The sequence below is a fragment of the Lissotriton vulgaris genome, chromosome 4_1 (assembly GCF_964263255.1).
Source record: "Lissotriton vulgaris chromosome 4_1, aLisVul1.2, whole genome shotgun sequence".
In the NCBI taxonomy this organism is placed as follows: Eukaryota; Metazoa; Chordata; class Amphibia; order Caudata; family Salamandridae; genus Lissotriton; species Lissotriton vulgaris.
This window is the reverse complement of record NC_141691.1, coordinates 1,281,363,323-1,281,507,501: the sequence shown is the minus strand read 5'-3', so window position 1 is coordinate 1,281,507,501 and position 144,179 is coordinate 1,281,363,323. Positions and strand designations below refer to the sequence as shown.

The following is a 144,179-nucleotide window of genomic DNA, read 5'->3' as shown; positions in this document are numbered from 1 at the left end:
CACATCATCAGCAACCAGCTCTCTGCATGCGAAGCACCATCAAGTGTGTTCGTATGCTCTTGTGCAAAGTAATATAAAACGTGCCTAAAGCCAGAACTTGGCTGCAGCTGCATGTATGTTATGTCTAGGAACGTGCGAAGATCAGTGCTCACAACAACTACTGTGTTGAGATATCCTTGAAGGTTTCAGCACTCACTGTACAGACACAGCTCACCAAGCAAGGCTGATATCAGTGCAACAACATATTATTCTCGCATGAATCGAAAACATTTTACTAGGCTCAAAGCTAAAGCAGTAGATATGTGTTGTGTGCAAAAGCAGCAGAAAGGTAAAATGGCGTTTAAACTCCTAAAAAGCTCATGCTAACTAAACACAGTATTCAGGCTACATATATCAATATATCAGATGTAGTCAGTGGAGGTCAGGATGTGCGTGCTGATCAAGTTGGCGATGGAGTCGCTGAACTGGGGGCAGGGTCCGGGGGGTCGGTAGACGAGGGTGCCTCTGAGGGTGAAGTTACGGTCTGTGTGGATCTGGAAATGCATGTGTTCAGTGGTGCTGAGCGCGTCTCCGGTGCTAGTTGAGACCCTTATGCTGTTCTTGTGGACGATGGCGATTCCTCCTCCGACTCCGTTGATGCGGTCTCTGCGGGTGATCTTGTAGCCATCTGGGATGGCTATGGCAATGTCAGGTGCGAATGAGTCGTTAAACCAGGTCTCTGTCAGGAAGGCGACGACCAGGGATGTTGTGTCGAGCAGGTCCCAGAGCTCAACGGTAAGCTTGTGTGCGGAGCGGGTGCTCAGTAGTATGCATCGGAGGTGGGAAACAACCGTTACATCGCAACTTTTACAACGGACTTCTATTACAACGCAACTTTTACAACGCTGGATCCATTACATCGCATGCCTTTACAACGCATGAAATTACATAGCAGATGCTATTACAATGCATGCCATTTTAATAATACAGAATACAGAAATACAGGGGCAGCTAAGAACAGAAGGCAGAATGGGCAGGGAGACACAGGGACAGCGAGGGGAACAGAAGGGAATACCGGGCAGGGACACGGGGGCAGCGAGGGGAAGAGAAGGAAAGACCAGGCAGACAGAGCACGGGGACAGCAAGCCCAATAGAGGGAAGGAAAAGGGGCCCGGACCACGTACAGGCAGTGGGGGAAGACAGACAACAGCAGTGGCATACACAACAATGAAAATACAGGCAGTACAATAAAAGCAATAAAGCTGAGGATGAACAACCGACCTACGGCCTACCACTGGCCACCAAGGATGAGACGCAGGTGGTAGCCTGCGGGTGGTGGAGGGCCTCAAACGTACTCAGCAGCGGCAGCTGGGGCAGGGACACACAGGCAGGGTCAAGGGTCGCTGAAACCTGAGCCTAACTACAAAAACGCTGTAACCTTTGGTTATTTCAGTGAATTTTTTTTAAAATCCTTTTCCTAACTATAATGTCCATGTAACCTCTGTTTTTTTCAGTGAAAAATATTATATATATATATATATATATATATATATATATATATATATATATATATATATTGTAAATGCTAATCCCTAACCTATGGTTTTTTCAGTGAATATATATATATATATATATATATATATCATTCACAGTTTCTCCGCTCCAAAAGAAAAGTCGAGGAGCACACGCCACAGGCAGGGAAACATTTCATTTATTTAAAAACCGGCTCCAATTATCCTAATGCATTTCGGCCTGCATCGGCCTTCTTCGGAGGAAAGGAGGGGAGCCTCTGACATCTCATGGCCTCCCAGGCGCACACTGACCTTTAATTTACTGCATCAATTATTGTCCTCAGGTGGGTGAATGATGTCGTGCATGCTGGTCTTTGTAGTGCGTCTTTAAGCCTGCAATATTGAACCTTCAGTGGTCGATGTTAATTTTTGGCAATTTAGAAATGCCTGTGTCCCCGTCGATGCCATGATAGAGCATTTAGGGGCCCATTCCAAAGTCTTGTCTCTGGTGGCGCCGCTGCCGGAGCTGGGTTTTTCACCTTCTTCCGTTGTTGGTCCAATTCAGGCAGAGTCCGGCGCGCTTTCTTAGGGGGTGCATCGCTCATCAGCCAGGACCCAGGCTGTGTTAATTTCATTCACAGTTTCTCCGCTCCAAAAGAAAAGTCGAGGAGCACACGCCACAGGCAGGGAAACATTTCATTTATTTAAAAACCGGCTCCAATTATCCTAATGCATTTCGGCCTGCATCGGCCTTCTTCGGAGGAAAGGAGGGGAGCCTCTGACATCTCATGGCCTCCCAGGCGCACACTGACCTTTAATTTACTGCATCAATTATTGTCCTCAGGTGGGTGAATGATGTCGTGCATGCTGGTCTTTGTAGTGCGTCTTTAAGCCTGCAATATTGAACCTTCAGTGGTCGATGTTAATTTTTGGCAATTTAGAAATGCCTGTGTCCCCGTCGATGCCATGATAGAGCATTTAGGGGCCCATTCCAAAGTCTTGTCTCTGGTGGCGCCGCTGCCGGAGCTGGGTTTTTCACCTTCTTCCGTTGTTGGTCCAATTCAGGCAGAGTAAGGTTTTGTAAATGCTAATCCCTAACTATATATGGGCTAAAACCTATGGTTTTTTCAGAGAATATATATATATATATATATATATATATATATATATATATATATATATATATATATATATATATATATATATATTCACTGAAAAAACCATAGGTTTTAGCCCATATATAGTTAGGGATTAGCATTTACAAAACCTTAATTTACTCGCACAAAACCATAGAAATTCGCATATATAGTTAGATGCAATAACTATATAATCTGCACCCGCAACCCACTGCTGATGATGTCACATATTACATCATTCATGACATGGTCAGTGACATCACTGATGACATCACTGATGAAATCTCAAATGACATCACTGATGACATCTCAAATGACAACATCCAGTGACTGTATGTTTCTGTAAAGTTAAAATATGTCTTACATATTGAAGAATGAGTGGATGTATAAATGTTCGGATGAAGGATTTAGTAGGTGCATGACTGACTGTATGAGAGAATGATTAAATGTGTCTCACTGAGTGCATGGGTTAGTGACTAAACTGTCTTAATTTGTGCATCATTATTACTGTAGTTCTGTAAACTGCTGCATTTGTTGATCAGTAGCTATATGAGTAACTATATGGGTTATTGATTGGTTGCCCAAATATTTGTATGGGAGACTGAGTGTGTGTGTGGGGGTGGCTGAGAGGTGTGCGACTCGGAGCATAGATGTGTGAGCAGTTGATTCAGTAGATGTATGGGTTCAAAAGTGCATGTGAAAACAGCTGTATGGGCGGTTGACTGTGTGCATGAGTGTATTGGTGAGTGAATGGATATCTCAGTGCTACATGTCAAAGTAACTACATATGTAAAACACAGTACATGTAAGAGTTGAAATATATAAATAACTGTGCATAAGAGCCAGTGAATGTGTGAGTGGCTGTATGGATCATTGTGAACTTGTATCAGGGATTGTATAAGAGAGTAAATATGTGTTAGTATATGTTTGATTAAGTAAGGTGTGTATAACTGTATAGTTGAGGAAATGGAGGTGTGATTGATTCTTTGCATGACTGACTAGGTGTGTGAGTAACTCCATGGATGAGTGACAGTCTGTGAGAGTCTGTTTACACTGATTGTATCTAAGGTTATATAAGAGTCTGAAGAGGTTGATCGTATTATCACATGAATGATATCATCAGTGATGTGATCAGTAATGACAAATGAGATGTTATCAGTGATTTTACAAGTGATGTCATTTGAAATATTATCAGTGATGTCATCAGTGATGTCACTGACCATGTCATGAATGATGTCATTTGAGATGTCATCAGTGATGTCATCAGTGATGTCACTGACCATGTCATGAATGATGTAATATGTGACATCATCAGCAGTGGGTTGCGGGTGCGCGATATATAGTTATTGCATATAACTATATATGCGAATTTCTATGGTTTTGTGCGAGTAAATTAAGGTTTTGTAAATGCTAATCCCTAACTATATATGGGCTAAAACCTATGGTTTTTTCAGTGAATTTCAATGGTTTTTTAATAGCAAATATCAAAAGCTGTCAAATGTCAAGTACGTGATAGGTAAAAACTTTTTCGTGTTTATGCACGCTGATGTGCTTTGCCCCCCCCCTCCCCTCTTTTCTCTTAGTAGTACTCTCTCTTTGCAGATAGTGAAGGGTAGTTAACGCAGGCCTTTACCCCCGTTGTAATCCGTCGTGCCTGCTTGTCTCTCCATTTGATTGATTGTTATCCGAGCATTTACTGTTTTACAATTGATTCTCTTTGGTTCATTCTCTATTTACAAACAAGCACAAAGTCGCAATACTCTGTTTAGTCTTTGCAGATAGTGAAAAATCGTGTAAAAAAATAAAAGTAATCGAGCAAAATCAGTAGGCCACTAATGGGATCTCTTTTTGACCTCGCTAAAATAGAAACATTAGGAACAACCCTTCTTGAGAAATACGAAAATAGTGAGATGAACTGAGCTCCACACCATGAGGACTGCAAGACAGCTCGGCTCCGCCACCCACCCCGCCCAAAATAACGATAATTTCTATGCAAATATTATAAATATATACAACACACCAGCAAAGTAACAGGGTAAAACATTTTATTAAATAACTATTTACATAACTATTTTATACTTTTTGTTGCCTGATCCGGCTAGCTCAATCGATCGAGTATGAAACTCATAAACTCTGATAGCAAGCGTTGCTGCTGATGCTATGCAGACAAAAACTGGTTTTCAGTTTGTACATTCATCAAGATTTTTCCATCCAAGGCTGGTTGAGAGTTTGTAGAACGATAGCTTCAGATTTTCAACATACGGTGTGGTGGCGTGGACTGGGAGGGGGCCCTTGGCTCCTGCCCCCTCCCCAAGTCGTGTTGCCCTGGTGTGGCCTAAGATCGCCCCCGACATAGGCCGCCGGCTCCCGGGGTCCGGCGGAACTTTTTGCCTTTTGATGACTCTTCCATTCTGGACCTTGTCCCACAATCCGTTTGACCTGAAGACACGCTGTAGTGGGGCGCCCCTTTACCGTTTCAGTTGCCATTCCGCCCGCTTTTGCTACACTGTGCCTCTTCCGCCATTCAGCTGTTTACCGCCCGCTCTTGCGACTACAGCGTCTCGCTCACCATGTAGTTGAGTTGCTCCCGCTCTTGCGATGCAGAAATAGGCGGCTGCCACAAGACTCTGAAAATGGCGGCCGGCTCTTCAGATTTGGGCGTGATCCACTAAAATGGCCCTGGGACACCTTGGAACTCGGACGCTTGTCTGCTAGGGCTTGGGCCCCATTCTCGAAAGCGTCCCCTGAGCCTTGAAGATTCTACAAAAGTCTTGGGGGCCCCCGACTCCCGCAGGCTTCTGATGGGGAGCGGCTGCCATGATTGCTCGTGGAATGGCCACGACTGAGCTACGAGATGGTGGTGCTCTCATGCTGACGCCAGCTTCAGTCTGAAACATCCAGAAACACTGTAGACTACCAATTCGATCAGTTCCGGTAGCGCCCCAACGTGACCCGGTAGGGAAGAACTTGCCCTCCCCTCTTTGACTGATGGTTCTTGTTGCCTGTCTCTTCTGTTGTCATTTAACAGAACTTTTTAGACTACTGAAAGGGGTTGTGTTCCGACCGCTGGTTGGTGGAGACATTTTGACTATATTCTGGACCTACGTTGTCGCGTAATGCGTTATATGACACACCGCGTTAGCGCACCCGGAAGTGCTCCGGTGCGTGAAGCGCAGCTTCCCGGAAGCGATCCGGGGCGCGGCGCGTAACGTAAGCATAACAGGTCATGTGACTTGTTTATAAAACTTTTCATTGATTCATTTTACTTTTGTAATTCTAATGATGAAAGGCTTGGTCATATGACCTAAAAATTACGCTTTTCATTGCTTTCGAACATTATTTTTTCTTAAATATATATGTTAAAATGTTCCAGGCTAATGTACTTTCCCGGAAAATTTACAACTGTCCTGCAAGTAAAATATATTCCTTTTTTAGCAAAAGGGCGTTTCTTCGTCCCATGACGGAGCCATTGAGCAAAAGATGCTCGGCCTGCTGTCTTAGTCGCCGATACGCCTGAATATCAGATTCTTATCGATCACTTTATGTTGCAGGAGTAAAAAACACAACAGCCCTTGACCATTTATCTTAACTGCGTTCCTGCCTATTATACCTTTTATCCGTCATATAATTGGACTGCTTTATTTCACTTGCCTTTTACTAATTCAAAAACAGTGACTAAAATTAAAAACGTTACCAATGTAAATACTACTACCATGTTTTGTTTTAAAAACCTTTATTGTGAAAATGTCAGTATACAAATACGGGCCTATAACCACGTGGGCCGGCCACGGAGCAAACTGGAATCGTATATGATGAGGAAACATTTACACTGTAGAGGAACGTAATGAGCGAGCCATTAGGTTGCAAGAACTAAGGTGTCTAACAGTTGCGGAATCGGTGGACGTACATTTTGTAATTAAAATACGACAGGGCCACTTACAATAAAATTTTCTAGATATACATTTGCGGGCAAGTACCATGGGTGACGTTAATTCGAACATACAATAGTACAGTAATCAATAACAAATCAGAACTTAATATCAATAAGGATGTCCAAATGTTCAATCAGTACTCGTCCCCGCCCGCCATGTGCTTCAAAACTGCATACGTATCTCGTGATATCAAGGTTGTTCAACCAGTACACAACAAGGAGTTACGAGTCCCATTTATACCGGCGCCATTTTGGGCGAGGCCGGGCAGGTCCAGGATATAGTCAAAATGTCTCCACCAACCAGCGGTCGGACCAGAACCCCTTTCGGCAGTCAAAAAAGGTTCAGTTAAATGACAACAGAAGAGATAGGCAACAAGAACCAACAGTCAAAAGAGGGGAGGGCAAAATCTAAAGCCATTGTTCTACAAACTCTCAAGCAGACTTGGATGGAAAAATCCTGAAGAATGTACAAACTGAAAACCATTTTTTGTCTGTATAGCATCACCAGCAACGCTTGAGTCAGCTTTGTGTGAAGCCGCCATTTTGATTCAATCAATAGCGTCCCCCTGCAGACATTCAGGGACCTGGTCGTGTCTAACGGTCAAACGGATTGTGGGACAAGATGCAGAAAGGAAAAGGAAAAAAGTTCTGCCGGACCATGGGAGCCGGCCGCCTATGTCATGGGCGATCTTTGGCCACACCAGGGCAATAGTGAAGCTGCAGCAGGTGCAAATAAGCTTCAGACAGTGTTACAAGCACTGCTCAGAACTCTCAACTATGACACCCAACATCCAGGACTTGCCATCCGGATCTTGGCTCTCAACTATGGCACCCAACATCCATGACTTGCCATCCGGATCTTGGCGCCTTGTGCTGGTTCCGACCTATTCACACATCGGTCCGCTACTGACACCATCTCATAAGCCAACGGGGCACCCCACGCCGACTTTCGGCGCAGCATTGTAGGATGGCCACACCAGTGCGGCAACTTGCTGGACACCACCTTGGTGCCATCCAGATCTCGGCGCGTTGTGCTGCCTTCGGTCTACTGAAGCCGCAAGTGCGGACGCAACTCAGCTGGATAGCAAGTGAAACACCAAGGGGCGTCCCACTGCAGCCAAGGAGCCTCCATCTTGGGGGCGATGCACAGCATCACATTGCTTTCTCAAACAGCCCCCACTGACTGACGCGGCCTCACAGGCCAACAGGGCGCCCCACGCCGACTTTCGGCGCAGCATTGTAGGATGGCCACACCAGTGCGGCAACTTGCTGAACACCACCTCGGTGCCATCCGGATCTTGGCGCGTTGTGCTGCCTTCGGCCTATTCGCACATCGGTCCGCTACTGACGCCGCCTCACGTGCCAACGGATTTTCTACGCTTTTTATACCAGCGCGTAACGTAAGCATAACAGGTCATGTGACTTGTTTATAAAACGTTTCATTGGTTCATTTTACTTTTGGTTTCCTAATGATAGAAGGCTTGATCATATGACCTAAAAATAACACTTTTCATTGGATTAAAAATTTTTTTTTCCCCAAACGATGAAAGCCCCACCTTGTTTCTGGATGTTTCAGACTGAAGCTGGCGTCAGCATGAGAGCACCACCATCTTGTGGCTCCGTCGTGGTCATTCCGCGAGCAATCATGGCAGCCGCTCCCCACCGGAAGCCTGCAGGAGTCGGGGGCCCTCAAGACTTTTGTAAAATCTTCAAGGCTCAGGGTACATCCGAGTTCCAAGGTGTCCCAGGGCCATTTTAGTGGACCAAGCCCAAATCCGAAGAGCCGTCCGCCATTTTAAGAGTCCTGTAGCAGCCGCCTATCGCTGCACCGCAAGAGTGGGCGCAACTCAACTACACGGTGAGCGAGACGCTGTAGCCGCAAGAGCGGGCGATAACCAGCTGAATGGAGGATGAGGCACAGTGTAGCAAAAGCGAACGGAATGGTAACGGGAAACGGTAAAGGGGCGCCCCAGTACAGCAGACGAGCCTCCACCTGGGGAGGCCCGTTCACGCGCCCTCCCCCCCCCCCCCTGGGCACCCCACGCCGTTTTTCCGAGCAGTATTGTAGGATGCCAAAACCAGTGCGGCAACTTACTGGACATCACCTGGTTGCCATCCACATCTCAGTGCGTTCTGCTGCCTTGGGACTATTCGCACAACAGACCGCTACTGACTAGGCCTCCCCCGCACCACCCAGGACGCCCCACGCCGTTTTTCGGAGCTGCATTGTAGGATACCAAAAACCAGTGCGGCACCCAGGTAACATCACCTGGGTGCCGTCCAGAACTCAGCACGTTGTGCTGCCTTGGGACTATTCGCACAAAACACAGCTACTGACCATTGTTGCTTCTTTTTGTCAAAAATGTTTAAATGTTTTTACAGTTTTTGTTCCGTTCGTTATATTTAAAAGTTAATAAAGTTTTATAATCCTACTTTGTTGGAGTGCTATATAAAAAAAATGTTTAAATGTATTTACTGTTTTTGTTGCGTTGTATATATTTATAAGTTATTAAAGTGTTATAATCCTACAACTTTGTTGGAATGCTATATATTTTTAATGTGACACATAATTGTGAAGACTTTGATGTACAAAAAGGCATCCCTGGAATCTTCCGCTTCAGGCTCGGACCCACACACCCTCACAGTGAGAATCCCCTCCCCAAGCACAATACAGGATGGTTATCAGATAGTAGGAACGCATGTGGTGTGACGGATCTCATGAGGTGGGGGCCTTGATCTACTGTAACTCCTTTGAAGAGGGGTGATTCTCTACAGCTGGGGCCATAAACTACACCTGCAGGACTAGGTGATAGCCTGGGACCGGCCTGGACAATCGGACACAGAGGAAGAGGAGTGTCAGAGGGTGCGGTAGTGAATAGGGTGAAAGGGAGGTGTCGGGCGGGCACAGGGTGTGATTCTCAGAGAAGAACAGCGCAGATGGGAAGAGGTTTCTGGGCCATGCATGAGAGAGAGAGCGGGGGTGACCAGTGCGTGGGGGAGATGCTTGCGAGGGAGGGAAGCCATGCTGAGGATCAGCGGCGTGCAGAGAGTGGGTCTGGTCAAGGCATCTAAAATGGCTGCCGTGCTCAACAAAAGTGTGGCATTGCAAAAAAGGCAAGATGGCGCAGACAATGTTTATCAATAAGGATTAATTTATAACAATGATTTTTAACAAAATATTTAATCGCAGTGACAAAATAGCGGTCAACAGTTCCTGATTTCCATCGAATCGAACGTTAACAGACGTCACGCAGCAAAAAAAAAAAACGCTCACGAAGAGCGCAGATGGGAGGAGGTTTCTGGCCCATGCATGAGAGAGAGAGCGGGGGTGACCAGTGTGTGGGGGAGATGCTTGCGAGGGTGGGGAGCCATGCTGAGGATCGGCGGCGTGCAGAGAGTAGGTCTGGTCAAGGCATCTAAAATGGCTGCCGTGCTCAACAAAAGTGTGGCATTGCAAAAAAGGCAAGATGGCGCAAACAATGTTTATCAATAAGGAATAATTTATAACAATTATTTTTAACAAAATATTAACTCGCAGTGACAAAATGGCGGTCAACAGTTCCTGATTTCCATCGAATCGAACGTTAACAGACGTCACGCAGCAAAAAAAAAAAAAAAGCTCATGCACAGCCGCTGGAAGACATGTATCAACATATATGAGCCTCCTCAGCCACCCTCAGAAAACATAAGGAGTCAGGATACGTCTCCCGTACCCCCTTATACCTAGTAATTTAATTAAATCGAAACACAAAATGGCGAATTCCCGATTCGCTACCAGTTTGCGGCCCGGTTCGCGAACCGAGAAGCGCTTCTACCATGAAAAATCAAATTTTAATTATTTGCCCCACGGGACCCTTTAATAACCCCAACATCATTCCTAGGGGGTCAAGAGGAGTCTACCTTGCCCCCTTTCATTAAATTCCCCCTTCGTTTTTCTCCTCTTGTCTCTCGATCCTACCGAGAGACAAAATGGCGGCCGCACCGGACTGTTTAGAATGTTGACAGACACCAGAGAGCCAATCAGCTTCGCTACGCAAAGCTCCGTTACGCGAAAAGTACGTGATCTGGTGCGCTATCTAGGACGCTGTCACAGATATATCTGTTTTTTTAAACGTTAATTTCTCAAAATCCACTGGAGCACATATATTGAGACCCAGCAAAGGCACATCGGGCTAACAGTCCCTATAATTTTGCCAAGTTTTGTGTAAATCCATTCAGCCGTTCGAGCTAAAAGTGAGGCCAAAGGCCCTATGGAAAAATGAATGGGAAAAACGCGTTTTGGGACCCCCCTTTTTTCTCGGCCCCCCCTTGACGAAACCCCCCCAAATTTTCAGAAGCTGATCAGAAACAAAATGTGCCATTTTCCTGAAAATTTCAGCCGATTCCGTCCACAAACGCCAAAGTTATTAGACATAGAATTTTCAAAAGTTCCATAGAGAAAAAATCCTAACTATATATACCTGCTGGTGACCGCCAGTAGGTAATAATATACATATATATATATATATATATATATATATATATATGTATATATATATATATATATATATATATATATATAAGCTACTGGCGTCTCGCCAGTAGGTATATATAGTTAGGATTTTTTGTCTATGGGACTTTTGAAAATTCTATGTCTAATAACTTTGGCGTTTGTGGACGGAATCGGCTGAAATTTTCAGAAAAATGGGCTGAAAATTTGGGGGGGTTTCGTCAAGGGGGGGCCGGGAAAAAAGGGGTGTCCCAAAACACATTTTTCCCATGTTAATTTCCATAGGGCCTTTGGCCTCACTTTTAGCTCGAACGGCTGAATGGATTTGCATGAAACTTGGCAAAATTGTAGGGACTGTTAGCCCGATGTGTCTTTGCTAGGTCTCAATATATGTGCTCCAGTGGATTTTGAGAAATTAACGTTCAAAACAAGATATATATCTGTAACAGCGCTCCGGGCTGCGCTCCGGTCCGCTTACTTTTCGCGAAACGGAACTTTGCGATGCGAAGCTGATTGGCTCCCCGGTGTCTGTCAACATTCTAAACAGTCCGGAGCGGCCGCCATCTTATCTCTCGGTAGGATCGAGAGAGAAGAAGAGGTGAAAAACGAAGGGGGAATTTAATGAAAGGGGGCAAGGTATACCCCTCTTGACCCCCTAGGAATGTTGTTGGGGTTATTAAAGGGTCCCGTGGGGAAAATAAAAATAAAAATATTTTTCACGGTAGAAGCGCTTCCCGGGCCGCGAACTGGGCCGCAAACTGGTAGCGAAACGGGAATTCGCCATTTTGTGCTTCGTTTTAATTAAATTACTAGGTATAAGGGGGTGCGGGAGACGTATCCTAATCCCTTATGTTTTCTGAGGGTGGCTGAGGAGGCTCATATATGTTGATACATGTCTTCCAGCGGCTGTGCGTGAGCTTTTTTTTTTTTTTGCTGCGTGACGTCTGTTAACGTTTGATTCGATGGAAATCAGGAAGTGTTGACCGCCAATTTGTCAGTGCGATAAAATATTTTGTTATAAATGAATCCTTATTGATAAACATTGTCTGCGCCATCTTGCCTTTTTTCCAATGCCACAATTTTGTCGTGCACGGCAGCCATTTTAGATGCCAGGCCGGTCCCAGGCTATCACCTAGCCCTGCGGATGTAGTTTATGGCCCCAGCTGTAGAGAATCCAGACATGCCAACCCTCCTGATTCAGGCGTGAGACTACTGATTTCAGTGCTAGTCTCCCGCCTCCCGATTTCTGCAAGCAAAAACCCGGGGGCATATTATCAACAACTAGCGATAATTTTTGTCTCTAACTTGTTTAGAGACAAAAATTATCGCCGCACATCGGCGATTTTTATCGCAGATAAACCTTGCTATTAGCAAGGTTTATCGCAAATGCGATAAAAAACGGCCGCAATGCATGAATATCGCTGAAAAGTCAGCGATATTCATGCATTATCGAGCAAATGCTCTTAGCCATGTTATCCACCTCCCATTGGATAACATGGCTAAGAACTGCTCAGGGCAGGCGTTAGCTTTTGGAGATATTTGCGCTTAGCGCGAATATCTCCAAAAGTTGGTAATAGGAGATAGCGATGTAAGGGACTGTTTCCAGTCGCTAACATCTTGGCACGCCCACTTTGCATGTCATTAGTGATAAATATCACTGACATGCAAAGCGGGCCCAAGATGGTCGCTATCTCCTTTTAGCTGTCACTAACTGGTGTTAGCGACAGCTTGGTAATAGGGAGATAATTTTATCTCCGCTTTCTTGGCTTTTAAAGCCAAAAAAGCGGAGATAAACCCCCTTGATAATATGCCCCACGATTCCTCGGGGGTTTCAGGTGACAGGGCTTGCTATTGTGTTACGTGGTAATTCTTCCAGGAAACGTCAGAGGGTCGATGCAGGGGTTCTAGAAGGGGTGATAAACCATTTAAGCCTCATGAACAAGCGCACGGTCTTTTAAAGATCTGTGAAGTACTCGGGGCGGCGGTGTGTGTGTGTCCTCTTTCAGGAGCGGGCGGGGGGGGGGCACTGCCAGCAACTTGCCAGGCCAGGCAGTGTTCAACACTTGCATCACCCTTTCTCTGCCTGCTATTGCGCTCCATGCTTCGGAAAGGTAAGAAAAAGAACGTGCATTTGAGTTTGAAATGTCCGATCATGTAGCAGTACACTTGCAAAGCCCACACATGACAATAACCCGATTCAAGGCCCCATTCACCCGATTTTTAAAAAATATATAGCACTCCAACAAAGTAGGATTATAAAACTTTATTAACTTTTAAATATAACGAACGGAACAAAAACTGTAAAAACATTTAAACATTTTTGACAAAAAAAAGCAACAATGGTCAGAAGCTGTCTTTTGTGCGAATAGTCCCAAGGCAGCACAACGTGCTGAGTTCTGGACGGCACCCAGGTGATGTCACCTGGGTGCCGCACTGGTTTTTGGGATCCTACAATGCAGCTCAGAAAAACAGCGTGGGGCGTCCCGGGTGGTGCGGGGGAAGGCCTCGTCAGTAGCGGTCTGTTGTGCGAATAGTCCCAAGGCAGCAGAACGCGCTGAGATGTGGATGGCACCCAGGTGATGTCCAGTAAACTGCCGCACTGGTTTTGGTATCCTACAATGCTGCTCCGAAAATTGGCGTGGGGCGGCCCGGGGGGGGGCGTGGGAGAGGCGGCGTGAACGGGCCTCCCCAGGTGGCGGCCATCCAGCTGAGTTGCGCCCGCTCTTGTGGCTACAGCGTCTCGCTCACCATGTAGTTGAGTTGCTCCCACGCTTGCAGTGCAGCGATAGGCGGCTGCCACAGGACTCTTAAAATGGCGGCCGGCTCTTCGGTTTTGGGCCTGGTCCACTAAAATGGCCCTGGGACACCTTGGAACTCGGACGCTTGCCTGCTAGGGCTTGGGCTCCATTCTCGAAAGCGTCCCCTCAGCCGTGAAGATTCTACATAAGTCTTGGGGACCCTCGACTCCTGCAGGCTTCCGGTGGGGAGCGGCTGCCATGATTGCTCGCGGAATGACCACGACGGAGCCACGAGATGGTGGTGCTCTCATGCTGACGCCAGCTTCCGTCTGAAACATCCAGAAACAAGGTGGGGCTTTCATCGTTTGGGAAAAACAATGTTCTAAACCAATGAAAAGTGTTATTTTTAGGTCATATGACCAAGCCTTCCATCTTTAGGAAACCAAAAGTAAAATGAACCAATGAAAAGTTTTATAAACAAGTCACATGACCTGTTATGCGGCATAGGGCTACAAAAAGCGTAGAAAATCCGTTGGCACGTGAGGCGGCGTCAGTAGCGGACCGATGTGCGAATAGGCCGAAGGCAGCACAACGCGCCGAGATCCGGATGGCATCGAGTTAGTGTCCAGCAAGTTGCTGCACTGGTGTGGCTATCCTACAATGCCGCGCCGAAAATCGGCGTGGGGCGCCCCATTGGCCTGTGAGGTCACGTCAGTCAGTGGGGGCTGTGCGTCTCCCCCAAGATGGAGGCTCCTCGGCTGCAGTGGGGCGCCTCTTATCTTTTCACTCGCCGTCCAACTGAGTTGCGTCCGCACTTGCGGCTACAGTAGGCCGAAGGCAGCACAACGCGCCGAGATCCGGATGGCACCGAGGTGGTGTCCAGCAAATTGCCGCACTGGTGTGGCCATCCTACAATGCTGCGCCGAAAGACGGCGTGTCCAGCTGAGTTGCGGTCACTCTTGCGGTACAGTGACTCGAACGCGCAGAGATCCGGATGGCACCGAGGTGGTGTCCAGCAAATTGCCGCACCGGTGTGGCCATCCTACAATGCTGCGCCGAAAGACGGCGTGTCCAGCTGAGTTTCTCCCGCTCTTGCGGTACAGTGACTCGAACGCGCCGAGATCCGGATGGCACCGAGGTGGTGTCCAGCAAGTTGCCGCACTGGTGTGGCCATCCTACAATGCTGCGCCGAAAGTCGGCGTAGGGTGCCCCGTTGGCTTATGAGGTGATGTCAGTAGTGGACCGATGTGGGAATAGGTCGGAACCAGCACAAGGCGCCAAGATCCGAATGGCAAGTCCTGGATGTTGTGTGCCATAGAGAGTTCTGAGCAGTGCTTGTAAGACTGTCTGAAGCTTATTTGCACCTGCTGCAGCTTCACTATTGCCCTGGTGTGGCCAAAGGTCGCACATGACATAGGCGGCCGGCTCCCGAGGTCCGGCGGAACTTTTTTCCTTTTCCTTTCTGCTTCTTGTCCCACAATCCGTTTCACCTGAAGACACGACCAGGTCCCTGAATGTGTGCAGGGGGACGCTATTGATTGAATGAAAATGGCGGCTTGACACAAAGCTGACTCAAGCGTTGCTGTTGATGCTATACAGACAAAAATTGGTTTTCAGTTTGTACATTCTTCAGGATTTTTTTTTCCATCCAAGGCTGATTGAGAGTTTGTAGAAAAATGGCTTCAGATTTTCCACATATTACTCTTCAACATTCTTCCTAAATGTAACGATGTGAGACTCACTAGGAGAACGGCTGTTTATCTTTCCTTTCAAAATGCTGCCAACAATATTTTCTGAATGGAAGACACCATCTTGTAGCATAAAGGGCCGAAAGGGGTTCTGGTCTGGCCGATGGTTGGTGGAGACATTTTGACTATATCTTGGACCTGCCCGGCCTCGCCCAAAATGGCGCTGGTATAAATGGGACTCGTAACTCCTTGTTGTGTACTGGTTGAACAACCTTGATATCACGAGATATGAATGCAGTTTTGATGCTCATGGCGGGCGGGGACGAGAATTGATTGAATATTTCGACATCCCTATTGATATTAAGTTCTGATGTGTTATTGATTACTGTACTATTGAAAGTTCGAATTAACGTCACCCATGGTACTTGCACGCAAATGTATATCTAGATAACTTTTTTGTAAGTGGCCCTGTCGTATTTTAATTACAAAATGTACGTCCACCGATTCCGCAACTGGTAGACACCTTAGTTCTTGCAACCTAATGGCTCGCTCGTTACGTTCCTCTATAATGTAAATGTCTCCTCATCATATACGATTTCAGTTTGCTCCGTGGCCGGCCCACGTGGTTATAGGCCCATATTTGTATACTGACATTTTCACAATAAAGGTTTTTAAAACAAAACATGGTAGTAGTATTTACATTGGTAAAGTTTTTACTTTTAGTCACTGTTTTCGAATCAGTAAAAGGCAAGTGAAATAAAGCAGTCCAATTACATGACGGATAAAAGGTATATTATGTAGGAACGCAGTAAAGATAAATGGTCAAGGGCAGTTGTGTTTTCCACTCCTGCAACATAAAGTGATCGATAAGAATCTGATAATCAGGCGTATCGGCGACTAAGACAGCAGGCCGAGTCTCTTTTACTCAACGGCTCCGTCATGGAACGAAGAAACGCCCTTTTTCTCGAAAAAGGAATATATTTTACTTGCAGGACAGTTGTAAATTTTCCGGGAAAGTACATTAGCCTGGAATATTCTAACATATATGTTTTAAAAAAAAGTTCGAAATCAATAAAAAGCGTATTTTTTAGGTCATATGACCAAGCTTTTCATTATTAAAATAACAAAAGTAAAATGAACCAATAAAAAGTTTTATTAACAAGTCACATGACCTGTTATGCTTACGTTACGCGCTGCGCGCCGCGCCCCGGATCACTTCCGGGTGCGCTAACGCGGCGTGTCATATAACGCATTACGCGACAACGTAGGTCAAGAATATAGTCAAAATGTCTCCACCAACCAGCGTTTGGAACACAACCCCTTTCAGCAGTCCAAAAAGTTCTGTAAAATGACAACAGAGGGGACAGGCAACAAGAACCATCAGTCAAAGAGGGGAGGGCAAGTTCTTCTCTACCGGGTCATGTTGGGGCGCTACCGGAACTGATCGAATTGGTAGTCTACAGTGTTTCTGGATGTTTCAGACTAAAGCTGGCGTCAGCATGAGAGCACTACCATCTCGTAGGTCCGTCGTGGCCATTCCACGAGCAAACATGGCAGCCGCTCCCCACCAGAAGCCTGCGGGAGTCGGGGGCCCCCAAGACTTTTGTAGAATCTTCACGGCTGAGGGGACGCTTTCGAGAATGGGACCCAAGCCCTATCAGGGAAGCGTCCGAGTTCCAAGGTGTCCCAGGGCCATTTTAGTGGACCACGCCCAAATCTGAAGAGCCGGCCGCCATTTTGAGAGTCCTGTGGCAGTCGCTCATCGTTGCATCGCACGAGCGGGAGCAACTCAACTACATGGTGAGCGAGACGCTGTAGTCGCAAGAGCGGGCGGTAAACAGCTGAATGGCGGAAGAGGCACAGTGTAGCAAAAGCGGCCGGAATGGCAACTAAAACGGTAAAGGGGCGCCCCACTACAGCGTGTCTTCAGGTCAAACGGATTGTGGGACAAGGTCCAGAATAGAAGAGTCATCAAAAGGCAAAAAGTTCCGCCGGACCCCGGGAGCCGGCCGCCTATGTCGGGGGCGATCTCAGGCTAAACCGGTGCTATAAGACTTGGGGAGGGGGTCGGCGCCAAGCGTCTTCTCCGAGTCCGTGCCATCACACCGCCCCTCGGGGGCCTCCGTCAAGCGGTTTAGGGAGGTACCATATCACATTGTTTTCAAATGCAGTCAGGTCCACAAACGACACTCACTTACTTTGAGAATAGTGATGCTGCAGTAGGTGGAAATAAGCTTCAGACAGTGTTACAAGCGCTGCTCAGAACTCTGAACTATGGCACCCAACATCCAGAACTTATGCCATTTGAGAATGGCAGTGGCATTGAAGCAACTCAGGGACCAAAACCATTAACGTACTTTCACGTATGAAAATCTTACTTGGGGAGGGGGCAGGAGCGAAGCGCCCCCTCCCAGTCCGCGCCACCACACCGTATGTTGAAAATCTGAAGCCATCGTTCTACAAACTCAACCAACCTTGGATGGGAAAATCTAGAAAAATGTACAAACTGAAAACCAGTTTTGGTCTGCATAGCATCAGTAGCAAAGCTTGCTATCAGAGTGCATGAGTTTCATGCTCGATCGATTGAGCTAGCCGGATCGGGCAATAAAAAGTATAAAATAGTTATGTAAATAGTTATTTAATAAAATGTTTTACCCTGTTTCTTTGCTGGTGTGTTGTATATATTTTTAATATTTGCATAGAGTTTGTCGTTATTTTGGGCGGGGTGGGTGACGGAGCCGAACTGTCTTGCAGCCCTCATGGTGTGGAGCTCAGTTCATCTCACTATTTTCGTATTTCTCATGAAGGGTTGTTCCTAATATTTCTATTTTAGCGAGGTCAAAAAGAGATCCAATTATTGGCCTACTGATTTTGCTCGATTAATTTTATTTTTTTACACGATTTTTCACGATTTTTCACTATCTGCAAAGACTAAACAGAGTATTGCGACTTTGTGCTTGTTTGTAAATAGAGAATGAACCAAAGAGAATCAATTGTAAAACAGTAAATGCTTGGATAACAATCAATCAAATGGAGAGACAAGCAGGCATGACGGATTACAACAGGGGTAAAGGCCTGCGTTAACTACTCTTCACTATCTGCAAAGAGAGAGTACTACTAAGAGAAAAGAGGGGAGGGGGGCAGCGTTCAAAGCACATCAGCGTGCATAAACACGAAAAAGTTTTTACCTATCACGTACTTGACATTTGACAGCTTTTGATATTTGCTATTAAAAAACCATTGAAATTCACTGAAAAAACCATAGGTTATAGGCCATATATAGTTAGGAATTTGCATTTACAAAACCTTGAAAATTCACTGAAAAAACCATTGGTTATAGACCATATATAGTTAGGGATTAGCCTTTTCAAAACCTTATTTTACTCACACAAAACCATTGAAATTTCATATATAGTTAGTTCCACTAACTATATATCGCGCACCCGCAATCCACAGCTGATGATGTCACATATTACATCATTCATGACATGGTTAGTGACATCACTGATGACATCACTGATGACATCTCAATCCACCGCCCTTCTTCATAGGCTCTCTGCTCCCAAATGACTGCCAGCATTTGAACCAGGAGCATGCCTAACAGAGAGTGCGCTTCGCCTTGGGGGCAACTGTGAAACTTGAATATTTAACGGCCGGCCCGGCCGTGAAGCGCACCGCCGTTGACTGTAGCGGCTCCGCTGCTGGACTGTTGTTCGGCGCAGCGGGACAACTTGGCATATGGTGTATTGCGGAAAGACTCAAAGGGCACACCCGCGACATTGATATTTTCCCTCATGTACTGCTATCAGCCCACTGGGGTTTATTTGCGGACTTCCAGCCCCACAATGCATCTGGATAAAAGGTACTCACCTGTGATTGTTTAAGATGTTAATAAAGTTTGGGATGAAGCCTGGAAATTCTGTATGCTGGCAGTCATTTGGGAGCAGAGAGCCTATGAAGAAGGGCGGTGGACCCGAAACGCGTCAGGCACTGCTGACGCCGAGTGTGCCTTGCTTTTTGAACCAGGAGCATGCCTAACAGAGAGTGCGCTTCGCCTTGGGGGCAACTGTGAAACTTGAATATTTAACGGCCGGCCCGGCCGTGAAGCGCACCGCCGTTGACTGTAGCGGCTCCGCTGCTGGACTGTTGTTCGGCGCAGCGGGACAACTTGGCATATGGTGTATTGCGGAAAGACTCAAAGGGCACACCCGCGACATTGATATTTTCCCTCATGTACTGCTAACAGCCCACTGGGGTTTATTTGCGGACTTCCAGCCCCACAATGCATCTGGATAAGAGGTACTCACCTGTGATTGTTTAAGATGTTAATAAAGTTTGGGATGAAGCCTGGAAATTCTGTATGCTGGCAGTCATTTGGGAGCAGAGAGCCTATGAAGAAGGGCGGTGGACCCGAAACGCGTCAGGCACTGCTGACGCCGAGTGTGCCTTGCTTTTTGAACCAGGAGCATGCCTAACAGAGAGTGCGCTTCGCCTTGGGGGCAACTGTGAAACTTGAATATTTAACGGCCGGCCAGGCCGTGAAGCGCACCGCCGTTGACTGTAGCGGCTCCGCTGCTGGACTGTTGTTCGGCGCAGCGGGACAACTTGGCATATGGTGTATTGCGGAAAGACTCAAAGGGCACACCCGCGACATTGATATTTTCCCTCATGTACTGCTATCAGCCCACTGGGGTTTATTTGCGGACTTCCAGCCCCACAATGCATCTGGATAAAAGGTACTCACCTGTGATTGTTTAAGATGTTAATAAAGTTTGGGATGAAGCCTGGAAATTCTGTATGCTGGCAGTCATTTGGGAGCAGAGAGCCTATGAAGAAGGGCGGTGGACCCGAAACGCGTCAGGCACTGCTGACGCCGAGTTTGCCTTGCTTTTTGAACCAGGAGCATGCCTAACAGAGAGTGCGCTTCGCCTTGGGGGCAACTGTGAAACTTGAATATTTAACGGCCGGCCCGGCCGTGAAGCGCACCGCCGTTGACTGTAGCGGCTCCGCTGCTGGACTGTTGTTCGGCGCAGCGGGACAACTTGGCATATGGTGTATTGCGGAAAGACTCAAAGGGCACACCCGCGACATTGATATTTTCCCTCATGTACTGCTATCAGCCCACTGGGGTTTATTTGCAGACTTCCAGCCCCACAATGCATCTGGATAAAAGGTACTCACCTGTGATTGTTTAAGATGTTAATAAAGTTTGGGATGAAGCCTGGAAATTCTGTATGCTGGCAGTCATTTGGGAGCAGAGAGCCTATGAAGAAGGGCGGTGGACCCGAAACGCGTCAGGCACTGCTGACGCCGAGTGTGCCTTGCTTTTTGAACCAGGAGCATGCCTAACAGAGAGTGCGCTTCGCCTTGGGGGCAACTGTGAAACTTGAATATTTAACGGCCGGCCCGGCCGTGAAGCGCACCGCCGTTGACTGTAGCGGCTCCGCTGCTGGACTGTTGTTCGGCGCAGCGGGACAACTTGGCATATGGTGTATTGCGGAAAGACTCAAAGGGCACACCCGCGACATTGATATTTTCCCTCATGTACTGCTATCAGCCCACTGGGGTTTATTTGCGGACTTCCAGCCCCACAATGCATCTGGATAAAAGGTACTCACCTGTGATTGTTTAAGATGTTAATAAAGTTTGGGATGAAGCCTGGAAATTCTGTATGCTGGCAGTCATTTGGGAGCAGAGAGCCTATGAAGAAGGGCGGTGGACCCGAAACGCGTCAGGCACTGCTGACGCCGAGTGTGCCTTGCTTTTTGAACCAGGAGCATGCCTAACAGAGAGTGCGCTTCGCCTTGGGGGCAACTGTGAAACTTGAATATTTAATGGCCGGCCCGGCTGTGAAGCGCACCGCCGTTGACTGTAGCGGCTCCGCTGCTGGACTGTTGTTCGGCGCAGCGGGACAACTTGGCATATGGTGTATTGCGGAAAGACTCAAAGGGCACACCCGCGACATTGATATTTTCCCTCATGTACTGCTATCAGCCCACTGGGGTTTATTTGCGGACTTCCAGCCCCACAATGCATCTGGATAAAAGGTACTCACCTGTGATTGTTTAAGATGTTAATAAAGTTTGGGATGAAGCCTGGAAATTCTGTATGCTGGCAGTCATTTGGGAGCAGAGAGCCTATGAAGAAGGGCGGTGGACCCGAAACGCGTCAGGCACTGCTGACGCCGAGTGTGCCTTGCTTTTTGAACCAGGAGCATGCCTAACAGAGAGTGCGCTTCGCCTTGGGGGCAACTGTGAAACTTGAATATTTAACGGCCGGCCCGGCCGTGAAGCGCACCGCCGTTGACTGTAGCGGCTCCGCTGCTGGACTGTTGTTCGGCGCAGCGGGACAACTTGGCATATGGTGTATTGCGGAAAGACTCAAAGGGCACACCCGCGACATTGATATTTTCCCTCATGTACTGCTAATAGCCCACTGGGGTTTATTTGCGGACTTCCAGCCCCACAATGCATCTGGATAAAAGGTACTCACCTGTGATTGTTTAAGATGTTAATAAAGTTTGGGATGAAGCCTGGAAATTCTGTATGCTGGCAGTCATTTGGGAGCAGAGAGCCTATGAAGAAGGGCGGTGGACCCGAAACGCGTCAGGCACTGCTGACGCCGAGTTTGCCTTGCTTTTTGAACCAGGAGCATGCCTAACAGAGAGTGCGCTTCGCCTTGGGGGCAACTGTGAAACTTGAATATTTAACGGCCGGCCCGGCCGTGAAGCGCACCGCCGTTGACTGTAGCGGCTCCGCTGCTGGACTGTTGTTCGGCGCAGCGGGACAACTTGGCATATGGTGTATTGCGGAAAGACTCAAAGGGCACACCCGCGACATTGATATTTTCCCTCATGTACTGCTATCAGCCCACTGGGGTTTATTTGCAGACTTCCAGCCCCACAATGCATCTGGATAAAAGGTACTCACCTGTGATTGTTTAAGATGTTAATAAAGTTTGGGATGAAGCCTGGAAATTCTGTATGCTGGCAGTCATTTGGGAGCGGAGAGCCTATGAAGAAGGGCGGTGGACCCGAAACGCGTCAGGCACTGCTGACGCCGAGTGTGCCTTGCTTTTTGAACCAGGAGCATGCCTAACAGAGAGTGCGCTTCGCCTTGGGGGCAACTGTGAAACTTGAATATTTAACGGCCGGCCCGGCCGTGAAGCGCACCGCCGTTGACTGTAGCGGCTCCGCTGCTGGACTGTTGTTCGGCGCAACGGGACAACTTGGCATATGGTGTATTGCGGAAAGACTCAAAGGGCACACCCGCGACATTGATATTTTCCCTCATGTACTGCTATCAGCCCACTGGGGTTTATTTGTGGACTTCCAGCCCCACAATGCATCTGGATAAAAGGTACTTACCTGTGATTGTTTAAGATGTTAATAAAGTTTGGGATGAAGCCTGGAAATTCTGTATGCTGGCAGTCATTTGGGAGCAGAGAGCCTATGAAGAAGGGCGGTGGACCCGAAACGCATCAGGCACTGCTGACGCCGAGTGTGCCTTGCTTTTTGAACCAGGAGCATGCCTAACAGAGAGTGCGCTTCGCCTTGGGGGCAACTGTGAAACTTGAATATTTAACGGCCGGCCCGGCCGTGAAGCGCACCGCCGTTGACTGTAGCGGCTCCGCTGCTGGACTGTTGTTCGGCGCAGCGGGACAACTTGGCATATGGTGTATTGCGGAAAGACTCAAAGGGCACACCCGCGACATTGATATTTTCCCTCATGTACTGCTATCAGCCCACTGGGGTTTATTTGCGGACTTCCAGCCCCACAATGCATCTGGATAAAAGGTACTCACCTGTGATTGTTTAAGATGTTAATAAAGTTTGGGATGAAGCCTGGAAATTCTGTATGCTGGCAGTCATTTGGGAGCAGAGAGCCTATGAAGAAGGGCGGTGGACCCGAAACGCGTCAGGCACTGCTGACGCCGAGTGTGCCTTGCTTTTTGAACCAGGAGCATGCCTAACAGAGAGTGCGCTTCGCCTTGGGGGCAACTGTGAAACTTGAATATTTAACGGCCGGCCCGGCCGTGAAGCGCACCGCCGTTGACTGTAGCGGCTCCGCTGCTGGACTGTTGTTCGGCGCAGCGGGACAACTTGGCATATGGTGTATTGCGGAAAGACTCAAAGGGCACACCCGCGACATTGATATTTTCCCTCATGTACTGCTATCAGCCCACTGGGGTTTATTTGCGGACTTCCAGCCCCACAATGCATCTGGATAAAAGGTACTCACCTGTGATTGTTTAAGATGTTAATAAAGTTTGGATGAAGCCTGGAAATTCTGTATGCTGGCAGTCATTTGGGAGCAGAGAGCCTATGAAGAAGGGCGGTGGACCCGAAACGCGTCATGCACTGCTGACGCCGAGTGTGCCTTGCTTTTTGAACCAGGAGCATGCCTAACAGAGAGTGCGCTTCGCCTTGGGGGCAACTGTGAAACTTGAATATTTAACGGCCGGCCCGGCCGTGAAGCGCACCGCCGTTGACTGTAGCGGCTCCGCTGCTGGACTGTTGTTCGGCGCAGCGGGACAACTTGGCATATGGTGTATTGCGGAAAGACTCAAAGGGCACACCCGCGACATTGATATTTTCCCTCATGTACTGCTATCAGCCCACTGGGGTTTATTTGCGGACTTCCAGCCCCACAATGCATCTGGATAAAAGGTACTCACCTGTGATTGTTTAAGATGTTAATAAAGTTTGGGATGAAGCCTGGAAATTCTGTATGCTGGCAGTCATTTGGGAGCAGAGAGCCTATGAAGAAGGGCGGTGGACCCGAAACGCGTCAGGCACTGCTGACGCCGAGTGTGCCTTGCTTTTTGAACCAGGAGCATGCCTAACAGAGAGTGCGCTTCGCCTTGGGGGCAACTGTGAAACTTGAATATATATATATATATATTATTACCTACTGGCGGTCGCCAGTAGGTATATATAGTTAGGATTTTTTCCCTATGGGATTTTTGAAAATTCTATGTCTAATAACTTTGGCGTTTGTGCACGGAATCGGCTGAAATTTTCAGGTAAATGGCACATTTCGTTTCTGAGCAGCCCCTGAAAATTTGGGGGGGGTTCGTCAAGGGGAGCCCGAGAAAAAAGGGGGGTCCCAAAACGCATTTTTCCAATGTTAATTTCCACAGGGCGGTTGGCCTCACTTTTAGCCCGAACGGCTGAATGGATTTGCATGAAACTTGGCAAAATTGTAGGGACTGTTAGCCCGATGTGCCTTTGCTAGGTCTCAATATATGTGCTTCAGTGGATTTTGAGAAATTAACGTTCAAAAAAAGATATATATCTGTAACAGCGCTCCGGGCAGCGCTCCGGTTCGCGTACTTTTCGCGTAACGGAACTTTGCGATGCGAAGCTGATTGGCTCTCTGGTGTCTGTCAACATTCTAAACAGTCCGGAGTGGCCGCCATCTTGTCTCTCGGTAGGATCGAGAGACAAGAGGAGGCCAAAACAAAGGGGGAAATTACCATAAGGGGGCATAGTAGATCCTCGTTGACCCCCTAGGTTTTATGTGGAGGTTTTAAAAGGGCCCAGCAGGGCAAAAAAAAAAATTTTTTTTTTGCGTGGGAAGTCCCCAGTCCGCGAACCGGAAAGCGTTCTGGGCAGCGTACTATAAGGAAAAAAGAATGATAGACTTTTCAAATACTGTATGTTAATTGTTTGTTGTTTTTGTTGATTATTTTTCATTTTCTTTATTTTTTAAGCATTTTTTTTATTGTGATTGTGTTTCATAATTTATTAAACTTTCTAACATTTCACTGTCAGAAATTTCATAATTCTCATTGAATATACTTTGTAGTCTTTGAGGGTGTAAAATGTCCTCATTTTTAAGGAGGTTATCCACTGCTTCCACACATTGCAGTAGTTCCTGGTCCCTACTTTCATCCATAAATTCATTTTCATTTTGATCAATGATTTCTTGGCTGCTCTCTTGCAGTACAATTTTAAATACAACTTTCTGTTCGCCTTCCATTTTGCCTGAAATTTGGATAAAAAAAAATATATTAGTAGAGATAGGGCACTGTTGGGATTAATTTTAGATAGGCAGTTTTTATCAGTGAATTTATCTTTTGGCAGTGTATAGTATCAGAGTGGAAGTAGGACTATAAAAAAGTGTATGTGATTTAACCAAGAGAAGCCTAACTCCATCCATAACTATAACAGAGAAGTCTATCTGAATCTATAACTACTACAGAGGGATAGTATATAACTATCAGAAAAAGTTTACCATATTAACTTATAGTGCACAATATACTTCAGTTTTAAAAATAACAACTTACCTTCACAAACAAGTTGAAGTGTTTAGTGATAATTCAAATGTAATGCACAACAAGAAGTAGCAGTCAAAATGGCTGTGTTTCCTTCTCTTCCTTTATATATATTCTGGTATATAACCAATCAAATGTCAGGTATTAAAAGTAGAAAATGAAAGTAACATTTTTATTCGTTGTCAATTCCAACACTTTAGATGTGTTTTGTGAAGTAATTTACCTCACGGTATTTAGAGAGGTCTACAGGCTTAATGGCTAAATAGAATTTCAATCAAATTTGTGAAAATAAAAGGGATTGTTATGTAGTATGAGCTAATGTATATTTGGTGAGAGTGTCTCCAGTAGTTTTTCTGTGAATTACTTTCCCACCTTTTTTATTGGACCGCTTCCCGGTATGCGTCCCGGTCCGCGAACCAGCAGCGTTACGGGAGTCCACCATTTTGAGTTTCGGTCGAATCAAGATACAAGATGGAGGGCAAATAATGTTCAGAATGGGTAGAAGGGGGCACAGTAGATGTATCTTGACCCCCTAGGTTTTCTGAGGGTGGCTGAGTAGGACCATATGTTCGGGAAAAAAACATGTTTTTTTTTTAATTTTGCGCGGTTAGCTTCCAGTTCGCGTACCGGGTAGCGCTCCGGGGAGCGTAGTTTGTTGAAAATTAGAGAAAAAAGTTAGAGAAAAAAATTAATTGTGAGTGATCAGATGTAGGGTAGCTCTGAGAAGAGCTTTTGGGTTTATGGTACATTTTGGTACTTATAAGTAGGTACCAATGCACAGTCTTAAATTCAAAGTGAAAATTCTGTTGCCCTCATCTGAGAAGTGAACTCCATCTCCTCTGTAGATATCTTGCATGTAGTAACGCAAGTTATTGTTGTACATGGAGCCCATTCCATGGTCTCTCATGTAAGCTGAAACAGATTTGTTTACATGCTTCCTCGACTTCTCAATTTGTGGACAAAATTGGTTGGACCACCTCCATTTCTGTCTTTGGCATATATTGGAATATACCAAGGCAGTTTGAGGAAAAAGTGCCATTAATTGCTCAAAGGTGTCCTTTAAAAGCATTTCCAGACCTACCCCAGTCAAAGTGCCCAAATCACATCCAATGAAGAAAGACAAGCCCTACGCGATCTAAGTAACAACAGAAGATTAGTAATAAAACCAGCCGATAAGGGTGGTGCCACCGTCATACAGAACATTGAAGATTATGACAGGGAGTGCAGACGGCTGCTACAGGATGAAAGAAATTATGAAATCCTTCACAATGACCCTACAACAAGTATACAGACGAAAATTGGTACCATGGTGGAGGAAGCCTTGTCACACGATTGGATCACCAAAAAGGAGGGGGATTTTCTAAATCAAAAAAACCCAAGAACCCCCTACCTATACATCCTTCCAAAGATCCACAATAATCTCGAAAACCCCCCTGGGAGACCGATTGTCTCGGGTATTGGGTCAGTTCTAGAGCCAGTATCTAGATTTGCAGACGCCTTTCTTAGGCCAATGGTACAGAAAACATCAACGTATCTAAAGGATACAAAAGAAGTGTTAAACTTGCTAGAGGAGATAAGTTTTGATCCTGAGACCCAGCTACTTATCAGCTGTGATGTGGAAAGCCTATATACCAGCCTGCCTCATCAAGCCACTCTGGATATCATTGAAGATGTCTTATTTGAGGACCACTGGGAGTACCAAACACCACGTAATGTGGTGATGAACTGCTGCGCACTCGCTTTGAAAGAGAACTTCTTCGAATACGAAGGTACCTTGTATATACAAAAGCATGGGACCAGCATGGGAAGTACATTTGCCCCTAGTATAGCTGGATTGTACGTACACCATCTCGAGGTAACTAAAATACTGAACCCCAACAATCCCTTCAGACCTAACATAAGATTATGGAAACGGTATATCGATGATATCCTTATCATCTGGGATGGAGATGAAAGAGGTTCTGAACAGTTTCTAACTTGGCTCAATCTACAGGACGATTTCCTAAAGTTTACCAGCACAGTGACCAGAAGCAACTTGGTTTTCCTAGACCTGAACATATTCCCCAAAGATGGTAGATTAATGACCACGACCCATTTTAAGAGTACATCCAAGAACTGCCTTCTCATGTATAACAGTTTTCACCCCAAACATTTGCGAGACAACCTTCCATACGGTCAGTTCCTACGCCTTCGCAGGAATTGCACAGAGATTGAGAATTTCAGAATTCAATCAAATGATCTCAAAAAGAAATTAAAAGCACGAAGGTACCCTGATCGTGTTATCAACCAGGCCTACACACGAGCAAGAAACAACTGCCGTGAAAGCCTGTTGGAAGAGAAAACAGCCAAAGAGGAAGAGAAACGACCGATTTGCGTAACAACATATAACACCAGCTCTAACTTAGTGACCAAAATCATCAACAAAAATTGGAAAATTTTGAACAGTGGTGGGTTGCAAATACCAAAACCAATGTTTGCGCATAAAAGAGCAAAGAGTTTGAGGGATGTTCTGGTCCATACAAGGCCAAAACCCAATAACAACACACAACGAGACCCCAACTTTGTTCAGGGTCACTATCCCTGTGGAGGATGCAAGGTCTGTGGTCTAACCAAAAAAAGTAAAAAAATAACCTTCAATAATGGCACTGTCTGGGAACAGAGAGCTTTTAGCAACTGCAACAGTGCAAATGTTGTATACTTGATCACCTGCCCTTGCCAACTGGAATATGTGGGCATGACAAGCAGAGCGATCAAGGTCAGGATAGGTGAACATAAGAGCACGATTAAATGCAGGAAATCCAGTACCAAGTTGACCAACCATTTCTTGGAAATGAACCATAAACCAGAAGATATTACATGGACAGTAATAGAACTGGTAAGCAACGAAAGATTTTTGTTGGAAAAAGAACAGAGATGGGTGTTCCGTGTTCAATCACACAAACACGGACTAAATGACAATATACCCTGGAGCCAACTGTAAGGTACCAAGTCCTTCAACTCCTTCCCAACTTTTTCCACCCCTATGTACATTTACTGCCATCACGAGGGTTCTCTACACTGAGAAACTCACCCCCATAAAATGTTTATAACAAGGAAGCAACCATAAATGACCTATAAGAATTGATCCTATTATAAGGCATGGTGCCCACCTTTCCTTACCACCCCCCTATACTCCTATTTGTCAACACGAGGGTTCTCTATATTGAGAAACTCACCCCCGAATATATGTCTATAAGCGAGAAATAACCAAAAAATGGCCTCGTAAGAATTTATTTATTGTAAGGTACTGTGCCCACCTTGTCCTCCCACCGCCCCAATATACTGCTTTGCTGCCACTACAACAGCTCTGGTAATCATGGGTTTAGCACTGTAATCACATTATTCCAATTGTGGAATTGTTTAAATCAATGTCTTTTCTACTGAGTGTTCGAACCTTCAAGAATACTAATTTCCCTTAGCACTGTAATTTCATTAATTGTGGAATTGTTTAAATTAATTTCTTTTCTAATGAGAGTTCGAACCTTCAAGAATTCCCAATGTGAGTCTTCGATATGCCCAAGCACAATAGAGACTGCGGAAAGACTTCCGCATTTAACCACTCGCCGTGCCACGAACAGGCGGCCATTTTCAATTGTTAACGCTCTAGCGTTTCGAGTGAGGCGGCACTAGCGCCGGGAGCAAACACGGAAGTAAAGAGCTCCTTAAAAAACAAACGGAGGCACGAGTCCAGTTAACCTCGGAGGAGCACGGGGGTAGGAGTAACGAATTCCGTTGCTGGCAGAAATGTGAGTACATGACTTTGACGCCGAGTCTATAAAAAACGGGTCGCTGGGGTGAAACGTATCGGCAGACATGTGAGTACATGACTTTGACGCCGAGTCTTTAAAAACGGGTCGCTTGGGTGAAATGTATCGATGTAACGGGTCGCTGGGGTGAAATGTATCGACGAAATTCTCAGTGTTTTCAAAACCATCATACACGAGATACAGTCTTTTGCATTAACTGCGCAGGGTTGAATGTGGGGTGAAATGTACAAACAAATTTCTCGGCGATTCCATCAACCCTCTAACACGAGATTTTGTCCTCTGCAGTAAACTGCGCAGATTACCCCTCGCCTGCAAACTCATGGGGTGCTGAAATTTGTTGAGATAAGTATGTTATTGATACCCTGACCACTACTCTAAATGTTACTAAAGAGGTCCCCCTCCCCTCTCATTTGTTTGTCTGTTGTACGTGCATTGAGTCATAAATGTTGTGTGTGTGTGATGTGATAATAGTGGGCCTTACAATTTGAAACCACTATTGTTTCTAGCGATAATAAATGTATATCGAGAGACATATGACAACTACATGTCAATTGACATGTGAAAATCGAACCGCTTTTAATAATTTACAATGCGGTCTGTTCCCAGAAATAGGGAAACATTGTCTGTTTGTATTTATCACTCGGAAACAATGCGTATTTATGCATCCATGTTGGTTTTTCTCTCCCCTTTCTTTTTCAGAGACCAAATCAGGTCAATTTTTTCTGCTTCACCTGGGCCAGCTCATGCCCCGAAGCCCAAACAGCCAACTTATTTTTGTTGGTTGTTTGTAGGACAGTAGGCACTATTTGATAGAACTGAGCAGTAACAGTAGGGATCGCTATATGGTCCTGATGAGTAAGCAGTAGGGGACTGCTTACGAAACATGTCGACAGGTAGTAGCTAATGCTCTACCACACAACCCCTTCTTAATGTTCCCAGCTAGAGAAGCTAATAAATTTGTTTTTTTCTACTAAGCCAGGGAATTTTTAACTTTTTTCATTTTTTTCACTTTTTGCACACTCACTAGTGTCAGGTCCCTACACTTTCACTGATACCCATGCACCTACACATAGCCTCTGTCACATCTTAGTGCTCCCGCGTATTTCGTCTGGTCGTAGCACGCCCCGTCCCGTTATAGGGGCGGGAAGACCCCTATGATGAAGCATGACACTAACGGTTTTTTTTAGTGTGTGAGGGGTATTTTAACAAGCACATTGTGCTCCCATCTTTCCATGCATAAGAGAGAGCCTAGCACCCTTTAGAAAACGGTAAAAATTTAAAAAATCATCACTTTTTTCACTTTTTTGATAGAATCTCTGTGGTTAAAAAAGTCTTACTGTGGAGGGTGATTCTATCAGTACCTCTACGCTTCTCTTTCTTGGTTTGGATATATTGGAATATACCAAGGCAGTTTGAGGAAAAAGTGCCATTAATTGCTCAAAGGTGTCCTTTAAAAGCATTTCCAGACCTACCCCAGTCAAAGTGCCCAAATCATTACCTCCACAGTGCACAATTAACAGGTCAGGTTTTGGCAAATGCATAAAGGTTTTCACCAATGGTATCAATTGGTGACATTTTAATCCTCTTTGGCCCAAGCACTTAATTTCCACATCTTGTAAATTGAGGTTAGGTAAATTTCTGTTCTCAGCATACCTTTGAGCCCAGTAGATGTAACTATGTCCAACAATCCAGACATTAAACATGGTGAGAGAAGGTTGGGCTGCAGTCAGATGAAGTGTGGTAATGAAAGGGCAGTTGAAACAGTAGGAGTTTGTAAAGAAAAGAAATTGTGGATTTCCAGTGCTAATGATTCATTAGCAGTGATTGGTGCATTTCCATTTCTGAAAACAGAAAGTTAGGGTGCATGGATGTGTTCTTTGAAAGATGTAATTTGAATGGTCAAGGAAAAAACATTTAATGAAAGATTGCACTGGATACGCAGGTGCACTGAGAGTTCAGAGTTCAATTGAAACATTGTTGTGTGAACTTGCAAACATGAGAGGTCTTTCAGGAGGTGGTTGCTAAGCAAAAAAGGCAGAGAGGGCAGAGGGGGGAAGGGTTTTGATTTGAAAAAAGTGAGGGAAGAGTTATGATTGGCTAATATGAGAGATATGTGTAATGAATATCAGCATTTCTGTGCTTTCTATAGCTGCAGCCTCTGGAGTGCATCCTCTTTGTTCTGCTGAAGACAATTTGGAGTATTTCTGAGACTGTTTTGAAACTCAAAAAGTATTTGCTAAGGTGAGAAAAGATTTATTTAATTTAGATAGAGAATAGTATGATTTAAGGAGAAAATGATGAAGAAAGCTGTGTTTTTAAAATGTGGCTTTGTCTCAAGTGATATACAAATAGATTTTGTTTCTTTGAGAAATTGTAATTGCATATTCTGTGTAGCAATCTGGCATGCAGTAACACAAGTTATTGTTTTACATGGAGCCCATTCCATGGTCTCTCATGTAAGCTGAAACAGATATGTTGTGTTTAAAAACGATTTTTGAAAACAATTACATTTCTGGATATGTTCTGCTAGAGCTTCATAGGTTGTTTGGGCCATATTTATAAGGCATTTGAGTGTCTCTGATGTTATTGTTCCCATTTTAATTGAAGAGCTTTCTTCATGGGGCTAGTTTCTTGTAAATACGCTCCCACCTGTGCTTGGTAAATTTAGATTTTGATTATGGGAGTTACATAGCCATGTTAAAAATGTCCCTAAAATGGTGCAAGGGCATTCAAAAAAACGCTTTCATGTGTCTTGAGGACATTTTTAGTCATTTCCTCTTGAATGTAGGTATACAATTGATTTATATGCTGTGTTTAAAAACGATTTTTTGAAATCAATTACATTTCTGGATATGTACTGCTAGAGCTTCATAGGTTGTTTGGGCCATATTTATAAGGCATTTGAGTGTCTATGATGTTATTTTTCCCTTTTTAAATGGAAAGCGTTCTTCATGGGGCAAGTTTCTTGTAAATACTCTCCCACCTGTGCTTGGCAAATTTAGATTTTGATTATGGGAGTTACTTAGCCATGTTAAAAATGTCCCAAAAATGGAGCAAGGGCATTCAAAAAAACGCTTTCATGTGTCTCAAGAACATTTTCAGTCATTTCCAAATGAATGTAGGTATACAATTGATTTATATGTTGTGTTTAAAAACGATTTTTTGAAATCAATTACATTTCTGGATATGTACTGCTAGAGCTTCATAGGTTGTTTGGGCCATATTTATAAGGCATTTGAGTGTCTATGATGTTATTTTTCCCTTTTTAAATGGAAAGAGTTCTTCATGGGGCAAGTTTCTTGTAAATACGCTCCCACCTGTGCTTGGCAAATTTAGATTTTGATTATGGGAGTTACATAGCCATGTGAAAAATGTCCCAAAAATGGTGCAAGGGCATTCAAAAAAACGCTTTCATGTATCTTAAGGACATTTTCAGTCATTTCCTCTTAAATGTAGGTATACAATTGATTTATATGTTGTGTTCAAAAACGTTTTTTGAAATCAATTACATTTCTGGATATGTACTGCTAGAGCTTTATAGGTTGTTTGGAGCATATTTAAAAGGCATTTGAGTGTCTATGATGTTATTTTTTCCATTTTAATTGAAGAGCTTTCTCCATGAGGCAACTTTCTTGTAAATACGCTCCCAGCTGTGCTTGGCAAATTTTGTTTTTGATTATGGGAGTTACATAGCCATGTTAAAAATGACCCAAAGATGGTGCAAGGGCAATAAAAAAAAACGCTTTTATGTGTCTCAAGGACATTTTCAGTCATTTCATCTTGAATGCAGGTATACAATTGATTTATATGTTGTGTTCAAAAACTTTTTTGAAATCAATTACATTTCTGGATATGTACTGCTAGAGCTTCATAGGTTGTTTGGAGAATATTTAAAAGGCATTTGAGTGTCTATGATGTTATTTTTCCCATTTAAATTGAAGAGCTTTCTGCATGGGGCAAGTTTCTTGTAAATATGCTCCCACCTGTGCTTGGCAAATTTAGATTTTGATTATGGGAGTTACATAGCCATGCTAAAAATGACCCAAAAATGGTGCAAGGGCAATCAAAAAAACGCTTTCATGTGTATTAAGGACATTTTAAGTCAATGAGGAAACACAGGTGATGTAATTCTGAAATGAGGAAAAGAAACTCCACATTTTTCAATTACATCACTAGTGTTTCCTAAGTTTATGAATGACATTGTGCAGATGAAGTTTAGGTCTGACCACAGATTCAAAAGAGGTCTGCCCTTTGTTCAAGAGTGAAGTGGACATGACTTACTTCATTGGTAGGCCTTCACATGTATTATCTCCTTTGTTTTCTTCAACAAGCGAAAATCTCATCTGCAACCGTGTGTTGGCCTCACCTCAAACAAACAAAACAGGTGATGGACCGAATGTGGATCAATGTCACACATTCACCCCAGTCCAAAGATCTGGGCCCAAACAAACCTCTAGATAGGCCACACCTTATCGTCATCCTGAATCAATCATTTAAAATGTTAGGGAGAGATTTATGATAGGTGTATGCCTGTTTTGTACCACTGTGCGTCACTTTTGTGACGCAGTGGTGGTGCAAAAGATTTGCTATGTTAAATAATAAGTAGGGTGTTAAGTTTTTGATGACTGTTATTAATTTACTGTTTGGTAATAGTGGTTAATAACATTTTTTATTATATTTTTCCACAGATTCAACTGCAGATCATTTCAAAATTTGAAAAATGCCAACTAAGAATCGAATTAGAAAGGCTAGAAAACGTCAAAGACAGCAGGATCATCTATTATTGCAGCAGTCCTCTCCCAAAAAAACTTGTGAAATCACCAAGAAAGCTCCGGGTAAGAGCACGAAATCATTCATAAGAAATATTTGTAGTAAAAAAAGTATTTCAACAAAAAATGTTTCAGTCCAGAAAAAGAGAAGCAATTTAAATGGAAAGACCAATCAAAAATGTTACTGCTAGAGCAAGAGATAACTCTGTGCATGATAGTAGAAGGAAACAACAGTTTAGGGACATTCGAAAACGAATGTTCCGCAACAGGATAATAGTTAATTTATTAAAAAATATTAAGAAAGGCCAACAGAAAGTGGCATTTTATAAGAAAAAGAAAAATGTAGAGAAAATTATTGATCATGCTTTCGAAATTAAGCGAAAGTTGTTTATTTTGGTAATCAATAGAATTAGGACACTAAACAAGGTAATTTCTGATTTCAAAACAAATAGTAGATGGAAGAGAGTAGTTAATCGTAGTAACTTTTGTGAAGTTTTTTCCGGAGAATGGATGCATAGTTCAAGTTGTGAGGCATTTTTTAATGAGGAGAGTTATTTTCAGGATAATGATTTGGTGTTTGCAGTTGACACCAGTGGTCGAGCTTATGAAGTGAAGGATGGTTGTCCAGTTAAAAAAGAAAAACTTGTGACAACAGAGATAGAAGAGGTGTTAGGTAATGAGGTTTTAGAAAGACGTCCTAAAGGTCCTGTGTATATTTGGAAGTGTAGTTCTATTTGCAGTGTGCGACAGGATTCCATCAATTTGCTTTGTGATTTTGTACGGACATTTAATAAGAAAAGTTTGAAGCAGAAAATGAAGTTGTTGCAAGAATTAGATCCTTGCAGAGTGAGACAAATGACAGGTTTGCGTGGTCAATCACTGGCTTGTCTTTCCAGGAGAGTATGCCAGAGTGTTTTTCATCATTTCAGGATGCTAGCAGTGCATCATAATAAAGTGAGGAAATTAGTGAGAATGTTGTATCATGCTAAGAGTCCAGCAATTATGCTTAAACAATTATGTGCTGCTCTTTTGCATGGTTCTGAAATAGATGTCAAGAATATTTGTGAAGAAATTGAGTTTTGTTACTTTGGAAGTAAAGATGAGAATGTTCAAATTGACCCAGAAGTAGAGGGTAATGTTGAAGATAATGTACAGGTTTCCAGTACAGATAAATTTCAGAAGGAAATTGCCACGTTTCAGATGAAATCAAGTGAGAGGCCTAATTTCACTTGTGTGTGTTGTCGACGCACTTATTACAAGAATCAGATTAAGTTAGTGGATTTATATGCAAAAAGTGAAAGGGAAAATAATAGTGAATGGAAGGATTTTGCCACATACTTGATGGTAGAAAATTATTTTGATTTGGGATCGGATCAACGTGTGTGTACTTATTGTTGTAACAAATTAAACCAAAACCAGATGCCTGCTAGGGCGGTTCATAATAATCTGGAATTGGTTGAGATTCCTTCTGAATTGAAGGATTTAAATACTTATGAATCTATTTTGATTCAAAGTATCCATCCCTTTCAGGCTATTGTAAGAATGGAGCCAAAGACAGGGAAGTTGCCTCCATCAGATTTACAGAGAGGATTAAAGGGAAGAGTTGTTTATTTGCCTCTAGATTTGAACAAAAACATTAACACAATTGGAGTAGAAAAAGTGGAAGAGGAACCTCTGGTTATCTTGGTTAATGGGGTTCCGACAAAGAATAAGAAAATATGGCAAGATTTAGTGGATGTTAGGAAAGTCAAAAAGGCAACATTGTATTTGAAGAAAAATAATAAGTACTATAAGAATGTATATGTTGCAGAAGAGGAAGTAAGTGATGAAGAGGATAGCGATTTGTGTGCTGGCCAAATTGAGAAAGTAGAGGCCTCTAAAAGTGAAGAAATATATGAACATTATAGTGTTCATCCTTTGCATTCCAAGGAAGTCATGGGGAATGCTATTGAGTTGTTTCAAATGAAACAAGCCAAAGGGAGTCCCATTAGTGTTTGGGAGGAATGTTTGGAAGCTCGGTGTTTCCCACAGCTATTTCCAACAGGTCAAGGAGGAAGATATGATGAGCGAACTCATCAAATTCCTGCGTCTGAATACCGGACTTTACGATTGTATGCAGAAGATCCTAGGTTTCGTCAATGCATTCCCTATTTGTTTCATCTCCTGTTTGAAAGCGATCTGTCTGGACTGTCATATGCAGTGAACCACATCTTAAAAAGTGGTATACAGATGCGAAACATCTCGGCAAGTGACTTTATCCATAAAGTCAATGTCCAAGACAGTATTTTGGATTCTCACCTAATTAATCTCATGGCGTGTCAGCGTGGTACTAATGAGTACTGGTACCGTCGTCATGGTGATTTAAAATGTATGCTGAGGAACTTAGGAACTCCAACATGGTTCCTCACTCTGAGCTGTGCCGAGTATGGCTGGGAAGACTTACTTGAATTTCTACGAGAGGCAAATGGAAATATTGAAAACATTGAATTCAAGACACCTGGAGAACTGTGTTCTTTGGATCCAGTGAATGTATGCAGGTACTTCAATCATAGATTTGAAGCTATGATGTCTTTCATCACAAATAAGAAGAATCCACCTCTTGGAGAGGTGTTGGATTTCTTCTGGAGAAAGGAGTACCAAGCAAGAGGTGCTCCTCATATACATATGTTGCTGTGGATCAAGGATGCACCTAAATTTGGAACAGATCCGGATGACTTAGTGATGAATTTCATAGAACAGTATTCTACGTGTGCTGTTCCAAACGCAACGGAGAAGAAAAGCCTAAGAGAACAAGTTCTACGTTTCCAAAGCCATCGTTGTGGAAAGTACTGTCGTCGTAAATTCAGAAACAAGGAAAAGTTCTACACCAAATGTCGTTTCAACTTTCCACGACCGGTGATTTCTAAAGGAAGAGTGAACAGTTTGATGTCTTCTCTGCGACATAATGTGACGAGGAAATCACCCAAAAATACATACAATTTGAAAAGGAACGAAGAGTCCAAGTACATCAACGACTACAACCCAGTGATTTTGTCCATGTGGAATGCTAACATGGATATACAGTTTGTGGCTGACAACTGTATGGCTGTGGCTCGGTATGTGACATCTTACATCACCAAAAAAGAAAAGACAGAATTGAAGGATATGTGGGAGGATATTTCCCATGAAAAAAGCCTCAGCAAGAAGTTGTACAGTTTCAGTTTGAAGATGTTGTCGCATCGAGAAATCGGAGCTTACGAATGTTCTGACCGGTTGTCTTCAGCAAGTCTCTATGCCAAATCCAGGAGTATCGTTTGGGCGAGTCTTGGTCTTGCTGCAACGCGAAATCGAGTTCTAAAACCTGTCCGGGAAATTGAGTATTTGGCGGAAAAGGAGCCAAACAGTACCGACATTTTGAAGACCAACATGTTGGATACATATTATCCAAATCGAAGCAGTCACCTTGAGAATGTTTGTCTATATGATGTTCTACAAAATTACATCTTCAAGAGGAACATCAAAGAAGATATTGAGAAAGGAGTGTATGCTGTAATTGGAAGTGAGGGATGTCTGGTCAAGCAAAGAAAATGCCAATTAGTAAACCATCGAAAATTGAGTGGCGAATCTCCAGAAAAAAAGGAGTTTTTCTATTTAGCACTTTTGCAACTGTTCAAGCCTTGGCGTGCAGAAGAGGAACTGCTTGGAGATTTCTTCTGTTACGAAGACTCTTTCACTGCCGCAAAGGAGACCATAGAATGTCCTGCTTTTCCCAAATATCAAGAAATGTTGACTTTGGAAATTGAGCAGGAAGCAACGATTGCAGCCGAGATTGCCAGAGACAGTTCTCAGGATAGTCAGAGTTCTGTTTCATTGAGTCAGGATCCACTAGGAGGACCTATTATCGAAAATGAAGCTGCCACTGCTATGAATGAAGTGGAAAGAGCCATGGCACATGCTCAGGAGGATGCGGTTAACTTAGAAGACTTGGAAAAACAACTCAACGTTGAGCAGAGGAAAATATATGACGAAGTTACCAAGCAAATTGATCATGGATTAAGTCATGAGAAGAAAGAGTGCTCATGTACGTCGTTGAAGCCTGTCAGACTGTACGTGAGTGGAGAAGCGGGAACTGGAAAAAGTTTCCTTATTAAAGCAATTTCTTGTTATTTGCAGGAAAGGACTGAGTCATCGCTGTCTTGTGTTGTTACCGCTCCTACTGGACTGGCAGCACATAACATTAAAGGTATTACTTTGCATCGTCTACTGATGCTGCCAGTGGAGCATGACAACAAATTACAATACCACAAGTTATCTGGGGATGCTTGTTGTGAAGTTTCAAGAGTCTTGAGGAAAATGAAACTTCTTATCATTGACGAAGTAAGCATGGTTTCCAATGTCATGCTTGCCTTTGTGCATTTGAGAATGCAAGAAGTTCTTAAAACTGAGTATGATGTGTTATTTGGTGGCAAACACATCATTGTTTTCGGAGATCTTCTGCAGCTGACACCAGTAAAAGGACAACCTGTGTTCAAAATACTCACGCATGAAGATACTAGGAAGTGCCTAGGGAGCATTGGCAACGTCAATATATGGTTAAACTTCAATTATGCTGAACTGCATGGAAATATGCGTCAGGCAAAGGATGAAGATTACAAGAATATTCTATAAGATATTAGAATTGGAAAAGTGACCGAGCATGGGAAAGAAGCTTTAAATGCACGATTACTGTCAAATTTATATCCAGAACAAGACGTTGTGCCTGAGAATATTTTTCAGAAAATTACTGAGAAGAAATCCGGAATATGTTTGATGCCAACTCTTGCAGAATGTGCCATCTTCAACAACAAAATGTTGAATTTAGAAAAGCAAGAGATTGTGAAACTTGAAGCTATTGACAGAATAGAGCATATGGGATCAACAATTATTTTGTCTGAGAATTTGAAATCAAAATTGGATTAATTAGAAAAGACTATATCTAAAACAGCGGGTTTTGAAAAGACTTTGAATGTGTGTTTAAATTGCCGAATCATTTTGAGAAGGAATTTACATGTTGAAAGAGGTCTGGTAAATGGATCAATGGGTAATGGTGTTGATTTTGAGAAATACAGAAGTAGAGATGGAATTGAATTTTTAAAATTTAAATTTGATGGCATTGAGGAAGTATAGGTAATTGGTCGTTGTTCTGCTAGGTTTTTGCTTGTTAAAGACTTATATGTTCGCCGTAAACAGTTTCCTGTTTGCTTGGCATATGCGGTGACAATCCATAAATCACAAGGTTTAAGTGTAGATAGTGCATTGGTGAATATTGGAAGTTCTGTGTTCAAGGAAGGTATGGCATATGTGGCTTTGTCACGAGTGAGATCTTTATCGGGATTGTACTTGATTGACTGTGATGTCACAAACATTTGTGCGGATCTCGATTGTGTTAAGGAATACAATAGGTTAAGAAAAGAGTATGCGCCACATTTGCCTCAATATCCTTTGCTTGAGAAACGTGTGGTAAGCCGGAAACGAAGAAATATCAGTAATAGTAGGGAGGTTGTAGCAAAAAGCCCAAAAGTAGATGAACCGAAAATTGTAAGCAGAAAGAAAATGGATTCTGTTCAAGATGTTGTCGGTTTTCAATTTGAAAACAGTTCTGGTGTCAACTGCTATGCTAATGTAGTGGTTAATGTTCTCTTTTCACTAGAGAGTTTAAAAGAACAGATTGTGAATAATTCGGAACAAAGTTTATGCTGTTTGTTGAATTCTGTGTTAGAGAAATGTAGTGCTGATAGAACGAGAGTAGAAAGTGTGTCTGAAGTTCGTTATCTATTAGACAAATGTTCAGGTCAAACAGACTTCTCTGAAAATATTCAGCAGGATTGTCAGGAGTTTTTAATGTATATGCTTGATGTATTGCAAGATGAGGGTGTAGATGTAGATCACCTGTTTGGGCTTTCTTATCAATGGCAGCATGACTGCGAGAACTGTATGGTATCAAGTACTGCTAGTGTAGACTCAGAAAGATTTATATATTTAACTTTGCCAGACAGTAAATCAGTCTCCTTTAATAAGCTAGTAAAAGCAGCTGATCACAACATGGAGTGTAGCCAATGTAAATCTGAAATGATGTCAACATTATTTATACGAAGATATGGCCAGTATGTCATTTTAATGATCCAACGATGTAGGCCTGATGGATCAAAATTGACAACTTTAATAAAAAATGTTGTTGCTTCGCAGTTGTCAATATCAGGAAGGACTTTTGTAACTGCAGCAATTATCTATCACAATGGTCCTTCAACAACATCAGGACATTACACAGCTTATTTAAAGTCTAGAAACGGCTGGTCATTCTGCAACGATTCTGTTGTAACTTTCAAAAAAAAATTGCCGTTTGACCTTAAAAATTCTTACCTGGTGTTTTTAAAACCAAAATTTTAAGGAAAGAATCTCGGGATTTACTCAGAGGAATTGCAAAAGGTTCATGAAGTAGAGGGAATGTAAGTCTGCAATGCTGTCTAGATTATTGGTCCAAAACTTTTAATTATAATGTCATTTTAAAAATCCAACTATATAAACCTGATGCAAGTAAGTCTGCTTCATAGTAAGCAGTATCAGTGTCATAGGAAAAGTAGAACATGAGTGAGCAAGAAGGGTAAGATATTAGTAGTCCAGGATTGTGAAAGTAATCTTAAATGTTTTCTTTCTGAAAGTTGCGAAAATAGAAAATGACGGGATTTGATTACAAGAATTACAAGAGTTGTAAATCGCTCCAACATGATTTGGCCATGTGGAAACATGTGGTAGAATGTGAGAAGTCTTTTATTGTATGTAACATATTTTTCAAAACGTTGGAGGTTTTCTTTCAGAAAGTGGCGGGCTGAAAATATTAATAGCACAACAGAGTGTACGCTGTTCATAGGACATCCTTCGACGTTATGGAAAGTAAGTTAATTTTGAGGAGTTTTGATTTCAGATTTCTTATGTTGTATGGGTTTTTTAAACACAATCATTTTGATTGTGTTTTTTTTCCCCGCTGTTACATGATGAATACCTTCAAGTCACTGATTTAAGTGAAATTTGATACATTCTGAGAACAGCAAAAATAAACCATTTAACATGTATAATTAATGTTCTACTTTTTGTACTTATGATATACATTTAGAAATGTGAGGTAGATATGGAGAAACTGAGGCTTCTGTAAGTGTCAAAGTTAATGCTTACAGTGCTGCACTTCTGGGTACTGTTTTTTTTTTAAAACTGAATAGGCCTCACCTCAAACAAACCTCTTGAAAGGACACATCTTATTTGCATCCTGAAACAATCATTTAAAATGTTAGACACAATTTTATGATGGCTTTACATCTCTTTTGCGCTGCTATTGCATCACTATTGTGAGACATCAGCAGTGCAAAAGATGCACCATGTTCCAAAATAGGCCTCACTTCATCAGCATCAAGATACTGTTTGTTTAATATATATATCTTTAGGATTGTGTAGGGGACGTAGAGAAGCAGAGGCTTCTGTAAATGTCAAAGTTGTTGAAAAACTGTTTGTTCTTGAACCTTTTCCCTTGTCTTTTCTAATTTTTAAATACATGTTTTAATATTTTTGAAATGTTTGTTCTCTCTTTCACAGATTGAAAGTATGAAAAAAGAATTGAAAAAGTTAACAAGAATTATAAGGTAAATGTTTTCTACTCTTTTCGATACATTTCAATCACATTCACCTACTTTAGGGCTTCAGACTATAGAGCTTTAAACAAAGATTATTTAAATGTGCAAATTTGGAGCTGTGCCCGTGGGTTTTGGTTCAATACACAAGTGCATTGACCTAAAATGCGTGTGCACATTACCAAATCGACGTCTGTTTCCTCAGGGGTACTCCTCCCACACCTTTGAAGTGAAGTTCAGCTTCACTATAAACGCCCCGGCTGCTTTACCTTCTCATTCTACTGTCCTCGCTTCATCCCCTCTCCTGTCTGCCGTGTGCATTTCTCCTCTCCCCCCCCTCACAGTAACGTCACTCACACACGCAACGCCATTCACACATGCAACGCCATTCACACACGCAACGCCACTCACACACACAACGCCACTCACACACACAACGTCACTCACACACACTACGCCATTCACACACGCAATTCATCCACGCAATGCCACTAATCCACGCAATACCACTCATCCACGCAACACCAATAATCCACACAACGCCAATTATCCACGCAATGCCTCTCATCCACACAACGCCACTCATCCATTTGCAAAACCAAACGAACAAACTCTTCTATTGTGAAACCTATTGCATTTTCAATGCTTGATTCTTTCACTTCCTTTTGTATTTTGTTTTCCACAATTATATCCTCTTCCTTCTTTTCTTAGGTAAATAAATCTATTAAACACCATTTCTGGTTTAGTCCCTATAGCTGTCTTTCTTTTTACATCACTCTCTGTTTTCTTCTCTTGTACTTACTCCTTTATTTTTTTAAAAAAAAAATTGGGGTTAGCTCCCGGCGAGCGAACCGGCGAGCGAACCGGAAAGCGAACTAAAAAAAAAACAGCTTGCCAGAGTGTTACACTTTCTAGCAATTTTTGTAAAAAGGGGAGGTAGTTCTGAAAAGAACTTTTTTTTTGTTGTTTTATATTTTTTTTTCTTTTTTGAACATTATTTGTATTTTTTGTATTTTTTGAACACTTTTTTGTTTTTTTTGTTTTTTTTCAAAGGGAAAGAACAGAAAGAGGCATTGAAAATGGCTCAACAGGAGCAAAAAAAAAATTAAAACTTCTTGCGTTTGGAACATTGGTGTTTCTCAAAAGCCAGATTAATTAATTTCACACTCATGTTTGCGCATGAAATTAATGTTCCACAATATAAGCATGTCAGCTTCAGATGGACAAATTTTTTTTGTATATTTGGCACTGTTTCGTTTGCCTCTGCCACTGAGAGAGAGATATCAGAAGATGTTCTGGCCACCGTAGTTGGGGGGTTCTGTTGTAGTTCACGCATCTCTGCACAACTATAGTTGATTGGATGCCACCTCTGCATATGTCGGTACATCGTGTGATTTCCAAAGCTGTATTTTTTATTAGTTCCCCTGGATAACTTTTCTTGGCAGATAAGGCACGTAGCATGGCGTGCATTGACTTTTTTTTCTCCTGGAGGCATGGAAAAAAATTGCCAGATAAAGCTTTCTTTCCGATGAGATACCCGGGGTAACTCTTGGACAAATCGTGGTCCCTCTTCTTCCTCTCCGTCTTCTTGTTCCTCTTCCTCCTCTGTGTTTCCAATAAACTGTGCAGGTGGTCCTCTCTTCCTATTAGGAGATGGTGGTGGTGGTGGTGGGGGTGCAGAAGCTGAAGCTACTATTGAAGCCATCAGAGAAAATGATCAGGTCTTCCTTTCTCAAAGTTGAAAGTCAGAGTGAGAAAAAAGGTGGGGGCTTTCATCATTTGGGAAAAGAAATAGTTCTAAACCAATGAAAAGTGTTATTTTTAGGTCACATGACCTAGTCTTACATCATTAGGAAACCAAAAGTGAAATGAACCAATGAAAACTTTAATAAACAAGTCACATGACCTGTTCCGCTCACGTTACGCGGACCGCGCCGCGCCTCGAATCGCTTCCGGTTCGCGTTCCGGAGCACTGCCGGGAGCGCTAACGCGGCGCGTCATAAGACGCATTACGCGACAACGTGATATGTCGCGTTTCCGCGACGCGTCACGATGTTGATTTCTGATGCGGTAGTTGCGTGAACGGAACTTTTACCGGTTAGCGGACCGGGTCACGGCATCAAATTGAGCTAACGGAAAGCTTCCCGGTTCGCAAACAAGGAGCGAACCCCAAAAATATTTTTTTTTTAAATAATCATAAACATATAAAATATAATTTGGGACATAAAGAAAAAGACATTTTACAGCTACAGATATTAGCTTTTAAAAAACCATTGAAATTCAATGAAAAAACCATAGGTTATAGACCATATATAGTTAGGAATTAGCATTTACAAAACCATATTTTACTCACACAAAACCATTGAAATTTCATATATAGTTAGTTGCCCTAACTATATATCGCGCACCCGTAATCCACTGCTGATGATGTCACATATTACATCATTCATGACATGGTCAGTGACATCACTGATGACATCACTGATGACATCTCAAATGACATCACTGATGACATCACTGATGACATCATTCATGTGTTAATACGATGAACCTCTGCAGAGTCTAATATAACCTTAGATACACTCAGTGTAAACAGACACTCACAGATTGTCACTCATCCATGGAGTTACTCATGCACCTACTCAGTCATGCAAAGAATCAATCACACCTCCATTTCCTCAACTATACAGTTATACACACCATACTAATTCAAACATATTTTTACTCTCTTATATAATCACTGATACAAGTTTTCAATGATCCATGCAGCCACTCACACATTCACTGGCTCTTCTGCACAGTTATTTATATATGTCTACTCTCACATGTACTGTGTTTTACATATGTACTTACTTTGACATGTAGCACTGAGATATCCATTCACTCAGCAATACACTCATGCACACAGTCAACTGTCCATGCAGCTGTTTCCACATGCACTTTTGAACCCATACATATAGTGAATCAACTGCTCACACATCTATGCACAGAGTCATACACCTTCCATCAACTCACACACATACTCAGTCTCCCATACAAATACTTGGGCAAACAATCAATAACCCATATAGTTACTCATGTAGCTACTGATCAACACATGCAGCAGTATACAGAACAACAGATATAATGATGCACAAAATAAGACAGTTTAGTCACTAACCCATGCACTCAGTGACACACATTTAATCACTCTCTCATACAGTCAGTCATGCACCTACTAAATCCTTCATCCAGACACTTAAACATCCACTCATTCATCAATATGTAAGACATATTTTTACTTTACTGCAACATACAGTCACTGGATGATGTCATCAGTGATGTCATCAGTGATGTCATCATGGATGTCACTGACCATGTCATGAATGATGTAATATGTGACATCATCAGCAGTGGATTGCGGGTGCGCGATATATAGTTAGGGCAACTAACTATATATGAAATTTCAATGGTTTTGTGTGAGTAAAATATGGTTTTGTAAATGCTAATTCCTAACTATATATGGTCTATAACCTATGGTTTTTTCATTGAATATATATATATATATATATATATATATATATATATATATATATATATATATATATATATATATATATATATATATATATATATATATATATATATATATATATATATATATATATATATATATATATATATTTGTATATATGTATATATATATATATATATATATATATATATATATATATATATTACCTACTGGCGGTCGCCAGTAGGTAGTTATAGTTAGGATTTTTTTCAATGTTAAATCTCAAAATTCTATTTGGAATAACTTTGGCACCGGTTGACGAATCTGCCTGAAAATTTCAGGAAAATGGCCTCGTCGAGCTCCGGTCCTTCCCTGAAAGTTTGGGGGGGATACAATAAGCGGGGGCCGAGATAAAAGGGGGGTCCCAAAACGCGTTTTCCCCATGTTAATTTCCATAGGGCGGTCGATTTCACTTTTAGCCCGAACGGCTGAATGGATTTACACCAAACTTGGCAAAATTGTAGGGACTGGTAGCCCGATGTGCCTTTGCTATGTCTCAAGATATGTGCTCCAGTGGATTTTGAGTAATTTAGGTCCAAAAAAATATATATATCTATAGCAGCGCACAGGTGCGCGCACCGGAGTGCGCTCCAGGCGCGACACGCGAGGTGCGCATGGAAAGCTGATTGGCTCTCGGGTGTCTGTAAACATTCCAAACAGTCCAGAGCGGTCGCCATCTTGTGTCTCGGTAAAATCGAGACATAAGAGGTGGCTAAAACAAAGTGGGAACTGACCATAAGGCGTCAGGGATAGACCCCTTTGACCCCCTAGGTTTGATGTGGGGGCTATAAAAGGGCCCCGCGGGGCATTTAAAATATTTTTTTTTTTTTTCGTTTTGCGCGGGGGAAGCGCTCGGTGCGCGCACCAGGTAGCGCACCGGGGAGCGTAAAATGAGGGAAAAAGATGACAGAGTTTTAAAAAAATGAAGTTTTCATTTAGAAATTGGAGGTAGTTCTTAAAAGAACTTTTTTTTTTCTTCTTTTTGTTGTTTTATATTTTTTTTGTGTTTTTGGAACTTTTTAAACTTTTTTTGGCTTTTCAAAACAGTTTTATATTTTTTTTGTATTTTTTAGGGGGAGAAACAAAAAAAGGGAATTGAAACTGGCTCAACTGGAGCAAAAAAACAAAAAACCCAAAAAATTATTTCTTTTTGGGGCACTTGTGATTATCACCTGCAAGGACGATGAGCTTAATACTTTGTTCCCCATAGGAGATAAGCTTGCCACAAGCAGTGCAAGTAATTTTAAAATCAGCAAATCTCGGCTGAATGCAAGGCATCACCTCAGATGTTTCTGGTTGCGAGGAAGAGGGTTGGTTTCTTTGGGAGGGGGTCCTTGATGACTGGGGGAGGTTACTGGCCAGTTCCCGGAACTCTGCGCGAGAGTAGTTGTTTGGATGCTTTCTTGTCATGTGCCGAATCATGGTATAGTTACCAAAAGAATATTTCTTGTTTGGGTTGCCCCGTGAAAGTTCATCATTGCAGATGAGGCAAGTCACCTTGGGAGCATTCACCTTTTTTTGCCCCTCTGGGATTGAAAAAAACTGCCAAACAATGTGTGGTTTGGGTTTGTAAGGTGTATTTTCTTCTGGCAGCCATCTTCTTCTCCCCTCCTCCTCTTCCTCTTCCTCCTCCTCCTGTTCTTGACCACCAATATAATTTGGAGCTGGTCCTCTTGGTGGTGGTGGTGGTGGTGGTGGGGGGGCAGATGCACCAGCTGATGCTACTACTGAAGCCATTGGAGCAAAAAAGTAGAGAGAGCAACAAACAGGTCTTCCTCAGTCAAAGGACAAAGTCAGAATAAGGAAAAAAGGTGGGGTCTTTCATCATTTAGAAAAAAAAACTGTCCTGAACCAATGAGAAGTGTTATTTTCAGGTCACAAGACCAGGGGCTTCATCATTATGAAACTAAAACTGTTATGAACCAATGAAAAGTGTTATTTTCTGCTCACATGACCCGACGCGCTTACGCTACGCGCACGGGGGCGCGCAGCGTAAGCGCGTCGGAAGTTTACGTTTTGCGATCGTATTCGTTCGAGTACTTCCGGGTGCGCTTACGCCGTGCGTATCACGCGGTCGCGGCTACGCGATACGTCACGATCATGTTTTCGTTTGCGATATTGGCGCTCACGAGACGCTCCCCGGAGCGCGCCCGGGGGCGCTTTTCAGAAATACGCTTTTCGGGGCGCACTCCGGGGCGCGCTCTGGGAGCGCTCCCCCCAAAAATTAAAAAAAAAAAAATGGGATAATTGTAGAGACAGGTAGCCCTATTCTGAAGTGGTTTGTAAAAAAATTAACTTTATAAAAATATGTATTGTGCTACATTGGGCTTAATATATGTTAGAGCCAAAATGTAGCCCAAATGTAGCCCAAAGTAGCCGAATGAAGCCCAAAGATGGCCACCAGAGATCAAAAATTGTAAATGTAGCCCAAAATTCAACTAGATGTAGCACAACTGTAGCCCAATGACAGAATGTACCAGAGTGTTAAAAAGAACAACTAGAGTGCTAACAGTCTTATTTATAAAGTGAAACTTATAGTAAGGAATTAGCATTTAAAAAACCTATGAAATTCACTGAAAAAAACCATAGGTTTCACACCAGTTATAGTTAGGAATTAGCATTTAAAAAACCTATTAAATTCACTGAAAAAACCATAGGTTTCACACCAGTTATAGTTAGCTGGAAATTTTACTGATATAAAACCATTGAAATTCCCACGTTATATTTAGTCGGACTCACTATAACTTGCGCGTGCAATGCACTGCTGATGACATCACATATTACATCACTCATGACATGGTCAGTGACATCACTCATGACATCACTGATGACACCATCCTTGTGACACAGTGACAGACCTCCTTTCAGTGTAATGTAACCCATGAAACACATATTCAAAAATAGAAACTAATATTTTCAAAAAAGTGGATATACCCATACCAGTTACAACAACCAATTCAGTAATACCACCATCTAATACACATCCACTCATGTGTATGTATATGGGTTATTAGATATTTTTATTAGTATCAGTATGAGTGTCTATATGGTTTGGTGGGGGTATTACTTAGCACATAGATGCATGAGTGACTGACTCTTTGTTTGTATGTGTTTTGAAGACAACATATGTACAGGACTGTATGGGTGGATGAGTGTCTATATGTGTTTGTTAGTGAGTGAATGACTGTCTCACTAGTGTCTTCATCAGTAACTACATATGTTTTAATCTAGTATATATGAATATTGATGTATATAAGTGAGTATATGTGAGAGTAAGAGATTGTAAGAGTTCCTGTTTAAATAAGTATGTGTTTCTATAAGTGATTGTTTAAGAGAATAAATATGTGTAATTTTAAATAGAAGTAAGGTGGAAGTGTGTGTATAACTCTATATTCAAATAAATGGATGCCCAATAGTTTATTTGCACGTGTGAATATGTGTGTGAGTAACTTTTGGATGAATGTCGGTGTGTAACAGGATGTATAGGTGTATCACTTCATATGATGAGTGAGTATATGTATGAGTGACTATATAGAACTGTTGGTGAATGAGTGGATGTGTATATAGATAGTGGAATTACTGAATTGCTTGTTGTAACTGATATAGGTATCTCCATTTTTTTAAAAATTTCAGTTTCTATTTTTGAATATGTGTCTCAAGGGTTACATTATAGTGAAAAGAGGTCTGTCACTATGTCACAAGGATGGTGTCATGAGTGATGTCACTGACCATGTCATGAGTGATGTAATATGTGATGTCATCAGCAGTGCATTGCACGCGCAAGTTATAGTGAGTCCGACTAACTATAACGTGGGAATTTCAATGGTTTTATATCAGTAAAATTTCCAGCTAACTATAACTGGTGTGAAACCTATGGTTTTTCAGTGAATTTAATAGGTTTTTTAAATGCTAATTCCTAACTATAACTGGTGTGAAACCTATGGTTTTTTTCAGTGAATATATATATATATATATATATATATATATATATAGATATATATATTCACTGAAAAAACCAAAGGTTATACACTATATATAGTTAGGAATTAGCCTTTAAAAAACCAATGAAATTCACTAAAAAAACCATAGGTTTTAGGCCTTATATAGTTAGGAATTAACATATAAAAAACCATTGAAATTCCTCCTATATAGTTATCTGGACATTTTATTGACATAAAACCCAATGAAATTCCATATATAGTTAGTTGCAATAACTATATATCGCGCACCCGCAATCCACTGCTGATGATGTCACATATTACATCATTCATGACATGGTCAGTGACATCACTGATGACATCACTGATGACATCATCCAGTGACTGTGTGTTTCTGTAAAGTTTAAATATGTTTTACATATTGAAGAATGAGTGGATGTATAAGTGTGTGGATGAAGGATTTAGTAGGTGCGTGACTGACTGAGCGAGTGAATGAATGTGTCTTACTGAATGCATGGGTTAATGACTAAACTGTCTGAAAGTGTGCATCAATATGTCTGTTGTTCTGCAAGCTGCTGCATGTGTTGATCAGTAGCTATATGAGTGGCTATATAGCTTATTGATTGGTTGCCCAAGTATTTGTATGGAAGACTTAGTGTGTGTGTAACTGGCTGGGAGGCGAGTGACTATGTGCAGATCAATGTGTACTTGTATCAGTAATTGTATAAGAGAGTAAGTATGTGCTAGTATATGTTTGGAAAAGTAAGGTGTTCTGTGTTTAACTGTATAGATGAGGAAATCGAAGTGTGATTGATTCTTTACAGGACTGACTAGGTGTGTGAGTAACTCCATGGATGAGTGGCAGTGTGTGTGTCTGCATAGGTGTATGAGTGCATATGACAGTGTTGTAAAAATGAGTGACATTATGTACGAGTGATTGTATGGGTGAATGAGTGAATGTGTACTGAGACGTAGGAATCAGTGAGTGCATATGTAGTAACTGGTATTGGTGTGTCATGATGTCATCAGTGATGTCATTTGAGATGTCATCAGTTATGTCATCAGTGATGTCATTTGAGATGTCATCAGTGATGTCATCAGTGATGTCACTGACCATGTCATGAATGATGTAATATGTGACATCATCAGCAGTGGATTGCGGCTGCGCGATATATAGTTATTGCAACTAACTATATATGGAATTTCATTGGGTTTTATGTCAATAAAATGTCCAGCTAACTATATAGGAGGAATTTCAATGGTTTTTTATATGTTAATTCCTAACTATATAAGGCCTAAAACCTATGTTTTTTTTAGTGAATTTCATTGGTTTTTTAAAGGCTAATTCCTAACTGTATATAGTGTATAACCTTTGGTTTTTTCAGTGAATTTCATTGGTTTTTTAAATGCTAATATATATATATATATATATATATATATATATATATATATATATATATATATATATTACCTACTGGCGGTCGCCAGTAGGTATATATAGTTAGGATTTTTTCCCTATGGGATTTCTGAAAATTCTATGCCTAATAACTTTTGCGTTTGTGGACGGAATTGGCTGAAATTTTCAGGAAAATGGCACATTTTGTTTCTGAGCAGCCCTTGAAAATTTGGGGGGGTTTTGTGGAGGGGGGGCCGAGAAAAAAGGGGGGTCCCAAAACGCCTTTTTCCCATGTTAATTTCCATAGGGCGGTTGGACTCACTTTTAGCCCGAACGGCTGAATGGATTTTCACGAAACTTGGCAAAATTGCAGGGACTGTTAGCCTGATGTGCCTTTGCTAGGTCTCAATATATGTGCTTCAGTGGATTTTGAGAAATTAACGTTTAAATCAAGATATATATCTGTAACAGCGCTCCGGGCAGCTATCCGGTTAGCGAACCTTTCGCGTAACGGAACTTTGCGATGAGAAGCTGATTGGCCCTCCGGTGTCTGTCAACATTCTAAACAGTCCGGAGCGGCCGCCATCTTGTCTCTCGGTAGGATCGAGAGACAAGAGGAGGCCAAAACAAAGGGGGAAATTACCATAAGGGGGCATAGTAGATCCTCGTTGACCCCCTAGGTTGTATGTGGAGGTTTTAAAAGGGCCTAGGAGGGTCCAAAAAAAAAAATTTTTTTTTGCGCGGTAAGCGCCAAGTTCGCGAACCGGATAGCTTTCTGGGCAGCGAACTTTATGGATAAAAGAATGAAAGACTTTTCTAATACTGTATGTTAATTGTTTGTTGTTTTTCTTGTTTTTTCTTGTTTTCTTTTTTTTAAAGTGTTTTTTTTATTTTGATTCTTTTTCATAATTTATTAAACTTTCTAACATTTCAGTGTCTGAAATGTCATTATTTTCTTGAAATATTGTTTGCAATCTGTGAGGTTGCAAAATGTCCTCATTTGCAAGGAGGAGATCTACTGCTTGGACACATTGCAGCAGTTCATTATCCAAGCTTTCATCCATAAATTCCATGTCAATTGGTTCAATTAATTCCTGGCTGCTCTCTTCCAGGTCCATCTCAAAAGAAACATGCTGCTCGCCTTCCATTTTGCCTGAAATTTGGATTAAAAAAATATATATTAGTAGAGATAGGGCACTGTTGGGATTAATTTTAGATAGGCAGTTTTTATCAGTGAATTTATCTTTTGGCAGTGTATAGTATGAGAGTGGAAATAGGACTATAAAAAAGTGTATGTGATTTAACCAAGACAAGCCTTACTCCATTGATAACTATAACAGAGAAGTCTATCTAAATACATTACTACTACAGAGGGATAGTGTATATCTAGCAGAAAAAGTCTACTATATTAAGTCATAGTGCACAATATATTAAATTATAACTTACCTTCACAAAGAAGTTGAAGTTTTTTGAAGCTATTGAAATAGGAGGTACAACAAGAAGTAGTAGTCAAAATGGCTGTGTTTCCTTCTCTCCCTTTATATATATACAGGTATATAACCAATTAAATGTCAGGTAATAAAAGTAGAAAATGAAAGTAACATTTTCATTGGTTGTCAATTCCAACAATTCAGATGTGTTTTGTGAAGTAATTTACCTCACGGTACTTGGAGAGGTCTACAGGCTAAATGGCTAAATGGAATTTCAATGAAATTTGTGAGAATGGAAGGGATTGTTATGTAGTATGAGCTAATCTATATTTGGTGAGAGTGTCTCTAGTCGTTTTTCTGTAAATTACTTTCCCGCCTTTTTTTAGGACCGCTTTCCGGGAAGCTGCCCGGTTAGCGAACCTTAAGCGTCACGGGAGTCCACCATTTTGTGTTTCGTTCGCATTAAGATACAAGATGGAGGGCAAATAATGTTTAGAATGGGTAGAAGGGGTCATGGTAGACTTATCTTGACCCCCTAGGTTTTCTGAGCGTGGCTGAGGAGGCTTATAGGTGCGGAAAAAAAAACTTTTTAAAAAAAAATTCCGCGAGGTTAGCTTTCGGTTAGCGAACCGGGTAGCGCTCCGGGGAGCGAATTTTGTGGAAAATTAGTGAAAAAAGTTAGAGAAAAATAATAATTGTGAGTGATCAGATGTAGGGTAGCTCTGAGAAGAGCTTTTGGGTTTATGGTACATTTAGGTACTTATAAGTAGGTACCAATGCACAGTCTTAAATTCAGAATGAAAATTCTGTTGCCCTCATCTGAGAAGTGAACTCCATCTCCTCTGTAGATATCTTGCATGTAGTAACGCAAGTTATTGTTGTACAGAGAGCCCATTCCATGGTCTCTCATGTAAGCTGAAACAGATTTGTTTACATGCTTCCTCGCTTTCTCAATTTGTGGACAAAATTGGTTGGACCACCTCCATTTCTGTCTTTGGCATATATTGGAATATACCAAGGCAGTTTGAGGAAAAAGTGCCATTAATTGCTCAAAGGTGTCCTTTAAAAGCATTTCCAGACCTACCCCTGTCAAAGTGCCCAAATCATTACCTCCACAGTGCACTATTAACAGGTCAGGTTTAGGCAAATGCATAAAGGTTTTCACCAATGGTATCAATTGGTGACATTTTAATCCTCTTTGGCCCAACCACTTAATTTCCACATCTTGTAAATTGAGGTTAGGTAAATTTCTGCTTTCAGCATACCTTTGAGCCCAGTGGATGTAACTATGTCCAACAATCCAGACCTTAAACATGGTGGGAGAAGGTTGTTCTGCAGTCAGATGAAGTGTGGTAATGAAAGGGCAGTTGAAACAGTAGGAGTTTCTAAAGAAAAAAAACTGTGGATTTACAATGCTAATGATTCATTAGCAGTGATTGGTGCATTTCCATTTCTGAAAACAGAAAGTTAGGGTGCATGGATGTGTTCTTTGAAAGATGTAATTTGAATGGTCAAGGAAGAAACATTTAATGAAAGATTGCACTGGATACGCAGGTGCACTGAGAGTTCAGAGTTCAATTGAAACATTGTTGTGTGAATTTGCAAACATGAGAGGTCTTCCAGGAGGTGGTTGCTATGGAAACAAGGCAGACAGGGCAGAGGGGGGAAGGGTTTTGATTTGAAAAAAGTGAGGGAAGAGGTATGATTGGCTAATATGAGAGATATGTGAAAAGAATATCTGTATTTCTGTGCTTTCAATAGCTGCAGCCTTTGGAGTGCATCCTTTTTCTTCTGCTGAAGACAATTTGGTGTATTTCTCAGACTGTTTTCAAAACTCAAAAAATATTTGCTAAGGTGAGAAAAGATTTATTTAATTTAGATAGAGAATAGTATGATTTAAGGAGAAAATGATGAAGAAAGCTGTGTTTTTAAAATGTGGTTTTGTCTCTAGTGATATACAAATAGAATTTGTTTCTTTGAGAAATTGTAATTGCATATTTGGTGTAACATTCTGGCATGCAGTAACACAAGTTATTGTGGTACATGGAGCCCATTTTATGGTCTGTTATGTAAGCTGAAACAGAGATGTTGCTTTTAACGTTTTTACCTATCACGTACTTGACATTTGACAGCTTTTGATATTTGCTATTAAAAAACCATTGAAATTCACAGAAAAAACCATAGGTTATAGTCCATATATAGTTAGGAATTTGCATTTACAAAACCTTGAAAATTCAATGAAAAAACCATTGGTTTTAGGCCATATATAGTTAGGGATTTGCATTTAGAAAACCTTATTTTACTCGCATAAAACCATTGAAATTCCATATATAGTTATAAGCGCTAACTATATATCGCGCACCCGCAATCCACTGCTGATGATGTCACATATTACATCATTCATGACATGGTTAGTGACATCACTGATGACATCACTGATGACATCTCAAATGACATCACTGATGACATCACTGATAACATCTCATTTGACATGACTGATCACATCACTGATGATATCATTCATGTGATAATACCATGAACCTCTTCAGACTCTAATATAACCTTAGATACAATCAGTGTAAACAGACAGTCACAGACTGTCACTCATCCATGGAGTTACTCACACACCTAGTCAGTTATGCCAAAAATCAATCACACCTCCATTTTCTCAACTATACAGTTATACACACCTTACTTATTCAAACATATACTAACACATATTTACTTTACTCTCTTATACAATCTCTGATACATGTTCACAATGATCCATACAGCCACTCACACATTCACTGGCTCTTATGCACAGTTATTTATAGATGTCAACTCTCACATGTACTGTGTTTTACATATGTACTTAATTTGACATGTAGCACTGAGATATCCATTCACTCACTAATACACTCATGCACAGTCAACCGCCCATACAGCTGTTTCCACATGCACTTTTGAATCTATACATATAGTGAATCAACTACTCACACATCTATGTACAGAGTCACACACCTCCCAGCCACCCATACACACATACTCAGTTTCCCATACAAATACTTGGACAACCAATCAATAACCCATACAGTTACTCATATAGCTACTGATCAACATATGCAGCAGTTTGTAGAACAACAGATATAATGATGCACAAATTAAAACAGTTTAGTCACTAACCCATGCACTCAGTGAGACACATTTAATCACTCACTCAATCAGTCAGTCATGCACCTAGTAAATCCTTCATCCAGACACTTATATATCCACTCATTCTTCAATATGTAAAACATATTTTAACTTTACAGAAACATACAGTCACTGGATGTTGTAATCAGTGATGTCATCAGTGATGTCATTTGAGATGTCATCAGTGATGTCATCAGTGATGTCACTAACCATGTCATGAATGATGTAATATGTGACATCATCAGCAGTGGATTGCGGGTGCGCGATATATAGTTAGCGCTTATAACTATATATGGAATTTCAATGGTTTTATGCGAGTAAAATAAGGTTTTCTAAATGCAAATCCCTAACTATATATGGCCTAAAACCAATGGTTTTTTCATTGAATATATATATATATATATATATATATATATATATATATATAGGAGGAATTTCAATGGTTTTTTATATGTTAATTCCTAACTATATAATGCCTAAAACCTATGGTTTACTGCTCTGATACTAAAATAATCTGTTCATTAGGTTTCCAAACCTTGTACCACCCAGGTACAGGCATTAATTACCCACAGTGCCTCTATGAACTATATACCTCATCTAAAGACATTGGGGCAGATTTACAAGCCCCATGCGCCACTTTTGCGCCATTTCCCCCTGTTATAAATGACGCAAAAGTGGCGCAAGGGGTTTGTAAATCTGCCCCATTATGTTTAGGAGGGCGTTAAAACGTCATACACCTCGGGCAGAGATAATGTATTCACAAGAATTCTAAGTTGCTGAATAGTGTACGTATCAGACTTCATAGCTTTGTACATAGATAGTTTTTCTAAGCGCTATACATTTGAGGCATCAAAAATGCATTCCTATGGCTTCTAGGCGCTCCATAGTTCGGATATAGACACTGGTTGCAGCCCTGCTCTCGTTTGACTTCATACCACAACTCAGTTCATTGAAGTCAATGTATTTTATGTTACATCGATGTATGCATGTCGCATGTAAGTAAGATGCATATATGTATGTCGGAGCATTCACCAGTTACTAGGCGCTATGTACAAACTTCACTCTTCAATTTTCATTCATTCAGCAGGGTTTCTCCTACTTTGGAAGCGGCCCGTGGGCATATTGTAGCTCAATTCTTTATTAAAAATTAAATACAAAAAAACATAAGGACGCGTAGTCAAATCCCCTCGCAGGAACATAATGCACTGATGACGCATAAACGTAATAATAGCTTCTTGGCGCTATCCAATTTATAAACATGCATGGTGCGCTGAGATTGCTTCTAAGCCACATACATATCAGAACAGGCATACTTCATGAAGGTCGTGGGGACTGCACACTTGGGGGCACACCTCATGTTGGCGCTAGGTTTCTAGGCACCACACATGTCGCGTGCGACCATAACGTTTATTTAAGTTGGTGAGGTGGGAGTTTTCACTTCCTTCCCCAGCCCGACTGTAATTCTAGATTTCATGACTCCTATCTGGGGCTAGCCACCTCGTCGGGAGCCTTATCAATGACTGTCGCCTTCCCCCCTCCCCCCCAACACATGGGAAGTGAGAGCACTGGGGCTGAGGAGGGTGGCTGGCAGAGGAGGGGGTGCAGAGAAGCCTTTAAGAGGATAAGGCAGAGCTCTCCGGGCCACCAGTCCACCGCAGGGGGCAGCAGGAGCCAGAGGGGAGGTGGCAGCTCTGAACAGCCCAGAGCCTTCAAGGAGCAGGAAGGGGAGGGGGAGAGGCAGGAGGAAGGCGCTGAGGGAGGGGGGAGCAGTGCTCGGCTGCAAGGGAGAGGAGCAGGGCATAGGGGGAGACAGAAGGCAGGGGGTGGTCTAAACCAGGGAACGTGTCAGAGGGGCTGTAGGTAGACATTGTGGGAGGTGAGGCGGGATCTCTGAAGCGGAAGGGCTCAAAGGTAAATAGAACCATGCCTCATTAAGGAAAAATCGTAGGACTATTCTTTTTTTTTTTTTTTTGACTAAAATACGTGTCCAGCTGCCTTAACAAGTCCAAAGCACGCTTTCCCCATGATCATAGGCAATGGCACTGCTCAGTCAGGTGAATGATGCTTTTTAAATAGATGTATAAAACACTCCCAGGTTAGAGGACGCCCCTCTGATGAATGCTGAGGGACAGCACACTTTGGGGTCTGACGCTTCACTGTAAAAGCTGTATCCCCCTCTTCTTGGCTGTAGTTTTGGCATCTTCTTTCAGTCATCACAGTGGTTGGCAAGTGTAGTTTGTATCTGGGACTTCTGCAAGACTAGCCGCATGTGTTGCCAGATGTGGGATAGTGTGGGCCACGGTTCAGCAAGGTCACATGATGTCAGCACGCTTGTCACGCACTTTGCTCTTAGATTTAGTCCGGGCTTTGAAAGCAGCAGAGTTGTACATATGCTTTTCCACTCGTGTGATCTTGCTGGCTTTGATAGCAGCTGCATCCAACACAAGAGGAGGACCCAGTTCCAAGATGTCTCGGAGGAGTTCATTATTCTGGAGATGATGTTGCACTCCCGAGCCCAGGACTTCTTTGAAGGCGTTGTATGTTCTCCTCCTAACCCAGCTATCTATGTACATACACTCCAGGTCAAACTTGATGGTCTCCTCGTGGCACTCTCCGTTCTCTATGAAGTGCAATACGTCTCTGAAAATAGAGCGTTGCTTGCGGCGGTCCAGTTTAGCCCGATACTTGTTGCTGTCCGTCGCCAGGGCTTTCAGCTTTGTACAAAGCAGGTCAGTGTCTTCATAGAAGAAATCCTCCTCCAGTTCTCTGGCCAGTTCAAACAGCAGCGCGATGGTCTCACCAACTACAATGCGCAGGTTGACATTTTCACTGGACAGTACGCTGGGCAGCTTGGATAAGTGGTTTAGAAGGATCTTTTCCACTTGTGAATTGGGGCAGATTGTCAGCAGCAGGGACCATGAATGCAGGGCACTGCAGTGCAGTTGCTGTGTCTGAGGGTTGTGCTGCACAGTGTTGGGTGAAGTAGCATTCAAGTATGAAGAGCTGAAGATTCCCTCTAGGCAAGTGAGGCATGTACCTAAATCCTCAACATCAGCTGCAACCAAGTAACAGCACATTGCTAGGGCAGAGGCACAGCTTTGCCGGGCGATTAGGCTGGCTGAGGCATCAGTGAGGATATTGATTAGAAGTGGCTTAAGACTCCGGAAAATTTCCTCCCCTTCAGGCCCAGAACCCATTTGAAGGCTCAGCAGTGTAAGCACATTAGCAGCCAAAGACTGCTCCTCCCCTTTCCCTTTCTTCATACATCGCTCCAAAGCATCTGTGAGAGTGAGACACCATCTTCTTTCGGCGCCCTCTGAGCTCTACCCGCTCCCGCCCGCAGTTGCAAAGATCCCTGGAACCTGCAGTCCCGCCTCCGCAAACGCCCCTTTCACGAGGGCGCTGCGGGACTATTCTCTCCGTCCCGCCCGCCCACTTCTACCGCTGCCCGCCCCCCGCAGCCCGCACCCTGCACCCAATCCCCGCACCAACCTACCTACGCTGCTGCTCGGCCAAAGCGTCTCCTCTTCTCCCGGGGCTCCCTCCGCACACGGGAGCCCCGTACCAGCCCACACTTCTCCTCAGGCCTGCATCACCCGGTCTCCCCCTCGGCACGGGAGACCGGTCCGGACATCGAAGGCTTCCCCCAGGCAGGGGGAAGCGGCTCCTCAGGCCTGCATCACCCGGTCTCCCCCTCGGCACGGGAGACCGGTCCGGACATCGAAGGCTTCCCCCAGGCAGGGGGAAGCGGAAACCACGTCCTCCCGGCCCCGCCCACAACCAGGCGGCGGCCATCTTCAGGCGGCTCGGGCCGCGGCGGTGATCTCGGGGGGCAAAACGAGGAGTGAGCACCCTCGAAATCGAAAAAATAAACACAAAAATGAAAGAGAGAAGCCCCCCAAGCCCCCCCCCAAGCCCCGCCCAAAAAAAAAAATCGCGAAAAATCGTGGGGTGCGCGCACGCGTTCGCGCTTATAGATATATAATTGATTTCTCTTCTAATTTTCTCAGGAACCACTGGAGGTATTTACACAATTTTACCAAAAGCGTGATCTGCATACCAGACACTACCATTTTGACAAGTTTGGTGTAATTCCCTTCAGCGGTTCAAGCTGTAGCTGAGTCTAAAGGTCCTATGGAAATTAACATGGGAAAAACACGTTTTGGGACCCCCCTTTTTTCTCAGCCCCCACTTGACGAATCCCCCCCAAACTTTCAGGGAAGGAGCGGAGCGGAGCGAGCCATCTTCTTTGAGAAATTTGCGAAGATTCATCAACCAGGGCCAAAGTTATTCACAATAGAATGTTGGGGATTTCCTATGGGAAACCGTCCAAACTATATATACCTACTGGCGACCGCCAGTAGGTAATATATATATATATATATATATATATATATATATATATATATATATATATATATATATATATATATATATATATATATATATATATATATATATATATATTACCTACTGGCGTTCGCCAGTAGGTATATATAGTTAGGATAAATTCCCTATGGGACTTTTGAAAATTCTATGTCTAATAACTTTGGCGTTTGTGGATGGAATCGGCTGAAATTTTCAGGAAAATGGCACATTTTGTTTCTGAGCAGCTCCTGAAAATTTGGTGGGGTTTCGTCAAGGGGGGGCTGAGAAAAAAGGGGGGTCCCAAAACGCGTTTTTTGCATTGAGTTTTCCATAGGGCGGTTGGACTCACTTTTAGCTCGAACGGCTGAATGGATTTGCACGAAACTTGGCAAAATTGTAGGGACTGTTAGCCCGATGTGCCTTTGCTAGGTCTCAATATATGTGCTCCAGTAGTTTTTGAGAAATTAACGTTTAAATCAAGATATATATCTGTAACAGCGCTCTGGGCAGCGATCCGGTCCGCTTACTTTTCGCTTATCGGAACTTTGCGCGCAGAAAGCTGATTGGCTCTCCGGTGTCTGTCAACATTCTAAACAGTCCGGAGCGGCCGCCATCTTGTCTCTCGGTAGGATCGAGAGAGAAGAAGAGGTGAAAAACGAAGGGTGAATTTAATGAAAGGGGGCAAGGTATCCCCCTTTTGACCCCCTAGGAATGCTGTTGGGGTTATTAAAGGGACCCGTGGGGAAAAGAAAAAAAAAATGATTTTTCACGGTAGAAGCGCTTCACGGGCCGCGAACTGGGCCGCAAACTGGTAGCGAAACGGGAATTCGCCATTTTGTGCTTCGTAAATTAAATTACTAGTTATAAGTGGGTACGGGAGACGTATCCTAATCCCCTATGTTTCCTGAGGGTGGGTGAGGAGGCTGATATATGTTGATACATCTCTTCCAGCGGCTGTGCGTGAGCTTTTTTTTTTTTTTTGCTGCGTGACAGTCCGGAGCGGCCGCCATCTTGTCTCTCGGTAGGATCGAGAGAGAAGAAAAGGTGAAAAACTAAGGGGGAATTTAATGAAAGGGGGCAAGGTATCCCTCTCTTGACCCCCTAGGAATGTTGTTGGGGTTATTAAAGGGTCCCGTGGGGAAAATAAAAAAAAAATGATTTTTCACGGTAGAAGCGCTTCACGGGCCGCGAACTGGGCCGCAAACTGGTAGCGAAACGGGAATTCGCCATTTTGTGCTTCGTTAATTAAAGTACTAGGTATAAGGGGGTGCGGGAGACATATCCTAATCCCCTATGTTTCCTGAGGGTGGCTGAGGAGGCTGATATATGTTGATATATCTCTTCCAGCGGCTGCTCCATCTTGCCTTTTTTCGAATGCCACAATTTTGTCGTGCACGGCAGCCATTTTAGATGCCAGGCTGGTCCCAGGCTATCACCTACCCCTGCGGATGTAGTTTATGGCCCCAACTGTAGAGAATTCAGACATGCCAATCCTCCTGATTCAGGCGTGTGAGTACTGATTTCAGTGCTAGTCTCCCGCCTCCCGATTTCTGCAAGCAAAAACCCGGGGGCATATTACTAACAACTAGCGATAATTTTTGTCTATAACTTGTTTAGAGACAAAAATTATCGCCGCACATCGGCGATTTTTATCGCAGATAAACCTTGCTATTATCGCAGAAAAGTCAGCGATATTCATGTATTATCGACCTAATGCTCTTAGCCATGTTATCCACCTCCCATTGGATAACATGGCTAAGAACTGCTCAGGGCAGGTGTTAGATTTTGGAGATATTCGCGCTTAGCGCGAATATCTCCAAAAGTTGGTAATAGAAGGTAGCGATGTTAGGGACTGTTTCCAGTCGCTAACATCTTGGCACGCCACTTTGCATGTCATTAGTGATAAGTATCACTGACATGCAAAGCCGGGCCCAAGATGGTCGCTATCTCCTTTTAGGTGTCACTAACTGGTGTTAGCGACAGCTTGATAATAGGGAAATAATTTTATCTCCGCTTTCATGGTTTTTAAAGCCAAAAAAGCGGAGATAAACCCCCTTGATAATATGCCCCACGATTCCTTGGGGGTTTCAGCTGACAGGGCTTGGTATTGTGTTACATGGTAATTTTTCCATGAAACGTCAGAGGGTCGATGTAGGGGTTCTAGAAGAGGTGATAAACCATTTAAGCCTCATGAACAAGCGCATGGTCTTTTAAAGATTTGTGAAGTACTCGGGGCGGCGGTGTGTGTGTGCCCTCTTTCAGGAGCGGGCGGGGGGGCACTGCCAGCAACTTGCCAGGTCAGGTAGTGTTCAACACGTGCATCACTCTTTCTCTGCCTGCTATTGCGCTCCATGCTTCGGAAAGGTAAGAAAAAGAACGTGCATTTGAGTTTGAAATGTCCGATCCTGCAGCAGCACACTCCCAAAGCCCACACATGACAATAACCCGATTCAAGGCCCCATTCACCCGTTTTTCAAAAAATAGATAACACTCCAACAAATTAAGGTTATAAAACTTTATTAACTTTTAACGATAATGAACAGAACAAAAACTAAAAACATTTAAACATTTATTAACACAAAAAGCAACAATGGTTAGAAGCTGTCTTTTGTGCGAATAGTCCCAAGGCAGCACAACGTGCAGAGTTCTGGACGGCACCCAGGTGATGTCGCCTGGGTGCCGCACTGGTTTAGGGATCCTACAATGCTGCTCCGAAAATTGGCGTGGGGCGTCCCGGGTGGGGCGGGGGGAGGCCTCGTCAGTAGCGGTCTGTTGTGCGAATAGTCCCAAGGCAGCACAACGTGCAGAGTTCTGGACGGCACCCAGGTGATGTCGCCTGGGTGCCGCACTGGTTTAGGGATCCTACAATGCAGCACAGAAAAACAGCGTGGGGCGTCCCGGGTGGTGCGGGGGGAGGCCTCGTCAGTAGCGGTCTGTGTCCAGTGTCACATGGCTGACACAACATGTACGACAGGCACCCAGGTGATGTCCAGTAAACTGCCGCACTGGTTTTGGTATCCTACAATGCTGCTCCGAAAATTGGCGTGCGGCGGCCCGGGGGGGGGGGGGGAGGCGGCGTGAACGGGTCTCCCCAGGTGGCGGCCATCTAGCTGAGTTGCGCTCGCTCTTGCGGCCACAGCGTCTCGCTCACCATGTTGTGGAGTTGCTCCCACTCTTGCAGTGCAGCGATAGGCGGCTGCCACATGGCTGTCAAAATGGCGGACGGCTCTTCGGTTTTGGGCCTGGTCCACTGAAATGGCCCTGGGACACCTTGGAAGTCGGACGCTTGCCTGCTAGGGCTTGGGCTCCATTCTCGAAAAGCGTCCCCTCAGCCGTGAAGATTGTATAAAAGTCTTGGGGGCCCCCGACTCCCGCAGGCTTCCGGTGGGGAGCGGCTGCCATGATTGCTCGCGGAATGACCACGACGGAGCCACGAGATGGTGGTGCTCTCATGCTGACGCCAGCTTCAGTCTGAATGATCCAGAAACAAGGTGGGGCTTTCATCGTTTGGGAAAAAAAAATGTTCTAAACCAATGAAAAGTGTTATTTTTAGGTCATATGACCAAGCCTTCCATCTTTAGGAAACCAAAAGTAAAATGAACCAATGAAAAGTTTTATAAACAAGTCACATGACCTGTTATGCGACATAGGGCTACAAAAAGCGTAGAAAATCCGTTGGCACGTGAGGCGGCGTCAGTAGCGGACCGATGTGCGAATAGGCCGAAGGCAGCACAACGCGCCGAGATCCGGATGGCACCGAGGTGGTGTCCAGCAAATTGCCGCACTGGTGTGGCCATCCTACAATGCTGCGCCGAAAGACGGCGTGTCCAGCTGAATTGCGGTCACTGTTGCGGTACAGTGACTCGAACGCGCCGAGATCCGGATGGCGCCGAGGTGGTGTCCAGCAAATTGCCGTACTGGTGTGGCCATCCTACAATGCTGCGCCGAAAGACGGCGTGTTCAGCTGAGTTCCGGTTACTCTTCCGGCACAGTGACTCGAACGCGCTGAGATCCGGATGGCACCGAGGTGGTGTCCAGCAAGTGGCTGCACTGGTGTGGCCATCCTACAATGCTGCGCCGGAAGTCGGCGTGGGGTGCCCCGTTGGCTTATGAGGTGATGTCAGTAGTGGACTGATGTGTCAATAGGTCGGAACCAGCACAAGGCGCCAAGATCCGAATGGCAAGTCCTGGATGTTGAGTGCCTCAGTTGAGATTTCTGAGAAGTGCTTGTAGAACTGTCTGAAGCTTATTTGCACCTGCTGCAGCTTCACTAGGTCCGGCGGAACTTGTTGCCTTTTCCCTTGTGCTTCTTTTCCTACAATGCGTTTCTTCTGAAGACACGACCAGGTCCCTGAATGTGTGCAGGGGGACGCTATTGAATGAATGAACGCGCCGAGATCTGGATGGCACCGAGGTGGTGTCCAGCAAATTGCCGCACTGGTGTGGCCATCCTAGAATGCTGCGCCGAAAGTCGGCGTGGGGTGCCCCGTTGGTTTATGAGGTGATGTCAGTAGCGGACCGATGTGTGAATAGGTCGGAACCAGCACAAGGCGCCCTGCACTGTTGAGCCTTTTTCAATGTCTGTTTTTTGTTCTTTCCCCTCCATCAAAAACAAAACAAAAATACAAGGCGCCAAGATCCGAATGGCAAGTCCTGGATGTTGAGTGCCTCAGTTGAGAGTTCTGAGCAGTGCTTGTAAGACTGTCTGAAGCTTATTTGCACCTGCTGCAGCTTCACTAGGTCCGGCGGAACATTTTTCCTTTTCCTTTCTGCTTCTTTTCCTACAATGCATTTCATCTGAAGACACGACCAGGTCCCTGAATGTGTGCAGGGGGACGCTATTGATTGAATGAAAATGGCGGCTTGACACAAAGCTGACTCAAGCGTTACTGTTGGTGCTATACAGACAAAAATTGGTTTTCAGTTTGTACATTCTTCAGGTTTTTTTTTCCATCCAAGTCTGATTGAGAGTTTGTAGAAAAATGGCTTCAGATTTTCCACATACTACTCTTCAACATTCTTCCTAAATGTAACAATGTGAAACTCACTAGGAGAACGGCTGTTTCTGTTTCCTTTCAAAATGCTGCCACCAATATTTTCTGAATAGAAGACACCATCTTGTAACATAAAGGGCCGAAAGGGGTTCTGGTCTGGCCGATGGTTGGTGGAGACATTTTGACTATATCTTGGACCTGCCCGGCCTCGCCCAAAATGGCGCCGGTATAAATGGGACTCGTAACTCTTTGCCCGCAAATGTATATCTAGAAAATGTTATTGTAAGTGGCCCTGTCGTATTTTAATTACAAAATGTACGTCCACCGATTCCGCAACTGTTAGACACCTTTGTTCTTGTCACCTAATGGCCCGCTCGTTACGTTCTTCTACAGTGTAAATGTCTCCTCATCATATACGATTTGAGTTTGCTCCGTGGCCGGCCCACGTGGTTATAGGCCCGTATTTGTATACTGACATTTTCACAATAAAGGTTTTTAAAACAAAACACGGTAGTAGTATTTTCATTTGTAAAGTTTTTACTTTTAGTGACTGTTTTCGAATCAGTAAAAGGCAAGTGAAATAAAGCAGTCCAATTACATGACGGATAAAAGGTATAATATGTAGGAACGCAGTAAAGATAAATGGTCAAGGGCAGTTGTGTTTTTCATGTCTGCAACATAAAGTGATCGATAAGAATCTGATAATCAGGCGTATCGGCGACTAAGACAGCAGGCCGAATCTCTTTTACTCAACGGCTCCGTCATGGAAGGAAGAAACGCCCTTTTTCTCGAAAAAGGAATATATTTTACTTGCAAGACAGTTGTAAATTTTCCGGGAAAGTACATTAGCCTGGAATATTATAACATATGTTTGAAAAAAAAATATTGTTCGAAAATAATAAAAAGCGTAATTTTTAGGTCATAAGACCAAGCTTTTCATCATTAAATTAACAAAAGTAAAATGAACCAATGAAAAGTTTTATTAACAAGTCACATGACCTGTTATGCTTACGTTACGCGCTGCGCGCCGCGCCTCGGATCACTTCCGGGTGCGCTAACGCGGCGTGTCATAAAACGCATTACGCGACAACGTAGGTCAAGAATATAGTCTAAATGTCTCCACCAACCAGCGTTCAGAACACAACCCCTTTCAGCAGTCCAAAAAGTTCTGTTAAATGACAACAGAGGGGACAGGCAACAAGAACCATCAGTCAAAGAGGGGAGGGCAAGTTCTTCTCTTCCGGGTCATGTTGGGGCGCTACCGGAACTGATCGAATTGGTAGTCTACAGTGTTTCTGGATGTTTCAGACTAAAGCTGGCGTCAGCATGAGACCACTACCATCTCGTAGCTCCGTCGTGGCCATTCCACGAGCAATCATGGCAGCCGCTCCCCACCAGAAGCCTGCGGGAGTCGGAGGCCCCCAAGACTTTTGTAGAATCTTCACGGCTGAGGGGACGCTTTTCGAGAATGGGACCCAAGCCCTAGCAGACAAGCGTCCGAGTTCCAAGGTGTCCCAGGGCCATTTTAGTGGACCAGGCCCAAAACCGAAGAGCCGGCCGCCATTTTGAGAGTCCTGTGGCAGCCGCCTATCGCTGCACCGCAAGAGCGGGCGCATCTCAACTACATGGTGAGCGAGACGCTGTAGTCGCAAGAGCGGGCGGAAAACAGCTGAATGGCGGAAGAGGCACAGTGTAGCAAAAGCGGGCGGAATGGCAACTAAAACGATAAAGGGGCGCCCCACTACAGCTTGTCTTCAGGTCAAACGGATTGTGGGACAAGGTCCAGAATTGAAGAGTCATCAAAAGGCAAAAAGTACCGCCGGACCCCGGGAGCCGGCCGCCTATGTCGGGGGCGATCTCAGGCTACACCAGTGCTATAAGACTTGGGGAGGGTGTCGGAGCCAAGCGTCTTCTCCGAGTCCATGGCCATCACAGCGTCCCTCAGGGGCCTCCGTCAAGCTGTTTAGGAAGGTAACATATCACATTGTTTTCTAATGCAGTCAGGTCCACAAACGACACTCACTTACTTTGAGAATAGTGAAGCTGCAGTAGGTGGAAATAAGCTTCAGACAGTGTTACAAGCGCTGCTCAGAACTCTTAACTATGGCACCCAACATCTAGAACTTATGCTATTTGAGAATGGTAGTGACATCGAAGCATCTCAGGGACCAAAACCATTAACGTACTTTCACGTATGAAAATCTTACTTGGGGAGGGGGCAGGAGCGAAGCGCCCCCTCCCAGTCAGCGCCACCACACCGTATGTTGAAAATCTGAAGCCATCGTTCTACAAAGTCAACCAAACTTGGATTGAAAAATCTAGAAAAATGTACAAACTGAAAACCAGTTTTGGTCTGCATAGCATCAGTAGCAACGCTTGAGTCAGCTTTGTGTCAAGCCGCCATTTTGATTCAACAAAGCACAGGCATTGAAAAAGGCTGAAATTCAGAACTCTAAACTATGGCACCCAACATCCAGGAGCTTGGTATCCGGATCTTGGAGCCTTGTGCTGTTTTCGATCTATTCACACATCGGTCCACTACTGACATCATCTTATAAACCAACGTTATGTAAATAGTTTTTTAATAAAATGTTTTACCCTGTTTCTTTGCTGGTGTGTTGTCTATATTTTTAATATTTGCATAGGGTTTGTCATTATTTTGTGCGGGATGGGTGATGGAGCCGAGCTGTCTTGCAGCCCTCATGGTGTGGAGCTCAGTTCATCTCACTATTTTCGTATTTCTCAAGAAGGGTTGTTCCTAATATTTCTATTTTAGCGAGGTCAAAAAGAGATCCAATTAGTGGCCTACTGATTTTGCTCGATTACTTTTATTTTTTTTACACGATTTTTCACTATCTGCAAAGACTAAACAGAGTATTGCGACTTTGTGCTTGTTTGTAAATAGAGAATGATCCAAAGAGAACCAATTCTAAAACAGTAAATGCTTGGACAACAATCAATCAAATGGAGAGACAAGGAGGTACGACGGATTACAACGGAGGGGAGGGGGGGGGCAGCGTTCAAAGCACATCAGCGTGCATAAATACGAAAATGTTTTTATCTATCACGTACTTGACATTTTAAAGCTTTTCATATTTGCTATTAAAAAACCAATGAAATTCACAGAAAAAACCATAGGTTATAGTGGATATATAGTTAGGAATTTGCATTTACAAAACCTTGAAAATTCAATGAAAAAACCATAGGTTATAGGCCATATATAGTTAGGAATTAGCATTTACAAAACCTTATTTTACTCGCATAAAACCATTGAAATTCCATATATAGTTAGCTAACTATAAGCGCTAACTATATATCGCGCACCCGCAATCCACTGCTGATGATGTCACATATTACATCATTCATGACATGGTCAGTGACATCACTGATGACATCACTGATGACATCTCAAATGACATCACTGATGACAACTCAAATGATATCAATGATGACATCTCAAATGACATCACTGATGACAACTCAAATGACATCACTGATGACATCTCATTTGTCATCACTGATCACATCACTCATGTGATAATACAATGAACCTCTTCAGACTCTAATATAACCTTACATACACTCAGTATAAACAGACACTCACAGACTGTCACTCATCCATGGAGTTACTCACACACCTAGTCAGTCATGCAAAGAATCAATCACACCTCCATTTCCTCAACTATACAGTTATACACATCTTACTTATTCAAACATATAATAACACATATTTACTCTCTTATATAATCCCTGATACAAGCTCACAGTGATCGATACAGCCACTCACACATTCACTGGCTCTTATGTTCAGTTATTTATATATCTCAACTCTCACATGTATTGTGTTTTACATACGTACTTACTTGCACATGTAGCAATGAGAAATCCATTCACTCACCAACACACCCATGCACAGTCAACCGCCCATATAGCTGTTTCCACATGCACTCTTGAACTCATACTCCTAGTGAATCAACTGCTTACACATCTATGCACAGAGTCACGCACCTCCCAGCCACCCACACACACACTCAGCCTCCCATTCAAATATTTGGGCAACCAATCAATAACCCATATGGCCACTCTTATAGCTACTGATCAACACATGCAGCAGCTTACACAACAACAAACATACTGATGCACGAATTAAGACAGTTTAGTCACTAACCCATGTACTCAGTAAGACACATTTAATCACTCACTCATACAGTCAGTCATGCACCTACTAAATTCTTCATCCAGACACTTATACATCCACTCATTCTTCAATATGTGAAACATATTTAAACTTTACAGACACATACAATCACTGGATGTTGTGATCAGTGATGTCATCAGTGATGTCACTGACCATGTCATGAATGATGTAATATGTGACATCATCAGCAGTGGATTGCGGGTGCGCGATATATAGTTAGCGCTTATAGTTAGCTAACTATATATGGAATTTCAATGGTTTTATGCGAGTAAAATAAGGTTTTGTAAATGCTAATTCCTAACTATATATGGCCTATAACCTATGGTTTTTTCATTGAATATATATATATATATATATATATATATATATATATATATATATATATATATATATATATATTCAATGAAAAAACCATTGGTTTTAGGCCATATATAGTTAGGGATTTACATATATATCGCGCACCCGCAATCCACTGCTGATGATGTCACATATTACATCATTCATGACATGGTCAGTGACATCACTGATGACATCACTGATGACAACATCCAGCGACTGTATGTTTCTGTAAAGTTAAAATATGTCTTACATATTGAAGAATGAGTGGATGTATAAGTGTCTGGATGAAGGATTTAGTATGTGCATGACTGACTGTATGAGTGAGTGATTAAATGTGTCTCACTGAGTGCATGGGTTAGTGACTAAACTGTCTTAATTTGTGCATCATTATGTCTGTTGTTCTGTAAACTGTTGCATGTGTTGATAAGTAGCTATATGAGTAACTATATGGGTTATTGATTGGTTGCCCAAGTATTTGTATGGGAGACTGAGTGTGTGTGTGGGTGGCTGGGAGGTGTATGACTCTGTGCATAGATGTGTGAGCAGTTGATTCACTAGATGTATGGTTTCAAAAGTGCATGTGGAAACAGCTGTATGGGCGGTTGACTGTGTGCATGAGTGTATTGGTGAGTGAATGGATATCTCAGTGCTACATGTCAAAGTAAGTACATATGTAAAACACAGTACATGTGAGAGTTGACATATATAAATAACTGTGCATAAGAGCCAGTGAATGTGTGAGTGGCTGTATGGATCATTGTGAACTTGTATCAGGGATTGTATAAGAGAGTAAATATGTGTTAGTATATGTTTGAATAAGTAAAGTTTGTATAACTGTATAGTTGAGGAAATGAAGGTGTGATTGATTCTTTGCATGACTGACTAGGTGTGTGAGTAACTCCATGGATGAGTGACAGTCTGTGAGAGTCTGTTTACAGTGATTGTATCTAAGGTTTTATTAGAGTCTGAAGAGGTTCATCAAATTATCATATGAATAATGTCATCAGTGATGTGATCAGTAATGTCAAATGAGATGTCATCAGTGATGTCATTTGAGATGTCATCAGTGATGTCATCAGTGATGTCATTTGAGATGTCATCAGTGATGTTATCAGTGATGTCACTGACCATGTCATGAATGATGTAATATGTGACATCATCAGCAGTGGATTGCGGGTGCGCGATATATAGTTAGCGCATCTAACTATATATGGAATTTCAATGGTTTTATGCGAGTAAAATAAGGTTTTGTAAATGCAAATCCCTAACTATATATGGCCTAAAACCAATGGTTTTTTCATTGAATTTTCAAGGTTTTGTAAATGCAAATTCCTAACTATATATCGACTATAACCTATGTTTTTTTCAGTGAATTTCAATGGTTTTTTAATAGCAAATATGAAAAGCTTTAAAATGTCAAGTACGTGATAGATAAAAACTTTTTCGTGTTTATGCACGCTGATATGCTTTGAACGCTGCCCCCCTCCCCTCTTTTCTCTTAGTAGTACTCTCTCTTTGCAGATACTGAAGAGTAGTTAACGCAGGCCTTTACCCCCGTTGTAATCCGTCCTGCCTGCTTGTCTCTCCATTTGATTGATTATTATCCAAGCATTTACTTTTTTACAATTGATTCTCTTTGGTTCATTCTCTATTTACAAACAAGCACAAAGTCGCAATACTCTGTTTAGTCTTTGCAGATCGGGAAAAATCGTGTAAAAAAATAAAAGTAATCGAGCAAAATCAGTACGCCACTAATTGGATCTTTTTTTGACCTCGCTAAAATAGAAATATTATAAACAACCCTTCATGAGAAATACGAAAATAGTGAGATGAACTGAGCTCCACACCATGAGGGCTGCAAGACAGCTCGGCTCCATCACCCATCCCGCCCAAAATAACGACAAACCCTATGCAAATATTAAAAATATAGACAACACACCAGCAAAGAAACAGGGTAAAACATTTTATTAAATAACTATTTACATAACGTTGGTTTATAAGATGATGTCAGTAGTGGAGCGATGTGTGAATAGGTCGAAAGCAGCACAAGGCGCCAAGATCCGGATGGCAAGTCCTGGATGTTGGGTGCCATAGTTCAGAGTTCTGAGTTTGAGCCTTTTTCAATGCCTGTGCTTTGTTGTTTCCCCTCCATCAAAAACAAAAAAAATATATAAAACTGTGCAAAAATACCAAAAAAACAAAAAATGTTTACAAAAGCAGTGCTTGTAAGACTGTCTGAAGCTTATTTCCACCTACTGCAGCTTCACTATTCTCAAAGTAAGTGAGGGTCGTTTGTGGACCTGACTGCATTTGAAAACAATGTTATATGGTACCTCCCAAAACCGCTTGACGGAGGCCCCCGAGGGATGGTGTGATGGCACGGACTCGGAGAAGACGCTTGGCTCCGACCCCCTCCCCAAGTCTTATAGCGCTGGTGTAGCCTGAGATCGCCCCCGACATAGGCGGCCGGCTCCCGGGGTCCGGCGGAACTTTTTGCCTTTTGATGACTCTTCTATTCTGGACTTTGTCCCACAATCCGTTTCACCTGAAGACACGCTGTAGTGGGGCGCCCCTTTACCGTTTTAGTTGCCATTCCGCCCGCTTTTGCTACACTGTGCATCTTCCGCCATTCAGCTGTTTACCGCCCGCTCTTGCTACTACAGCGTCTCGCTCACCATGTAGTTAAGTTGCTCCCGCTCTTGCGGTGCAGCGATAGGCGGCTGCCACAGTACTCTCAAAATGGCGGCCGGCTCTTCGGTTTTGGGCCTGGTCCACTAAAATGGCCCTGGGACACCTTGGAACTCGGACGCTTCCCTGATAGGGCTTGGGTCCCATTCTCGAAAGCGTCCCCTCAGCCGTGAAGATTCTACAAAAGTCTTGGGGGCCCCCGACTCCCGCAGGCTTCTGGTGGGGAGCGGCTGCCATGTCTGCTCGTGGAATGGCCACGACGGAGCTACGAGATGGTAGTGCTCTCATGCTGACGCCAGCTTTAGTCTGAAACATCCAGAAACACTGTAGACTACCAATTCGATCAGTTCCGGTAGCGCCCCAACATGACCCGGAAGAGAAGAACTTGCCCTCCCCTCTTTGACTGATGGTTCTTGTTGCCTGTCCCCTCTGTTCTCATTTAACAGAACTTTTTGGACTGCTGAAAGGGGTTGTGTTCCGAACGCTGGTTGGTGGAGACATTTTGACTATATTCTTGACGTACGTTGTCGCGTAATGCGTTATATGACACGCCGCGTTAGCGCACCCGGAAGTGACCTGGGGCGCGGCGCGCAGCGCGCAACGTAAGCATAACAGGTCATGTGACTTGTTAATAAAACTTTTCTTTGGTTCATTTTACTTTTGTTATTTTAATGATGAAAAGCTTGGTCATATGACCTAAAAATTACGCTTTTTATTGGTTTCGAACATTATTTTTTTTAAACATATAGGTTATAATATTCCAGGCTAATGTACTTTCCCGGAAAATTTACAACTGTCCTGCAAGTAAAATATATTCCTTTTTCGAGAAAAAGGGCGTTTCTTCGTCCTATGACGGAGCCGTTGAGCAAAAGAGGCTCGGCCTGCTGTCTTAGTCGCTGAAACGCCTGAATATCAGATTCTTATCGATCACTTTATGTTGCAGGAGTGAAAAACACAACTGCCCTTGACCATTTATCTTTACTGCGTTCCTACATATTATACCTTTTATCCGTCATGTAATTGGACTACTTTATTTCACTTGCCTTTTACTGATTCGAAAACAGTGACTAAAAGTAAAAACTTTACCAATGTAAATACTACTACCATGTTTTGTTTTAAAAACCTTTATTGTGAAAATGTCAGTATACAAATACGGGCCTATAACCACGTGGGCCGGCCATGGAGCAAACTGGAATCGTATATGATGAGGAGACATTTACATTGTAGAGGAACGTAACGAGCGGGCCATTAGGTTGCAAGAACTAAGGTGTCTAACAGTTGCGGAATCGGTGGACGTACATTTTGTAATTAAAATATGACAGGGCCACTTACAAAAAAGTTATCTAGATATACATTTGCATGCAAGTACCATGGGGGACGTTAATTCGAACTTTCAATAGTACAGTAATCAATAACACATCAGAACTTAATATCAATAGGGATGTCGAAATATTCAATCAATTCTCGTCCCCGCCCGCCATGAGCATCAAAACTGCATTCATATCTCATGATATCAAGGTTGTTCAACTAGTACACAACAATGAGTTACGAGTCCCATTTATACCGGCGCCATTTTGGGCGAGTCCGGGCAGGTCCAAGATATAGTCAAAATGTCTCCACCAACCATCGGCCAGACCAGAACCCCTTTCGGCCCTTTATGCTACAAGATGGTGTCTTCCATTCAGAAAATATTGTTGGCAGCATTTTGAAAGGAAACAGAAACAGCCGTTCTCCTAGTGAGTTTCACATTGTTACATTTAGGAAGAATGTTGAAGAGTAGTATGTGGAAAATCTGAAGTCATTTTTCTACAAACTCTCAATCAGACTTGGATGGAAAAAAAATCCTGAAGAATGTACAAACTGAAAACCAATTTTTGTCTGTATAGCATCAACAGCAACGCTTGAGTCAGCTTTGTGTCAAGCCGCCATTTTCATTCAATCAATAGCGTCCCCCTGCACACATTCAGGGACCTGGTCGTGTCTTCAGATGAAACGGATTGTAGGAAAAGAAGCAGAAAGGAAAAGGAAAAAAGTTCCGCCGGACCTCGGGAGCCGGCCGCCTATGTCATGTGCGACCTTTGGCCACACCAGGGCAATAGTGAAGCTGCAGCAGGTGCAAATAAGCTTCAGACAGTCTTACAAGCACTGCTCAGAACTCTCAACTATGGCACTCAACATCCAGGACTTGCCATTCGGATCTTGGCGCCTTGTGCTGGGTCCGACCTATTCACACATCGGTCCACTACTGACATCACCTCATAAGCCAACGGGGCACCCCACGCCGACTTTCGGCGCAGCATTGTAGGATGGCCACACCAGTGCGGCAACTTGCTGGACACAACCTCGGTGCCATCCGGATCTCGGCGCGTTCGACTCACTGTACCGCAAGAGTGACCGGAACTCAGCTGGACACGCCGTCTTTCGGCGCAGCATTGTAGGATGGCCACACCAGTGCGGCAACTTGCTGGACACCACCTCGGTGCCATCCGGATCTCGGCGCGTTCGAGTCACTGTACCGCAAGAGTGACCGCAACTCAGCTGGACACGCCGTCTTTCGGCGCAGCATTGTAGGATGGCCACACCAGTGCGGCAATTTGCTGGACACCACCTCGGTGCCATCCGGATCTCGACGCGTTGTGCTGCCTTCGGCCTATTCGCACATCGGTCCGCTACTGACGCCGCCTCACGTGCCAACGGATTTTCTACGCTTTTTGTAGCCCTATGCCGCATAACAGGTCATGTGACTTGTTTATAAAACTTTTCATTGGTTCATTTTACTTTTGGTTTCCTAAAGATGGAAGGCTTGGTCATATGACCTAAAAATAACACTTTTCATTGGTTTATAACATTTTTTTTTCCCAAACGATGAAAGCCCCACCTTGTTTCTGGATCATTCAGACTGAAGCTGGCGTCAGCATGAGAGCACCACCATCTCGTGGCTCCGTCGTGGTCATTCCGCGAGCAATCATGGCAGCCGCTCCCCACCGGAAGCCTGCGGGAGTCGGGGGCCCCCAAGACTTTTGTAGAATCTTCACGGCTGAGGGGACGCTTTTCGAGAATGGAGCCCAAGCCCTAGCAGGCAAGCGTCCGAGTTCCAAGGTGTCCCAGGGCCATTTCAGTGGACCAGGCCCAAAACCGAAGAGCCGTCCGCCATTTTAAGAGTCATGTGGCAGCCGCCTATCGCTGCACTGCAAGAGTGGGAGCAACTCAACAACATGGTGAGCGAGACGCTGTAGCCGCAAGAGCGGGCGCAACTCAGCTGGATGGCCGCCACCTGGGGAGGCCCGTTCACGCCGCCTCCCCCACGCCCCCCCCCCCCCCGGGCCGCCCCACGCCAATTTTCGGAGCAGCATTGTAGAATACCAAAACCAGTGCGGCAGTTTACTGGACATCAACTGGGTGCCATCAACATCTCAGCGCGTTCTGCTGCCTTGGGACTATTCGCACAACAGACCGCTACTGACGAGGCCTCCCCCCGCACCACCCGGGACGCCCCACGCCAATTTTCGGAGCAGCATTGTAGGATCCCAAAACCAGTGCGGCACCCAGGCGACATCACCTGGGTGCCGTCCAGAACTCAGCACGTTGTGCTGCCTTGGGACTATTCGCACAAAAAACAGCTTCTGACCATTGTTGCTTTTTTGGGTGAAAAATGTTTAAATGTTTTTACAGTTTTGGTTCCGTTCATTATATTTAAAAGTTAATAAAGTTTTATAATCTTACTTTGTTGGAGTGTTATTTATTTTTTTTTAAAACGGGTGAATGGGGCCTTGAATCGGGTTATTGTCATGTGTGGGCTTTGGAAGTGTGCTGCTGCAGGATCGGACATTTCAAACTCAAATGCACGTTCTTTTTCTTACCTTTCCGAAGCATGGAGCGCAATAGCAGGCAGAGAAAGGGTGATGCACGTGTTGAACACTACCTGACCTGGCAAGTTGCTGGCAGTGCCCCCCCGCCCGCTCCTGAAAGAGAGCACACACACACCGCCGCCCCGAGTACTTCACAAATCTTTAAAAGACCATGCGCTTGTTCATGAGGCTTAAATGGTTTATCACCTCTTCTAGAACCCCTGCATCGACCCTCTGACGTTTCCTGGAAAAATTACCACGTAACACAATACCAAGCCCTGTCAGCTGAAACCCCCGAGGAATCGTGGGGCATATTATCAAGGGGGTTTATCTCCGCTTTTTTGGCTTTAAAAGCCATGAAAGCGGAGATAAAATTATCTCCCTATTACCAAGCTGTCGCTAACACCAGTTAGTGACAGCTAAAAGGAGATAGCGACCATCTTGGGCCCCGCTTTGCATGTCAGTGATACTTATCACTAATGACATGCAAAGTGGGCGTGCCAAGATGTTAGCGACTGGAAACAGTCCCTAACATCGCTATCTCCTATTACCAACTTTTGGAGATATTCGCGCTAAGCGCGAATATCTCCAAAAGCTAACACCTGCCCTGAGCAGTTCTTAGCCATGTTATCCAATGGGAGGTGGATAACATGGCTAAGAGCATTTGCTCGATAATACATGAATATCGCTGACTTTTCTGCGATAATAGCAAGGTTTACCTGCGATAAAAATCGCCGCTGTGCGGCGATAATTGTTGTCTCTAAACAAGTTATAGACAAAAATTATCGCTAGTTGTTGGTAATATGCCCCCGGGTTTTTGCTTGCAGAAATCGGGAGGCGGGAGACTAGCACTGAAATCAGTAGTCTCACGCCTGAATCGGGAGGGTTGGCATGTCTGGATTCTCTACAGCTGGGGCCATAAACTACATCCGCAGGGGTAGGTGATAGCCTGGGACCAGCCTGGCATCTAAAATGGCTGCCGTGCACGACAAAATTGTGGCATTGGAAAAAAGGCAAGATGGCGCAGCCGCTGGAAGACATGTATCAACATATATGAGCCTCCTCAGCCACCCTCAGGAAACATAGGGGATTAGGATATGTCTCCCGCACCCCCTTATACCTAGTAATTTAATTAACGAAGCACAAAATGGCGAATTCCCGTTTCGCTACCAGTTTGCGGCCCAGTTCGCGGCCCGTGAAGCGCTTCTACCGTGAAAAATCATTTTTTTTTTATTTTCCCCACGGGACCCTTTAATAACCCCAACAACATTCCTAGGGGGTCAAGAGGGGTATACCTTGCCCCCTTTCATTAAATTCCCCCTTTGTTTTTCACCTCTTCTTCTCTCTCGATCCTACCGAGAGATAAGATGGCGGCCGCTCCGGACTGTCACGCAGTAAAAAAAAAAAAAGCTCATGCACAGCCGCTGGAAGAGATGTATCAACATATATGAGCCTCCTCAGCCACCCTCAGGAAACATAGGGGATTAGGATACGTCTACCGCACCCCCTTATACCTAGTAATTTAATTAACGAAGCACAAAATGGCGAATTCCCGTTTCGCTACCAGTTTGCGGCCCAGTTCGCGGCCCGTGAAGCGCTTCTACCGTGAAAAATCATTTTTTTTTTTATTTTCCCCACGGGACCCTTTAATAACCCCAACAACATTCCTAGGGGGTCAAGAGGGGTATACCTTGCCCCCTTTCATTAAATTCCCCCTTCGTTTTTCACCTCTTCTTCTCTCTCGATCCTACCGAGAGATAAGATGGCGGCCGCTCCGGACTGTCACGCAGCAAAAAAAAAAAAAGCTCACGCACAGCCGCTGGAAGAGATGTATCAACATATATGAGCCTCCTCAGCCACCCTCAGGAAACATAGGGGATTAGGATACGTCTCCCGCACCCCCTTATACCTAGTAATTTAATTAACGAAGCACAAAATGGCGAATTCCCGTTTCGCTACCAGTTTGCGGCCCAGTTCGCGGCCCGTGAAGCGCTTCTACCTTGAAAAATCATTTTTTTTTTTATTTTCCCCACGGGACCCTTTAATAACCCCAACAACATTCCTAGGGGGTCAAGAGGGGTATACCTTGCCCCCTTTCATTAAATTCCCCCTTCGTTTTTCACCTCTTCTTCTCTCTCGATCCTACCGAGAGATAAGATGGCGGCCGCTCCGGACTGTTTAGAATGTTGACAGACACCGGAGAGCCAATCAGCTTTCTGCACGCAAAGTTCCGTTTCGCGAAAAGTAAGCGAACCGGTGCGCAGCCTGGAGCGCTGTTACAGATATATATCTTGTTTTGAACGTTAATTTCTCAAAAACTACTGGAGCACATATATTGAGACCTAGCAAAGGCACATCGGGCTAACAGTCCCTACAATTTTGCCAAGTTTCGTGCAAATCCATTCAGCCGTTCGAGCTAAAAGTGAGTCCAACCGCCCTATGGAAATTAACATGGGAAAACGCGTTTTGGGACCCCCCTTTTTTCTCGGCCCCCCCTTGATGAAACCCCCCCAAATTTTCAAGGGCTGCTCAGAAACAAAATGTGCCATTTTCCTGAAAATTTCAGCCGATTCCGTCCACAAACGCCAAAGTTATTAGACATAGAATTTTCAAAAATCCCATAGGGAATAAATCCTAACTATATATACCTACTGGCGATAGCCAGTAGGTAATATATATATATATATATATATATATATATATATATATATATATATATATATATATATACATATATATATATATGAACAAATTCTGGCCAGGCGCCAACGGCGCCACCAACTTTCCTGCCGGTAAGGAATGGCGAAGAATAGAAACCCAATCTGGTGCCAAACAAAGGTGCTTTATTCGTGCCTTTCATGCCGCGTTTCGCCTGTGTCCACAGGCTTGATCACATGATGTGTTTTGTTACATCAGAGGGAGGTACTTCTAGTGAACATAAAAGGGGGGCTAATCTTGCCACCATTTTTTGTTTAAAGTGGCAACATGGAAACTATAAAAAGACTAGGGCTGGTAATCCATTTAACAACTATAATAGCCAACATATCATTAAAAATGTCTTCCAACCTCTTACATACTTTATACAATGTAATAAATATGTGCAAATCATTCAATGTTTATAAATAAATACATAATAATATACTATAACAATATCTATGTAAACATTGCTGTCTTTTTAGTTTGTATTGCCATTTTTTTAATTTCCAAGTCCAAGAAATGTCCATATACCCTAAGTGGGTTAATATAAAGTGCCTGTGCAAAGTTCTTATAGTATGTAAACCATTTGTACCTCATCCTTCAGTGCAGAACAGTAGTGCAGAAATAGTGCAAATTTTTTGCCATAAAGTGTATAGTGCATATAAAAAAAGAATTGATTATGAATAAAGAGGAGCTGCCTATGCTTGTATTTGTTCATACTGATGTTACTATTGGCAATCTATGCTGTTTCCTTTCACTACGACTCCAGATGTTAAGTGTCAAAAATAAAGTCAACATGGCCCTTTCATTTATCTTGATACATCCCACCCTAATAGGTTGACTCTCCTGGGAGACTACAAGCAAGCAAGTGCAGATATCCTCACTCGCATTGAGGTCCCCAGGGGTTCTGCTATCGAGCTCTAGTATGTATCTGGTATTATATATATATATACATCCAATTACCGCTCCAGTGCTTGAACCCACCAAAAGAGAAATACGCTGCTGGAAACAGTGACTTTTATAAATCCATTTAAACGCAATTCATGCGGACAAAATGACGCGTTTCGGCCAGCGGGGTGGCCTTACTCACCTACCGCGTTGCTTGAAAAGTGAATTTAAATACATAAGTGACAAGTTCACATGACTAAAAGAACTACCATCATGATGAACAGTGAAAAAATACTTGTTACAGGTAAAGACTACAAAAGTCGAACTTACATTCAGATGCATGATGTTTGTTGCCAAATGAAATGGTTCAGAACAGAAAAATGAATTGAACTATGCATGGCTATGGTGTAATTAGATGACATATGAACTGATATTATTTATCTGAGGATCATCAATTATCATCCCCAAAGTTGCAGGGAAAAAATAGACATGGATAAACGGAGCTGTGTGTCTTGGATTCATGCTCACTTGATGGAGGACAATATTCACAGAATTTTACAATATTTACAATATTTACAGTATCTACAAAGTGTAAGCCCACAAGTTAGACTATATACAGCATGGTCTACTGGATATCTCAATTCAGTAAATTCACAATTGAATAACTGCACAAATGCAAACACACCACATGAAAATAGAAAACCTGTGGACATGCATAAGACGTTTAAATGCTTATGTCAAAATAACGATCCAAGGAATAAATTCTAACTTGAATGCTCTCTCTAATGTTGGAAACATTGTAACGGAAATCATAATATCATGTTACCGTGTTATAGTCCTTTTAACATAACTCCCTGTCAGCTAAGGCTAAAGCCGCTGATTTTCACTTTTGATCTAGATGAAAAGAAAAGCTTCATGCATATAAAGCAGTGTAACATGTTCAACATGATGTAAAGACAGAAAAGTGCTAGTGAAGTGACTTGTGCTAAGACTAAAATATGTACAATTATAAGATGTACTGAATACAATTAAAGAGAAAAGGTAAAGTCAAAAACTGTACCCGAGTTTTCAGATTTGCTCTATACCCTCCACCTTGATGGTAATATGTGGGAGGGGGGACCTGCTTTTGAGATTAATGTCCATATGTCTGAGTCCCTAGCTGCAACTAGATTAAAAAGGGATCATATTCAATGTCAGAGAAGACTGACCATCAAACATGGAAGGAGACATCAGTAGAAAACAACAGTTGAAAACATAACTGAGTGCATCTGGTATTGCCCTGATGTTTCAAGTAGAGATAATCTAAAGATAATGATGTAGATCTTCGCAAATATTTAACCCTTTCGGGGCCTTGGTGTCAAGCTCAATTATGTACTTTGTCTCTAGCTGTCTGAGCTGCTTTTCTCAGTTACCCCCTCTCTTACTAAGGGGAACGCTGTTGATAACAAAGTACTTGAGCACATTAAGGTTATTCGCATGCTCCATTTTTACGTGCCAGGCTACTGGATAGGTGGGATCAGAATTTACGGTTACACTAAGGTATTGTAAGATCCGCTGATATGCTAGCTTTTTGCTGCCAACGTAGCGTAATCCGCAAACACATTGCAGGAAATATACCACATGGTCAGTGCGACACGTATAGTGTCTTTTCAAATTGATAGGGGCATCAGAGAAAGCAGTCATGTAGGTTTTCACGTTCATACCGAATTTACATGCTCAGCATGTACTGCATTTATAGAAGCCTTTTCTAGACGTCAACCACCCCGATTTAAGATCTAATTCTAGACTGGTTCTGACAAGGTCACTTCGCATGGAATGGGCTTTTCTGTACGTGAATTGGGTTTGGCAGGTAAAACTTGAGACAAAACTGGGTCGGTAAGTATTAGGGGCCACTGGGCATTAATTATGCCCTTGATAATATTGGCCTCCCTGCTGTACGTTGAGATAAACCTGCATGTAACTGGAGGTCTGTGATTGAAACTATCACTCTGGCTCAAGATAGAGAGTGAATGTGTCTCTGTCATTGCCAATGTAGGCTGAGATTGCAACAAATCAAGTCTGTCATGTGCATTGGCTTTGATGAGGGCAGAATCAAGCAATTTGGCTCTGTAACCTCTTTGTAAAAACCTGCTTCTTGCTGCTTCCTGTGCTCCAACTAACGATTCTGGAGTATATATATAACACAGCTGTTTCGCAAGCCTACAGCAGGCAACACACTCTTGCATGCTACAAGCTTTCATCCCCAGCATACGATCACAAATTCAACTTATGGTGAATTTCTGAGGATTTACAGAGCATGCAGTACTCCAGAATCGTTAGTTGCAGCACAGGAAGCAGCAAGAAGCAGGTTACAAAAAAATTATTCTGCGGTTCAATTACATTCATGTGCAAGTGCGCTGGCTCCATACTCTGCCAAGTCCTTATTTGGAAAATAAAATAAATCATGCGGCGATTAATGACACTGTTACTGGTGTATCATGATCAAAACAAATACTCAGCAAGGCTAGACAGCCTATTTCATTAAGCCACAGTGGGCAAAATAAAGTAAAGGGCTCATCCTAAATGCAACAGTTAATATTTTGTCTTACTCTCCTGTGGCAAATGTATCACAGGTTTTAAATACTCTAAATGAATCCATAGTTTAGGGAGCAGTTCATAAGTATATACCCAAGACTGTGCATCCACTTCAAGATATTATTCGCTACTTTTGCCTATACTCATTTCACACTTATTGTATGGAAACCTGTAATAAAATATATGCAAAAAAGTGCCATGAGCCATAGATATATAATACAAGTCAAAATCATGCTATAAGTAGCAATAAACACAACATACAGTAGAGGTAAAAGCCATAAAAACCTAACCTTTACAGTTGATGGTTTGAATAACCTTTATCAACACTGATGCATAAAAGTAGTATCATTATATTTTTTGACATGACATTTTGTCACACTCAAGCTATTTAGCAAACATTGTGTATCAATATGAAGTAATATTGAGTGTTTCAATGTACAATGTGTTTCGTTACGGAAAGTCTGTCTACACGGTTTAGCACGTGCACATGCCGGATGATGTCAAATTAAATCACTTTGAGCTGCAACCTCGACTCTCCTTACCAAGGAAACTTTGGTTTCCAAAACACGTTTAGTTGTCCATTGCTTGAAATAAATTTCTGCTGAAAGCTCTTGGGTGCCGTGGATGGTTGTTTCACAAAGGAGACAATGGAATTTGGAGATTAAGGCGCTCCCTACCCCTGCCACGGCCCACCGTCATTAAGAAGCTTGGGTTTGTAAGCGAACAAGTGACTGACATATATATATATATATATATATATATATATATATATATATATATATATATATATATGTCCAAATTCATAGACTACTTTCTCGCACCCTTCGTCGCACAAATTACTTCCTACACAAAGGACACCAAAGACTTCTTGAAACAGATCCAAGACATAGGGTGGAAAACAGACTTTGTTATGATTACACTTGATATTTGCAACTTATATACAAAAAATAAGGCATCAGGATGGTCTATCAGCAGTTAAGAACTTTTTGGGACATCGCCCAGTCAGGTACCTGGAACATTGTGAGATGCTGCTAGAATTCATCTCATTCTGTTTGAATAATAACATTTTCATTTTTCAGGGCTAGAGATATTGGCAAATACAGGGCACGTGATGGGCACCTGCTTCGCCCCCAGTTATGCAAACTTGTTCGTGGGCTGGTGGGAGAAGCAGGTGGCCTGGGCCAATGACAAGAATGAGTGGGTAAAGAAAGTGATTTGTTGGCGGAGGTATATCGATGATCTCTTCATTATTTGGAGGGGGTCAACAACATCAACCGAACGATATATCCCCGACCTCAACAATAATGAACTAAACCTGACATTCACTAGCAAGATGAGCATCAGCGAAGTAAATTTCCTAGATTTTAGGGTTTTTGTTAGTTCAGATGTCATCCAAACAGCCATGTACCGTAAATCCAAGGCTGGGAACTCTGTTTTACACGGGCATAGTAGCCATCTGGTGAATCTCATATTGAGTATCCCCTATGAGGAACTACTCTGAATTAAAAGGAACAGCTCACAGAACATAGACTATGAAAAGGCAGCTAGTGACGGCAGTAAACGTTTTAAATCCAGAGGTTATTCACATAAAACTCTGCAGTTGGCTGAAGAGAAAGTCAAAAGAAAAGAAAGACTTACACTACTGCGAGACAAACAAACACAAAAAACAGGAGAGGACACAGGGAATCTGAGATTGATAACAAATTACTCAACAGCAGCTAGTAAAATAAGAACAATTCTGTGCAAAAATTGGAAAATATTGAAATCTGACAGTGTGGTGGGGAAAGAACTCTCAGATTATCCCAAAATATCTTTTAGAAAATCACGATCTATAAAAGATCACTTAGTACAGAGTCATCTCTCACCATCAAAAGTAAGTTCAGGTTTACAGAACCTTCATGGTTCATTCCCATGCGGGAAATTCAAAGCTTGCAGTACTAGCAAAAGAACCTATAAATTCATGACATGCACCACGACACATGTAGTTTACTGTCTGGAATGCCCATGTGGCCATCGCTATGTTGGCAGCACAATACATGCAGTGGAAATGTGAGTGCTAGAACATCAAAGAGCAATCGCTAATCGAGATGAGAATTACTCTGTAGCTCATCACTTTGCCAGCCACCACAATAGTAACAGGACACACTTACAGTTCTTTTGTCTAGACTGTATCCCCAATGAAATCAGAGGAGGAGATAGAGAGAAATATTATCGAACTCCATACCAAGTTTCCTAATGGGTTGAATGCCGGAGAAGAGCTGATAACTCATTTATGATAATTTACCTTGAACAGCACTATTAGATGTCCTGGTGATGAAGGAATGATCATAGCAACGTAGAACAGTAGTTCAGGACAAATTGCAATAAAAATCAAAGTATAAAGTGATCAAATGTACTTAAAACCTATTTGGGGCACAGGATAAAATTGTGAGATATATATATATCCCAAAACAGTAGACTCTGCTTGCCCATCCAGGGCAGAATAATTTAAAGTCATGACTTACAATGACACGGGTTGAACAGTGTGCGATTATTAACATGTAACATAATTAGAGGTAGAGCATAATAATAGTCTCCTTGGATTATAATAAAATTTATAATTTATATATTTAATATTGAAATAATGAAATGATACAGCAATGAACTGCGAATAATAATTTGAACTGAATGAATTGTGTTCACGTTATTTTCGCACACTCCAATATGGTGCTGACTGATTATTCATGTATAGTCCTTCATCTATTTTATTGTATTTGTAAACATACATTAACATCTGCTTCTATGACGTTCGCCGACACTGACGAAAGCAACAACTGAAATGGGTCTGTTTATTTTCTTTGCACAAATAAATCCCAATTGGATTTGAAAACAACGTGAGTTCTGGTCCCTTCTGCTTTTTTAGCAGCGGAGAGTCATATATATATATATATATATATATATATATATATATATATATATATATATATATACATATATATATATATATATATATATATCCCTCGAACGCCTCTGTAGCTTGAATGAGCACACGGCAAGCAGGTAAGTGATGGAATCACTTTATTGCAACGTGAGTTCTGGTCCCTTCTGCTTTTTAGCAGCGGAGAGTCATATATATATATATATATATATATATATATATATATATATATATATTCACAGAAAAAACCATAGGTTATAGTGGATATATAGTTAGGAATTTGCATTTACAAAACCTTGAAAATTCAATGAAAAAACCATAGGTTATAGGCCATATATAGTTAGGAATTAGCATTTACAAAACCTTATTTTACTCGCATAAAACCATTGAAATTCCATATATAGTTAGCTAACTATAAGCGCTAACTATATATCGCGCACCCGCAATCCACTGCTGATGATGTCACATATTACATCATTCATGACATGGTCAGTGACATCACTGATGACATCACTGATCACAACATCCAGTGATTGTATGTGTCTGTAAAGTTTAAATGTTTCACATATTGAAGAATGAGTGGATGTATAAGTGTCTGGATGAAGAATTTAGTAGGTGCATGACTGACTGTATGAGTGAGTGATTAAATGTGTCTCACTGAGTACATGGGTTAGTGACTAAACTGTCTTAATTCGTGCATCAGTATGTTTGTTGTTGTGTAAGCTGCTGCATGTGTTGATCAGTAGCTATAAGAGTGGCCATATGGGTTATTGATTGGTTGCCCAAATATTTGAATGGGAGGCTGAGTGTGTGTGTGGGTGGCTGGGAGGTGCGTGACTCTGTGCATAGATGTGTAAGCAGTTGATTCACTAGGAGTATGAGTTCAAGAGTGCATGTGGAAACAGCTATATGGGCGGTTGACTGTGCATGGGTGTGTTGGTGAGTGAATGGATTTCTCATTGCTACATGTGCAAGTAAGTACGTATGTAAAACACAATACATGTGAGAGTTGAGATATATAAATAACTGAACATAAGAGCCAGTGAATGTGTGAGTGGCTGTATCGATCACTGTGAGCTTGTATCAGGGATTATATAAGAGAGTAAATATGTGTTATTATATGTTTGAATAAGTAAGATGTGTATAACTGTATAGTTGAGGAAATGGAGGTGTGATTGATTCTTTGCATGACTGACTAGGTGTGTGAGTAACTCCATGGATGAGTGACAGTCTGTGAGTGTCTGTTTATACTGAGTGTATGTAAGGTTATATTAGAGTCTGAAGAGGTTCATTGTATTATCACATGAGTGATGTGATCAGTGATGACAAATGAGATGTCATCAGTGATGTCATTTGAGTTGTCATCAGTGATGTCATTTGAGATGTCATCATTGATATCATTTGAGTTGTCATCAGTGATGTCATTTGAGATGTCATCAGTGATGTCATCAGTGATGTCACTGACCATGTCATGAATGATGTAATATGTGACATCATCAGCAGTGGATTGCGGGTGCGCGATATATAGTTAGCGCTTATAGTTAGCTAACTATATATGGAATTTCAATGGTTTTATGCGAGTAAAATAAGGTTTTGTAAATGCTAATTCCTAACTATATATGGCCTATAACCTATGGTTTTTTCATTGAATTTTCAAGGTTTTGTAAATGCAAATTCCTAACTATATATCCACTATAACCTATGGTTTTTTCTGTGAATTTCATTGGTTTTTTAATAGCAAATATGAAAAGCTTTAAAATGTCAAGTACGTGATAGATAAAAACATTTTCGTATTTATGCACGCTGATGTGCTTTGAACGCTGCCCCCCCCCTCCCCTCCGTTGTAATCCGTCGTACCTCCTTGTCTCTCCATTTGATTGATTGTTGTCCAAGCATTTACTGTTTTAGAATTGGTTCTCTTTGGATCATTCTCTATTTACAAACAAGCACAAAGTCGCAATACTCTGTTTAGTCTTTGCAGATAGTGAAAAATCGTGTAAAAAAATAAAAGTAATCGAGCAAAATCAGTAGGCCACTAATTGGATCTCTTTTTGACCTCGCTAAAATAGAAATATTAGGAACAACCCTTCTTGAGAAATACGAAAATAGTGAGATGAACTGAGCTCCACACCATGAGGGCTGCAAGACAGCTCGGCTCCATCACCCATCCCGCACAAAATAATGACAAACCCTATGCAAATATTAAAAATATAGACAACACACCAGCAAAGAAACAGGGTAAAACATTTTATTAAAAAACTATTTACATAACGTTGGTTTATAAGATGATGTCAGTAGTGGACCGATGTGTGAATAGATCGAAAACAGCACAAGGCTCCAAGATCCGGATACCAAGCTCCTGGATGTTGGGTGCCATAGTTTAGAGTTCTGAATTTCAGCCTTTTTCAATGCCTGTGCTTTGTTGAATCAAAATGGCGGCTTGACACAAAGCTGACTCAAGCGTTGCTACTGATGCTATGCAGACCAAAACTGGTTTTCAGTTTGTACATTTTTCTAGATTTTTCAATCCAAGTTTGGTTGACTTTGTAGAACGATGGCTTCAGATTTTCAACATACGGTGTGGTGGCGCTGACTGGGAGGGGGCGCTTCGCTCCTGCCCCCTCCCCAAGTAAGATTTTCATACGTGAAAGTACGTTAATGGTTTTGGTCCCTGAGATGCTTCGATGTCACTACCATTCTCAAATAGCATAAGTTCTAGATGTTGGGTGCCATAGTTAAGAGTTCTGAGCAGCGCTTGTAACACTGTCTGAAGCTTATTTCCACCTACTGCAGCTTCACTATTCTCAAAGTAAGTGAGTGTCGTTTGTGGACCTGACTGCATTAGAAAACAATGTGATATGTTACCTTCCTAAACAGCTTGACGGAGGCCCCTGAGGGACGCTGTGATGGCCATGGACTCGGAGAAGACGCTTGGCTCCGACACCCTCCCCAAGTCTTATAGCACTGGTGTAGCCTGAGATCGCCCCCGACATAGGCGGCCGGCTCCCGGGGTCCGGCGGTACTTTTTGCCTTTTGATGACTCTTCAATTCTGGACCTTGTCCCACAATCCGTTTGACCTGAAGACAAGCTGTAGTGGGGCGCCCCTTTATCGTTTTAGTTGCCATTCCGCCCGCTTTTGCTACACTGTGCCTCTTCCGCCATTCAGCTGTTTTCCGCCCGCTCTTGCGACTACAGCGTCTCGCTCACCATGTAGTTGAGATGCGCCCGCTCTTGCGGTGCAGCGATAGGCGGCTGCCACAGGACTCTCAAAATGGCGGCCGGCTCTTCGGTTTTGGGCCTGGTCCACTAAAATGGCCCTGGGACACCTTGGAACTCGGACGCTTGTCTGCTAGGGCTTGGGTCCCATTCTCGAAAAGCGTCCCCTCAGCCGTGAAGATTCTACAAAAGTCTTGGGGGCCTCCGACTCCCGCAGGCTTCTGGTGGGGAGCGGCTGCCATGATTGCTCGTGGAATGGCCACGACGGAGCTACGAGATGGTAGTGGTCTCATGCTGACGCCAGCTTTAGTCTGAAACATCCAGAAACACTGTAGACTACCAATTCGATCAGTTCCGGTAGCGCCCCAACATGACCCGGAAGAGAAGAACTTGCCCTCCCCTCTTTGACTGATGGTTCTTGTTGCCTGTCCCCTCTGTTGTCATTTAACAGAACTTTTTGGACTGCTGAAAGGGGTTGTGTTCTGAACGCTGGTTGGTGGAGACATTTAGACTATATTCTTGACCTACGTTGTCGCGTAATGCGTTTTATGACACGCCGCGTTAGCGCACCCGGAAGTGATCCGAGGCGCGGCGCGCAGCGCGTAACGTAAGCATAACAGGTCATGTGACTTGTTAATAAAACTTTTCATTGGTTCATTTTACTTTTGTTAATTTAATGATGAAAAGCTTGGTCTTATGACCTAAAAATTACGCTTTTTATTATTTTCGAACAATATTTTTTTTTCAAACATATGTTATAATATTCCAGGCTAATGTACTTTCCCGGAAAATTTACAACTGTCTTGCAAGTAAAATATATTCCTTTTTCGAGAAAAAGGGCGTTTCTTCCTTCCATGACGGAGCCGTTGAGTAAAAGAGATTCGGCCTGCTGTCTTAGTCGCCGATACGCCTGATTATCAGATTCTTATCGATCACTTTATGTTGCAGACATGAAAAACACAACTGCCCTTGACCATTTATCTTTACTGCGTTCCTACATATTATACCTTTTATCCGTCATGTAATTGGACTGCTTTATTTCACTTGCCTTTTACTGATTCGAAAACAGTCACTAAAAGTAAAAACTTTACAAATGAAAATACTACTACCGTGTTTTGTTTTAAAAACCTTTATTGTGAAAATGTCAGTATACAAATACGGGCCTATAACCACGTGGGCCGGCCACGGAGCAAACTCAAATCGTATATGATGAGGAGACATTTACACTGTAGAAGAACGTAACGAGCGGGCCATTAGGTGACAAGAACAAAGGTGTCTAACAGTTGCGGAATCGGTGGACGTACATTTTGTAATTAAAATACGACAGGGCCACTTACAATAACATTTTCTAGATATACATTTGCGGGCAAAGAGTTACGAGTCCCATTTATACCGGCGCCATTTTGGGCGAGGCCGGGCAGGTCCAAGATATAGTCAAAATGTCTCCACCAACCATCGGCCAGACCAGAACCCCTTTCGGCCCTTTATGTTACAAGATGGTGTCTTCTATTCAGAAAATATTGGTGGCAGCATTTTGAAAGGAAACAGAAACAGCCGTTCTCCTAGTGAGTTTCACATTGTTACATTTAGGAAGAATGTTGAAGAGTAGTATGTGGAAAATCTGAAGCCATTTTTCTACAAACTCTCAATCAGACTTGGATGGAAAAAAAAACCTGAAGAATGTACAAACTGAAAACCAATTTTTGTCTGTATAGCACCAACAGTAACGCTTGAGTCAGCTTTGTGTCAAGCTGCCATTTTCATTCAATCAATAGCGTCCCCCTGCACACATTCAGGGACCTGGTCGTGTCTTCAGATGAAACGCATTGTAGGAAAAGAAGCAGAAAGGAAAAGGAAAAATGTTCCGCCGGACCTAGTGAAGCTGCAGCAGGTGCAAATAAGCTTCAGACAGTCTTACAAGCACTGCTCAGAACTCTCAACTGAGGCACTCAACATCCAGGACTTGCCATTCGGATCTTGGCGCCTTGTATTTTTGTTTTGTTTTTGATGGAGGGGAAAGAACAAAAAACAGACATTGAAAAAGGCTCAACAGTGCAGGGCGCCTTGTGCTGGTTCCGACCTATTCACACATCGGTCCGCTACTGACATCACCTCATAAACCAACGGGGCACCCCACGCCGACTTTCGGCGCAGCATTGTAGGATGGCCACACCAGTGCGGCAATTTGCTGGACACCACCTCGGTGCCATCCAGATCTCGGCGCGTTCATTCATTCAATAGCGTCCCCCTGCACACATTCAGGGACCTGGTCGTGTCTTCAGAAGAAACGCATTGTAGGAAAAGAAGCACAAGGGAAAAGGCAACAAGTTCCGCCGGACCTAGTGAAGCTGCAGCAGGTGCAAATAAGCTTCAGACAGTTCTACAAGCACTTCTCAGAAATCTCAACTGAGGCACTCAACATCCAGGACTTGCCATTCGGATCTTGGCGCCTTGTGCTGGTTCCGACCTATTGACACATCAGTCCACTACTGACATCACCTCATAAGCCAACGGGGCACCCCACGCCGACTTCCGGCGCAGCATTGTAGGATGGCCACACCAGTGCAGCCACTTGCTGGACACCACCTCGGTGCCATCCGGATCTCAGCGCGTTCGAGTCACTGTGCCGGAAGAGTAACCGGAACTCAGCTGAACACGCCGTCTTTCGGCGCAGCATTGTAGGATGGCCACACCAGTACGGCAATTTGCTGGACACCACCTCGGCGCCATCCGGATCTCGGCGCGTTCGAGTCACTGTACCGCAACAGTGACCGCAATTCAGCTGGACACGCCGTCTTTCGGCGCAGCATTGTAGGATGGCCACACCAGTGCGGCAATTTGCTGGACACCACCTCGGTGCCATCCGGATCTCGGCGCGTTGTGCTGCCTTCGGCCTATTCGCACATCGGTCCGCTACTGACGCCGCCTCACGTGCCAACGGATTTTCTACGCTTTTTGTAGCCCTATGTCGCATAACAGGTCATGTGACTTGTTTATAAAACTTTTCATTGGTTCATTTTACTTTTGGTTTCCTAAAGATGGAAGGCTTGGTCATATGACCTAAAAATAACACTTTTCATTGGTTTAGAACATTTTTTTTTCCCAAACGATGAAAGCCCCACCTTGTTTCTGGATCATTCAGACTGAAGCTGGCGTCAGCATGAGAGCACCACCATCTCGTGGCTCCGTCGTGGTCATTCCGCGAGCAATCATGGCAGCCGCTCCCCACCGGAAGCCTGCGGGAGTCGGGGGCCCCCAAGACTTTTATACAATCTTCACGGCTGAGGGGACGCTTTTCGAGAATGGAGCCCAAGCCCTAGCAGGCAAGCGTCCGACTTCCAAGGTGTCCCAGGGCCATTTCAGTGGACCAGGCCCAAAACCGAAGAGCCGTCCGCCATTTTGACAGCCATGTGGCAGCCGCCTATCGCTGCACTGCAAGAGTGGGAGCAACTCCACAACATGGTGAGCGAGACGCTGTGGCCGCAAGAGCGAGCGCAACTCAGCTAGATGGCCGCCACCTGGGGAGACCCGTTCACGCCGCCTCCCCCCCCCCCCCCCCCCCCCGGGCCGCCGCACGCCAATTTTCGGAGCAGCATTGTAGGATACCAAAACCAGTGCGGCAGTTTACTGGACATCACCTGGGTGCCTGTCGTACATGTTGTGTCAGCCATGTGACACTGGACACAGACCGCTACTGACGAGGCCTCCCCCCGCACCACCCGGGACGCCCCACGCTGTTTTTCTGTGCTGCATTGTAGGATCCCTAAACCAGTGCGGCACCCAGGCGACATCACCTGGGTGCCGTCCAGAACTCTGCACGTTGTGCTGCCTTGGGACTATTCGCACAACAGACCGCTACTGACGAGGCCTCCCCCCGCCCCACCCGGGACGCCCCACGCCAATTTTCGGAGCAGCATTGTAGGATCCCTAAACCAGTGCGGCACCCAGGCGACATCACCTGGGTGCCGTCCAGAACTCTGCACGTTGTGCTGCCTTGGGACTATTCGCACAAAAGACAGCTTCTAACCATTGTTGCTTTTTGTGTTAATAAATGTTTAAATGTTTTTAGTTTTTGTTCTGTTCATTATCGTTAAAAGTTAATAAAGTTTTATAACCTTAATTTGTTGGAGTGTTATCTATTTTTTGAAAAACGGGTGAATGGGGCCTTGAATCGGGTTATTGTCATGTGTGGGCTTTGGGAGTGTGCTGCTGCAGGATCGGACATTTCAAACTCAAATGCACGTTCTTTTTCTTACCTTTCCGAAGCATGGAGCGCAATAGCAGGCAGAGAAAGAGTGATGCACGTGTTGAACACTACCTGACCTGGCAAGTTGCTGGCAGTGCCCCCCCGCCCGCTCCTGAAAGAGGGCACACACACACCGCCGCCCCGAGTACTTCACAAATCTTTAAAAGACCATGCGCTTGTTCATGAGGCTTAAATGGTTTATCACCTCTTCTAGAACCCCTACATCGACCCTCTGACGTTTCATGGAAAAATTACCATGTAACACAATACCAAGCCCTGTCAGCTGAAACCCCCAAGGAATCGTGGGGCATATTATCAAGGGGGTTTATCTCCGCTTTTTTGGCTTTAAAAACCATGAAAGCGGAGATAAAATTATTTCCCTATTATCAAGCTGTCGCTAACACCAGTTAGTGACACCTAAAAGGAGATAGCGACCATCTTGGGCCCGGCTTTGCATGTCAGTGATACTTATCACTAATGACATGCAAAGTGGCGTGCCAAGATGTTAGCGACTGGAAACAGTCCCTAACATCGCTACCTTCTATTACCAACTTTTGGAGATATTCGCGCTAAGCGCGAATATCTCCAAAATCTAACACCTGCCCTGAGCAGTTCTTAGCCATGTTATCCAATGGGAGGTGGATAACATGGCTAAGAGCATTAGGTCGATAATACATGAATATCGCTGACTTTTCTGCGATAATAGCAAGGTTTATCTGCGATAAAAATCGCCGATGTGCGGCGATAATTTTTGTCTCTAAACAAGTTATAGACAAAAATTATCGCTAGTTGTTAGTAATATGCCCCCGGGTTTTTGCTTGCAGAAATCGGGAGGCGGGAGACTAGCACTGAAATCAGTACTCACACGCCTGAATCAGGAGGATTGGCATGTCTGAATTCTCTACAGTTGGGGCCATAAACTACATCCGCAGGGGTAGGTGATAGCCTGGGACCAGCCTGGCATCTAAAATGGCTGCCGTGCACGACAAAATTGTGGCATTCGAAAAAAGGCAAGATGGAGCAGCCGCTGGAAGAGATATATCAACATATATCAGCCTCCTCAGCCACCCTCAGGAAACATAGGGGATTAGGATATGTCTCCCGCACCCCCTTATACCTAGTACTTTAATTAACGAAGCACAAAATGGCGAATTCCCGTTTCGCTACCAGTTTGCGGCCCAGTTCGCGGCCCGTGAAGCGCTTCTACCGTGAAAAATCATTTTTTTTTTATTTTCCCCACGGGACCCTTTAATAACCCCAACAACATTCCTAGGGGGTCAAGAGAGGGATACCTTGCCCCCTTTCATTAAATTCCCCCTTAGTTTTTCACCTTTTCTTCTCTCTCGATCCTACCGAGAGACAAGATGGCGGCCGCTCCGGACTGTCACGCAGCAAAAAAAAAAAAAAAGCTCACGCACAGCCGCTGGAAGAGATGTATCAACATATATCAGCCTCCTCACCCACCCTCAGGAAACATAGGGGATTAGGATACGTCTCCCGTACCCACTTATAACTAGTAATTTAATTTACGAAGCACAAAATGGCGAATTCCCGTTTCGCTACCAGTTTGCGGCCCAGTTCGCGGCCCGTGAAGCGCTTCTACCGTGAAAAATCATTTTTTTTTTCTTTTCCCCACGGGTCCCTTTAATAACCCCAACAGCATTCCTAGGGGGTCAAAAGGGGGATACCTTGCCCCCTTTCATTAAATTCACCCTTCGTTTTTCACCTCTTCTTCTCTCTCGATCCTACCGAGAGACAAGATGGCGGCCGCTCCGGACTGTTTAGAATGTTGACAGACACCGGAGAGCCAATCAGCTTTCTGCGCGCAAAGTTCCGATAAGCGAAAAGTAAGCGGACCGGATCGCTGCCCAGAGCGCTGTTACAGATATATATCTTGATTTAAACGTTAATTTCTCAAAAACTACTGGAGCACATATATTGAGACCTAGCAAAGGCACATCGGGCTAACAGTCCCTACAATTTTGCCAAGTTTCGTGCAAATCCATTCAGCCGTTCGAGCTAAAAGTGAGTCCAACCGCCCTATGGAAAACTCAATGCAAAAAACGCGTTTTGGGACCCCCCTTTTTTCTCAGCCCCCCCTTGACGAAACCCCACCAAATTTTCAGGAGCTGCTCAGAAACAAAATGTGCCATTTTCCTGGAAATTTCTGCCGATTCCATCCACAAACGCCAAAGTTATTAGACATAGAATTTTCAAAAGTCCCATAGGGAATTTATCCTAACTATATATACCTACTGGCGAACGCCAGTAGGTAATATATATATATATATATTTTTTTTTTTTATTTTATTTTTTATTATCCAGTTGCAGACCAAAACCCCGGGAGGGATGAATAATGAAGAAGAGATGTGGACTCACATCTGAACATTCCTCTCACATTTCCTTCCCTCTTTTCTCAGAACCAGTAATGCAGATTTGTATATAGTTTTTCTTTAAGCAGAGCAGACTGACAAGTTACCACCAATGTTTTGTGTATCATTTTGATTATTTTGATAAATGTAAAATGCAGTTATGAATTGGGTGATTAGATTTAGTCACCCATGAATTGAATAGCCCATTCAGGGCTAGATTGTAAATAATGCCAATGCCCATCCAGGGCTAAATTATATATAATCTAACTGCAACACAACTTTGGTAACGTATAAACATGCGAACTGATGTGACTTTCACGCAAATTTACAAGTGAAACTCACATTTGTAGGTACTTGCGGCGCAACTACCATCTAGACTTATGGTTAAAAAGCAAGAATGAATATTGAATGTCAATTCCACTTTTTATGTTTCAACTTATGTAACGAATGAATTAGTTAATTTGATTCTCTCGCATCTTGTATATATGTATATATGTAACACAGTAGATTGCTCGTTCAAAGATGGCCGCCGCAAAAATAATGAATGCATTGCCTTATGTACCTTCTTTTATGTCAATGCACATGAAGTTAATCACGTGTTTGATAACGATCACAGTGTTTTTGATTTAAATGTAATTTGAAAACAATGTCAGTTACACTGACGAAGGCGGCAACGCCGAAACGCGTTTGTATACTGACTACCGAGGAGGTCTTTGATTAATAAAAGACTTGGCTGACCTACGCCGTATTGGCTTGGAGTGCTCTCATTTCTCTAACCCGAGAGTTTGAGGTTTTGCGTTTTGCCAATATATATATATATATATATATATATATATATATATATATATATATATATATATATATATATATATATATATATATCCCTCGAAACGCCTCTGTAGCTTGAATGAGCACACGGCAAGCAGGTAAGTGATGGAATCACTTTATTGCAAGGATAAGGATGTCATGTCCTCCGTATTGAACTTGTTTCCTTGGCTGCAGACGCATTTTGGAGCTGTACGCTCTTTCTTCTTAGGCTGCAGGTGAACAAACGGAATTGGCAGTTTTCAAAATGTCCCATAATTCATTCCGCTTAAGTAGCGAGTGAATCCAATACACGCTTTAGTAGCTGTAAAGTGTCTTGGGCATTGTAGTTTTAAGTCTTTTCACTGCCGCAGTGATAAACCTTGGTAGCTTCCGCAAATCACCCATTGATGAAGAATTCAGGCGTTCTGTACGAATCCGCTGTGACTCAGGCACACCATTGCGCCCCCGGAGAAAAGGACATCCTCATTAGTGAATTGCCCCCGCTGCGCTGAATGAGGCAGGACATTGTCTGCCCCCACGGCCCCCATTTGATTGGCGTTCACCTCCCATAGGTGGTGCTCATTCCACGGCCAGAAGCAACCGTGACAATTCTCCCTCCAAATGCCTCTGTAGCTTGAATGAGCACACGGCAAGCAGGTAAGTGACGAAATCGCTTTATTGCAAGGATAAGGATGTCATGTCCTCCGTATTGAACCTGTTTCCTTGGCTGCCGACGCGTTTCAGAGCTGTACGCTCTTCTTCTTAGGCTGCAGGTGAACAAACGGAATTGGCAGTTTTCAAAATGTCCCATAATTCATTCCGCTTAAGTAGCGAGTGAATCCAATACACGCTTTAGTAGCTGCAAAGTGTCTTGGGCATTGTAGTTTTAAGTCTTTTCACTGCCGCAGTGATTAACCTTGGTAGGTTCCGCAAATCACCCATTGATGAAGGATTCAGGGGTTCTGTACGAATCTGCTGTGACTCAGGCACACCATTGCGCCCCGGAGAAAAGGACATCCTCATTAGTGAATTGCCCCTGCTGCGCTGAATGAGGCAGGACATTGTCTGCCCCCACGGCCCCCATTTGATCAGCGTTCGCCTCCCATAGGTGGTGCTTATTCCACGGCCAGAAGCAACAGTGACAATTCTCCCTCCAAACGCCCCAGTAGCTTGAATGAGCACACGGCAAGCAGGTAAGTGACGGAATCACTTTATTGCAAGGATAAGGATGTCATGTCCTCCGTATTGAACTTGTTTCCTTGGCTGCCGACGCGTTTCAGAGCTGTACGCTCTTTCTTCTTGGGCTGCAGGTTCTTTTTGCATTTGTCACCTCAAGCGGGACGGGTATGCCCAGATGTGGGTTCTGTGCTCTCCATGCCACTGGAGTCAAGCTATCCTGGCTGATGAGGGCCCAAAACCTGTCCTAGGTTGCTTGTTTCCAGTCCAGGGAGGACCTGACCTGGCAGTTCAGGCTGGACTGCACCCATTGTGCGCAGGGTAAAGACTGATTTGCATATGGCTGGGTCAAAACTGGAATGGCATGGTGAAAAAAAAAAGGATGAATTTAAACCCGGATCTCTGTACTGGGGTGAGTGTATGACATTGTTCTGCATTCTGTCCATCAATTGTTCCTTTTGCTCAGGGGGTCAGGTCCTCCCTGGACTGGGCTGTGTGGGACTTACTGGTGTTAATAGGGGGGTAGTTGGCCCCCAAAGTTGACATTGGGGGCTAACTACCCCTCCTGTTACCTCCAGTAAATCCCACACAGTGGAATTGCTAAGAGGTGTTCAAAGGCCTCGCTCACCTTTCTCTACCACCCTGCAAATGCGACTGCTATGTTATAGTTGAAAATTAGCATTTAAAAAACCTTCAAAATTCACTGAAAAAAACATAGGTTTCAGGGATGTTATAGTTAGCAATTAGCATTTAAAAAACCTTAGAAATTCACTGAAAAAAACTATAGGTTTCAGGGATGTTATAGTAAGAAATTAGCATTCACAAAACCTTTGACATTCACTAAAAAAAACATAGCTTTCAGGGACGCTATAGTTAGAAATTTGCATTTAAAAAACCTTAGAAATTCACTGAAAAACCCAATCGGTTTCAGGCAGATTATAGTTATTTGGACATTTCACTCGTACAAAGCCAGAGAAATTTGGCCGTTATAGTTAGTAGAGCAAACTACAACTTGCGACCCTGCAATGCACTGCTGATGACATCACATATTACCTCACTTATGGCATGCTCAGTGACATCACTGATGACATCACTGATGACAGCTCAAATGACATCACTGATGACATCACTGATGATATCATCCACATGATCATCTTATGCACCTCCTCATACCCTAATAAAACCTTTCATACACCCACTCTAAAATACAGACCACCAATATCGAAACCTTAGGCAGACCAATAGCAGTTAGTATATACCTGCTCAGTGATTCATCCAGCTACAAACACATCAGCCCACTAACCCATGCAGTCACTTATACAAGCAGTCATACATGTAATGCAGTGGTTCCCAAACTTTTTTGACCTGCGGCTCCCTTGACCTATTGGCCATTGGCCGCGGCTCCCCATTATGCCACTTTTTTTTGGGTGAGGGATGTGAGCCCGGACTCAGAAGTACTTTCATTTTTTCCATGAAAGTACTTGGGAAGAAGTCGATGAACATATTTTAATTATATTTGTGACAAAATAAAAATGAAAGCAGTCGTTTATAATAAACTTTAAGTGTTAAGTGACTGTAAGTGCATAGAAACATTCCTGCGTCTTCAGGTGTCTGTGTTAATCTCACTGGGTCTGTGCTGTGATCTTCTTGACTCTGTTAGTGCTTCTATTCACCTCCTTTTCCCTCCATCTGTTTTGGGGCATCTCTCTGTTTGTACGTATGTGTTGGTATTTTTGGAGCAGAGACCTAGCTGGAGCACAACAGAGCTCTGAAGTGTGGACATACCCTCGTGCCTAAGATGTTTTGATTCAGCTCAAAGTCCTTGAACATACTTAGGGGCCCATCACTCTTGTAAAGCCGCCTAGATGCTCCGTTTTATCCCTAAAGATGCTTAGATGCACCACCATGGCCCATAAGAAAATGGTCAACGGTACTCACTGTCTTTAATTTGAAATGGCTTGAATGCACGGGTACTCTGTCCCAGAAGGTGCTTTGATGCACATCCTAGTCTGAGTCCCTGAAGGTGCTCAAATGCACCCTTATCCTTGTAGTCAGAGGTACCCTTCCTCTCTGTGTCACTACCAGCTGTGACAACCCCCCCGCCCCCCTGTGCACTACTTCTACATTTTAGATATCCCCTTCCTGTATGCTCCTTTCATATGCGAGACCCTCTCTCCAATGGCTACTAGAAATGTGAGGAAAACAACATATATCACACATCAGGGCATACATATGATGCAGTTGGGTAATGCATAACACAGAGGAATTACCCAAAGCATAACCATATCTATATCACCATAAGTCCCCTGTATATCAGAAATCATGAAACCATGCCATAAACGTACAAGTGGCAGCAACCTGCACTCCAAATATATGGTGCTGTGCACAACACAAAGGAGACAGGGACATCTGCACTCCTGCCACAGTGAATGTGGCTCGCACAGGAAAATATGCGAGGTGGGTCCTGGGGGCACTAGTCGGAGCTCCGCATGGTAAAGCACTTCAATAGTGAATGCGGGCCCATCCGTGCTTGCCGGTCACCACTGATAACTGCCGATAGTCACTGATGTTTTTCTCTCTGGCCACTCCTCACAGGGGAACAATGCTGCACTCCATGCGAGTTCAGCCGACGTTTGGAAGTTCAACTCTCCACATGTTTTCTTTCAACAGTGAGCAGCGCTCACCAAACGTTATACATGAGGAAATCAGTAGTGGTTACCCCGGTGGTTCCCAAACTGTGCCAGTGAGACTCTCTCTCCCTGTGTGCTCCTGCCCTCTGTGAGGTCCTTCCCATTTATGTATTTATTTAATGCGATTTTCTTTAGCACGAAGTTCGCAAACATTACCCGAAGGTGTCAGAGCGCTTTACAAAAGAACCAGTTGCGATGCATAAAGACTTAGGATTACATGCGTTACATAAAAGATACAAACAGGAAACAAAATTGCAAATGTACAAGTTGTAAAGTCACACAGGGAAGAGATATAAATATATATATATATATATTTTGTAGTGCATATAACTTGCATCCTTGATAATAATTCAAATGTGTAAATACACACTGTCGTCCACACATGACATTTTACTTTCCCTGCCATAGGTGCACTTATTCTATATAAGACAACATGGTAACACCACTAGGCCTCAGGGAGAAAAGTGTCCAAATCATGTGACTGGTGTGTCATGGTACTGAATTAATTTAGCTTTCAATGCGAGACTCATTCTTTCAGAACTACAATTAATTTAAAGCCTGGCTTCTGTCTCGTCAGGTCCTACTGATTCTGACTATACTGGACTGCTTTTTCGGCAATTCCCTTTAGATTAGTTCCCCTCCCAGTTGGTCCATTTTTTTGTTCCTTTGCACAATTAGACAATCAGCAATTGTCTGCCCCGACCTAAACTGCAATAGTCTGTTTGGGGAAATCCTTTAACCTTCCATCCTAATTAGACTACTTTCCTCCATTACATCAGTGAAAGAATGTAAGCTCTGCTGCTTCCTTAACCTTGTTTCACATCCTGAAGGTGACCCATGAATAAACCATGGACGAGCCGTATTTTACATTTTCCTATACATGATTCTGGGGCCACGTTTACTTCGAGCCCCTTTTGTTCACCTCTCTGACAACGAGCACTTTCTGACTTCATTTTTTTTTCTGAAATATTGCTAAATATATGTATTTGGTATGTAGCGGTTGTTTTTTTGGGACTATTTTGTGGCTGACTGTATGGGTAACACCATGAATGAAACATTGGCCTTAAAGCATGTCACCTCAGTGCGAATGCTGTTGCTTCTTTTATAGGCTGCCACCACTTGTGATAAAAACACACTTCAGTGTGAAGCTGCCAAGGGTGAGAACGCCTACCTGTGTGCTTCTTCTGTTCGGCCTCTCTGGTGCTCAAGTTCTTGTCCATGGGCAGCTAGGTTATATTATCAGAGGGCTGGGGAGGGTGAGTGGTGCAGTGTAAGCATGCTGGGAGGCAGCCACCGTAGAGCTGCAGTGATTGTGTGTGAATGGGACACGGTGCTGTGCTTTATACACTCATTCATGTCTCATTAGTGCCTGCTGGGAGGCGGGCGCACCAGAGCTGCGTGTGCTGCCTTTTACACTTTCCCAAGCTGTGCGTGGCGCCCCTGGCTACTTCTAACGGCGCACCAGGGCGCCGCGGCGCACAGTTTGGGAACCACCGATGTAATGTTATGTAATGTAATCCAATATTTGTCCCGCAACTGTCGCTCCAGGGAGCATCTAGGCGCAACTACTGACCAGGAAGATCCTGGCACTGGTCAGGCTGCTTATGGTAGTACCTCCGGACTCATCACACTAGTACTCTGGCGCAGCTGTCAGGCAGATTAAAGATCCATGTTTTCAATGCCTTACGAATTCCGATTCCCGCTCTATGGCACGGAGGTGAGGGGGGATTTTATTCCAGGCCTTTGACCCTAGGACTGGCAAAGATTTGCCACCCCTAGAACTGAGTCTAAAGGTAGGGACAGACAGCAGGTTGGGATTGGAGGACCGCAAAGTACGCACAGGATGGTACCTTGAGAACCTCCCCTGTAGGTATTTTGGCCCTTGAAAATGGAAGGCTCTAAAGGTAGTAGCCAGGATCTTAAAAAGGACCCGCTTGATTATTGGTAGCCAGTGCAAGGTATTTAATGCCATGGATGCCGATGATTTCCTTGGCCATTTCAACACCAACCTCGCTGCTGCGTGTTGTGCCATCTGGAGTTTGTGCATGACCAGGTGTTTGGTCCCTGCATATAGTCTGTTGCAATAGTCTAATCTTGATATCACAAGGGAGACCGTTACCATTTTCCTAGCTGCCAAGGGAAGTAGGTCGAATAATTTTCATAATCCCTTGATGACATTGAAACAGGTCCCTGCTACTGTCAGTGCCTCTTGTTTGAAAGATAGAGTGGAGTCAAACTTAATACCTAAGTTACGTGCCACATTGGTGGTATGAGGTGGTACCTCTACATTCTCCGGCCACCATAGTTTAGGGACAATGTCATTATGTGGACCCATTGGCATTTTTTCCGTCTTTCCCGTGTTGCATTTCAAATGGTTCTTCCCCATCCAATCGAATGTGGCTGTCAGGCAACTTTTAAGATTTTTCCCCAGTCCTGTGTATCTTTGTCCAAGACTAGGATCAGTTGAGTATCGTCGGGGTATGCAAACACGTCGATGCGAAAAGACGATATCAGCCTGATCAGAGGGGTGGTGTACACATTGAAAAGTGTTGGACTTAGACTAGACCCTTGCGGTACTCCAGTCGCCAATAGTTTTTCCTTCGAGCAGAAGTCACCCAAGGTAACCACCTATAACAGCCATTGATATATCCACTCATACACACATATAGACACTTACACACTGCAACTCACCCAAAGAGTTACTCAAAAACCTAGTCAGTCACCCAAATAATTAGTTACACTTCCTTTTACTGACCCATACAGTTATACACACACCATGTCACTTATTCATAGAGGTACGTACTTTCTTCAACAATTACTGACATAAGCACACACTTATCCATGCAGCCACTGTCACAATCACTCACTGTCACATATACAAACTTATATACTCCAAAACTCACAAATGCTGCCTTTTACATATGTAGTTACTTACACATAGAACACTAAGACATCCATTCACTCACCAACACAGCTATACATACACTCACTCACCCATATACTCCCTAACACATGCACTTATAAACAAATACACCCAGTGAATCACCCACTCACACATCCATGCAGGGAGTCACACACACCCCCACCCACACAGACACTCAGGCACCCATACAGGTTCTCAGACAACCAATAATTCTTCATTGTACCTTGGCATATATAAATATAACATTCCTGAACTTTTTAGAAACACTCAGTCACTTGATGATGTCATCAGTGATATCATTAGTGATGTCATTTGAGATGTCATCAGTGATGTCACTGAGCATGTCATGAGTGATGTAATATGTGACATCATCAGCAGTGCATTGCGGGGGCGCGAGTTATAGTTAGCTCTACTACCTATAACAGCTGAATTTCTCTAGTTTTGTACGTGTAAAATGTCCAACTGACTTCTCTTTTAGTGAATATATATATATATATATATATTACCTACTGGCGGTTGCCAGTAGGTAGTTATAGTTAGGACCTAGTTTCCATAGGAAATCCTCAACATTCTATTTGGAATAACTTGGTGGATGAGTCTTTGTGAATTTCTCAAAGAAGATGGCTCGGTCCGCTGTGCTCCTTCCCTGAAAGTTTGGGGGGGATTGGTCAAGTGGGGGCTGAGATATAAGGGGGGTCCCAAAACGTGTTTTCTCCATGTTATTTTCCATAGGACCTTTAGACTCGGCTACAGGTCGAACGGCTGAATGGATTTATAAGAAATTTGCCAAAACTGTAGAGTCCTGTTCGCAGATTACGCTTTTTTTGGAATGGTGTAAATCCGTTCAGTAGTTGTTGAGAAAATTAAAGTTAAAGTCAATTATATATCTATAGGCGCGCACACGTGCGCGCACCCAAGCGGCTGCGCGTGAGCGGAATTTTTTTTTTTTTTTGCTGCGTGATGTCTGTTAACGTTCGATTCGAAGGAAATCAGGAAGTTTTGTCCGCCATTTTGTCACTGCGAGTAAATATATTGTTCATTTCAAAGCGTTGAAACATGGAAAGGGAAGAAGGTAGAGATTGTCTTGCTGCGTAGGTTTTCTCGGGGTGTGTAGTAAGGCCCTTAAACGCAAAAAGATATATTTTTTTTCGGGAAAAAAATAACGGGGTGCGCGCACCCGGTCGCGCACACCTATTCACAAGAGTGTGAAAATGGAGATAAATCAGAAGTTTGAGTGCTTAGATATAAGGTGGCTCTTAAAAGAGCCCTTGTGTTAATTGAGTGTTTTCTGCATTTATAAGTAAGTACCGATGCAGAGCCTGATGTTGCAGAGGAAGATTCTGTTTCCCTCATTCGTGAAATGAACACCGTCTCTCCTATAGACGTCTTGCATGTGGTATCGCAAGTTCGCAAGTAGTTGTGGTAAATATAACCCATGCTATAATCTCTGAGGAACGCAGAAACAGATTTATTTACATGTCTCCTTGCTTTCTCAAATTGTGCACAATGTTCATTGGACCAATTCCATTTCTGTCTTTGGCATATATTGGAATATACCAAGGCAGATCGAGGAAAAAGTGTCATCAATTGTCGAAAGGTGTCTTTTAGAAGCATTTCCAGACCTACCCCAGTGATTGTGCCTAGATCGTTCCCACCACAGTGCACAATTATAAGGTCTGGTTCTGGGAGATGCATAAAAGTTTTCACCAATGGAATCAATTGGTGACATTTTAATCCTCTTTTGGCAATCCATGTTATGTGTACATTTTTGTAAGCCGAGGTTGCAAATTCGTCTGCTTACTGCATATTTTTCACTCCAGTGAATATAACTGTGTCCTATTAGCCAGACCTTCATTTTCAAGGGATTTTAGTCGTCCTCCGATCGGTTCTGGAAGTGGAATGGTAGTTAGAAGTTGAAATTCTAAATAAAGAAAAAGGAAGAGGCTGGGTGTGGTTTAAAAAATAAAAATGATTGGTTGATTGTAACAAGTGGAGATTGAACAGTACGTTCCATGTTAATGTTTATGTTAAACGAAAAGTACTATTGGGTGTGAAAAAACAAGACATGTAACAGAGCTGTGTATTGGCAGGTGTTTCTGGAGGGAAAATAGTGTTCTTAGTTTGTTGTAGAACGTTAAGACATGAACTTTTGACCTGTGCCTTCAGCAAGGTGCAGAATGAGGTGTAACCATGGAAACAGCCGGAGATGGCAGTTGGTGATGGGTTCACTCTTTGGTGCCTCTGCATCTGAGTCTGTTCTCTGGTGGCAGGCGGAGAACTGTTTGTTATTGTGGAGATGAAAGGGTGATAAGGAGAGAAATACGACATAGCGTCTGGCCTGTAGAAGCGTGGGAGCAGTGATTAACTCTGAGTGAAGCGGAACTGTGTCGGTGCTTAGTAACAGTAAAAAAAAAATGTTAACAGTGGTATAACTGTCTTTACGGTGCGCGACCTACTAAGAAAGAGTTCACGGGCCGTAATTGGCTTGCAGGTTCTAGTATCAGTAAGTGAGGTCGAGAAAAGAAAACATTCAGGACTTTATTTATGAAGGCCTTGCGCCACCGGTGCGTCACTTTTTCCCATTTTAAAAAATGAGGCACTGGCGGCGGAAGGTCTTTATAAATAAGGTCCTCGGTGTCTACAGTTCAGGTTATGTGGAACCCATGAATAGTTTTTCAATATGAAATCATTTCAGTTGAGATTATGGATTAAAAGAGAAACCGTGAATATTTGAAATGTTTATTTAGAAATGTACTGTTTTAAAGGCAAATCATTATGTAATATGAGTACAGAAATTGCAAAAAACACAGTAATTGGTATTGTCAGTAGTACATGGAATACAAACGCTATAGTTGAAGAAAAATGAATATAGTTGGAAAAAAACATTGTACACTCTTATAAGGAAGTATATTATATTTTAATAAATGGAAGAAGGTCTCTGGCCTTTCAGTTTAGGAACGATATATGAAAATGCAAGTGGTTATACATCATTACTTTATGAATCAGCTGTCAAACAACACGAAATCATAATGTCCACTGTTAGTAAAGCCAATAGGTCTGTTCTTCAAAAGAAAATATGGAAAAGAACGTGAAGAATATAGAAAACCAAAAGGAAATGAGGACGTCAATGGCTTGTATGAGAGTTATTGAAGCATTATTTAGGCAAAATAGGTAGCTTCTGCTTGTGTTAATTGAGTGTTTTCTGCATTTATAAGTAAGTACCGATGCAGAGCCTGATGTTGCAGAGGAAGATTCTGTTTCCCTCATTCGTGAAATGAACACCGTCTCTCCTATAGACGTCTTGCATGTGGTATCGCAAGTTCGCAAGTAGTTGTGGTAAATATAACCCATGCTATAATCTCTGAGGAACGCAGAAACAGATTTATTTACATGTCTCCTTGCTTTCTCAAATTGTGCACAATGTTCATTGGACCAATTCCATTTCTGTCTTTGGCATATATTGGAATATACCAAGGCAGATCGAGGAAAAAGTGTCATCAATTGTCGAAAGGTGTCTTTTAGAAGCATTTCCAGACCTACCCCAGTGATTGTGCCTAGATCGTTCCCACCACAGTGCACAATTATAAGGTCTGGTTCTGGGAGATGCATAAAAGTTTTCACCAATGGAATCAATTGGTGACATTTTAATCCTCTTTTGGCAATCCATGTTATGTGTACATTTTTGTAAGCCGAGGTTGCAAATTCGTCTGCTTACTGCATATTTTTCACTCCAGTGAATATAACTGTGTCCTATTAGCCAGACCTTCATTTTCAAGGGATTTGTAGTCGTCCTCCGATCGGTTCTGGAAGTGGAATGGTAGTTAGAAGTTGAAATTCTAAATAAAGAAAAAGGAAGAGGCTGGGTGTGGTTTAAAAAATAAAAATGATTGGTTGATTGTAACAAGTGGAGATTGAACAGTACGTTCCATGTTAATGTTTATGTTAAACGAAAAGTACTATTGGGTGTGAAAAAACAAGACATGTAACAGAGCTGTGTATTGGCAGGTGTTTCTGGAGGGAAAATAGTGTTCTTAGTTTGTTGTAGAACGTTAAGACATGAACTTTTGACCTGTGCCTTCAGCAAGGTGCAGAATGAGGTGTAACCATGGAAACAGCCGGAGATGGCAGTTGGTGATGGGTTCACTCTTTGGTGCCTCTGCATCTGAGTCTGTTCTCTGGTGGCAGGCGGAGAACTGTTTGTTATTGTGGAGATGAAAGGGTGATAAGGAGAGAAATACGACATAGCGTCTGGCCTGTAGAAGCGTGGGAGCAGTGATTAACTCTGAGTGAAGCGGAACTGTGTCGGTGCTTAGTAACAGTAAAAAAAAAATGTTAACAGTGGTATAACTGTCTTTACGGTGCGCGACCTACTAAGAAAGAGTTCACGGGCCGTAATTGGCTTGCAGGTTCTAGTATCAGTAAGTGAGGTCGAGAAAAGAAAACATTCAGGACTTTATTTATGAAGGCCTTGCGCCACCGGTGCGTCACTTTTTCCCATTTTAAAAAATGAGGCACTGGCGGCGGAAGGTCTTTATAAATAAGGTCCTCGGTGTCTACAGTTCAGGTTATGTGGAACCCATGAATAGTTTTTCAATATGAAATCATTTCAGTTGAGATTATGGATTAAAAGAGAAACCGTGAATATTTGAAATGTTTATTTAGAAATGTACTGTTTTAAAGGCAAATCATTATGTAATATGAGTACAGAAATTGCAAAAAACACAGTAATTGGTATTGTCAGTAGTACATGGAATACAAACGCTATAGTTGAAGAAAAATGAATATAGTTGGAAAAAAACATTGTACACTCTTATAAGGAAGTATATTATATTTTAATATATGGAAGAAGGTCTCTGGCCTTTCAGTTTAGGAACGATATATGAAAATGCAAGTGGTTATACATCATTACTTTATGAATCAGCTGTCAAACAACACGAAATCATAATGTCCACTGTTAGTAAAGCCAATAGGTCTGTTCTTCAAAAGAAAATATGGAAAAGAACGTGAAGAATATAGAAAACCAAAAGGAAATGAGGACGTCAATGGCTTGTATGAGAGTTATTGAAGCATTGTTTAGGCAAAATAGGTAGCTTCTGCTTGTAACAGGAAATCAGTTTTATCATTTGAAAGTATGTCAGCTATCCAATGGAAAAGAGTAAAGCAGTACTGATGATCTGTTATATTCGGAGCCTCTTTTACCATCAGAGGGCAGGTCGGTGGGTTTTCGATGTAGCTCGCTGTTAGGAAAGAGTTAACCGTCCATTGTGTAGGCAAAGTATGCAGCAAGTGCCTCTAACATGAAATCACTGTTATCATCTGAAAACATGTCAGCCATCCAATTGAGAAGATGAAAGGAGCATTCATGATCTGTCATTATTGGAGCGTCTTTTACCATCATAGGGCAGCTCGGTGGGTTTTCGATGTAGCTCTCTGTTAGGAAATCTTGCGCCGCTGCGAATATAGTCCAATGACCCAGAACTCCTTGTATTGCTGCAAAGGCCATAAACCCTCCGTTGTAACAAAGCTGTTCATGATCAAATAACGGATTCATGAGGTGATTGTAATTCGGTTCAGGAGGTACCAAATTGTAGAGACATAAATCCAGGGCCCACGTGAAATCACAGCTCAGGCAATGAAATACAGGCTGCACACAGGTGAAATACGAATATCGAAATGATAATCGATATGAAGTATTCAAAGTTGAGAGTGGTAAGGTGCCGTAGTACAGAAGCATTTTCTGTCGAAATAGTTCTAAGTGGCCCGGCTCGTTTGCGAAGGCAGGAGGACATCCAGTTTGAATTTCCCAAGATGGTAAAGGAAACGGCGCAGCACAGCTGGTTGTATAGCAACTCCACAGAATTAGGTCGCCGGCTATGCAGTGGAGAGGAGCAGAATGACTTGATACATTTTCTAGGAGTCTAGTCACTTATATATTGCTTAGTAGTTATCAAAAAAGTAGCTTTTTTTGAACTGGAGGATGCGTTAAAAAATAAGGGAGTGATTTGAGGGAGTTGTAAAGCAAGGTCAATTTTTATTTACATCAATGCTGTTTTCTGTGAATGTTAGCTTAGTGAAAGATATGTGTGTGAGCAGATGCAACGTTCAGTTTTAAATGTGACAATGGCGGTCTTGTTCATGTCTTCCGATTCAAGGTCGGTATTCGCTGCCAAATACAAAGATCAAGAAACGCATGCGTGGGGTACATAGTCTGCATTCTTAAAGGAAAGCAAATGAAGGGTTATTTTTACCGAGTTAGCATTGTCGTTTAAAAAGTTACAGTGATTTCCATTATATGTTAAGAAAGTGTCACTGATGAAGACTGAAAATAAATCCTTATAAATAATAGGGACTGGTGTATTTTAGAAAAGGTGTGTAACATTACATGAATTGTGAAAAAAAAATAATGTAATTGAAAGTGTATGGTTTGAAAATGAAAAGTAGAGGTTTATAGTTCACGTTTTGAAAGCAGTTCTAGAGGGTCAGATGAAAGTGTATGGTTTGAAAATTAAAAGTAGAGGTTTATAGTTCAAGTTTTGAAAGCAGTTCTAGAGGGTCAGATGCATGATAGATTTATAAAAAATAGAACATGTTTTTAAATAGTATTATGGAAAAAATATGTGCCTTTATGTACTATTTACATTATCTGCCTGTTGCGTATTCTTTGAGTTTTAGTAATCCTGTGTCTTATAAGTCTTCTAGGGGCGGTTTTCAGGTCCATGGTGGGTTTGGGCAGGGAGGGTAGGTTGGGGGTTTGTAATAGGGGGTCCGGGTGGGGTGGAGTGCGGAGTTTAGTGAAAAGTGAGGGGGGCGGGGAGTTAGGGTGTTTGGTAATGGAGCAGAGTCAGAGGACGCCACATTTGTGTTATGGGGTGCCACGGAAATATGTATTTATTCTCAGAGGTTTATTATATTAAGGATATATATCAACATGGTGGCTCTTGTCGTTTTGTGGTTCCGTGCATGTTTATAATGCTGGCCCTGTAGTTTTTGTTTATGGACCTTATTACGACACACAGGGGATCTACGTTGCACAGTTGGAGATCAGAGACTTAGGAAATAAAACTTTATAATTGTAAGGGCTCTAAGCGATACAAATCGCCCGTTCTCGGTGTAAAAAATATCACCGCTATTGGTGGTATTTTCTACGGTGTTAGTGCTCGAAGGAGAATAGTAACATATATGTGAAAGCAAATTGTGTAACAGGTTCAGCATTTCACCTTATCGCGTGAAAACAAAAGTTGCTTTTACATAGCAATAAGTCTCTTATAATTAAGGGACGGAGTGTATATAGTGCTATTTAGTACTCTGCTATGTGATTGATGTCGAATATTTCATAAGAGGAGGCTTTAAAAGTTTTTCGATAAACTGGTTTTCTAGGGAAGTGGGTGGAGTGTTCCGTGTAAATTGCAGAATAGAAACTAGTAAGAACCAATTGGAAGGGTTGTTTTAAAGTCACATGACTGCACATGCGTGTCTCGACGCCTGTACGCGATAGGTGGGTGCGCGCACCCGGTCGCGCACTATAAGAAAGCGGCGAAAAAACATCTCATAATATGCTCTTGGAGCTCGTTTTGGTAGAAAGAGTTAGTTCTGAAAAGAACTTTTTTTTTTTTTTTTTGGAAACAAGTGTTATGATGCTTTTGATTTCTTAAAGTTGCTACGACATTTTTCAGTATGTTATATTATCCAAATAAAGTGAAGAAATTTAACTTTTCTTGGAGCATTTATGACTCAATTTTGTGTTTAATTAGAGTAAAGCTTTGCTCTCCGTATACAAGAACTTCTCCACAGTTGTTGCATTTTATGTGCACGTTCGCCAGACATGGTTTCAAGTCCATTTCAGCACTCGATGGAGATACAGTTCGTCCACCGGAAGATGTGCTGATTACTTCTGATGGTAATAGCGTGGTCTCCGTTTTTCTTGTCAAAGGTGGTCGCTCATTTCCTTCAGATTCGGAAGATGAATGCGGAACGGTAGCCATTGCAGCGAAGTCTTCGGGAAGATGTTTGACGTTGTTTTCTCTTGAGAGTAGAAAAGAAAGTGATGGAAGTGGGTGGAGTGCTGCGTGTAAATTCCAGAATAGAAACTACCAAGAACCAATTAGAAGTGTTGTTTTGAAGTCACATGACTTCACATGCAAGTGTCAGGTCCTGTACGCGATAGGAGGGTGCGCGCACCCGGTCTCGCACTAAAATAAAGCGGCGAAAAAACATCTTATAATATGCTCTTGGAGCATGTTTTGGTGGAAAGAGTTAGTTCTGAAAAGAACTTTTTTTTAAAAAATTTTTTGGGGGGGAAACAAGTGTTATGATGCTTTGGATTTCTTAAAGTTGCTACAACATTTTTCAGTATGTCATACTATCCAAATAAAGTGAAGAAATTTAACTTTTCTTGGAGCATTTATGACTCTCAATTGTGTGTTTAATTAGAGTATAGCTTTGCTCTCCGTATACAAGCAGTTCTCCACAGTTCGTGCATTTCATGTGCACGTTCGCAAGATATGGTCTGAAGTCCATTTCAGCACTCGATGGAGATACAGGTCGTCCACCGGAAGATGTGCTGATTACTTCTGATGGTAATAGCGTGGCCTCCGGTTTTCTTGTCAAAGGTGGTCGCTCATTTCCTTCAGATTCGGAAGATGAATGCGGAACGGTAGCCATTGCAGCGAAGTCTTCGGGAAGATGTTCGACGTTGTTCTCTCTTGAGAGTAGAAAAGAAAGTGATGGAAGTGGGTGGAGTGCTGCGTGTAAATTCCAGAATAGAAACTACCAAGAACTAATTAGAAGTGTTGTTTAGAAGTCACATGACTTCACATGCAAGTGTCAGGTCCTGTACGCGATAGGAGGGTGCGCGCACCCGGTCTCGCACTAAAATAAAGCGGCGAAAAAACATCTCATAATATGCTCTTGGAGCACGTTTTGTTAGAAAGAGTTAGTTCTGAAAAGAACTTTTTTTTTTTTTTGGAAAGAAGTGTTATGATGCTTTCGATTTCTTAAAGTCGCTACTACATTTTTCAGTATGTAATACTATGAAAATGAAGTGAAGAAATTTATCTTTTCTTGGGGCATTTGTGACTTTCAATTTTGAGTTTGATAAGAACGCGGCTCTGCTCTCCATACAAAAGAATTTCTCCACACTCGTTGCATTTCATATGCACCTTCGCAAGATATGGTCTCAAGTCCATCTCAGCACTCGATGGAGATACAGGTCGTCCACCAGAAGATGTGCTGGCCACCTCTGATGGTAATAGCGTGGCCAGGGCTCTTGTCGATGCTTTTGCATAATGCTCAGGATGCCTTTGTTTAACATGCCGCTGCATGGTGTGTATAGAAAAGGAATATTTTTTATTTGGATTTCCCCTTGAGAGCTCCGAATTGCATATCGTGCAGGTTACTTTTGGCGCATTCACTTTCTTTTGATCTTCAGGATAAGTAAAAACTTGCCAAATGAAAGATTCCTTTTTTCTTCTTAACGGTGGTCGCTCATTTCCTTCAGATTCGGAAGATGAATGCGAAAGGGCAGCCATTTCAGCAACGTTTTCTGGAAGATGCTCCTTGTTGTTGTCTCTTGAGAGTAGAAAAGATTGTGAGGAAAGTGGGTGGAGTGCTTCGTGTAAATTCCAGAACAGAAACTACTAAGAACCAATTGGAAGTCTTGTTTTGAAGTCACATGACTTTACATGCACTTCTCAGGACGTGTAGGCGGTGACACTATCTAGTTACGAACGTGATTACATACTTAGGAACTAGCATTCAAAAAAACTATGAAATTCACTGAAAAAACCATAGGTTTTACACACGTTATAGTTAGGAGATAGCATTTGAAAAACCTATGAAATTCACTGAAAAAACCATAGGTTTGACACCAGTTATAGTTAGCTGGAAATGTTACTGACATAAAACCAATGAAATTCCACGTTATAGTTAGTTGGACTCACTATAACTTGCGCGTGTAATGCACTGCTGATGACATCACATATTACATCACTCACGACATGGTCAGTTACATCACTCATGACATCACTGATGACACCATCCTTGTGACACTGTGACTGATCTCCTTTCACTGTAAAGTAACCCTTGAAACACATATTCAAAAATAGAAACTAACATTTTCAAAAAAGTGGATATACCCATACCAGTTACAACAACGAATTCAGTAATTTCACCATCTATGTACACATTCACACATTCACCAACAGTTTTATATAGTCACTCATACATATACTCACTCATCATATGTAGTGATACACCTATTCATCCTGTTAAACACCGACAGTCATCAACAAGTTACTCACACATATACTTACATATGCAAATAAACTAATAAACATCCATTTATTTGCATATACAGATATACACACACTACCACCTTACTTCTAAGGAAACGTATACATATGTACTCTTTTAAACAATCACTTATAGAAACACATACTTATTTAAACAGGAACTCTTACAATCTCTCACTTTCACATATACTGACTTATATACATCAATACTCACATATACTAGATTAAAATGTATCTTGTTACTGATAAACACACTACTGAGATAGGCATTCAATCACTAACACACACATATACACACTCATCTACTCATACAGTCCTGCACATATGCTGTTTTCAAAAAACATACAAACAGTGAGTCAGTCTTTGATGTATCTATGTGCTAAGTAACACACCACCAAACCATACAGAGTCTCATACTGATACTAAAAAAAAACATATAATAACCCATATACACACACATGTAGCTACTCACCAACCCATACAGCCACGTATACACAAAGTGAAACACTGATACATATATTTAAATTTTTAAACATTACTCGCTAATATATGTATTCACTAAGATACACTTAATAAGCCAGTTACCAATCAATTAAAAAAAATCCATTTAGACACATATTTAAACATTTATTCTTCCATCGACCTTTACATATACATATATAAAACATATTTATTTTTCAGAAAGACACACATTCACTGGGTGGTGTCATCAGTGATGTCATGAGTGATGTAACTGACCATGTCATGAGTGATGTAATATGTGATGTCATCAGCAGTGCATTACACGCGCAAGTTATAGTGAGTCCAACTAACTATAACGTGGAATTTCATTGGTTTTATGTCAGTAAAATTTCCAGCTAACTATAACTGGTGTCAAACCTATGGTTTTTACAGTGAATTTCATAGGTTTTTCAAATGCTATCTCCTAACTATAACGTGTTTAAAACCTATGGTTTTTTCAGTGAATATATATATATAGACACACACACACACACACGCACACACACACACATATTATATATATATATATATATATATTCATTGAAAAACCATAGGTTTCACACACGTTATAGTTAGGAATTAGCATTTAAAAAACCATGCAAATTCATTGAAAAAACCCTAGTTTTCACACGTTATAGTTAGCTGAACATTTCTCCCATACAAAACCTTTGAAATTCCTCCGATATAGTTAGCTAAGCTAACTATAACTTGCGCGCCCGCAATGCACTGCTGATGACGTCACATATAACATCACTCATGACATGGTCAGTGACATCACTCATGACATCACTGATGACATCATCCACTGAATGTGTGTCTTTCTGAAAAATAACTATTTTAATATATGTATATCTAAAGGTCGATGGAAGAATAAATGGGTAAGTAAGTGTCTGAGTGGATGTTTTCTTTGTAAATTTTATTGTATAACTGACTAATTAAGTGTATCTTAGTGAATACATGTATTAGCGAGTAATGTTTAAATATGTAAATATCTGTATCAGTGTCTCATTTTGTGTATAAGTGGCTGCATGGGTTGGTGAGTAGCTACACAAGTGTCTATATGGGTTATTAGTTGGTTTTTTGAGTATCAGAATGACTGTCTGTATGGTTTGGTGGCTGGTATTACTTAGAGCACAGATGCATGAATGTCTGACTCACTGTTTGTATGTGTTTTGAAGACAGGATGTGTGCAGGACTGCACAGGTGGATAATTGTGTGTATGGGTGTGCTAGTGAGTGAATGACGGCCTCAATAGTGTCTTTATGAGAAAGTACATATGTTTTAAACATGTGTGAGTATCGATGTATATAAGTAAGGATATATGACAGTGACAGATTCAAAAAGTTCCTGTATAAATAAGTATGTGTTTCTAGCACTGATGGTTTGAGAGAGTAAGTATGTGTACGTTTCTGTAAAAGTAAGTGTAGTGGTGTGTGCATAGCTGTATATGCAAACAAATTAATTTTTGATAGTTTATTTGCATGTGTGAGTATGTGTGTGAGTAACTGTATGGACGAGTGTCGGTGTGTAACAGTATTTATAAGTATAATAGTACATATAATGAGTGAGTACATATATAAGTGACTATATAGAACTGTTGGTGAATGAGTGCATGGGTATGTAGATGGCGGAATTACTGAATAGGTTGTTGGTAAGTGGTATTGTTATCTCCATTTTTTTTTTTACTTTCTATTTCTGAAGATGTGTATCAAAGGTTATATTACGCCAAAAAGAGGTCTGCCATTCTTCCACAAGGATGATATCAGTGATGTCATCAGTGATGTCATTTGAGATGTCATCAGTGATGTCATGAATGATGTCACTGACCATGTTATGAGTGATGTTATATGTGACGTCATCAGCAGTGCATTGCGGGCGCGCAAGATATAGTTAGCTGAGCTAACTATAACGGAGGAATTTCAAAGGTTTTGTGTGAGAGCAATGTTCAGCTAACTATAACGTGTGAAAACTAGGGTTTTTGAAATGAATTTGCATGGTTTTTTAGATGCTAATTCCTAACTATAACGTGTGTGAAAAATATGGTTTTTTCAATGAATTTCAAAGGATTTGTAAATGATAAGTTATAAATGTATTAATTATTATGTCTCTCTTTTTACACTAATTTCTTATATTTTTAATATAAATATTTATATGTATTTAATTTTTTAGATTATATTTCATATTCTTATTATAAAATAATAACAAAACTAAATTGCAAAGTAATTTTTGGATTAATTATTGCTTTACTTCGGTTGCAAGTATAACACAACTCCAGCAATGCTCTGGGGCCCTATGCTCACAAAGCTCTATCAATCCTTACACCTGCTTCAAGCATGTGCAAGGTTTTGATGCAGCATAACCTCAAAAGTGATTGAATTAAATGTTATACATTTCACTCAGTCACTTTTAGGAGGCCTTGCTGCACCCCCTTCTGCACAGGAAAGCCTCTTCTGGCACACGGCTTTACAATGTAATGCACCCTCCAATGGCACATCTTTTGAACCACCACTGTGTCACAAAAGTGACGCAACAGCTGTGTAAAAGAGGCACAAGGGGATTGTAAATCCGCCCCTAACACATACAAATTCACCCAGGCAGTTTCACCAGCAGCGCAAATTGAAGCATAGACTTCTAACATATTTATGTACATATGTTACATTCAAGTGCTTCGCACATACTACAGTATACTATAGGTAAGCACATTAAAGATTTATGCTGTAGCACTTTCACATACTCCATACACTAGTAATATATTCATTCATTCATTTATGAACTACACATTCATTCTGACAAACTTTTACACACTAACATAGAAATATAGTTCTTTCTTTGACCAGTGAAGGTAGTTCTAAAAAGAACTGTTTTTTTTGTTTTGTATCTTTTTTGTGTTTTCTCAACAAATTCCAAGTGGAACAAAAGAATGAAAAAAAGAACAACTAATGTCGAGGACAGCAATGATCCTGTATCCTGCATTTTATCAGGTCGATAGACTGTTCCCCATAACACAAAAGTTTATCGCAATAAATGCAAAGAAATGTAACTTTAGCAAAGTCAGAATCAATATGTGGGTGTGGACTGCTTGCTGAAAATGCTGCTGTTGTTGATGTGCTTGGTGTAGCAGCAGGTGGGGTCTCCTGCAACCTCCATCTTTAAGCTCGAGTAAAGTTCTTGGGGTGCAAGTTCTTCACGTGTCGCACCATATTTGCTGTGCCAAAGGAGTATTTTTTACATGGATCACCCCTTGAAAGAGTTGTTTGGCAAATTTTACAGGTTACTTTTGCAGCAGTAACCTTTTTTTGACCTTCTGGAAAAGTGAAAAACTTCCAAATTAGAGCTTCTTTCCTCTTCTTTGGAGGATCTTCACGAATGAAATCTCCCTATGAAGAACTGCTGGAAGATGACTTCATTGCTCTTAATATGGTGATCTTCATTCTATTTGAGAAGATTCTCACAACAAATGCTTCTTCTTAGAAAGTCAAAGTCGAATAATTATAATGAGACTGAACTTTCAACACTCGCAAAAGGAAAAGTTACGAACCAATCAAATCTCTACTTTTAAAGTCACAAGGCTTTGTGTACGCTTATGATGTGCTTGCGCAGCTCTTTCAATACGAGTATGCATGATCTTCTACCGCGATTTGTGTAATTCTTTTTAAAAGTAATATAGGATTGTTAAAAGTATTTTTTTAAAATCATAGTTATCCCAAATGTCTGCCCTTTGTATCTACATTAAATACATAAATAAATGTTTTAAACCAAGTAGATACATTGCCCCCTTTCGCGTACAGAACGCCGGACATGACGTCACACCGAATCTTTAATGTGACTCGTAACGTCAAAGCATATTCGTACTGTATGCGCGGGTACATGCTGAGTATGATAACCATTACAAACGATGGTGCGATCACCCTCTCAGTGACAAATCTGAGCTCAGGGCGCGCTAAGGAGAATGATTAGAAGTGCTGACTCATTGCAGATCCGATTCTGGGCCTGCCTCTGCGTACATTATAATACCACCCCCATGCTCTCTCTGTAGTTAATTGTTAGTGCACACACTCATACTTGCACATGCGCGGTACACGCCCACCCAGACTACCCACATGCCATTACCAAGCATGCTTGCTATCATTTAGCCTAGAAACCAATACATTAGCCAATGTGATCTCCCCCAGGGCCATCATTCTTATAGACAGCGAAAACGCTACCAATGACGGCCCTGGGCTTGGTTTGGTCAGCCCCCACGGTTCCCATATAATGCGGGCACTGACAAGAGCAAGCTCTCTTTTGCCTGCCTCTGCTGCGATGGGACACAGACTGTCGACAACACCCCAGACTCAGCGAAACCACAGCCTTTCAAGACACGACAAAAGACGACAGAAACAAAGGTAAGAGAAGATGTCACAACATCAGCCTCCACTGTAAATTGTATATGCATGATACTATTTTTTTATCCTTCATATGGCTTTCCTACCCCTCAATGGTTTTAAATTGTACTTACATAATTGAAATATTTCTTTATAAGTCACCAGGTCCTATACACCTCTAATCTTAAAAATTGTGCGTGCATACATTTCTCTGTCGTATTTCTGTACTGCGCCACATGCTTAGGCCTCTATTATTATTAATTGTGCATCCATGATAGTATTTTTTTTTCTGCGTCACGACGCCGTCCCAGGCCTTTATTAACTTATTGATCTTCCTTTGTTTGCTGGACCTGCAACAGTCTTAACTACGGAATATTAAGAACCCACATTAAAATTCACTGTTGACAGTAGTTACGCAACTCAGTTTCAATGACTAATCAAATCTCCTTTTGTGTCCTTCACCAAACATCGTTCAGAAGCAACTACGTCCTATCGAGCAACAGCAATGGAATTCTCTGCAACTTATTGAATATACTTTGACGAATAGAAGCAGAGTTAAAGTGGAGTGGTGAACTACGGTGGCCGCACTCTTTCTAAAAAGTAAGCACAGCAGCCTAGATCTACAAAGCATGTATAGCAATGCATTAGAAATAGGTCGGCATAACGGGCACCAGTAATGCAGTAGGCACTTCCATATAGACACCACTTGAACATGGCACTATAACAAGTAAAATGTACCAGGTACACTGCACTCGTAAAACTGTAGTGCAACTTTTATTGATGAAAGGAGAGAGGGGCCGTATTATCAAACCTTGGCAACAGAATTATCGCCACTTTATCGTCAGGAAAGTGGCGATAATGGTTTTCATAATATACTCTATGGAATTCCAATCTAAGCTCATGTTAGATGTGAAGGACATCTGACATGAGCTTCGAATGGAATTCCATAGAGCATATTATCAAACCCATTATCGCCACTTTAGCCACACTTTCCTGTCGATAAAGTGGCAATAATTTTTGTCGTCCAAGCTTGATATTATGGCCCAGTACAAATACTTCATAGGAATACATTAGAAATAATTCGGCATAACAGGTGTCAGTAACGCAGTAGGCACTTCCATATAGACACCACTTGAACGCGGCACTATAACAAGTAAAATGTACCAGGTACACTGCACTCGAAAAACTGTAGTGTTAGCTTTATTTCTGAAACGAGAGAGGGCCATATTATCAACCCTTGGCGACAAAATTATTGCCACTTTATCGGCAGCAAACTGCTGCTAAAGTGGCCATAATAGGTTTGATAATATTCTCTATGGAATTCCAATTGTAGCTCATGTTAGATATGAAGGACATCTGACATGAGCTTTGATTGGAATTCCATAGAGCATATTATCAAACCCATTATCGCCACTTTAGCGACACTTTCCTGCCGATAAAGTGGCAATAATTTTTGATGCCCAGGCTTGATATTATTTCCCAGAGTGCGTAGTGTAGAAGATCAGCCCACCTGAAGTTGTCCATCCCAGTGCCTGTAGTGTTTGGCCGCAAGCTTTATACAACAGTAAGCACACAGGCCTAGATCTACAAATCCTTCATAGGAATGCATTAGAAATAAGTCGCCATAACGGGCGTCAGTAACGCAGTAGGCACTTTCATATAGACACCACTTGAACGCGGCACTATAACAAGTAAAATGTACCAGGTACACTGCACTCGTAAAACTGTAGTATAACTTTTATTTATGAAAGGAAAGAGGGCCATATTATCAAACCTTGGCAACAGAATTATCGCCACTTTATCGTCAGGAAAGTGGCGATAATGGGTTTGATAATATACTTTATGGCATTCTAATCGAAGCTCATGTTAGATGTGAAGGACATCTGACATGAGCTTCGATTGGAATTCCATAGAGCATATTATCAATCCCATTATCGACACTTTAGTGACCCTTTTCTGCCGATAAAGTGGCAATCATTTTTGTTGCCCAGGCTCGATATTATTTCCCAGAGTACGTAGTGTACAGCAGCTTCTCTATAAAATGTATAATTACCTCCGAGCAGTGACAACAGATAGGTTACACAGTCTGACAAACAGATCATCAACTTTATTACGCCACTTTTTAGTCACTTTTAACATGGGTAAAGTGATGCAAAGAGCTAGTAAATCTACGTCTGGTTCATCAAAAAATCTCAACTCCAGACTCTGCGACACAGTTTTAATGTTGTTTTCTCTTTCTCTCACTCTCTGTAACATAATTTCTCTATCTCTCTGTAAACTTAGACACTGCTGTCTGCTTGGACATCTAGAATTTCAGCCCACCTGAAGTTGTCCATCCCAGTGCCTGCAGTGTTTGCCTGCAAGCTTTATATAACGGTAAGCACACAGGCCTAGATCTACAAATCCTTCATAGGAATGCATTAGAAATAAGTTGACATAACGTGCGTCAGTAACGCAGTAGGCACTTCAATATAGACACCACTTGAACGCGGCACTATAACAGAACTGGAATGTACAAGTCACACTGCAAACGTAAAACTGTAGAGTTACCACAACTTGTAATGCTTCAGCTCATTTACTCATATCTACATAATTCTAAACTCTAATTTTCTTTTTTCTTTTGCAGATTACCAATCGGACACCTTTTGGATTCCAAAAGGTGTTCAATTGGTAATCTGCAAAAGAAAAAAGAAAATTAGAGTTTAGAATTATGTAGATGTGAGTAAATGAGCTGAAGCACCTTACAGGCCCCCATTATGCAGAAAAATTGCTACCGTAATTTAACCCCCCGGGACCTAATGAATAAAATGGACTTCTACTTTTTTTCCACCTTTTCCACTGCGTACAAGTACTGCATGAGTACCCCGCCATTTTTTATTTATTTTTAAATAAAAATTGACCCTAAAGATCCATGTACCACCCCCTGACCAAGACTATAGGCTCAGAATGTTTCTACCCTGCCCCCTTTCCTTATTTCTCAACTTTGTTTTACTGTTTTCTTGTGACTCGGTTCTAGCGAGGCACAACATGACCGCCAACACTTCCTAGTTTTGAGTGTTGACAGACAGTTCACAGCCAATCAGCATTCAGCTCGCGCTCGTAATTGAACAGATTTCAGTACGCGTACTGAACTCTGACTCTAGATATCGCTAGGATTTTACTTGCAATTTTCTCAAAAACTACTGAACGGATTTACACCATTTAACAGAAAGCACAATCTGCGAACAGAACTCTACCTCTCTGCCAAATTTCGTGTAATCCCGTTCAGCCGTTCGGGCTGTAGCCCTGGCTAAAGGTCCCTATGGAAAATTGCAATGGGAAAACACGTTTTGGGACCCCCCTTTGTTCTCGGCCCCCTTCTTTATGAATCACCCCCAAACTTTCAGGGAAGGAGCGGAACTGAGCAGGCCATTTTCTTGGAAATATTCGCGAAGATTCGTCCACCGACGCCAAAGTTATTCCAAATAAAATGTTGTGTATTTCCTATGGAAACTAGGTCCTAACTATAACTACCTACTGGCGACCGCCAGTAGGATATATATATATATATATATATATATATATATATATATATATATATATATATATATATATATATATATATATATATATGTATATATATATATATATATATATATATATATATATACACTGATGTTGAGTAAAGAATACTAAATCTATACTTACCTTTGTGTACTGACCTCAATATTTTTCTCCTCATAATTTCGGCTATGAAGTTAAGATATCCTGATAATGTCTACTCGTTATTTCAGAAAACACACCTGTCGTGGTTCAATTTTTACATGAGTGTGCAGAAGAAAGTGCTGTGCGGCTTGATTTATGCTAATAGGCATTTAACTACGCCTTTTCAAACCTAATGAATAATGAGAGGATTTCAGAATGGTACCAAGTATCTTGTTTTTATCAGAAATCTTTAGTTGTCTTACAAATGCCAATGATGTGCAACTAAATCCTTCATCCTGACTTTTGCACCTTTATTTACACCTGACTGCTGGCGTTTATCATTAAACATCGAACAGGGGTACTACTATTCGAATGACAAAATGCAGGATGTGCTTTAATTCCTACAAAGAGGTGCATGAAAGAGCTGCAAGGAAACAGGTGATTTGATACACACATCTGCACAACTATACACATAAAGGAAGCATTTCTACAGTTTAAGTTCTCAAGCTGGATAAGTGCTATCGATTTCCAAAGGTGCAACATAGGGCAACTTATTCCCCAAGAGCAGTATGCAGACAGCCAAGGCTTTGATTTTAAAATGCTTTTTCAAACACACAAAGAAATGTGCTTTATTTTGCTGTACAATATATTGTTTCAATATAATCACGTTTCAGCATTGAACAAGAATACTGAAGACATTTTAAAACTTGACAACAAACACTGGAGGAAAGAGGCTTTTCGTTGTTGTCCGTTCTCCAGTGTTGTGACTTTTCAATATACAGATTGGTGCTTTACAAATAAATCCCGAGCACACCCTCCTCCTCAGCGCTTTCACCTCCATAATGTTTCAGAATAAACAGCAGTTGGATATTTTAATGCCCAACGTTTACTAAAAAATGAGGACCTACGGTAATTAAAACAATGTGCTCACCTACATTGCAGGACACAACAAATTGAAGAAAGAATTTATTTGAGTAGGAACAACTGTAAAATAATCTAATATCACAAGAGACTAATTGAAAGAGTTCACTGTTGTTTATATTTTCTACCACGGATATAAAAGAAACAGTTATACATCTTCCCCATTACAAATTATATAATTATCATGCCTCAATCATTCACAAGATCAGAAAGGGTTTGTGTAATACTCTTTATGCAACAGAAACAACTTCAAAGATCATTTCGACCAAAAGATCTCTGAATTTTGGAGAAAGTTAATTGGTGACACCCATATTTCTTGGATTGCTCAGAACGTTAGATTTCGCAGCCAACTCTGGAGAATAGTTTACATAATTTTTCCATTAAGTGGTAAGGGAATGGAGAAAGAAGAACACATGTATATAACACTAATTGAAAGATTTTGAAAGATTAAAAAAATATGAATTTCCTTGCCCAGATTTGCTATAATTTGCACAGGGAAGGGTCGTGTCTTATTGATTTCACAATAAATGAAAATATCGTTTGTATTCTAAATTAGAGGTAAAGAAATGGTGGCAGGTATTTAGAGACAGGTTTACAAATATCCTGGAAAAAATCTAAAATCGTTTTTATTCATGGCTTTTTCTGATGATTTTCATGGTGTTTATAAGGTATGTATTTTCCTCTCTATCCCTATAGCACTATACCTACTCCTGACCTTCAACCATAATAAATGTGTTGCAACACTTTTCTTTTAAAAATAAACATTTTGTGAATTAGGAATACTAATCACAAATTCTGTTTGGCGCACTTAGAAGCAGAAAAAGATGGGAGTACGGCCCTTAATATCCCACAATGGCGTGGGTGAACCAATTTAACAGTGCCAAGAGTCACATGAAATTTATGAGATGTGCAACTTTCTTGATGTGCGAGTCAAATGTTTGTTCTTATAATAAGCTAAAGTGTTAAACTGATTGAATAGCTATTGTAGGAACCGTTTGGATAATCCAATCTCAGGCAACAATATGTCTCATTGAAGGGGGCTTGCAATGGAGTTCTAATAATGTAACATTTAAAGGGGCAGATTTATGAGTCCTGGCGCATCTCTGCAAATCAGCAGGGATGCGCCAGAACTGATGCGTCACGCAATTCCCTCCTTGTGGCACCACAGATGCGCCGCATTTACAATGCGGCGCACCATGGTGCAAGGAAGGGCAGATGCGTGACGCATCTTGTGGTGTACGGGCGGCACATTGCTGGTGTAGCGTCGCAAGTGCGACGCAACTCCTGCAATGTACAGAGGCCACCCATACATGACGTGGTGCGTCACTCCTTACGCCTGCTTCAAGCAGGCGTAAGGATTTGACGCAGCAGCGTCGTAAAACTGACTCAGTGAAATCTTGTAGATTTCACTGCGTCAATTTTACGGGGCTTTCCTACAAGGGAACGCCCACCCTGCGACAGAACACCCACATGAAACCTGACGCAGGTTCCATGTGGCGCAGGGCTTTACAACGTGACGCATCTGCCTAGATGCGTCACGTTGTAAATAGGTCGCAGGGATGCGCCGCGTTTCCGCGCCATTGCGTCACGCAACGGCGGTGTAAACGTGGAGCAAGTCCGACATAAATCTGCCCCAAAATGTATTGTTATTGTTGTAAGGTAAATGTGACCAAAGTGGTATCCTGAGTGACTTGAATTTGTCAGAAGTGATACCCAAAATAAAATTCTAATTTACTGAAACTAACCCAGAAAAATTGAACACAAGCCTCTTGCTTCTCAAATAAATGATAAATTAATTTGTAATCACCAACAGTAAAAGTAGTATATTCGTCAAAGAAGGAGCTGTTCACTCATGTCTGCCACAAGGACAACTAGACAAATGCATCATTTGTTTGTGCAATGTATTGTAACTATTCATTAATGTGAACTTCTCTATATCATTGGAAGTCCGGTCCATTTAAGGACTACATGATTGGTACCACTATAGGCTCATAGAATACATAAATAGTAGGGTGTACGTAATTATAAAATCCACTGACAATGTCACCGCAACCTACACCTTCTAAGGGTCGCATGCCACAGCTATTCATCCAAACTATTCTTGTTAGGTGTAGTAAAATGGCCCATTTGCGGGTCACCCCAATTTCTTGCTAGATTTTTCTGCAGCTTTTTGGACTCTAGCCACTGTGACACTGCTGTCCAGTTCCGGCGTATGTACTCTGACCCCTAAAAATATGTCAAATTGGTATACCCCTAATTGGCATATTTAACTTCACTGAACGTCCCCAGGGATTGGTACCAAGTGTGCCCAGGTCTTATAAGTTAAATATCAATAGTGGACTGCAGCACATATTGTGCCATCACTAAAGTGACAATCCAAAACATTACTTCCGGCCTGCCTCCAGTAATTTGGTTGTGCAGGTCAAAATTGCAAATTCAATCAGTCAAAAATACCAGCTTTTGACAGGCCTTAGCCCTCCTTTTAAATATTATGGTCGCCCAATGTAGTCCTTTAATGCCCCTATGTCAGGGTGTCTGATATTTAAAAGAAGTACATGTAAAACCTTAGCATTAAGCATGTCCTTACATCTTAAAGTTATTTTCGCTATAGCAGAATTAGCTGTTCCATAGGCAAGCATTAGGATACTTTACTAAAGGTAATAACGTTATCTCCACCTAGGAAATAGATAAAAAGTTCATTCTTGATCTTTTTTAACTATTTACTACAAAGTCAATTAATTGGTAGAGTCTGATTTGCAACAAATAATTTACCTTTAGCCAGCCCAGAGGTTCTAGAATCCAATTCGCTTGAGATTCCAGCTGTCAATCAGGAGCAGAATAACTTCTTGTTTAGGTGAGGATTGGCTCCCACAGCTCAGACAAAAGGCTTGGGTGTGGGGAGAAGTTGACCATCCCCTGACGGCATGGCCTAGGAGTTATTCACACCACCTTGGATATCAACAAAAGAAGCCTGCTCTGTCACTGGCAGACGAAGCTCCTACCTGGGTCTGCCACTCTTTTGTCTTGTTAGACAGCCAGGCAACAATTCCATTACAGGTTAAAGTTACCACAGAGAAAAGAAGGGGGTTGCTCATTTGTGTAACCACACCAGTGGGCGGGCACAGGAAACCCTATGCAGTGGAAGATAGATTCTTGCCAAGTTTGGGTTAGGTAGAGAGGGGCACTGTGGAATGATTTTATAATAAAGCACACATTAAGTGCTGCAAAAGTTGGTAGAGTTACCACTAAGAACCTTTGCCCTATTGGTTAGGGAGGGACCAGGAATTCCCCTCACCCACATGTTGGCACTGGGCATAAATGTGGCATCCCCAGTTCCATCTACAGAACACCTTGGACCTGTAGAAGACAGAGTAAGGACTGTACATGCTGTTGTGACCTATGAGGAGAACCTTAAGAGCTAAATCTTCACTCACTTGTGCCCAAGACTGAGAATTGGACTCCAAGGATTAGTTGGCTGACCTACTGTTAAGCTTCAGGAACACAAACCTACATGAAGCCCACTTTCCTGAGAGAGCCCAGCAGACCAGTTACAACTGGACCTGCCCTGCAGCCTGCTGGTGACTTCTACTGCAGTGGATCCTGACCTCTATGCGGTGTCCCTAAGGAGCAATTAAATAAGAGTCAGAATGTACTACTCTTGCCTAACTCGAAAACCTGGTCCTTAGAATTTTTTTTAAGGATTTTGCATGGAGAACTAACTGAAAACTGAGTCCAACTGGCCAAGCTGATCTGCAGAGGGTGCATGGCCAATGGGCCTGACTTTGCCACAGGTCCTGCTTTCAGCAGCACTTCCGATTCAGTTGTCATCACACCGAGCATAATCTGATGACATTGTATCCTTTCTGACTACAGCCTGCATCCTTGTCCTGCTGAAGAAATCCGACTTACAGAAAAAAGACTAAGACCGGTGGTAGAAATCTTCAACGGACCCAACACCTAGCAGCATCTGATTGACATCAATGACATCCTGGGCATGAACATCTGGATTTTTTCCTGCTCAAAGCTTTTCCTGCCTACATCGACTGCTTCCCTGAGACCTCATCCTTCAACCCTCTATCCATTAGCCCATCTTGAAATCCGGCCTGCTGCCTTGCCCCGCTGCAGATCTACCTTCTCAGAAGATTTCTAAGTCAGAAGCTAACTCTTAGAACGGTACCTGCCTGGACCTTGTATTGTTTCTACGTGTGGTAACACTGGACCTGATTCTACTGCCTAGAAAGTCTGGCCACTATAATGGCTTTAGTAATGGGCTACAGGTGCACTCTGGTTAGTTCTCAATTTGAGTTGATGGTCTCCGTTCCTCAGCACTGGCCCTTTATTCTCAACACTGGCACTAAATGACAGTCTATCACATGTAGCAAAGTTTGTCTATTTTGATATGAGCTTGGCAACTGTGTTTAATAATTCATCATACATTAAATATATCAATTCAGACAATTCCATGCCATTCTTTTAGCTTTGGGTGGCATGGAATAGTCTGAATTGTCCCACTTGTAGGAGTACAATGGCTAGTAGTTGCTTTGGTAGAGTTAGCGGCAGGACTGGAAGGAGTGGTAGGTGGTGTACGCTGCAGTGGCTTCCTGAGAAGGTCCCTGGCACATCAGTTTTTTTTCAAATTAAGCACTGATTGGTGCTGGTCCTCGGCCCCCACCAATCCTCTTCTAAGGCAAGGAAGAGCATGTAATGCTTACCCTGCCAGGCAATAGTCTCCACTTCCCTTAGCTATCACCATCACACCATTCTCCATCTCCACCCATTTCAGTCACTGCACCCACATTTACCTGCTCAGAATAGGTGCTAAAGTTTAACATTCACCCCACACTGTTGTGAATTACATTACATTTTGGGAATGGCTAATGCCTTCCCTCACTCTCGAGATATTTTCCTTCACCGTCGCACAATTTTTGGGGAGATCGTACAGTTGCACAGCTTAATTTGGTGTTTACGTTATGCATTGCAGACGACACAATCCAATTTCTTAGTGTGTGTGTTTAAGGATAATGTCGTTTTCGTTGCCCATTGCCAAGTAAGTTTGGCACTGGCAAAAAAAATGCTTCATACAGCGAAACGTGTCTTTTTTTTAATTTAATACATTTTTATTGATAAAAAATATAAGTGGAATATACATTTGGCAATTTGCATTTCTTGTATACAGTACAGCGTTGCGCCATGCAAACTTTACTAAATCCGTTGCTGAATTTGCTTGACAAAAACAAACGTAAGTTTTAAATATTTGTGGACCCCCCCCCCCCCTCTAAATAATTTTTGTAACCAAATGTTAGAGAGAGGTAGCCAGCTCTATTCCAATTTATCCCGAATTAATTGTATTGAAAAGATGAATACCGCGAGTCAAATTGCACACAGGCATAATTCGATTACAGATACGAAATTGTTTTATAGACTTTTTTCTATGTTATCCATTATGGTGTTACAATAAGCCTTAAGAACAATGTGTCATTAATTGTACATTTCAGCTGCGTGGACACTGCACAAAAGTGTTCATTTGTCTTGCAGAAATGACCCGATCAGTTCATAGCAGAGAAAAAAATAAATGCCTGACGATGGAGTCCATGCACAATGGAGGGCCCTTCCTTTGCCCCCATATTCTTGAGCAAATAAAGCAAGCAGGTGCAAGTCATATTCACGGCCTTTGGGAAGGTTCTGAGCTTAACCAGCGAGAAAAGTGTTAACGCCACTCGGATGAACACAATCCAGTCGAATGTCTAGGCTGATTAAATTCATATTGTTGCAAAAGCACATGGCAGGCTGAAGGAAAAATTATGAAATCTCACCGCCTGCGCCATGGTAACACAGCCAACAGTGCCTGGGAAAAATGTGAATACCAGGAAAACGCCAATATTTCTCTTTGTGTTTTCGCCCGTGACAGGTTTATCCCCCCATCTGCTGATGCGCAGTGTACAAGTAGGGCGCTTGCTGTGACCGATTGTATGCTTTTATCCTCGAACTGTCACAATTCTTTTCTACTTTTTTGTGCCTCTTTTCACGCGTTAAGTCGCTGTAACAGCCACTCTTGTATGAAACAGGCCCTGAAGATAAACCCATAACTCCGAGGAAGAGTTACCATTCTATTTTCTAAATTGCTACATGAAGTCATGGGGCTTGTTGTATAAAAATAATGATTGTAATTGTCTATCAATGAGGATATATATAAAAAAAGAATATGGAACTTTTTCTCCCTTAGGCTTTCTCCAATTTTTTGAGAATTTACCAAAAACTACAGGAGTGCTTCTAGTGAAGCTGTAAGGGTTGCACGTTTCTTTGAGTAATCCAATACATAAGCTGTATTTACACAAGAGTAGATGTAGTAGTTGTGCAGTTGCAAACCTGTAAATCTTTAGCAAATGCGCATTTACATTTGCTATATTTGCAAAGGGAAAATAGTTTTACGGTGGAGAAAACCATTACATTACATACCTACTGATTTTGTGGGGAATCCCTCCCCGTGCCCATCAAGAATAGAAAATTACTCCGGCCCTTGACAGGATTAAATCTCACACCTTATCCAGGTGTAGTGAAGTGTCTCACAAAAGTTTACCAATTCCCAAAAACCTGCAAGTTCGTGAGTGCACTGCTGCTTACCAAGGCGTACCTTTTCTTGAACACCCCCGTAGCATGAGAACATCTGGTCACATATAAAAGGAGACCATAAAGGTGTCAGTCAGTCGAATCACTTTATTCAATGCTTATTTGATAAGATCATAAAAGTACAAACATACGTAATAAAAACATCCACCAATATACAAAAAGTTTAAAATGGTCTGTTAAGATCATCCATTGACATGGCAAAAACATACAGTTCATTTAAGGATATTGTACAATCGCCTGGCTTCCAAGAGAGGGATAAAAAAAGACGCAACACAGAAACAGATGAGGTGAGCGGACAATGATTGCAAAAATAACAGTCCTGGGTGACATTGAAAAAAATATTGTATTTGCGCACAACAGGGAGTATAAATCTTTTAAAAATTCCACATAGAATTTACAAACAAAGAAGATGTGCAAATTAGATTGGATGGACACCCCGTCACATGGGGAGGGCAGAGGCTAATGTAAGGAGAAGATTCCTGACGGATAAGCCAGCATACAAGAAATAAGATTCAAGCGAAACCTCAGAAAAAGAAATCTGTGGCGTAGATTTGTCATGGAAAATAGGTATGTGGCTGTCCCTTCCTGGTTAATCAGTCCCTCTAGATAAGATTTTACTGAAGATTTTTATCTATTTGTTTTAAGTCTCTTGTTTGCCCTTTGTTTTAGGAATCGTGTTTTAATATCCTTATTGGTGATGGTGGAGCAATTGGTTGGAGTGACAAAGAAATGCTCTAAACAAAGAGAGATAAGACTGTTTTTGAGTAAAGTAATCCAAGGAATCCTATGGGAATGTTCTAAAGAGAGACAGTCTTCGATAAATTTCTGAGTGAGATTCCCTTCTCCAGATGGAGTGCCATAATCGGATTGGGGTCAGGCTAGTTAAATCAGTTATGTATGAGACATCCAATTCTGCATGACAAATACAATTTGAACAGCTTATAGGGAGGCCTATGAGTTTTTTCCAGGAGTCCTCAATGGTCTGGAAAGCTGAGGAGTTAGAGTGTCCCCCGATATCTGCCCCATAGCTTGCTAATGAGATAGATTTGGCCATGTAATTTTTTTTAACCATGTCAAGGGGTTTCGCTCCCGGCATTTTTGTAAAAGGAGTATAGGGTAATAATACCTTTTTCTAGCATAAGGCCCCTCGTGGTAGTCATATTTGACCAATTCAATTGACTATTAAAAGTCCCCCAGATTAGAGAAGGTATCTGTTTGAGTCACTTTCTGAACTGCTATGTGGAGATTTGGCTCCTTCCTATCCTTACGTCCAGTGATCAAAATAAAGGACTTTGCCTCGTTAGTTTTCAGGTCCAGTTTGTGCATGTAGTTCACATAGGTCTCCAATAGTTTTTGTTGAGCTAGACCCGTACGGGCAATTAGCACTGCGTCGTCTGCGTAAAGGAGAATTGGAATGCACGGAGAATTGGAATGCATGCATTATTCATCTTTGGGATATCTGAGGTTGGGTCTAACAGGTGTGCCTCCACCCCATTAGTATAGATTCAAAAAATAAATGGGGCAAGGATCCAACCCTGTCAGAGCCCCCTGTTGATTGGAAACAACCTGGTGCACTCTCCCTGCTTCCCATAGTGGACACTGGCTGAGGCCGAAGAATGAAACTGCCTGATAAAAAGGATAATTGCCTTATCGATGCACATTTCCTTCATTATCCTCCATAGATGATGGTGCGCAATGCAGTCAAATGCTGCGGATCAGTCCATAAATGGCTTGGGAATACCTGGCAATTAACAGTCTTAAGTTGAGTCATTGATCCAGCGTACCTTTCCCCTTTTTGAATCCGTATTCTACCGAAATCAGGATATTGTTGATGGTGGCCCATTCCTCCAGTCTGTTCAGTAGAGCTCGACCCATGAGTTTGGCGGTACCGTAGAAGAGGAATATCGGTCTGCAATGTTTAGCCTCAGATCTATCTCCTTTTTTATGGATAGGAATTAAAATATATTTTGACCATGAGTCTGGTTGGCCCACAGCGGCAATTGCATTAAAAACAAAAGTGATAAAAAGTGCATTAATTTCTCCTTTCAGCAGATCGACAACCTTTTTCATATCGCCCTTAAAACTATTGCTAAAATAATTAATTATGAGGAAGGTTTTACCACCTGGGCCTTTAAGATGTAAGAGGTTATTATAAAGGGTGTCATTGCGGGTTGACAGAACTTCCAACCTTGAGGTGTTTTTCAGCAGCGTCATGATCCCTCCCCTAACAAGGCCTGATTTTGACAGGAGGGCAGGAGTATAAAAAGAGTGATAGCCATCAAGGTAAATGGGTCCAATTTCCCAAGTTTCTTGTAAACATATCAGCTCATACGTAGTGAAAATATTTAGCCATTCAAGATCTGTCAATTTGGAATTTAGTCCTGCAATATTCCAAATGATTAGCTTAATCTGATCTGTTTGATCAGGAATTGCCATAAAGGGCGTGGCGTGTTCTCTGACCCTAATATGTTACAGCTGGGTGGAGGGGTGGGGGATCGCCTGTTCTTCCTCTGTTAATCGCAGGCTTCGAGGTCTGTCAGTGCAGTGAATTGATTAAGAATTGGAAGGGGGATAAAGATTGGCTCAGGGGGTGAGGTTGAGACTCTAGGCGAGGGTGACTGGGAGGAACCCAAAAGCTGGCCCTAACTGGTTTGTAAAAAGAAGCCCAGCGGTAATGCAAATGTTTGGGAATTCGATGAAGTCCCTGTGGGTCATGAACTAAGCACTTTGTGAACTGTGTAGTGCGAGTTAAAGATTACTACCACATAACTCCCCTAAGAGTTTTCTTTGAATCCCCCACCCAGTGCACCCTTCTTGCCATTATAATTCAGGAAAGAATCCCCCCCCACATGTTTGCTAATCCAGTGGCATGTTTTTGACATAAGTTGGACCATTGTTTCCTTTTGGGTTCTAGTTAACCCTGGCACATTTGTCAGAATTATCACATAGGGGCAGGCAGCTGAAGGGAGGGCCAGTCTTGTTTGGAAGTTTGATTGGCACCTTTTTTATGATTAATGCTCTCCTTCAGGTCTCATCGGTGATGATGGCAAGCCCTTAATTGGGCCCTGTTGCTGTAGAGCACTGAAATTAACGAAAGCAGAGTGAGGGTCAGACATTTGTGTGGCTGGGTTGGGAGTGGAACTGGGCTTATAGGGTCCCTTGGCAGAGTTGAACTGCTCTTAAAGGGTTCCTTGGTACCATGAGTGATATGCGCCCTAAATGATGACTTTTTGTCCCACCTAATTTCCGGCTCTTATTGGACCCTGGTTGACGGTACAATAATTAGGGTGACATAGAGGTGGAGATATTGGATCATTATGGGAAGACATCCTAGATACCCAAGTGATCAAATTAGGCTGAGTTGGACGCCCCCTATTATGCGAAGAGACGCAATGTTGGCCTCAATGCTGGTCAATCGGTCCACAAGGGGTAGTAGTAGAGTGCTGATTGACTGTTCGATAACTTAGAGCCAGTGCGTCAGAGAGGGCGGAATGGCCACAACAGGGACTTGATGAGAACAGGAGTTGACGTGTTATCCCCCCCCCTTTTTTCTTTTTACTGGGGGTGAAAGTACAGGGCTTTACTGGTGAGAGCTCTGAGGAATCAGGCGTTTGGAGTGGCTAGTAACTGGCTTTGTGTTTGGGGGATCAGTTACAGGTGCAGCTTGTGACTTGTTGGCTGGAAGCTCTTTTACCGTCCCAGGTGCTCCCGGTTCCCCCATAGACAGCCTGCGCTCAGCAATTTGAATCTGCTTGTCCTGTGCATCAGTAGCCCTTAGGAGGAAAGAGTCTAGAGTGTTAGTGGGCTCACCTCCATACGCTGCTGAGGTAGACTTCCGTTTCAACCATCTTAAGCTTCCTCCGGGCTCCGACGGACATGGTTGGGCCCGCCTTAGCCAGGGCTTTGCTCAGGCACGTCCCCGCACGTGTCCCTGTGCACATCCCACACTGATGGCCAGCATTGTACTAATAAGCACGTAGGTCAGGTGCCGGGGCTGCTGGGCTCTGTAGTCCCAGTGGTGGCACCAAGAGGGTTTGCATGGCTCCCCCCTGCAGCAGGAGGCTCTAAAGTATCGGGTTCATTGGCAGCTTTAATGCAGCGGGCTGGTGTTGTGCTAATAAGCGTGTAGGTCAGGTGCAGGGACTGTCAGGCTCTGTAGTCCCCAGCGGTGGCACCAAGAGGGATTGGTAGTCCCAAGGTTCATTGACAGCTTCAATGCTGTGGGCCGGCATTGCACTAATAGGAGTGTCGGTCAGGCGTGGGCTGTGGTCCCCAGCAGTGGCCCCACAAGGGATTGCATGGCTCCTCCCTGGCAGCTGCAGGCTCTACAGTATCAGGTTCATTGGCGGCTTAATGGTGTCATTTTGGGTGGTAGTTAAGCATTCTGAAGGACACTTAGACCTTGGAGTTATCCCTGACCTTTGTTTCCTGGCAGAAGACCACACATTATCGTTTGAAATCCCTGCTTGCCTGGTGGGGAACTCACTGTGCCCAATCTGTGTGGCATACAGCGGTTGCAAGCAAGTCAGATTGCAGTTTGGGTGCCATATCTTTTTTAGCCGCGCTGATCAAACCTGTTTTTCTGAAAAAAACAAACAGAGAGTTAATTTTAGGAAGGCACATTGCAGTGTCCCTGATGTGCAGAGAGTGTATTTGATTTCCCTGCCCAGGACTGTTATGATATGGACCTGAAATAAGGAAAACAGCTGTAAGTGGGCAGACACTTGCAACAACTTTTTCCCTCAGCTTCAAAGGATGCTGTCTTAGTATCACATTTTGTGAACAAGCCTAAGGGGTGTGGCTTACACCCATGAGAGGGTGTATAATACACTTGCCATGAGTTAAACCTGTGCATCTGAGTACGCTGATTAGAGGGTGAATGAGAGTTTAGTGTGTGGGCCACCCCACCATTGTGGTGGTAAAGATTCACGTCCATCAGCCTGGTATGAGCTCCTCTGCCATATTTTAGACTGCCACCAGTTCTGGCAGGGGAGTTTGCCAAAAGTGTTCAGTCAATACAGCCCGAATACTGTTGGGAAAAATATAATGCCAGGTGGGTCACGTTGTCATTATGGCTACTCTTCACATTCTTGTTTCCCAGGGTGCAGGGTGAAACAAGAAGAAAATGTTCCTTATGGCAAGTGAGATTTCACCATATGTACTTCAGACATTTTCTGTCATGTGTCACAGAGAAGTTCCAGTCAAAGGACATTAACATAGAATGGCCTGCTCTAAGTAAGTTGGGCCTCTGGACTTTCATTAAGCAATGGCTAGTTTGCGACTAGACCGCTGGCTCAAAGTTTCTAACTGTGGAGCCAGCTGAGGCTTTAATTTTGGAAACCCATCTGTTCCCCCACCCCTACAATGAGGCAGAAGCAATTCACTTATAAATTTAGGACTGGGTTGGGTTTAATATAGTCAAAATTGCCATTGTTGGGTTATGTGACGTCATAAACCACAAATCCAAAGACCAAGTGATTTGTAAATGCCACCAGAACACCGAGATTGTAGTAGTGGAACATAGACTGCATGTTTTCTGTGCATTATTTTTATATTGCAAGTTTTTATTTTGATAGCTTGAAAAACATCATTCAGGGTGAAACTAAAATGTACACAGATTTGAACTAAATTGTTTAGGTTTTGTTTACAGTTCATTAATAAACCGTAACTAAAGCAAGGGACAATGTAGAGGAATGTGTGCGATTCAGTCCTTAGAAATAGTAGAGTAGAAGAATATGTGCCTGTTTTTGAAATCTTGCATATTGTCTTTGCATTATATTTCTTCTAAGTTCCATTAACTCATCCTCTGCTTTCTTTCTCTATCTACCTATTTTTAGTTTTACATTCATTTCTAGTTTCTTGTCAGGATTAAAATGTTGCATGGACAACCTCAAAGTCTTTCTCTGAAATTTGATTACAGCTGCTGCTTCTCATACTTGATATCTGATGTCCAATAATAATTATTGAATGGAGAAGAATAATGTAAATGTATCCTGTCCTTGATATTGTCAAATTTGATAAAGAAATCTAGAAGTTCATAAGCTCACACCTTTCCTCTAACATGGCATGCTTCCTTGGCCTAAAGGCAGTGAAAAACAATCACCTGACAGCGGACCTATCTCTTTAGCTTGACTCTCATTAATGATTGTTTTCCAGGCAATCTTCAAGATGTGAACTCATTTTTGGCCAAAGTTTACCTGAGACACCGGAGATATTGAACAGGAGGCAGATGGATCCTGCCTATTAGCTTTCTGAAGAATTGCTCCCATCTAACTTGTCTGCCAAGAGTTTGGAAAATAGCCTTTCCGAACCCCTTAAGAGAAAAGTACAAACAACAATCAACCGAACAAAAGTCAACCTCTCCGAGGATTTTCTTTTTACATCCAGTGGAGTTCTAAGTAACTAGTGCCATTTTTTAAAAAGTTGACATTGCTTTAAATTGCAAATTAGCCTGTAACAACGTTGCAGAAAGAATTCAGTTTTAGTTCTCAAATTGACAGATTATCTATATGAAAGACAGGAAGCTCTACTTGCTACACATTTTTAAAAAACAGTTATCAAATTATAAATTTATGACGTGTTTTTGAAAAAAAATGCCACTAATAGCTAAAATCTCTTTGGAGTTTATGTGCTCCTGTACAACGAAAAAGCCATAGAAAGCATTAGTGATGGCTCCGAAAAAAACATTTGAAGTCGTGACTATCTCAGGCAGGCTGGCAATCACTTTCTTAGATTTTATACTGTATGTCTTAAACATGCTGCGCGCTTTTTTTATTAGCCGCATTCAGCAATGAGCTGCATGGCTTCTAGGGCTCACACCAGTCTCCAGCACTTTTCATTAGGCTGCTGAGTTCTTCCTAATAAATTAACCAGTGTTTCCATAAGCAGGGCGAATGTATCAATGACCAGGAATGGATTGGTCTTGGTTCTTAATCCATTTTATAACAGCAAGCATGCTCACCTTTCCGCCAGCGTTTTATTAGCGACTGAAACTGAACCGGGTGGTTGAGAACTTACCTTCTGTTCCAGCTGGGATTTCTTTTAACTTCAATCCATTTTGTTTCTCAAACAAACGGATAATTCTGCTAACTCTGAGAGCTTTCCCTGTCGGAAGGTGAGTTCCAGTGTGTGAGATCTGATCTCCCATCATGGAGGTTATAATATACCTGCTGCTCTAAGGGGCATATTAAGAAGCAATAGCGATATCGCTATTGCTTGGTTAGAGACAAAAATTTACCGCTGAGCTGCGGCGATTTTTATCGCAAATAAACCTTGGTATTACCAAGGTTTATCCCAAATGCGATAAAAATCGGCCGCAATGCATGAATATCGCTGAAAAGTCAGCGATATTCATGCATTACCGAGCTAATGCTCTTAGCCATGTTATCCACCTCCCATTGGATAACATGGGTAAGAACTGCTCAGGGCAAGTGTTAGCTTTTGGAGATATTCGCGCTTAGCGCGAATATCTCCAAAAGTTGGTAATAGGAGATAGCGATGTTAGCAACTGTTTCCAGTTGCTAACATCTTGGCATGCCCACTTTGCATGTCATTAGTAATAAATATCACTGACATGCAAAATGGTGCCCAAGATGGTCGCTATCTCCTACTAGCTGTCGCTAACTGGTGTTAGCGACAGCTAGGTAATAGGGAGATAATTTTATCTCCGCTTTCTTGGCTTTTAAAGCCAAAAAAGCGGAGATAAACCCCCTTGATAATATGCCCCTAAATGTCCACTGTGCTGCAGAATCTACGACAATTTTGCCATAATAACTGCTTTTAAATATTAATTGTTATTCTTTTTAGATTCCCTCCTCCTGCATTCAGCGTACGGTTAGCAAACCCCTTTCTTTTCCAACTTGAGGTTATGCCGTACAATTTTGATTTTGATAGCTTGATGAATAATTTCAGACCTGATTGCATGACAGGGGCATAAGAGAGGGTTCGTAGACAGGGTTAAGAGAGCTGATGTGTTCTGTCCGACAAGGATTCGAAGAGTCGAAGACATCCACTCTACACAGTCTGAGGTTAATATTAACAATGAAAGCGGAAAGCTCCCTGGTAAGAAATGTGACATACTTCCATGCCTTCAGTGACATCCAATTTGTAAATATTCCATTTCAAATCTCTTACAGTAAAATCTCTTACAATCCAGCTCCTGGTGCCCTGAACATTTCCCATATATTTTATTCCTTCCAATGCTTTACTGAGGGAGAGAAGAAAACACTTATTTTGAACAGCTCCCCTGCTATAAAAAACAATCACTGGCCAGCTCGGGCTATTATAATGGAACTGTCACTTTAAATGAAACTATCCCTGTCCATTCCATCCTGCAGTTACATTGTGAAAGGAACATAATTCATAGATTTATGAGAAAGAAACAAGGTGGGATTGTATGTTCTTTGTTTTAGTGCAGCGGGCATGGATTAGATTTTTTTCACGTTTCATAAATGCAAGGGAGGAACCCGCTTGAACTCAGTGAGTCCTTAGATCTTGACTGTTGTAGTACAGTGGTATGTTTAATCAATGTCACTAATGCTTGTGTGAGGAAGTGGTCAAGCAACAGTTTACACTAGACCAGTAAGTGATTCTATGTTCTTTTTATAAAGTTAGCTTCAAGTTTGGGAAAGACTAAAACTCAGTCAAGTTTTAAAAATATTCACAGTGAATATGCATGAGGCAGATATATATTTCATCAATTTCAATAGAGGTAATTTGCTTATTAGTGACATTTGGTCGCACAGGTAATCCCTGGTTCAAACATGCAGATGCATGCTAATGTTCAGTTCTAGAAATTGTTTACATATAATGGAATAAATTTACGAGGCCGCCATGTCAGCCCGCCAGGGCCGGTCTGAGAACTCCTGGGGCCCCGGGCGAAAGAGAAGATGTGAGGCCCCTCTAATTTGCATGTATCTTCCAGTCGCAGCCGGCGTGACTCGCGGGTGTAGGGTCTCGCGGGAGTACGGAAGGGGGGAAACAGGAAGCAGGCAGCCTCCCTCCCCTCCCCTAAGCCAATCATAATGCTGCAATGGCAGGGTTGTGATTGATCAGGACGCCGACCAGCCAGGTGCCTATCGGGAGGCTATTTTCCCCATGTAGACTGCATTGCAGCATACATAGAGAAAGGCCAGAGTGCGCAAGGCTGGTTTGGCCAAACAGTCAGCGCCCTTAGCAGTTGGCAAGGCAATCCTCCCCTGCCCTAAAACAGACCCGCTCGCCCCCAACAAAACACTTCTGCTTTCTCGCAGTGCTAGAAGCAGAAACATAAAATGGTCGATTTAGCATTTTGTGTTTCTGCTTTTGCGAGAAAGTAGTGGGGCATCGCTCCTCCGCCCTGGTGAAGGGGCCGCCCTTGGTAACATCACAAGAAGTGACATCATAGAAAGAGACATCGCAGGACTATTGATCTTATTTTGCATCCCTGAAGAGACCTAACGTGGATATCAGTAACATGGACAAAAAGATAAATATACAAATGAAATAAGTCCATATATTTTAAAACTGTTAAGTGGATTACATTTGTCTGATTAGATGAAAAAGCTAGGTGTAGGTCTCACAAAGATGTATATTATTTACTCCTTGTTAACAGATTGTTTCCAGATGAGTGCATGATACAATTTCCAGTTCTGCCTCAGTTTAATAGTGATTGATCTGGAGAAACACAAACTCTGAATTTAGAACGTAATACCATGGTTGGAAGTTCTCTTTAGTAACCAGAATTGATTTCTGTTCAAGTGAACCCTTTTTGCAACATTATGTTAATCAAAGACTGGGGAAAAAACCCTAACAATGTAAATTATACCTTGCAGTTGGCATGCAGCTCTTAGATGACAGTTAATAGCTCATTGTTCTATGTAAGGATTCTGACTTATAAACTGCAAGTACCAATAGGATCTCTCTGACAAAAGCAGTAATCCACTGGCCTATTTACATTATGTGGACTTAGTGATCTGCATGGTACATGTTCTTTGCAGCGAGCACATTAACCCTCTGCGCTCCCTTTCCCTGAGTCAAAACTTCCACTTGACAAACCTCCATCTCTCTCTAGGAAGAACATTGATCACCGGAGTTTCATGACATTTTTATTGTTGCCGAAAATTCCTGGAGGTCAGGAACGAGGCAGCAAGTGCTTTTAGAACATAATATACTCGCAAACACGACCCAAAGTCAGCGCTCAATGCGATCTCACCATTTGCACTGCCCTAGAGCCTCCCTACTCAAGGGTCCTGTGACCTCAATGACAGAGTCACTGTTGCTCTAGGGTGTGCTGCTTCATAGGCCTGCCCAAAAGACTTGCGGTGAGCTTCAATAGGGATTGTGGTAGACAGGCCTTCAAGGTTAACCCACACTTGCGACTGCTAGAATTCACCTGCTGGTGGTAAGACACCAGGGTGTCTAAGGTCTTGCGGGTCCTTCTAAGGTCTAGCATGGAAATATGCTCCCTCAGGGAGATTGGTCTGGTGGACTGGTCATGAAGGCTGAACCTGGTTCTCCAGTTCCTAATTCAGCAGCTCTGACCTTAGTGCCACATCCTCTTCCCCACTGAACACCATACTACCCCACTGAGAGAAACTCGCACTGCCTTCAACTACAACCCAATTGTGCCCCGCTACAAACACCTAGAGGCGACTTATTTCAAATTACGCACTAGACAAGAGCAATATGCTGCCTAAAAAAAAAGTGACAACATTTTGGAAAAAGCAAACACTCATAAGGAATGTAACATTAATTAAAGCATGTGAAATGTAAGCAGGAACAACATGGTTACCTTAACGCTTTTGCACTTATTCAGAAATGAATGAGTGCTTTTGCATGAAAAGTTAAGGCCATGACTAAAGGCCGGAACGGACCTGCTTCAATGCCCATTGATTATATCCTTACAAAACGAAAGCAGTATGGTTTAAAAAGACCACATTTGTGAATACAGAGCAGAGGCTGGCACTTTATTTTCCAGTCCGCCCATCAAGCAGGTATTGCAGTACATCCAGAAATGGTGCACTTCCCTACCCGGGGAAAACAATGCTGTTCAGAGAAAGACAAGAAAACAAAAGTAACGCTTCACTGGTAAACTCTGTGTAGTGGCACTAATGTGTTTTGGGTGTGAATAAAATCAATCTGGCCCCTTTTTGACCCACTCTGTCTTGCTTTAGTTATTTTTTACATTTTTAATTTTTTATTTCTCTCTTTACCAAGGCTGCACTTTGGAAGTGAAAGAGGGAGTAGTGGCTACAAGGCCCTGGGAAGGGGGCCCCACACCCTGACCTTGCAGATTTCTATCGTGCTTAGAGGCCCAGGGAAAGGGGGGCCCACACCTGTTCTTTGCAGCTTTCTTTAGTGCTTAGAGGCCCAGGGAAAGGGGGCCCCACACGTGGACCTTGCAGCTTGCTCTTGTGCTTCGAGGCCCAGGAAAAGGGGGCCCCCTCCCCTGGGGCTTCGAAGCAGTAACAAGGCCTTTCTTAAAACACTGCCCCAGCACCAGTTGATCTGGCTGCTCCCTCCCCCCCTCACCCACTGCTCCTTACCTGTGTCCGGCTGGTCTTGGAAACAAAGGGGCCTTCTGTCACATAGCAACAAAATGCAGACAGGGAATGGCCGGTACTTAAGAGAGGTGTTGCCTCGCCCCTGACACTCTGAGACCTAATTGCTGGCCCTGCCGCTTTGACTTCCCCACTCTGTTTGTCCCTCCCCCCCACCCCTTTGCACCCCCAGGAATGCCACCACGCGGTCAACACTAGACATCTCTGATGTGTATTGAAATTGTGTGGGGAGGGGGCCCTGGTGGAGCAGGGGGGCAATCTGTGAAAGTGATTCATTTCACAGTGAAGGTGTGGCCCTCTGCCTCTCACCTGAGCGCGAGGCCCTGGGCAGCTGTCCAACCTGCCCATGCCTAGCTCCGGTCCTGCAGCCCGCCATCTCAGGTTGCCATCTCAGCTATTGCTCTAGCTTGCGCTCCCTGTCAGAGGACCATCCACCATATTGGAAGAACCCTACTTGCCTGGCAGGGATTTCTAAAACAAGCTACTCGACCACTGATGATGCAGCTAGTGTGAATTTTTCTGAATGGGTGCCATGTTGTTTCGACAAAGAGCAAAATGTTTTTGGGTGGTTGTCATAACAAACTCTGAAGTGGACATTTCCATTGCAAAACAAAAATCTAATGGCCCTGCTGTGTAGCGAGTTTTCTCCCTCTGCTTTGGGCCAATACTTTTTGCTTCCTCGCATAGCCGTCTGAGGAAGGGTAATCTACTGATGGGTTCTGCGAGGCGACTGTCACTGCGGCCTGGCAGACCAGTGGCGTAAGAGAAATCAGGTCAAGGGCTTCCATATGTGGAGCCAGCCGAGGTTCTACTGATGGAAACTCTGTGGATTGCCACCTCTGAATGGGACAGGGAACTTCAAGTTTGGTGGGTAGGTGAACCGATAAATGTATTCATTCACTCGGCCACTCTGTAAATCACCCTCAAAGTAACATTTGAAACTGTCATACAGGGCACTAGATCAACCTGATCCATTTAAACCAGAATCATTCACCTAAGTGAAAATAATAAAGGCAATTACAGTAGTACATTTAAGTTTTTTAACTAACAGAATAGGGATTTGTGGAATTTTACAATAAAATAAATAGCATTTTTAAATCCTCTAGCTCAGTACCCAACAGAATCAAAGACGAATGCAAACCGTATGTTTTAGTCACGGATGTAGGGACATCCTACTCAGTCCACCATTTAAAGATCAGACACAATCCATCCTTTATTTATGAGTTAATAAATATAATAAAATCGAATTTTACACAATTACTAAAGTCGCTGTTTCATCCTCTGATGAAGGGCCAATTCAAACAATTGAAACAAGTTCCGTTTTGCCGCATAGTACCATGCATTACAGGGGTCCGTTTATCAGTGGCCAGTAGTTTAATATAATATTTATAATTCAACTTGACAAATACATGAGCAGCTACTGACAACTGGGATGAACATAAGTTACTGCTCACAAATGAAGTCCACTAAGAGGGTCAAATGTATTTTAAAATGTTTTGCAATGCAGCACAGCAAGATACCTTGCTGTGCTACATTGCTTAACAGGGAGAGGGCAGGAAAGCACAATATTTAACATTATATGGAGTATTTCTGTTCTCTCCTTGCGTTGGCGCACTATGGGGCATATGTACAAAGAAGTGGTGGAGCCTGTCGTTGGCCTCCTTGGCTTAATGACACACTCTGCCACTTCTGAGACGCAGGCCTGCACCATATTTACAAGAATATGGTGCAGCCCGGCGTTACCCCCTGCGCTGGCGCTAAGTTTAGCTGGCTAGCTCCACCGCAGGCATCCTTGCACCATAGTGCAAGGGTGCCTTCATTTAGGGGAAGATTGTTTATGTACAGGAAGGTCCCCCTTCCTGCACCTAAACAATATTTAAATGCAACCTTGTAACTTCTTTGTGTGCTGCTTAGTGAAGCAAACATAGAAGTTGCAAAACTGCATTTTTTTAAAATGGTTGTTTATGTGCCGGAAGAGGGACTTTCCTAAAGATAAACAATTATTGGCCTTTTGCTCTTTTCATGTGTTCTGCACAATGCAGCACACATGAAAACAGCAACCACGAGGAGAAATGTAAAATTTTGCCTCGTTTCACAAGGGTAAGACCAGGTTTTCCCTGGTCTTAATTCTGGCACTGTCTCCTATTTACACTTCCCTTGTAAATAGGAGGCAGCATCAGAATCAATGGGTGCTGTGATGGAACACCCACAGCAACACCCATTGCCCTCCTCTTTCATGCTAAGCATAGCGTGAAAGGGTGCCTTATTTACAAGGGCGTTGAGTTTTTACGGGGTTAAGCCCAAGTAAAAACTACCAGGCCTGGGTCAAAGGTACAGTACGTTTGCATAAAGTGGTCGGAATAGTTTAAAAATTCAAATATACATCACAGTGTAATCCAAAAAACCTTATCACCATAGATCATAAGTAATTCAAAAGCGAGTATTTCATTTTAGCAGCCACATTGAATGCCATTCTTAGTCAAAGCATTAATGGGTCGATGTGTTCATAGGTGTGGGAGGCATGAAGGGAAGATTAGGGAAGTGGTAGTGAGTAGGTAGGTGAAGGACAGGGTAAAGGTGTTTGTGACATAGAAACAATATAAAATATGTACAAATAAGCCTTTCCAGCCTATAAAAGGTCAGTTAGGTCCTCTATGCATTGCTCATAGGTACATCTTTAATAGGTACATTTTGATCCTTGAGCATGTGGAGGTTGAAAAAGACGGTCTACATTTCGACCCTGGCAGAGGTGAGGGTTACTAGTTGCCTGGTGAAATGTTAGTCATAGGTGGGAAGCATTGTCACCTACTTGTGAATAGGATGGACTTTTAGCGTTCAATCCTAGACAGGCTTTCCTGAAGTTCCAGAATCACTGTAAAGAGACATGCTGTGTGAATGTACATGTCTGGCCAGAATTTATGTACCATAGGAAAATACGAGTGGTGGCGTACTCACATTAGTAACGGTCTAGCTGAGCATAGGGAAATCAATCTCCCATTGCTGGCACTGATAAATGAGCTTCTTTGATTTCTGACTTCGTTCCGTATCTAGCCACCATTTTGCGTCTCGTCGCCATTTTGTGTTGCCCTCACTCAGGCCGCACGGTGAGCTAAGTGTTTTTGCTTTTCCCAGCTGCTGCGTGTCCTTTCAGTTAAAGAATAACTCTATTGCCCTTATTTATGAAACCGATGTCAGGGTCTGTCCGAGTTCGTTAATCCATGTATGGGTTGACTGATCTCCGTCTCGACGGACTATTTGCCTTCTCCTATTCTTTCCTTACATTATCTTATCCGACTGGCCTTCACTATTCTTTCCTTGTATTCTCTTGTTACACAGCTATCCTTTGAGGCACACAAATACGTACTGCCACCTGCAAATTGGATTGTTGCAACCATCACTAATTAAATTGTTGGGAGGGGTAACACACGGGGTCTGAGAAAGGGGCGTATTTGAGATACTTGATAGCTTGTTTTCCACTTTTCTCATTGGTCCATTTTATATGTGTAAGGAGTGAATTTTGTAAATGTGTTTCCTATAAAAGAGTGTGCGCCACGGATTGAAGTGGCAGTCTCCTCAGAACCCACCTTGTGTGTAACTTCTGAGATAACTGTGATTGGCTGCAGCTAATAAACCTGGTTTCCACGCTCAACAGAGTGTCTCGTGTCTCTGTTCGACAAGGCAGGTTAACCCTGGGATTTAAGGCGTGCCCTGCGCCGCCAGGCCCATAAGGCCTGGTTCTCCAACTGGTGCACAACGTGGGGCAGTTTCAGTGATAGCGGTTCAGCCCGAGGGTCGTGAGAAGCCCTGCAAGAAAATTCCGGAGGATTCGCGAACCACGTCAAGCGACCCCTGTATGTC

General features: G+C 42.5%; 1 pseudogene; it reads right to left on the bottom strand.

Moving 5' to 3' along the window:
* Positions 1-57,446: 57,446 nt before the first annotated feature.
* On the bottom strand, positions 57,447-135,928 carry LOC147723132 (interferon-related developmental regulator 2 pseudogene; annotated as a pseudogene).
* Positions 135,929-144,179: the final 8,251 nt, after the last annotated feature.